Source organism: Macrobrachium rosenbergii, chromosome 16 (genome assembly GCF_040412425.1).
Source record: "Macrobrachium rosenbergii isolate ZJJX-2024 chromosome 16, ASM4041242v1, whole genome shotgun sequence".
NCBI lineage: Eukaryota > Metazoa > Arthropoda > Malacostraca > Decapoda > Palaemonidae > Macrobrachium > Macrobrachium rosenbergii.
Window position 1 is genome coordinate 31,248,688 of NC_089756.1, and position 125,074 is coordinate 31,373,761.

Consider the following 125,074-nt stretch of genomic DNA (forward strand, 5'->3'; position numbering starts at 1 on the left):
CAAGTAATGCCTTTTATCATATAATAATGTGGATATCTTTATCTTTATAGTGATTTAGTTTGATTTATGAAATTTAAGCTCAAAGCAGATAAGATTACTACCGTTTACCATTTAAATATTTTTTTACGTTTTCTATATAGTGGATAAATTGTCTTTGTAGAAAATGGTATTGTAGGATATTTGGATATTTATAAAAATTAGCTCTCTCTCTCTCTCTCTCTCTCTCTCTCTCTCTCTCTCTCTCTCTCTCTCTCTCTGTATGTGTGTGTGCTTAAAAGGATTTAAGTTGAAAGAATATATAAAGATAACACCAAAACTCTCTCTCTCTCTCTTATTTTCTAATCACGTTCCATAATTATAAATTTGTCCTGAAGTTTTAGTAACATAAAGCGTAAAGGCTTTGTTTTCAATTTCTGTTTTTGACATGAATTATGCAATGCTTGTTTTGACATGTATAAGCTCAGAATCCAGGAAAGGGAGATTGTGCTCTACTGTAGTTTGGTAGTTCATACACTCATCTGGTTGGTTCCTGTCGTATTACTGCTTGTAGCTGTAGGGACCTGTGTAGTTCCGTAGGATCAACATTTAATTGCGAAAGTCAGTCTAGTTATCAGGCAATCTGTGAGTGCATAAAGATTGTTTGATTATTTTTAAGGTTATGTTGTTGCACTTTCGTATGGGGTCAGTTGCTAAAGACCAGATTTGTCACTCTGTCATTCGTTCTTGCTTTCTTTCTTTAAATTTTCAGCTGAAGAAAACCCTTATGAACGGAGTCAACAGGCTATAATAAACCCAAAAGGGCTCCAAAGGGAAATCAACTTGCAAAGAGAGAGAGAGAGAGAGAGAGAGAGAATGAGAGAAAGAGTTATAGGAAAAGGTGATTAAATAAATAAACATGAAGGAATAACAAATCAAACCGATACACCTGAAATTCAGGAGACATCAGCAGAAAAATGAAGAAATGAATTGGCTCCTTCCTTAAATATTTGGATATCAAAAGATTCCACAACTGCACTAGGCAAATTATTCCACATTTGAGTTGTAGCCAAGATAAAACTCTTAGCAAACTGAGTAATATTAAACCTGATGCTAGAAAATGACACACGTTCGTTACATTAGCTGTTCAGGTTTGGCTTATCCTAACTTTTCACCCTACCGTTATATAGCAAAGCGTATTTGGGTTAATTTGATATATATAATATATAAATCATAAAGCCCAAGGGGTAAAGTTCGTAGGCATACCTACACCACACCCTCCCCCCATCAGACCCACAGCAAACACTGGCTTACCACTGCAGTGCAATGGCAGAAATTTAGATGCCTCCCATAGCTAATCTTGTACTAGCTCTCCTGAAATAAATAAATAATTCCAAACCCATTTTCATTTTACGATAAATAACATGAATATTGTCATACTGTAACCATTATATATAAAATGTTTCAGAGGATTTCCTGTTATTCTGTTTACCCTATCTATATTCATGCCTTTAACTATTAATACCATTTCTTTACTTAATACTGAAGGTTATAACGATCCACATAGAGATATCTTGTGAAAATGGGGTTTAGTCTCACTAGCCAATGGGAAATCGTTTAAGAAGACGCTTTGCCAAAATCCAAAGATTCCAACCAATAAAAGGTGGCGACAGAAAAATTGGTTATGGTGTAGGCTTCTGATTGGTCAAAGCAATTCCTATCCCTTACTTTGGATTTTGGAAGACTCAGTGTAGTTCTAAACGTAGAGAGGAGTGGACGTTTTTGTAAACAATTGCTCACGAAACGAAGGAAAGGACTTTGGTAAGAGCAAGGCATTCCCAGGTAGTTCGTTGTAGGCTTTGTAGCTTTGGTTAATCATTGGCTAGCTTGAAAATGTCCCTCGAAGGGAATGCTGCGGTTACAGAATCTAAATTTTTTTAATTTTCTAAAATATTTTGTTGATTGGAAAGTCCTTCGAAGCTGGGAGGCCACTGTTTACTTTTGAAAAATTGACTTGCCTAGATTTTGTGAAAATGCTAATGCTATTGAGCGTATTAGTGGTGGGAGTCCACAAGCAGAAAGTTTATCGCAAGTGTAGTTTGCGCTACCGGGACTAAGAGGCCTGATGTGGACATCTGTTCTCTTTAAACCAACAACAACGACCTCTGACAGTCCTTTTCGACCTCAGGTAATGTGGCAAGGATCCAACTATCTCGATTGATTGTGCTCTAAATTCCAAAACTGAAAAGCATGATAGGCGCTTTTGAAAATTATTTTTATGGAGAAACAAATCCACAGTTATGTATGGGCACATATATTTAAAAATAAATCCGCACAGTGTTTTCGGGAATCTGTTCGATTTCACTTTTCAATCTGCGCGGTGATGTAAAAGCAATAACAAAAAAAAAAAAATACAAAACTCAAAACAAGCAAAGTTCCTTATAAAACAAGGAACCGGTCGTTAAAAGAATCAGGCAATAATTACTATCCAAGAATAAACTTAAAATTCAAGTGAGGGAAATCTGATAGCTATACTTGAGATAATACGGAACTGAAATGTCGCCTTTGCTGTCTGAAAAAGACTTGAAAAATTAGGGTTTATTTACTGGTTTTTCTCCATGGGGTGACATTGGTAATCAGCGGTCAAATACTCGTTGAATCAACATCACGACTGGAATAACCGTGATCACAGGTGAATTGCTTGCCTACTGAAAGGTACACGATAGCTTTTAGTGAGACCCAACTTGTATTTCTCAAATTTTTAAAGGTATGGGAATTAAAGTTAGAGCCAGTTTTTCGAAGAATAAAACCCGAGACTCCCCTGATTCTAACCGAGATTAGGTTAAAATTTGTTTAGTGGGCTTCCGTTTCTCTCTCTCTCTCTCTCTCTCTCTCTCTCTCTCTCTCTCTCTCTCTCTCTCTCTCTCTCTCTCTCTCCTCCTCTCACTTAGTTTTAGAGTTTCGAATGATGAAGCCAAGAAAATTTTTCAACATTAGTGATAGGTGGTTTGTGACATTTTTTCTTAACTTTTGACAGAAATTAGACATTTTCTTAACCTGTTAGTTGGTTTTACTTTTAAATCGCAGTAGGCCTAATATCATATGAATTACCTACCCGAAAGGTCAGAGAGTGGTCACACTCATGCTGATTTGCTCAATGGCCAAGAGTGATTATATAAGATTTGTATGTCATTAATGAGAGTCTGTATCCAGAGGCATTCAAAAGTTACTGATCTCTTGCTTAAGTAGCATCATTTGAAATTGTAAATTCATTACACTGAAAAATACTTTGAAATAGGTCTGGTATGAGAATACGTTTGCATGATTCGAGTTTAACTAGAAAGACGCTTTGATATTTGAGGAAATGAGCTATGAAAATGCTGTTGACAGAGTTTTTCATGAATAGCCAGAGATACTGACGTCTGAAAAAACTTAGTAAGGAGACTTATATATCAAAAGTGAAAGAAGTTGACTGTGCCTAAACTGCACTTTTTCGTCAATATAACGATTGCCCATCTAAAGGTGAATTCCCGCAATGAGCAGGTACCTCTAAGATACGTCATCGCCTAAGTAGTTACCCCAGGTGGGAGGCGACCCCACCCAGTTGGGGGTAGACCTTGTCTCTCTTGGCCTTGAGAATGTTAATGACTGGTTGAGGTAATTATCGTTAACGCAGTTATGTTAACTGAGGTGAAAAATTGTTTTTTAAAAAATCCAGTACGTTAAGTAGTTGAAATAAATGCTGCAAAATCTTGACTGACTTGATATTACAAATATCAACGTATTTTACGACACACTGCCTGCCATTATGTTGGAATATATCAATTGTGTACGGTTTCTGAACTGTAAGATAGTCAGAATCGTGTTTAATATCAGAAACTGGTAATATAATTATTGCTAGTTGCAGTAGGCATTATTGAATGATAGACATTTTTCCCGTTATGCCATGAAGGAAGAAATTTGAAAGTGATAGGGTGGACGATTGTTAATAATAGCTCAGTTCCTTTTGCCTGCAATATAACAAATTACAATATTATTTTCATTGTCCCATAGCTAAATAAATCGAAGAATTATATTATTTGGCGAGCCATTCATCTGTAATTTATATCGACATGTTCCTGATATATTATTAATCATATGTAATGAATTAATGTAGATAATTTTTTTTTTACAGACAAGGCTTCGCTTTTAAGCCTAAGCATAAGCCTAAGGCCGGTTCACTTCAAGTCGTTTCAATATATCCATAAATTCTATTTGATACAAGCCTGCCTCTCTCTCTCTCTCTCTCTCTCTCTCTCTCTCTCTCTCTCTCTCTCTCTCTCTCTCTCTCTCGTAAACCTGTTAACGCAATCCCTTACCAGAGAACTAAGATAAGTCTCTCAGTAAATCGGAAATATCACTTGGTCCATTATGGCGAGTTTATGGTTGATAATTTTTTTAATATTAAATTTACCATTTTTTTTTTTTGTAGTAAGTTAGTATCGTGAAATAAATCATATCCTTACAAATTCAGATTTACGAGAAAAATTCATATTGAGATCTTTCTAGCATATGAGAATTGCGAAATTGTTAGAGGGTTATAAATAGCAAACTTATGATAAAGCTAAGAGATATCTGAATGATTTAATATTCTAGTTTTTATAAATGTAATATTTTTTTTTAATCAAACTTGAGTGTTCGCGTAATTGAAACGGTTTGGCTTGTATCAGAGCGACTTTCTAGATGTATCGAAACGACTTCAAAACCAGGAACCAGAAACTAGGAACCAGTTAACAGGAACCATAGACCAAGGACCAGAGACTGGGAATCAAAAACCAGGAACTAGGAACCAGGGACCAGTTAACAGGAACCACAGACCAAGGACCAGGGATTTGGAACCCAAAACCAGGACCAGGAACCATGAACCAGGAAACCAGGGGCGAGGAATTAGTGTCGACGTGGAATACTCCTCAGCCCTCACGAAGTGGCAGGAATTAACCATTGTAATCGGTGAGTTTATTTTTGTATCTGGTTAAATAATCTTAAAAAACAAGTCCATTAATCTGTCGATAATTCAAGGGTGGATACTAGTGTGAATATATTCAAATTTAATAAGAAGGGGATAAATAATTTTTGCCATGAAAACGCTACAGAAGTTACTAAGGTTTTTTATGTATGTATATATAGTATATATATATATATATATATATATATATATATATATATATATATATATATATATATATATATATATATATATATATATATATATATATATATATTTAAAAAAAAGTAACAACAGTGAGACAGGAGTAGGTTAATCAAATTCCCAGGACTGAGGTCTAAACTTCTAACCCAAAGTGTCACTTTATATTGTAAAAACGCGATTAGGGTCAGAAACTGAACGCACTAGTTATTCCTTAAGGATATAATATGTATAAAAATGTATTGTCTCTATAAGACAGTCGACTCCACTTCACATTTGCACAGAACAATGTTCTCATAGACCCCATTCAATTCATCATCTCATTTTTGCTTCATATTGAATATTAGGTTCGTCTTATTGAATATTTGATATATAGTTATTTAGCCTATGCGTCTGACTTGTTTTTGCTGTTTTTGGTTGAGCTGGCATTACGCCAGCACGGGCTCTTGCTCATAGGGCAACCCGTAAGTGCCAAATCGACGATTTGAAGTGAGAAAAAACGGTAATGTACAGAGCACAAATAATGGTGTGATTATATGGTCGTGAGGTGAAACGTTGGACAGGTAGGATTGCAAACCCCTTTAAACCCTCGGGTACCCATCTGTGAGAGAGAGAGAGTAACAAGTCCTGGCGAGTCGTAGAAAGCCAGCACATCAATACCTTCTGCTCTTCCCCAATATCTATCAGATTTGGCTAAATGGTAGATACTATATTAATTCACCCTTGAATACTGTTGTTGCATCATACAACCTTACCTTATTGCACAGCGGTTAGTAGAATTCAGTTATGTTTTTTCTTGACACTCACTGCAGAATTTAATCACCCCTTTTGCCTTAATTATTGGTAAGCCTAAGATACAAAACAGAGCTGAGATCAAAAAAAGGTTCAGGACAAATTTAACTAAATATGAAGGTAAGTAAGGACCAAGAATTTTCCTGAGTTGTCTAAAGAGGAGAAAAACTTGAATTTTCTAGAATGTTTTAGGAAGGGTAGGAAAGAACTCGAACTTTCCTGAGTGACTTATGAAGGGGGGGAAAGAACTGGAGATGTCCAGTGCAGTTTAGGAGGGGAAGAAGGGAATTGGAAACTTCCAGTTTGATTTAGGAATGGGAGGAAGGAAATGGAACTTTACAGTGCGGTAATGAATAAACGGAAAAACTGGAGCTATCCATAGTGCTTGGGTATAAGTCTATCAATTCATTGCACAGATTTGCTGGGTTATTTTTTTATGTTTTAAGCATCAAAATACTGTACTTTTCCAATACCTTTGTTAGGGTTAAATTCAACTGTGACTGTACTGATAATGTATTCTTTTGCTTCTCAGGTCATGGGCGTTTTGTGGGATTGATCACGTCTAACTACAACAGAACAACTCGAAGTTTAGACCTTTCTGCGCCAATATAATGTGGCCAATTACTCGTGAATGGTAAGGGAGTGTGTATAACATAAATTTTTTTACCTAATCAGTGCTAAAAAGCATATGGCTTATGTACAATATATCAGAAAATTGCTATGGTACAGAAGAATATAGTTCGATTTTTGTTCACTCGTCTAGATTTTGGTAAAATGGAGGATATGTCCGTGAAAAAGCTTCGAGATTGCACAAGATAATGCGCACAGATCTGTTGCACAAGTCCTCTGAGCTTTCATGGAGAGATGGAAGTAATTTGTGTTACTCGTCATTATTTCAGCCAAATGCTGGATTTCTGTTTTCATGAATACAAAATATAAAGTTGAATATAGAATTAATCCAAAGGGGTATTGCTTTTGTGAATTATGGGTCTAATGACTAACTTGGAAAGAATGAATGCAATCACTAGTTTTGTTGGGAACCTGAAAGATCTGTGTTACTGTAATGCACAATTCGTAGGGATCTAATTGCTTTCAAAGTTTTTTTTTTTTTTTTTTTTTTACCAAATCACATTCGAAGTAACAAATTTTTGCGTAAAGCTACAGTACAGTAATTGTATTAAGAACCATGATTGATTAAACCTTTCTATAAGTGTGGTAAAATCTTTAGTGCTTAACAGCACTACATTCAAAAAGTCATTTTTACAGTGTGCTTTGTTGTAAAAGAAGTTGGTTTCCTCGACTCTGTAGCACTGAGGTGAGCTCTTAGTCAGGACATTCCAGGCTACATTTTCTAGCATATAATTAACTTTTATTAGTTATCCACCATTAAGTACATTAATTTTGCAATATAGTTTGTACTGAGATTTTTTCCCGTTTTAGCTTGTCACATTCCACAGTACGTTGCATTAAGTCAGGAGGTACGTAGAAGAACTATATCTTATTCAACTCATCAGCGGAAGGTTGAAGCCTTATCATTACGTATCCAAGCAAGTTTTACTTTCTACAGAGATTCGTTTCTTTGCAGGCTTATTGCTGGGTGAAATGAAAGCAAATTAAACGACTGGAAGTAATCTGATGGTGTACAAAGCAGGCAGAAGATTATGTACAACTCATGGGGATTTCTACAAATCGGAAATACTACAAGCTTTAAACGCATTACGAGGAGAAGACAATAGCCAAAATTACTGTTGCTGAAAAAACCACAAGAACACAGATTACGTCATCGAGATAACTCTGTAATGAAGAAAATGAGTCAGATTAAAGAAAGGTATTTCAAGAAATGATGGAAATGAATATAGAAATCCGGTGTGACAGGCTGTAGGTGCTAAGTATAAACTCTCCATCTGATGCTGTCTTAAGCGAGGATCGCCCAGGAGAAAAAATGGCTCCTTTAACTTAAACGTTAGAAAGTCATACGTTCACACAAAGATATTACAGATAATGACTATTAAAACTATGATAGTACTTTTCAAGTTTGTCATGAGCAAGTGTTACTTTATCAGAGTCATAACAGTGCCTGCTGACTGGCAAGTGTTAGTTTATCAGGGTCACAGCAGTGCCTATTGACCAGCAAGTCTTAGCTTACCAGGGTCATAACACTGCCTGTCAACCCAAAGTCGAGTACAGCTCAGCTTTGCTGCTCGTAATTTTTAGGTAGCAACTATAGAAGTCTTTGTCATATGAGATAGTTCACTGTGATCCAGGAGATTTATTTGATTACTGAAGCTTGCTACTGGATTAATGTTTCAGGATATATATATTTTCCACGTTCATTTCTTCTCAGTTTAATGTACTTATCAGGTACCTCAGTTTTATACAGGATGCATAGACTTGATTATACCTGAAGGACATATCAACTCAGTCTTAACTAATGAGCATTTAGTACCTAGAATTTTTATAAGTTCATTGTCAGGTAACATATAGGTCAGTATGTTTCAGGATCCGTAGTTGTCTTGCTAAGACTACTTATCACTCTTAATATCCGCTGTCAGTTCGTTCAGTAATATCAGGATACATAGTTTATTTTCCATTTTGAGTTTCTCTATCAGCTATTGGGCAGATAAGTGTTTTGGCATATTAACTTGAATTTCCTACCAGTTTAACAGTAGCTGTGATATTTCAAAATACTTTAGGGTATACAGTATACCCTTTTTATGAGTTTAGTATGTCAAGTACTGCAGTACATATCAAGATAGTTTTACTTTAATTTTAGATGACTACCAGCGCAACTATTTTTAGGTTACATAGTTTTTAATTAAAATTTCTTATCAGTTAAAAATTATCTGCCTAGTAGTTCTGTGTTTTTCAGGATATCTCGTGTTATCCAATGTCAGTTTGATACTTAGTTATAAGTAACTCAGTGTTTCCTGATACGTTGGCCATTTAGATTCCTTATTCAATATCAGCTATCTGGTGTGCTGCATAATACATGTTTCTTTGTTACACAAGATTCGTACAGTTTAATATTGGGTTTTAAAAAGTTTAGTTTATTTCAGGATACATAGCATATTTCTTTTTTGTTTTGTTTAAATATCTTACAAGTTTAATACAGCTGTGGTTCAGGATACAAAGTTGCCACCTGAATTCCTCATCAGCATTCCAGGATACATGGTTTTTACGTATAGTTTACCTTAGTTTAATATCAGCTATCAGGTAGTTCAGGATGTTTCAAGTTACATATTAAAAATAAATTTCTTATCGGTGTAATATCAGCTGTTAGTCATCGCTACATTTTGACAACGTGTTTTATATCGAGCAGTCATGTATGTTCAAAGATAGTTTTTTGCATTAACCTCGATTAATATTACTGGCAAGTAATTATTATTATTATTATTATTATTATTATTATTATTATTATTATTATTATTATTATTATTATTATTATTATTATTATTATTATTCAGAAGAAGAACCCAATTCGTATGGAACAAGCCAACAGAGGCCACTGACTTGAAATTCAAGCATCCAAAGAATATGGTGTTCTTTAGGAAGAAGTAAGAGGAGGTAGAGGGAAACACAGAAAAAAATGGGATCTCACGTATCAAAAGAAAATTAATAAATAGGTCAAATATGTATTAAAATGCAAGGAGAATAGTATTAGGGTAGTAATGCATTGCATCTTCGCTTGAACTTTTGAAGTTCCAATTGCATGACATCCTCAGGAAGACTGTTCCACAGTCCAACAGCGTGAGGAATAAAGGACCTCTGGAACTTTGGAGAAGTTACTGTTTTTTAGAATACATCTTCACCTTCGTTTATTTTTTCAATGCATACTTAACTGGGTAGGAAAGTCACGTGAGATTAACAATGTTATGCTTATTATTTTCAGTCATTGTCCTGAAGTTGAAAAATTATCATTAGCAAAAAATTCAGTAGTTAGAATAGGTATAGCTGATTTTATAGAATATCTTTGCTGTGATTAGTATAGTTATGTGGAGCTAAACCTGTGAGGTATAGACCTTTATAGAAAAGGTAAGATTTTCGGCAGAAGTACACACAATTTCTGTTTTCCTTCATTGCGTCTTATAGGTGCTCATAAACTTGCTTCCATTGTTGTAGGGATTTAGAGTCAGGCTTCTCGTAGACTCTTCTTCGTAACCTTCATCCTTAGTTTTCTTATTGATATATATATATATATATATATATATATATATATATATATATATATATATATATATATTATTATATATATATATATATATATATATATATATATTATATATATATATATATATATATATATATATATATATTATTATATATATATATATATATATATATATATATATATATATATATATATATATATATATATAATATATATATATATATATATATATATATATATATATATATATATATATTATGTAGGAATTCTAGAATCAAATTTATAATAGTTTTGAGGTCTTTCGATAATGTAATGTTACGTAAGCATTGATACTTTTACTTAAACACTTAGGTTACTACAAGGCTTTGCTTAATACAGGGGAGATATCATAGCCTGAAGCATTTTCGTGCTTGCACTGTTAAGACAGGAGATTTTTCAAAATTAGTTTAATAGTTTCATCTCAAATTTGATGGCACAAAGACCCTGCCATTTTTTTCAAGTGATTAAACGAATATATCTCAATTTTGTACAAAGCTTGCCATGATGATAATGCTTCTTGCTTAACATTAAACATAAATTAAAAATGAATACTCTAACTAATGGAGAGTACAATATCAAAAGCATTATCATCATGGCATCTCTGCATATTTCAAGACACTGGTGGCATGCGAAGGTTCTAAACTGAAGTGTTACTTTGAGGGCAGTTTGGTATTGTTGACGATAGTGTTGTAGATAGATTTAATAAGTTAAACTCAACTTTAAAGCATTATTGTAAAGGGAAATTTGTCACTATTAACAATAGTATATTAAGTAAACGATTCAGTCATACTGAATGCGTTATTTGAGGATAATTAGGATTTTCATGAAAATTATATTCTAGATAAATGAAGCAAGTAAACTGAGTTCAAAAGCGTACCTTGAAATGAGGTTAGGTATTGTTCAATGGTACCTTAAGCATATGGGGTATTTTTGGCATATGAATGGGTAAGCATTAGCAGTTACAATACGTGCTTATTCGTCTTAATTTAACTCTGATAGGTAGACCTAAAGTCATTTTAAGAACTAGTCATTAATTTTTCACTTTCAGACATTTGATATACATGGTGAATTCCTTTCTTATTAGACTAGTAGCTATCAGGAGAGTTGCTATTTAATTAACTACTACTTTTAATCTATTTTGTGAAGCAAGCAAGTCACGGGTATCTGTCCTTGTTAGGGTCTCAAGAAGGGATTGATTTTCCATGAACGTTGTAAATTGTAGTAAGTTACGTTAAAGAAGTTGAACAGCAAAGTACTAAAGACTAAAGGGGTGGAAAGAAAGATATTTGAGAGTCAGGGATTTTTTTATGAGTATACTTGCCCGAGGAATAGCTATCAGAAATGAAATCTTAACAGTTCTGTCTCAGCTTTGGAACGTGGTCAATTCGGATATTGTGTATTGGACGCTTGTGGCTTTATCATGTCAGTTCTTTGGGAAATTCACGTTTATCATCTCTGAGTTAAAGGTTTTTGTAAATTTAGAATTTCAAGTGCAACAGTGTCTTGACATTTGGATATTTTTTTTGTTAAGATATTAATTTTTTTTTAAACATGTTTCAAATAATTCCCATTACAGTTCAGTAATCTGATCAGATCAAGAATTGGTTAACTGTTATTGTTAAAGATTTTACTTTAAAATTTCAATAATGGGAAAATTATTGTAATGCCAAATTGTACATTGAATCTATTGTACAAGGGCTTCTGTATTTCAGCTCTCTGCTCATTTCTCATCTAGTCTTAGCCTCCATTTAGCCAGAAAATATAATTAGTGCCTTTGCTATTTCTCAGCACAACCAAAAATCAAGAAAATATCAATATCCAGTGCCTCCTTGTTTGCAGTACACTATGTGGACATTGCAGGTCTAGGTTAGGTAATCTTTGAATTTGGAGACTCATAGCTATTCAGTTTTTCCCCAGTGGCCAACGTTTGCAGAAATATGAAGTGCCCATACTTTCTGCAAAGTTATTAGCTATCGAAACTGGATATTTTTGTATATTTATGTAAACGACATTGTTCTTATTTCCTCCTCTCAACCCTCCATTCTGATGAACTTCTCATTCTGTCATCTTGATAATCACACCCTACACATTCAAGCTGCATTTCTTCAGTCCCCTGTTAACTCTGTTAAAGAGAAACGTTATCCATATTCACAACAAAACTTGCAGGCTCCTGAGTTACATTCTGTTGTCACTGTAGCAGCAGTCCTGATTACCTGAACACTTGGCAGCAAAAACTCTCTCTCTCTCTCTCTCTCTCTCTCTCTCTCTCTCTCTCTCTCTCTCTCTTTACTAAAGCACTTCTACACATTTTGTGCCTTGCCGAAGTCTTTGCATGATTTTCGCAAGTCAACACATAGTTTACCTAAGCTGTCTTGTATGCCTTAAATGTTTTCTTCTCTACTGGAAGATTCTATGTACACTTAACATCCTTTGCTGAACACCCACCCCCTCCCCCCTCCACACACACACGCGCACAAACACACACTGCTTATTAAGGAATTTTGCCATTACTTCCAGACATAGGGATTAAGTACCTCACTCTTACCATTTTCACACTTACACCTTACTCTAAACACACACTTTAACTACACGCTTGAACTACACACCAAAGATAAAGTACCTTACTCTTACCTTTTTCACACTTACATTCTTACTCTAAACACACACTTAAAACACTTACAGGTATTCAGTTATGCTATCATATTGTATACTTGGTTCGTAGACTGGTAGGGTATGAAACTCAAGTAAATCTTTGGATATAAAAATACTTTCTTTTGTCACTATATTCCGAAGTTAATTCCAGAGTTTTTTGTTGTAAATTTGGAGTAATTCATATTTTGCAATGTGATTGTTAGGAGTTTCATCTTAGGTTAATATTTGAGAAGGGAACTTTTTTTAGTACTGTGTACAAAGTGAGAACTGGAGCAGTGTCTGTAAAGTATAAAAATTAATCAATGTACCTGAACAGTTTCCAGAAAACTTAAGAATTGTTGTTCCTGATTAAGGGACATAAGCTGAAGCACAGAAGCCCTCATGTCTATACACTGGAAAGATTGCAGATTGAACTGGAATTACTTAAAAATAAAGGACTCCTTGGGGTCAGCATTGCAATGCCCCGAAGGAGGGAATGCCCCCAGCAGGAGGTATACAGCCAGTCGGTTACCAGCTTTGAAGCCGACCCAAAGGGCTTAAGTTTTCTAAGCTGACAGCTGATTGGCCGAGATGGGGAAAAGCCTTATAAATATTTCTCCTGTGCTTTCCCAAATGTCTTTCAGTTTTCTGTCTCTAGGGAGGACTGTTAGACCATTTCAAATGTCGAAGAATTATGTTATTGTGCAGAAAGCCCAAGGTGGATGTAATAAGGTTGCTACTGAGACCATCCTTGTCTTACGAATACTCTTATGACTGTGTTTGTACATAAGCAAGTGCTTGCTTGGCATGTAGTGTCTTGATATGGTGTATTGAGCCTGTAGAATTTTGTACCAGACGATGTTTAATTGCCAAAAAGAATCCCTATTTCATTTTTCTATGGATAACTTGCAAGAAAATCTACGATTTTCAGACATTTTGACATTATGTTCTCTGTTTTCTTTTGAGATTTCATGAAAGATTTTCTCCCATGTCTTTTTATGGAACTTGAGTCGTATTAAATCTCGTAGAAAACGAGGAACATTAAGTAACAGACTTGTGGTTATGATATATATTTTCGAATGTATTAATCATTGTTCAGTTGGATTTGTAGATGACAAAAGTCTTCCCTTGGAGCTGTGTGTATGAATTTACTTCTAAACATATGTGGATAGGGGTATTTGATCTGTCTTCAGAGATACTTATATATGAAACTGACTTTTTTTGGGGGGAGGAGGGATAGCTGACTAAAATTGCAAAAGTACTTTATATGCATTACTTTAAAATCTTAGATTATCATCTAAGAAAAGTTCAATTCTGGGGAATTTGTATTCTGAATTGTCACATTTTGCTTAAAATTTATTTATTAGATTCTCTTATTTCAAATACCATTTCCTGGCCTAATTTATGTAAATTTGGTGATGTACTGTGGAAAATTCTAACTTTCAGAACGTCCTTTACCTGGGTTAGAGAATTTATTTTCGTGGGGAGAATGTCATTTTTGCTGATGCTAGATTCGATTAATGGTGTCACAAGAAGCGTTTTCTTAAGTACTGAATATCATTTATAACCTACCAGATGTCAACTCTTCTAAAGTAAGTTTATCAGAACACTTGGAAAGTTAAAAGTTTTCCTTTTTGTCACGTAGCTAACAAAACTTTTAATTATATTTCGGACACATGCTGTCGTTTCAAAAGGGGGTACCAGCTTGGGACTTAAATACCTTCTCGTCTTAAACTTGACATTGCATTCGTGTCATTGAAATAAAGAAGGGATAAATACCAATACGGCCGTTTTAGAAGTATGTGGGAGAAACCTTACAAAGTCCATAACATCGTCAATTAATTAGACAAAACTGGGTGTGTGTTAATCTTGCAAGAATGTTTATTAAAGGCCTTGGCCTAAATGGACAGAAACCATACTATTTAACCTGGCTTTTCACGCGATTAATGTGTAATAATGTGGCCTTTGATGTGTTTGAAGGTTATAAAACTATGACCTAATGCCTTACTCAAAAGACTTGCTGAGATTTTGAGGCTATGAGAGGTAATAGACACGTTAAGAACAAAATTTCCTTATTTATCTGGGAGAGGAAACTGTTTCTCATTTTTAGGTTACCTTTCTAACATAAAGCTTAATTTATTCCCATGGAAAGTTTGGTTAAAATTTAGATGAATCGGACACCTTAGAGAGGCTACTTGTCATTTCTTTACAGAAATTTCCGCACACTTTAATGCAAATTTTTGAAATGTTTACGTCAGTTTATTATGGTTAAATGGCTTCAGCTGACAGGTTTCCCCATAAGGTGTTTAGACAGAGAAAGTGTTGTAGAGCATAGGTTTGCTGAGCTTTGTGTTGGCTTTCAGAACGGGAGATGCGTGTCCCTGATGTGAGGTGCCTAAGTAAAGGTGATATAGTACTGTCTGGGCTATTTTGTTGCTGAGAGAATACGTGATTAGAGGACTTGATTTTATTGCTATGTGGACATTCAGATGTATAACTGGTGTAGCCTTTTCATTGCTCCAGAATTTGTCTAGGCAGACCTTCCTGGGTCAATGTACCTTGTAGAAGTCACTAGAATGTCAACTGATTTTACAGCTGATGTACCTGATCTTGGGTAACTTTAGACACTGGTCTTAATGTGGTTAGAAATTTCCTTGGTTTTGTAATGATGTGCAACTTGCCTTTCTAGATATCAGGGGAATTGTGCAGAGGTTTTCACAGTGTTATGGCAATGTAATTCAAGAAGCCTACTGATATGTAGTTTAGGAACAAGTCCTTTTCTATCATGCTGGTTTGTGACTTAAGTCCTTGCTCGTGATTCCTTGGGATTCAGTGTTATTCCACTATTGTAAAGGTTTGGAATACGAGACAGATCGAAGTTTGGTGTTTTTAAAGTAATGCCGAGAATAAGTATGGATAGTGTTAAGCGTTGTACTTAATTTTTTCAGTTTGTAAAAGTAGATATTGGTGTACAGGACTGGGATAGTGATTGTGAAATACACCATGCAGAACTTTTAAAAACTGGTTTATGACAATGGAGTATGAAATACAGACAGAATTAGTCTGGGATACTGGCACTGAACATTGAGATAGCGTGTGTGATAACCTGGAATTTTAGTTACACTGGAGTTCAGACTTCAGGCCTTGCTTGTGATAATCTGTGAATATCTTTTTTTTAGTGTTCGATGATAGAATCAGGATTCATCATCATTAGTAGGCTATCATCTGAATACGTGATGCAAAGTTTCAAGCACAGGATATGCTTGCTGGTGTTTGAAACTAGTCCAGGATTTAGGAAAAAATCATTTGTTCAAGATCAATTAGGATTCAGGAAGACACTACTTCTGGCAGATTTTGGTTCCGTGTCTCTTGGTTTATGATAGTTTTGGTTTTAGAAAGTCTTTTAGTCTGGAATACTTTCAAATTTCACTGTCTAAAGTTTCGGGACGTTGGTTGTGGCACTTTTTCTTTCAGGAAGTTTGTTACTGCGTGATACTTTCACTTTTAGAAAGTCAATTGATCTGTGAAACTTAACGCTGATACAGTCTAATTCTTCGTGGTACTTGGCTCTCAGAAAGTCTGCTTTTGATATTTTTAAATTCAGGAAGTCTCTTTGGATTTGGCTTCTACACTATTGTGTGATACTCTCTCTAAAGTAATTCTGGTAGTTTATGCCATATTTTTATTCAAAATGTCTGTGTGTTGCTTGTACTTTCATGTAGTCTGTAAGCCTATGGCTGATTTGCCTTCAGGATGTCTGTTAACTTTAATGGCTGTGCCTTTACAGAATATATTAACTTTGTTACTAGGGCTTTCAAGATGTCTGGGTTTGTAAGTTTCTGCCGAAAAAAGGCTTGTTAAATTGTTTGCTGTTAAGTCTGTTCCATTGTGATTTTCAGTGATAGTCTGTTAGTTAAAATTAACTTCTTATCCTTGGAAGTCTCGCTAGTTTGTATATTTTGATGTAGAAAGAAAGTCTGCCAGTTTGGAAGTTTTGGGCTAGAAAATTTAGTAGTTCGTTATTTTTTGGGGGGGCGGGGGGGGCAAGAAAGTCTGTTAGGGAGTTTGGTTTGGCTGTGAAGTCTGTTAATTTATGTTGTTTTCCCCTAGAAAGTATGTTAGTTTGGAATTTTTGGAGCTATAAAATTTAGTAGTTCGTGGTTTTTGGGTGGGCAAGAAAGTCTGTTAGGGAGTTTGGTTTGGCAGTGAAGTCTGTTAATTTATGTTGTTTTTCCCTAGAAAGTATGTTAGTTTGGAATTTTTGGGCCTATAAAATTTAGTAGTTCGTGATTTTTGGGGTAGCAAGAAAGTCTGTTAGGGAGTTTGGTTTGGCTGTGAAGTCTGTTATTTTATGTTTTTTCCTAGAAAGTATGTTGGTTTGGAATTTTTGGGGCTAGAAAATTTAGTAGTTCGTGATTTTTGGAGGGGGTAAGAAAGTCTGTCAGTAAGTTTGATTTGGCTGTGAAGTCTTATTTTGTACGTTTTTCCCTAGAAAGTCTGTTAATTTGGAATTTTTGGGCTACAAAATTTTGTAGCTCGTGATTTTTGGGGGTCAAGAAAGTCTGTTAGGGAGTTTGGTTTGGCTGTGAAGTCTCTTATGTGTTTTTTCCTAGGAAGTTTGTTGGTTTGGAATTTTTGGGCTAGAAAATTTAGCAGTTCGTGATTTTGGGGGTTGGGGGGGCGCAAGAAAGTTTGTTAGTTTGGTTTGACTGTGAAGTCCGTTATTTTGTCTGTTTTTTCCTAGAAAGTCTTGTTAGTTTGGTGTTTTCTCTGCCAAAAAAGTATATATTATTGTTTTGGAGACACTTTTTATTAGAATACCTATAAGTCTGAGAGCTGCTCCTAGGCTTCATGTGTCGCTTAAAATCTCTCTATATTTCGTGAATTTTATGCTCAGGAAGCTTTGCTCCAAAAGTAGGTCATTTCAAAGAAGTTTTTTCCTTTTTTGCCTGGAGGGGGCGTCGATTTGGGAGAGATTTTGGCTAAAATGTGTGTATCCTTGGAGGAGACTGTTAGTTTTACTTGAGAATTTTTATTAGGGAGGTTTTTGCCCAGAAAATGTGTTCAATGGAAGCGATCGTTTTCCATTGTGATAGGTCTTGAAAGTTTTTTTTGCCTGGGAAGTGTTATCAGTTCGGTAGGTGGTTTTCGCCTAGAAAGTGTTAGTTCGGGTGAGTTTTATTTTTTATTTTTGTGAAGGTCTTTTGATTCAAGGGAGGTTTTTGTGCTGGCTGGAAATGATTAGATATTGATTTTTTGGCTTGAAAATGTTGATTTGCAAGTTTTATACACACTGTATCTATTTAATTTTTTCCTTTGGTTAGGAAGTCTTTAAGAAACTTTCTTTTTATGTTTTCGTTTAGTTTGTTAGTGTGGGTGTAGTTTTTCCACAGAAAATGGAGTTCATTTGCCTACAAAGTTTGTCAGTGTGGGAGCCAGGGTTGAGTTTGCCCAGAAAGTGGAGACTCGTGGTATTTTCACTTGTTCTTCAGTTTCTGGCATTGAAAGTCGTTTTTCTTTTTTATGTAGAGTATTGTTTTTGTATAAAAACAGTCGGTTCGATGGAGATCTTTGGCTACAAATTGTCAGTTGGGTTTTTTTTTTACACAAAGTGTCGGTTTTTGGGGCCCTAAGATATGTCAGTTCTGGTGTTTTTTTTTTTTTCCTAAAAGAACTCACAAGAATAGAAGTTTAGTATTTTCTTTAAAGAACATTTTGATTATAAAGGATGACCACTTCGCCAAGAATAAGATCAAAGGTAAAGATTTAGTTTGCCCTAAAAGCTGACAAAAAAAATATAAGTTACTGAAACCAATAGTGTGGTATTAGCATTTTAAAGGCATCTTGAGGTATAAAGTCAAAACTTAAAAGAAGAAAACTTTTCATGAAGTTTTTCTTTACCAGTATTCATTCTTTGGTAGTGATTGTTACAACGGTAGCCCTGTTGTAATGGTTCATATGAAAAGGCAATGTCCATTATTCTATAGCCCTGTACTGATGATCAATACAAAGTTGCATTTTTTGGTACCTTGCAGCTCTGTTCTAGTATTTAAAACTGTCATTTTAATATGTTCTTGTGCCCTACTAAACAGCAATTTTCATTTTTAGGCAATTTTTGATAAGCAAGGCAAAAATGATTTTTTTTTATCAATTTGGTGAGCTATATGAAACGATTTTTCTTAATCTTTAGTCCTGTCCTGGAGATCAGTACAAAACTGCTTTTCAAAGTCTTGTTAAAACTGAAAGCAGAAAGAACATTTCTACATAATTACCTGGCAATGGGGTGGATTTTTGTAAGACGTATCTCACATAACCTAAACTGGCCGAGTGGTCCACGTGTACGGTGAAGGTTGACGTTAGTCCGACCTGCTGTCCTGCTGGGGGAGGAAGAACGGGGCAGGAGGATAGTAGCTTTGCACGTCTCTGACCATTTACCTGACTCAATCACTTACATTGAATGGTGTTAGGCCTATAAGACGAAGTGGTTTGTTTTGGGAGGGGGGATGTGCCTCAAGGGGCGCTTGTTCCACCTGAAGGTATTTGGGTCACTTGTCTGCTTTTGGAGAGACTGTGTGTGTCTTGATGTAATTAATTGCTTTTGTTGTAACAGACTACAGGATGACTTGTAATTTGAAGTAAATAAAATTTATTAGATTTTCTTTGTCTTTTTGTGAAATAACTGTAATTCTCTTGCTCAGACATCTGAGAATATAAATAAATATTCCATTCTTTTAAAATAAACCTTGTAGACGAAATTATCACGTAAACTGAAAAAGCACCAAATTAAGAAATTTTGGTCCATGTTAGGTTAACAGGCTAAGCCTAAAAAATGCAATTGAAATAACTTTAGACTGCGAAATTTTTAAGAATGTAAAGTAAGCACATTAATAAAATACAATGCAGCAAGCATGTGATTTTGAAGATAGATTCAACTAATCAGCAAAAAATGCTGTCTAAATACAGAATATAAGCAAAATTATTTAATGTGTGTACATTTCTCTAGTAAAAAAAAAATGTCCCTCTAATCGTGAAACTTGGCATCTTTCAAGTTATAATTAAACAATGTATCATCAAATTGACATGGAAAAAGGTTAGTCAGGCAAAGGTGTTTGAAGGAATGAAACCTAATGATAAAAGTATTAAGTGAAAATGGCTCATTTCAGTATTAAAAATTTCAGCTAAATGGAACTAACTTGAAAAATAATCAAGGAATCTGAAGTCACTCATATAGGGCATTTCCACATTGGCTGGGATGTCACAGGAGCCTATTTTCAAGATATTTCAGCACTTTTCCGTCAAATCTTGATGTCAAAATGACAATATTTGTGTCAAATTTAAGTCTCCCATGTTTAAAATCATGATTAGACTTCAATTTTTCCGCCATTATTGAAATCTTTATATCAAATTTGACGTCAGAATGCTAGAAGACGTCAGAGAACAGACGGTGTGAGACCTTTAAAATATGCTAAGTTATTTTAGTAAAATCTGTATTAAAGAAAATTGTCAGTTTTATATATAAATATACCTGATAATGAGGATAAAATGGCCGTATCAATTTATATTTACAAGTAAAATGATCCTGTACAGCTCTCAAAGTCAAGAATTCTGTCAGGCACAGAGTCAGTGTCAGATGGCTAAGACGTTCGAGATTATATTTGGCTTCGTTACCGCCTTTTGCTTATTGTTCCTGCTCGGTTTTCTATGTGGGTTAGCTAAAAGGCTCACTTTCCAGTTAAGAAGACGTTAGAGAAACTCTTGGTTTCGAAAGCTCAACGAAAACGGAAAGCAGAATGTCAGAGTGTACGTTTACACCCAGTAGATTTTTTCCAAGTTATCCATAGAGGAACTGGACTTTGGATTGTTTTGGGCTTTATACTTAGAGATGAAATTCTGGCGGTACAAATCTACGGGTTTAACACCCCATGATTCATCAGACCCTACAAGTCAAGCAAGCATTTACTCGAGTACGAAATCACAGCCTTTGGAGCAAACGTAAGCTAAGGCTTGTTTCGTTGGTAACTTGACCACAACCATCTTGGGAGATTCTGTCCTTACGTTTTCTTTGACATTTGAAAGGGTCTATGTAACAGAAAACTGCAAGACATTTGGGAAAGCACAGGGGAAGTATTGAAAAGCCTTTTTCCCATCTCGGCCACTCAGCTGCCAGCTTAGAAAACTTAAGCCCTTTAGGTCGGCTTCAAAGTTGGTACCCGACTGGCTGTATACCTCCTGCTGGGGGCATTCCCCCTTCGGGGTATTGCAATGCTGGCTCCAAGGGGAAAAAAAAAAAAAAAAAAAATTTTTTTATCACCACGAATAACCTTCCCTACCTTTGAAATTATCTCTTGGATATAAATAAAAGACTGTCCGGTTATCTATTGTTTTTATTTCCACTCTATATTCTACATTTTATTTTACATATACTTACGTCATCAACTATGACGTCACAACCTTACTATACAGCTTTTGTGAATGGAATGTTGTCGTCACAACCAATGACGTCATCAAATTATTCATGCCCTTCTGCTGGGCCATTCTCTTTGATGACTTCATAGTAGTACTTATACATTAGTCTTTCTCTGTAAACCATTCTAAAGGACCATTTTCTATCGATAATCTTGCGTTTTGCAGGATAGTCCTTGGCCATTTTTACCTGAATAGGTCAATATCTAAAAAAGATTTTTAGGCCTAGTCTATCTCATTAGTTCTCGAGTACCTTCATTTAAGCCATACCTCTAAGGGTGCGTCCACATGATCAATTGATTTTAATTTAACAAACCTTTTTAAAAAGTCTCACGTGCCATTTACGCAAGTCATCTGTGACTTTGGCACGGCTTCTGGTTCACCTTGAAGTCTTTGACCCTGAGAGAGAGAGAGAGAGAATTTCACCACACCGAATTATTATGAGAAATATTGGGGGGGGAGAGAGAGAGAGAGAGAGAGAGAGAGAGAGAGAGAGAGAGAGAGAGAGAGAGAATTTCACCACACTGAATTATTATGAGAAATATTGGGGAGAGAGAGAGAGAGAGAGAGAGAGAGAGAGAGAGAGAGAGAGAGAGAGAGAGAGAGAGAGAGAGAGAGAGAGAGTTTTACCACTGAAATATTACAAGAAATATTGGACACACACACAGAGAGAGAGAGAGAGAGAGAGAGAGAGAGAGAGAGAGAGAGAGAGAGAGAGAGAGAGAGAATTTCACCACACCGAAATATTATGAGAAATATTGGAGAGAGAGAGAGAGAGAGAGAGAGAGAGAGAGAGAGAGAGAGAGAGAGAGAGAGAGAGAGAGAGAGAGAGAGAATTTCACCACACCGAAATATTATGAGAAATATTGAGAGATAGAGAGAGAGAGAGAGAGAGAGAGAGAGAGAGAGAGAGAGAGAGAGAGAGAGAGAGAGAGAGAGAGAGAGTTTTACCACACTGAAATATTACAAGAAATATTGGACAGAGAGAGAGAGAGAGAGAGAGAGAATTTCACCACACCGAAATATTATGAGAAATATTGGAGAGAGAGAGAGTTTTACCACACTGAAATATTACAAGAAATATTGGACACAGAGAGAGAGAGAGAGAGAGAGAGAGAGAGAGAGAGAGAGAGAGAGAGAGAAACATGGGTTTAAAAAAAACACACACATTTATTTTAAAAAACACTGAAACTCCTTAAAATGAAAATAACAATGCACTTGACACTTAACATCCCAATCTCTTTTTTGTATTCTCCAAATGAACTTATTCTGCCATTTCAAAAATATTCACAAAAAACACAAACAAAATCAGCTGTTACTTAGTGAAATGTACTTACATTCTATAGAGAGTAAATGATATATTTATAAGTGTACATTTTACATATATATTGAGTATTTTGGCCATTAACGCCCTCTGCATTATGCGATCATAACCTCCAATAACTTTCTACATTTAATATAAAATAACCCTAAGGAAGTGTTAGGCATATTTCTCCTAGTTAGTTTGCACTGCAGTACATAAGTTCAATTCCCCATTATACAAATTTTATTGCCTCCTAGTGCTAGAGAGACTTCAGAGGAGACAATTGTCCATCTGGTTTTGCAAGAGGAAATCAGCAGTAGACAGTCTTTATAAAGAGGCATCTGCGTGAAAATACCAGGCAAAGAGAGAAGTTCTTCATTACTAACAATCTTCTAACTCTTTATATGAAATGGTCCCTTAGTGCTAGAAAGACTTTGAAGAGGCATTTACATGGAAGTACCAACCCAAAAGTGAAGTTCTCCATTACAAACACTCTTTTAACTCTTTACATGAAATGGTCCCTAGTGCTATAAGAATTCAGGAAAGACAATTTTCAGTCTCGTTCTGTAAGAAGAAAATCAACAACAATCTATAAAGAGGTATCTACATGAAAGTACCAAGCTAAGAGAGAAGTTCTCCATTACCAACAATCTCTAACTCTTTATATGAAATGGCACCTAGTGCTAGAAAGACCTCAGAAAAAACAATTTTCAGTCTCGTTCTTTAAGAGGAAAATCAACAAGAGACAATCTATAAAGAGGCATCTACATGAAAGTACCAAGCAAAGACAGCAGTTATCCATTACCAACTATCTTTCAACTCTATATGAAATGGGCCCCCTAGTGCTAGAATGACTTCAGAAAAGACAATTTTCAGTCTTGTTCTGTAAGAGGAAAATTAACAGCAGACAATCTTTATAAAGCAGCATCTACATGAAAGTAACAAGCAAAGACAGAAGTTCTCTGTTACCAACCATCTTTTAACTCTATATGAAATGGGCCCCGTAGTGCTAGAAAGACTTCAGACATGACTACTTTCAGTCTCGTTCTGTAAGAGGAAAATCAACAACAGACAATCTATAAAGAGGCATCTACATGAAAGTACCAAGCAAAGACAGAGGTTTCTCTATTACCAACTATCTTTTAACTCTATATGAAATGGCCCCTAGTGCTAGAGACTTCAGGAAAGATAATTTTCAGTCTCATTCTGTAAGAGCAAAATCAGCAGTAGACAATCTTTATAAAGAGGCATCTACATGAAAGTACCACACGAAAAGAGAATTTCATTATAAAAATTCTTATAACTCTTTTTGTGAAATGGCCCCCTAGTGCTAGACACAGACCATCTTTATACAGAAGCATCTACATGAATGTACCAAGCAGAAAAGACCCTTTTAACATATGTTCATGGACCCAAAGGGTATCTGACACTGTATTAAGAAAACGAAAGTGTTCAAGACTCTTTGTACAAGCGAGGGTACTATAGAATAATATAAAAACTTTAGGGAAGACTATATTATTATTATTCATATGCAACAAGTCCACCACAGGGACCATTGACTTGAAACTCAAGCTTCCACACAATGTGGTGTTCATTTGAAATCATAGTCTTTGGAGATGTTAACAAGGAATACAAAAAGGAAGGAACATGAGAACTGCTATCTGAGCTGAACCTGGTCTTAACAGCAGAGACAGACAGAGGAAGAGGCCTGGATGTTGAAGTGGAATGGAGAAGAATGAAATCAGTATCAGTATAACCAAGTTTATGGATGAATGGTAAAGGACAACATGAAAATATCTGGCCAGGAAAGTGGTTGTGCTGATGCTGTGGAACGAAATAATATGAATAGAAGGTAACTAAAGAATTTTTGCAAGGGATGCTTCGGACCGGTGATGCTAAAATAACAGACAAGGCCACAGTGATTCACAGGTGATGAGAATGGAAAGGGGGGGGGGGTTGAATTAAGCCCAAAAATTAGTATATTTGGAAATGACAAAATGGCTGGATGAATGAAAGCACATATGAATACCAGGAACATGTGGGAATGCAGACAGAAAATGCCCACAACAGACGAGAGCTTAGAAAGAGCTCAAACCTGTACAGCAGAGACCAGATAAAAAATAAACATGATGATGATGAGACTAAGTTCATACTTATGACGAATTACATTCTCAATAGAAGTTAATCTTCTTGACTCCATCATGAAACATATACCACCCATGAGATAAATCATGACTCTTCAATGGTCCTATGAAACCTAGTTCACAGAGAGAGAGAGAGAGAGAGAGAGAGAGAGAGAGAGAGAGAGAGAGAGAGAGAGAGAGAGAGAGAAAGAGAGAGGTTAAATCATGAATCCTTCAATGATCCTATGCAAATCTAGTTTATGAGAGAGAGAGAGAGAGAGAGAGAGAGAGAGAGAGAGAGAGAGAGAGAGAGAGAGAGAGAGAGAGAGAGAGAGAGAGAGAGAGAGAGAGAGAGAGAGAGAGAGCAGCAAGGTTACTAGAGGCAGCAAGACTAAACGTAGACAAAACTTATTCTGAAAATGGGGAAATAGGCTAAACAGCAAATATAAATTATAATAGAAAGTTACCACAAATGATAAATCTCACACAAACCAAAACTGCATTAGGATTATAAGACTGGACTCTTGCAGAGGAAAAGTGCTGAGATACGACTTGAGGATGGCAAAGAGGAAAGTGTGGCACTTAGTAATAATTCTGCTGCCGTACATAAAATTTAGACCAAAGGCAGAGCTCTGGGATCTATCGGGTCAATCAGTTCTGAAAGCGAAACTAAGAATAAAAAGGCTTTCGAGATGTAACAGGAGGAAAACATTGCAGTTGCACTATGAAGCAATTGTTTAGGAAAGTAAGATGGAAGAAAGAGAATATGAATGAAGATACAAAAAAAGGAATGAAAGGGGTTGCGGCTATGGGCAGAAGAAACGCTGCAAAGAACCTTGAGTAATGCTTACAGTGCACTGCATGAGGTGCACTGATGGCACTACCTGCCTACAGGATCTTGGGTTGTGGCCTATTTGAAATTATTTTTGCTATGATACTTCTTACACACCGCCTCCATACCTAACACTTCCTATACGTTGGAAATCCAACTCTACTTTATTTCAAATGCAGTAAGGCCAAAACACACTAAGTTCTCCTAATACACAATAAATAAGATATATAATTTTGTATTTGCTCTACAGAGCAAAGGTAAATATTACCTCTGAATAAATCTTAATTTTGTGAAACTCCAAGACTCCAGAGAACCAATGACATTTGTATGTTGAGATCTAAGTAATCAAAATATGTATTTATGAAGACTTATTGCAACTAATTTCTTCAAAATTTAGCTTGTAAACATCTAACTTTAAAGAATGTAATATATCTGGATTCAGAGTAGAGGTTCACATTCAATACATTATAATATTTTTCTTTATCCATAATGAATATAATTACAGAGCATACTGACTGACGAATTAGATCCCTGATTATAAGCTAGGAGGTACACAACAATGACCGCATTTTTCTCTTAAAACAATAAAGAAATAATACATATATATATATTAGCCTTACAAAATCCATGACCAAATTAACCTTGTCTTTGTTTCAGGGATACAAACCTCTCATCTTCACTTGTACCTGAACACTTGGCTGAAAGCAGCAGCAGCAAATAGCTATTTCAGCTATGAAAAGATTTTGGGTTTGTCTTAAATGAACTGCAGGATTAATCACCCTCACCCTTGCCCACACGACTGGGCAAGCCCTGAAGAAGGTATAGATACTTGCCAAACACCAGCACGTTAAAGAGAAAGGATAAAAATCACAATAATAATTAGATATCTTAATACTAAGCCAGTAAAAAGGATACAAAATAAACATCTGAGAGAGAGAGAAACGGGGAAGAGAAAGTAACCATTACAATGTACTGGTATCAAGGTCAAAATACTGAACAGACAAACCAGAAGATGAGCACTATTCTTATGGAACAATCCCACAGGGGCCATTGACTTGAAATTCAACCTTCCAAAGAATATTAAGGTGTTCATAAGAAAGAAGTAACAGAAGGTAATGGGAAATACAGAAAGAGCAGATCAGTTGCTGGAAAGTAAAATATTAAAATACAAGTTGAATTCAATTCGAGTAATAATGCATTGCATCTTAGCTTTACCTTCTGAAGTTCCAAAACTTATTCTTAAAAGTTAAAAACCCAAGCACAGTCACAGATGAAATTCAAAGAAATACCAGGATCGTGAAAAGACTGAAACACTTGAAAAAGTGAGCACTCACAGTAAACACAGCAGATCAAATAAATAGAGATCTGCAAGAACGAAAACAAATGAATGTCAAATCACAATAACAGGAAACAACAGCAAAGCAGCACAAGGGAGAATGATGCCTTGTCTTCAGGGCATGAGCAGTAGGATTTTTCTCCTTTCAAGACCTCTCAAGTTGGTGTGACTGGGTAACATTACACAGAGGAAGGCTACCAACTAGGAAACATTCACACATGTAAGAAATCTGAATTAGAAATGGAATATAAAATTAGACCTAAGGCCAAGCGCTAGGACTGATGAGGTCATTCTGTGCTGAAAAGGAAATCGAGTAAAGGTTCCCAATCTGTAACAGGAGGAAGGCCTTTCAGTTGCATTATGAAACAATTGTTAAGAAAGGGTGGAAAGTAAGATGGAAGAAAGAGAATATGAACAGAGTTAGAGTAAGAGGAATGAAAGGGGTTGCAGCTAGGGGCCGAAAGGATGCTGCAAATAACCTTAAGTAATGCCTACAGTTCACCGCGTGAGGTGCACTAACAGCATCACTCTCCTACGGGGGAAAGGGTTTGTAGGAGTGTGAAATAGACACGTGAGATAAATGACTCACGGTAGCATAGGAAGTCTCACCTGTCATCAACCATTGTCTAGCTAGTGCCACCATTGCAAGCTCTCACTGGGGGCATTCAGGTACAAGCAAATATAAAATATTTGTACCCTCTACTCCATTAATAATATTATGAGACACAGAGTGCCTCCTTAGGCAATATTACAATCAACGCTCAGTTGAGTTATTAGTACCTAGCTTCTCTCCCAAATGAAAGAATGCCTAAACTGTACACATTAGCTATATCATAATAAGAAGAAAATAATGAAAGACAACTTATTACATGAAAGGCAAAATCCACTGGCACTACAACTTATTTTTCAACCTTGACAATAATTGTTATTTTTTAAAGGAAAGAATGATAAGTTTTCGTTTTTCTATTTAATGAAGGCTAAGCCAACTCTTTAAACTGTAATCAGTGATATAATGGCCTTTACTTTCAGGGGCCACTAGACTAAAGAAAAATTCTCTTGAAAAATGCAAACATTGACCAAATCTATTATTTATAAAGTCAGAACAAGAAATATCATGGCACAGCAATTTAACTGCAATTGAACAGCCCTCCAAGCCAAAATACGAAAAACGTCTCTTTCTTTTACCAAAAAAAAAAATATATTCTTGTCATTTTCAAATTAGTACGAATTTTTCTTCATCCGATGAGCTGGAACTTCGATTACTGCATGCAATGTCTGTCTGTCGTTGAGAGGTTCCCGATTCTCAATTATACCTGGAAAGCAAAGAACTTACATTAGAATGCGAACCACAACTGTCATCTCAACACTAAAATCAATTCTGGACGTGAATTCATGTCATGGTACTTTTAAACTCCATTGTATGAAAGTGACAAGAGATATGAATTTCTTCAAAGTGTATGCTGACATTACTTTAGTTATGTACTGTGAGAGAGAGAGAGAGAGAGAGAGATTGCAGGAGTATGACATATGATATGATAAGTCTCTGAGAATGTACTGAGGAGAATGTACTGAGGAGACTAAGAAAAATATTTCAAATCCATTGCTGTCACTCTGGCTCCATTGAGGTTAACTACAGGAAAGAGGGGCCTTGCTAAGTATGTATGTGTTTTGGGATCCTTGAGAAGGATTATGTGTGTCCTGCAGGAAAGCCAAGGATATCTTAGACAAATGATACAAATGGATTCCTGGACTAGATGGGTATTCTGGACAGTAAGTGAGTAAGTGCTCAATGCCAAAACGACTGAATTTGGCTTATTTTCCACGTCAAACTAAAAGGATGATGATGAGGAAGCTGCGGAAAGCAATCCCATGAGAGAGAGAGAGAGAGAGAGAGAGAGAGAGAGAGAGAGAGAGAGAGAGAGAGAGAGAGAGAGAGAGAGAGAGAGAGAGAGAGAGAGAGAGATACCCAAAATGGTTTGCTCTTATCCATGAAAACAAAGTCAATTAATTCAATCTCAATTCATCAAACTGAAAATACAGACTCTGAACAGAAAAAAATAAAACTTCTTTACAGTTTCACACTGCACAAGTGAGGATTGGATCAAAAGATGTTTATCCAATATCCATAGATCAGACACCTGGCTAAATCGAATATGACACAAAATGACTTATACGTAGCTTTCAATTTTTTGTGAAAACTGCCACAATACTAGCAATGGACCTGAAAGGTTTTCTCTTAAAAGCAGCAAAGACTGAAATATGAAAAACCAAAGACAGTTGACAACCATGTTGGAACAATAGTAAAACAACCTATGAAAAATGAATACAGGATACAAGCAGTGATACAGAAAAATAATCCTCTAAATCAGTTATGAATGTTTGTGCAGCTACTACCCGCAATGCAGAACACTGAAAAGCATGACATACTATCACCATGAATCTCATGATATATATAATGGAAATTTTTTTTACAAATTATTTACCAGAATGGAAATGAAAATGAGATATAAGCAAAAAATTGGATTTCATTGGCAAACACCAGTATGGACAACAGTCATGTAAGAGGATCCAAGAAGAGGTTATATGAAAATGTGGATTTATAGAAACAAAACAATTGTAAACATCCAAAAACATGGACAAAAATAATTACTTTTGTTGGCAGCAAGGAAAGTGTCTTGTCTTAAACCCTCTGAAGATGCTGCATAAAAACCTGTACACATCAGTGGGACAATTTCTTGTTTCTGAAAGAAAAGAATGGCTTTAAAAAGAAAATTCACCAAACATGTACAGTATCATCAAAGAAGAAAAAACTAATGACACTTGAAATATCTAAAGCCAAAATTTTCAGTTCCAAACTCTACTTTCCCTCAGTTGAGTTAGGGCAGTTATGACTACGTTTCGTGAATAGATATTAAAAACAAATAGCAATTTAAAATTTTTGGGAAAACAAACCTAGGAAACAAGGTTCAAATCTCACTTGGCAAGCACTCATTTCAGCTGTGGGCACTAGCAAGAACGGATCGGAAGAGGAACCAAGTGATGGTATACCACGTTACTGCATACCAAATGTAAGTAAAAGTTACCCTTTATTTTGTAAGCATTCGCAGTCGTTCATAAACTACCCCCTTTCACTTGTGACGAATAGCTGTTTAGTAAGAAGAGAAAAATTGGACTTGTAGTACAATTCACATTAATAATCTCAACTCAGATCCGTTCCTGTATAGCTTATTAAGTCGTGTGCGTTGTGGAATTATGTTGGAGGTAAATTGTGGCGATCAAATGTGGATAGAGTGACATAAAAATTCAAAAAGTAGGATATTTGCAGAAGTTTCATGCATATGGGGTTCATCCATGCTTAATGGGAGATTTCTACAGGTTAAACATTACAAATTTCTCTCTCTCTCTCTCTCTCTCTCTCTCTCAATCCCTAACTGGTGTGGGTGTGGGCTATTGAAGGATTGTGGGTGTAAATGTGTGAACAGAGGGTTGTGGGTTTTAGGCTGTGTGTGGAAGGTTGTGGTTGGATGGTTATGGTTAAGGGATGTGGGTGTAGGTTTGTAGGTAGAGGACCGTGAATGTAAGGTTGTATGTGGATGGTTGTGGGTAGAGGGTTATGGGTGTAAGATTGTATGTGAATGGTTGTGGATGTAGGACTGTGGATCTGAGGTTGAATGTGGAGGGTTATAGGTGGAGAGCAGGTGGATGGTTGTGGGTGAATGACAGTGGGTGGAAAGTTAATAATGGGACCGCAAATGGAAGTTAATAATGAGACTGTAAAAGGTAGGTTGATTATGAGACCAGAAAAAGTAAGTTAATTATGAGACCGTAAAAGGTAGGTTAATAGTGAGACCATGAAAGGTAAGTCAATAATGGGACTGTAAAAGGGTAGGTTAATAATGAGGTTAGGTTAATAAAGAGACCGTAAAAGGTAGGTTAATAGTGAAACTGTAAAAGGTAGGTTAATAAAGTATGTTAATATTGGGACCATAGAATGTAGGTTAATAATGGGACCATAAAAGGTAGGTTAATAATGGGACCATAAAAGGTAGGTTAATAATGGGAGCATAAAAGATAGGTTAATAATGGGACCGTAAACGGTAGGTTAATAATGGGACCATAAAAGGTAGATTAATAATGGGACCGTAAAAGGTAGGTTAATAATGGGACCGTAAAAGGTCGGTTAATAATGGGACCATAAAAGGTAGGTTAATAATGGGATCATAGACAAGTTAATAGTGAGACTGTAAAAGGTAGGTTAATAATGGGGCCATAAAAGGCAGGTTAATAATGAGACCATAAAAGGTAGTTAATAACGAGACCATAAAAGGTAGTTAATAATGGGATTGTAAAAGGTAGGTTAATAATGGGATCGTAAAATGTAGGTTAATAGTGAGACCGTAAAAGTAGATAAAAAATGAGACCACAGTTAATCTCTACTTCAATATAATATCAATGAGGTTGTGAATGTGTGAAGCCAGTCTCACATATCAAGGCTGTCAAAATCCACGAAGCCCCTAAAGGATGCCAAGATGTTTGACACGAGAGGATTGACAATCTGATGTCAAATGACCTCTTTCTGCTTAATCAAGAAATAAGAAAGCATTTAATTTTTACCTTCCCACTAATGAAAAATGGTGGCCCATAATTAGACTCCAAGTGTTTATATTCTGAGGAGCATCCACAGTCTAATGACTGAACACAGCCAAGATGAGCTGACCTCAGGAATGTATGTCACTGGGGCAATCACACTGATTTACAGGATCTCAGACCTTGAGTCTGTGTGCCATTGTTAAGAGTAAGGGTGTCTAGGATAACAAAACACATAGTATTGGCTTTACATACAAAAATGTTCAGAGGCTATGACATAAGTGGTCTGACGTTCCACATCACCTAAGAGGCTTCCTGAGAGTTACAAAAAACATGACTGATCTGTACCTTCGGCTAAGTAACACTGACCTACTAGGTTAGGTTAGGTTAGTACAGTTCCTTTTACAATAGGTTTCCTTAGCCAATCCCTCATTGAACATATGGCGCCCATATGCCTTGAGTAGGCATGGAACCATTCCAAGGTGGCAATAACAGTAACAGGTCCATTCTGCCTCCCTATGTTTTACCCCACCCAAAGCCCCTTGTTCCTGAAGAGTCCCCGATGAAGATGTGAGGTTAATAACAATTGACTGCCAATAAACACCACCACCTCCTTCATCAGCAACACGAAAAGTACAGGAAAACTCAACTTCCAAGACAATAAGACGTACGAAGTTGTTCTATAGTTTTACCCTGAAATAATACACAAATCTATAAACACAACATTAAATACCCTACCTCCCATCGATTGAGGTATCCTGGATGAGACCATGGATGGTAGTGCAGTTCCAACAATTTGAGCTGGCTGTCTTCCAGCACTGGAAAACCTGGAATAAATTTACGAAAGTCACAACAATATTCTGGACACTTAGTTCTGCTGATGACTGAAACCTTTTCCACTCTGAGTTTCGAAGGAACCAGCATAATATAAAAATGTGATTGAAATTGCATGGGATATCCAACCGTCAAAACCTTTTGTCTCACAGCATTATCTATTTAATATCACATCGTAAAATTAATCTGAGTTGTATAATTTCTGTGCTTTGGTCATTAAAGATTGTTTTTTTTCTGCTGCAGTCAACACAGCAACTTACCCAAGCAGATGTTTCAAGTTTGTCATACAGAAATGCTAGTTAACAATAACACCCTTTCAAAACTTTCAAAAGAGTTGCATTTAGTAATTAATATATATATGTATAGAATATTCACAACTAGGCCTTCGTCTTATCAATGTAATGGAAGATAATCTAAATTCACCCAAGACCCCAGTATTACATCAGGTATATAACAACTTGTCAGTTTAACTGCCAGATCTTACTGTTGTCATTGGAACATTCCAACAGGCAACTCTAAAACCTCGTTCAGCCCTCCTCTGAGATGCCTGTCCTCTATAACATCCAAACCAAACCATCTGCAACGTGTTTCATACGACATACACGTTACATTAGTTACCAATATTAAGCTCTCTCTCCTGCACTGCACCATATGCACCCTATTCTGTACTGTCAAAAAAATAATGAGACCATAAAAGGTAGGTTAATAATGAGACCATAAAAGGTAGGTTAATAATGGAATTGTAAAACATAGATTAATAATGAGACCATAAAAGGTATGTTAATACTGGCACAGTAACAGGTAGGTTAATAATGGGATTGTAAAAGGTACGGTAGGTTAATAATGGGACCATAAAAGGTAGGTTAATAATGGGACCATAAAAGGTAGGTTAATAATGGGACCATAAAAGGTAGGTTAATAAAGGGACCATAAAAGGTAGGTTAATAATGGAATCGTAAGGGTAGATTAATAGTGAGACCATAAAAGGTAGGTAAAAAATGAGACCACAGTTAATTTCTGCTTCAATATAACATCAATGAACTTGTGAATGTGTGAAGCCAGTCTCACATATCAAGGCTGTCAAAATCCATGATGCCCCCAAAGGTTGCCAAGATGTTTGACAAAAGAGGATTGACAATCTAATGTAAAATGACCTCCTCCTGCTTAATCACGAAAAAAGAAAGCATTTAATTTTTACCTTCCCATTAATGAAGAATGGTGACCCATAATTAGACTCCTAGTGGTTATATTCTGAGGAGCATCCACAGTCTAATGACTGATCACAGCTGAGATGAGCTGCTCTCAGGAATGTATGTCACTGGGGCAATCACACTGATTTATAGGATCTCAGACCTTGAGTCTGTATACAATTGTTAAGAGTAAGGTCTAAGACAACAGAACACATATATAGTATTGGCCTTGCATGCAATATGTTCAAATGATGCTTGTTACCAAAAACATTGTAAAAAGCAGATTTTATTCACCTTGTATCTACAGTATTTATTTATCATTTGCCATAATGGGACTGTACTCCTATAAATTTATCTTATGTATTTAGTTATTAAGTCCATATCACCTAAGAGGCTTCCTGAGAGTTACAAAAAACATGACTGATCTGTACCTTCTGCTAAGTAACACCGGACTACTAGGTTAGGTTCTAAGTAACACCAGACTACTAGGTTATGTAAGGTTAGCATAGTTCCTTTTATAATAGGTTTCCTTAGCAAATCCCTCATTGAACTTATGGTGCCCATATGCCTTGAGTATGCCCGTAACCACTCCAGGGTGGCAATAACAATAACAGGTCCATTCTGCCTCCCTGTGTTTTACCCCATCAAAAGCCCGTCGTTCCTGAAGGGTCCCCGATGAAGATGTGAAGTTAATAACAATTGACTGCCAATAAACAACACTACCTCCTTCATCAGCAACACTAAAAGTATATGAAAACTCAACTTCCAAGGTAATAAGACGTACGGAGTTGTTCTATAGTTTTACCCTGAAATAATACACAAATCCATGTACACAACATTAAATACCCTACCTCCTATCAATTGATGTATCCTGGACGAGACCATGGTTGGCAGTGCAGTTCCAACAATTTGAGCTGACTGTCTTCCAGCATTGGAAAACCTGGAATACATTTACGAAAGTCATAACAATTTTCTGGGCATTTAGTTCAGCTGATGACTGGAACCTTTTCCACTCTGAGTTTTGAAGGAACCAGCATTATATAAAAACATTATTAAAATTGCACGTGATATCCAACTGTCAAAACCTTTTATTTCAAAGCATTACCTTATAGTTAATACCACGTCATAAAATGAATCTGAATTGTATAATTACAGTGCCTTGGTCATTAAAGATTGATTTTTTCCACTGCAGTAAACACAGCAACTTACCCCAGCAGATGTTTAAAGTGAAGTTTGTCATAAAGAAATGCTAGTTAACAATAACACCTTTTCAAAACTTTCAAATGAGCTGCATTTAGTAATTAATGTATACATACAGAATATTCACAACTAAGCCTCTGTCTTATTAAAATATATCACAAAGTCGCTGACCATTCCCCAGAATGTAAAGGAAAACAATCTAAATCCACCCAAGACCCCAGTATTACATCAGGTATATAATGTCTTGTCAGTTTAACTGCCAGATCTTGCTGTCGTCATTGGCACATTCCAACAGGAAATTTTCCTAAAACCTCGCTCAGTCCTCCTCAGAGGTGCCTGTCCTCAATAACATCAAAACCAAACCACCTGCATCGTGTTTCATACGACATACATGTTACATTAGTTACCAGTATTAAGTTATCTCACCTGCACTGCACCATATGCCCCCTTTTCTGTATTGTGAAAAAAACAATGAGACCGTAAAAGGTAAGTTAACGAGGAGACTGTAAAAAGCAGGTTAATAATGGGACCGTAAAAGACAGGTCAATAATGAGAACGTAATAGGCAGGTTAATAATGAGACCGTCAAAGGTAGGTTAATAATGAGACCATAAAAGGCAGGTTAATAATGAGACCATAAAAGGTAGGTTAATACTTAGACCATAAAAGGTATGCTAATACTGGACTGTAAAGGTAGATTAATAATGGGATCATAAAAGGTAGGTTAATAATGGGACCATAAAAGGCAGGTTAATAATGGGACCGTAAAAAGTAGGTTAATAATGGGATCGTAAAATGTAGGTTAATAATTGGACCATAAAGGTAGGTCACTAGCGAGACCAAGAGGTAGGTTAATAATGAGACCACAGTTAATTTCTGCTTCATTATAATATCTATGAGTTTGTAAATGTGTGAAGCCAGTCTCACATATCAAGGCTGTCAAAATCCACGAAGCCCCTAAAGGATGCCAAGATGTTTGACACGAGAGGATTGACAATCTGATGTCAAATGACCTCTTTCTGCTTAATCAAGAAAAAAGAAAGCATTTAATTTTTACCTTCCCACTAATGAAGAATGGTGGCCCATAATTAGACTCCAAGTGTTTATATTCTGGGGAGCATCCACAGTCTAATGACTGAACACAGCTGAGATGAGCTGACCTCAGGAATGTATGTCACTGAGGCAATCACACTGATTTACAGGATCTCAGACCTTGTGGAGTTACTGGAATGAGTCTGTGTGCCACTGTTAAGAGTAAGGTTGTCTAAGACAACAGATGACATATTGGCTTTACATAATAATGTTCAAATAATGCTTTGTTGCTAAAAACATTGTAAAAACTTATTCTATGTATTTAGTTATTAAGTATCTGTTTAGTATCTGTTACAATAATTGGAATGAGCTCTATAGAAAAGGCAGAGGGGCCAAGAACTTGCATAACAAACTAGTGTATATACTGAACATTATACATTATACAGTGTATATATTGGATGGACTATGATATTCAGGGGCAAGCCCAAGCACTGGGTAGTGTATGTATTGTAAATTACATAAGCAGAGGCTATGAGGGTAAAACTTTACTTTAGTTGCGTGGCCTGATTCATCGCCAGTCGCCAACCGGGACAGGTTACGGCCTTTGGGGGGGGGTCAGGGCACATTGCCCTAAGTCAGGTTAGGTAGGTAAGATCTGGTTAAGTCAGGACCTGGCATTATGGGATAGGTTATGTCTATTTATGTTTGAGGAACCTGTCCCAGTCGACAACTGGCGGAAATCAGGCCGCACAACTAAAGTAAAGTTTTAACCCCCTGAGTTTATGCCTGATTACCAAATACCAAAAGTTAGATCCGTGATCAATTAATTTTAGGTAGCCAGAGTGAAAACCAAATCCTTGGCTAGTTTTTCATGGTTCCTCTAGCCTCTAAGACAAATATATGATGATGCAAAGGTACAGTAACCCCTCATTTATTCACACTAATAGGTCAAAGGCGGTTGCCAATACGGCCAAAATATGGTCAATGAAACAGTAGCTAGGCTATGCTATCTCCAGGTCAGCCCAAAGTCCTAACCTCATCCCCCGTACGGCCCTGCCTACCACTTGGGGCCTTTTTTTTTTGTACACTGAGAGCCTACTTGACTTAGGCCCAGTATATGTCGCCTACCAATTTAGTAACAACACTGTAAACACTTACGCATGTTGGAAGCTGAACACTCACCAATATTAAAGTAATTGTAGACACTTAAAACAGTATAACCACAAGTTTACTCAAACATGGAAGGAAGGAAAATAGGTCATGTACCAGCTCTCCCTATCTCCTAGTCTTAATTTGCTGGTGCTCGTTTGATTTCGTTTCATTCTGACGATTTTCTAAATGACCCCTGTTAAAGCCAAGATAATAATAAAAAAAAACTCAGTTCAATACATTGCCATAAAACCTACAAATATGTGTGAAAACTTACACAAATTTAAGGAAAACTGAAGGTTTACAGAATCTTGCTGTCGTCGTTGGCACATTCCAACGGGAAACTTTCCCAAAACCAAGATCAGACCTCTTCAGAGGTGCCTGTCCTCTATAACAACCAAACCAAACCACCTGCATCATATTTCATACAACATACAAGTTACATTAGTTACCAGTATTAAGTCATCTCACTGCACCATAAGCACCCTTTTCTGTAGTCAAAAAAAATTCCACTGATAAACAGCACCTCCATGCGTTCTTAGAATTACCAAAAAAATAAGCTAAGCTGTGTATGAATAGCCACCAAATGCTGTCTATATTTATTACTGATCACAATTCTGGGCCATTTTGGTAAGAGGGTGAATGTTTTCCAAATATTACCCAATTTCTTCGTTTAATGTCTTGAATTCATTCTACTCCCTGTCATCTGTGCCCGTCCGAGTAAATTGCAGGAATTTTTTTTTGTGGGGAATGACATTCCCACCACGACTTCCCTCTGTCTACTGTCCAACTCTGTCTCGCTGTCAGCTGTCAAACTTTTTTGCACCCAGTGCTTCTGTCTGGTAAACTCGCCCAGAAGCTTTGAAAATATGACCAAAACCTGTTCTCAGAGGTCCTAACTCTCTGTTTCGTAGACACAATAACAACGTTTAAATCCCCAATAGTGAGGACGAAGGTAGACCAATATTCTGAATGAAATGTTTAGACGCCATTGCTTCACAGGCTCCTTAAAGCGAATAATATTCCCTCTGCGTGGCCTCAACCATTACCTGCCTTTGTCCGAAGTCAGCGTTCACACATATATCTTGTCAAGGGTTTTCCCTTTCCCAATCCACTCTGGTGTTAAAAGAGCAAGTGGTCCTCTTGATGATGACGTGTTGGTCCTTTCCGTCAGTGTCACCTTCACGGATGCACCAATCTGATCTGTCAGACTGTCAACCGGGTTACCAGGGGCTTCTTCTTCTGCCAAATGAACATCAGAATCGGGGTCCACCTCTCGTTCAACACAAGAGATCAACGTCGTTTGCCCCTTCTTTATAGCCCACACATACACAAATAATTATTTACTCGGACAGAGATTAAAGGTAACACTAGATCAATCTGAATTCCGATTTAAATGATTCTTCGTTAGTCTGACAGATTTGGGAAATTTCATGTCAAAATATGGCTTCTGACGTTCATGATCTTGCAACCAAAGTTTTTTTTTTTGTATTTACTTCTTCAGAACCGAAGCCAAAGCTTTTCAATAATCTTGTGTTTTGGTTCAGTTTCACAAATGAAGCTGAAGCTTCTCAGTAATACTTCAAGAGAAAAATCAAGTTTCAGAACCAAAATTGACGTTTTCTAGTAATATTCTGGTAATGACAGTTTCACATCCTGAGCTAGTTTTCACGTAATCTTAAGTTCTGACGATGACTTTCACAAGCACACTTGATTGTTTCCCAGTAATTCTTACTTTTGATGTTGACGATTTACTCATTTGCTGTTGTTTTCAAAGTGTAGATTTTTTTAGTACTGATTATAAAACAAATTTTGGGGGACAATCTTCATTTCCTTGGCACTTCTTTTAGTACGAACACTCTTAAATATCACTTCATCTAAACGAACAAAAGACTTAGGAACTGTCATGCATAATTCTTCACCACACTAAAAAATTCTGGTATGCTATACACATGATCATCAGCATTGTGTAAACGGGCTCATAAAGAACGAGAAACGTGACTTCATGAAACAAACAACAGATTCTGTCGCACTGTACAATGACAGACCATTGATAGTGCTTTATATATATATATATATATATATATATATATATATATATATATGTGTGTGATATATGTGTGTGTGTGTGTGACAGTACAAATTACTTCATTTTAATCAAGTAGATTCTAATATTTTGAAAACTTGTAATAATAATAATAATAATTTTATTTTTAGCACGAGGAATATACAAAGTAGAGGCATTACAACAGATACACACAGACTAGATATACGAGTTAAAGTGATAGAAAAATGATAATGAGCAATATCCATACAGTTGTTGAGGTAGTACTAGTAAAAAATAGCCGCCACTCACCTCATGATCCCTCTCATCACCACCCACGAGGGGGGGGAGGATGTAGGGCCAGGGACTCACGGAGCCTGTTGAACTTCACCAGTCTTCCACTGGAGGCCCTGGGGAGGGGAGGGTAGGGGAGGGGGGGACGTTGGGAGTCTGTCGTCCCCTCGATAGGTCTATGTGGTGTTGCAGGCGCTTCATCGATGATAAGCCATATTAAATATATAAAAATGGCTAAAAACAATTTGCTATGTTTTATAAGAATTATTTTAACAATACTTCTTGTATCACAAAAATGTTACTGAAAGTGAGTATATATAAACTGTGTATAATGTACATAATATAAACAGATTCACACACCACTCAGATACTGCAGTCGAATTCTATCCCCATGCAAGGCGTTCCGATTCATGCACATTCTGTTAAAAATGTTGACCAACTCTAGTGGGCCGTTGGTAGGGAGAGCAGAGCATGCTCTTGTCTCATTCCAAAAGTAAGTTATTAAAATGATTGTGCTAAGCACTGGTAGTCTTATAAACTCTCTAACTTTATACGGTAACATGGACAAGAACAAATTCGAAATGAAGTCAACATGACAAACGGAAACAGGCTGAAATTTACAGCATGAATTCCTCGGTAATATACGCAAGCATTAAAGCATATGTGTATGAATGTGTGGATGTAAATACTGATATGTAAGTGTATATAATATATAATATACTGTATATACTCTGCAGAGCTGGTTAATTACTGAAGCTTATGATAACAAAACTAATAGGCCAAATGAGAGAGAGAGAGAGAGAGAGAGAGAGAGAGAGAGAGAGAGAGAGAGAGAGAGAAGAAAAAAAAAAACCGGCAATATGTTGTCCTTTGTTCGTGTTAAATTGCAAAAACGGTCGGCATTCAAACTGCAAATTACAGAAAATTCTGGTTTCAATGGAAAGGCAAGAAGTTTGTGAGCATTAACTATTCGGCTCATTCTAAAGGTTACAGGGTCGATCTGAGCGTTGACTAAGCTAGGTAAAGAATAAAAATAAGAATAAAAATCAGCTGACGGAAAAGGCAGAAAATTTTGTTGCCACTGCGTTCATTCGTAAAGAATGCTGAGTACTTAAAACGGAAAATGGAACTAAATGACAGATGAACGTTTAAAATGAGATACTTTGCATACGAAAATCTCAAGAGTGTAAAATACGTCTGGGACATTTTCAGTAATTCTAGCATGGATGTAAACATGTTCTTTATGCATAAAGAATCGAGGGAAAACTTGGTGAAAATCTCTAGTCCTGTGATAACAAGTCTTGGCAGAAACAATATTTGACATAATTCACATCTTGTATGCAGTGACTCTGATTTCCATATCTGTTGATCCTGGATACGTCACTCATCAGATGGTATCTGTCCGCGTGAAGCTGTAAGCGTGCCTCCATCTCCCCTCCACCTGTCAAAAGACAAACACAAAATAGTTAAACAAGAATACAGTTCTAGGGTTCCCTTGTTTTCTCTTAGAACGTGGGATCAGGGCTGTAACTGTAATTAGAGTAATGAAAAATAGTGTAATTTGGGCTCTTGTTGTAGAGTTTCTGACTAACAGAATGGAAGTTTGTCTGGTTAACTCCTTAATTACTCTTAGTTTGGGTAGAAAACGTAAAAATGGGGGTAAAGCTAAACAGAATAAAACCAGGGTTTTGTGAGTAAATTATATACAAGCTGAAACTAAATAACGAGACTCGGACGCATTTTCCTGAGATGTAACCGAGTATTGCGCCTGCCTGGGATCTTTCCCAGAAAAAAAGCGGGACGCCATATCTTAAAAGCTAACCATATGATTTTCTTGAAAATGATCTCATCACGTTTCCCACACCCAAATCACCTACGATAGCCCTTAATCCTGACCCAACATAACCTAACCTAACCTAGGGGCATGGCAAAAAAAAAAACCGTGGCTGGTGCAATACTAGAATACATCTCGGGAATATACTCTCGGACCTATAGTCGATGTCAGCTGATCATTAACCGAAATATTGTCTTCCATAAACATTCTGTCAAGGCAACACTGCTGATGATATCGGCTACTGATTGGTTTAATTCCATCTTATTAATGTAAACAAACAGACCTTGATTCCCACCGAAGTACTTATTCATATGTAAGACATGAGATTATATAAAAAAATTCTTAAAAATGCAAAAATGAATGTATTAATAAATACGCCTTTTGAGTTACTGCAGATATCTGGGCCTACAATGACATAAAAAAATACAATTTTGAAATAATAGTAAAAATATACTACGACACAGCCAAAGAAGGCGGCGGTCCCGGGAAGTGGTCTAACTTGGCTTTTATCCCAATGTGGCAGTCCCTGCACTTATTCAAAGTGAAACTTCTCGTTTTAAGTGGGCAATATATACAGCGCTGAATGAACTTCATTTTCTAACAACATCTACACTAAAGATACCGAAATAATTTATGTGAATTAGTGGATGTCCCAAGATTATAACACCATAGGTTCACTCTGGAGAAAAACTTTTCATGTGTTAAAAAACTGGAAACGGTTGTCAACTTATACCTGGTTTCGTGACGAACATAACAATGTAGTCCACGAAAACAGTATATTTGTAACTAGCAGCCGGGGCCTCTTTGGGCCGCCCAATACGTCCTCCGATGACCTGCAAGGAAACAAATGATTATGAGTTAAAACGAGAATGGAGGATAGAGTGGAAATCCTGACAAAGCCCAACACGCCACTATCCCCCCTACGGGGCACATCCTGTAAGAAACCCGCTACGTATAACCGGAACTTCACAGTCTTTGAGCAGAAGATTGCTCCAATACCTTCGTGAGCTTTCATGCCCATATCCTCTCTGAAGAAGGTAAGTTATAAATCCCATCAATAACCCACTTCGTGGTTCGAGTTGTTCCTCACATCTACCTCCTTGCTAGGATCACCCAACTCCTAAATTGCAATTCTACTTTCCTAAAGGATTTTCGCTAACAAATGTTGCAACAGGGGATCTTTCCTAGATAGCGACCCCCAAGGGTTTTAACCCGGTATGTGTCCACCTTTGCGGCGTGTCTAGTACAAGCCCGTTGGGGATGACCGTAAAAACATAAACAAAAGACTGTAAATATCAAAAAAAGAATGACCCCCAAGAAATATTAGTCCTAGATAACGACCACCGAAAACCCTTGGGGTCACTATCTAGGAGAGATTCGGAATTCTTTTAAACAATATAACTCTGCCAGGTTTACTAACCTTATCTAAACTTAACACCGAACAGTTTGGGAAAGCCTTAAGACCTTCATTAAGAGCCTGAACGGCAGAATCAGCTGCTTCATGAAGTCTTCTGTCATTCGGATCAACTTCTTCAGTGTCTTGACAAGAACAAAATTTATCCGGAATCCCGGCGTGTTCACAGGTTCGGTTGAAGGGAACCTCTTGGAACAAACTCTGACCATATTTAGCAGGGGTACTGTTAGAAGAATCAAGAGGTAACAATAATAATAATAATAACCATAATAATAATAATAATAATAATAATAATAATAACTCATGTCCCATCATCATCATCATCATCATCATCATCATCATTTTCAGCACGAGGCCATGTACATGGAATATACAAAGTAGAGGCATTACAATAGATACACACAAACTAGATACAGGAGTTAAACTGATAAAAATGATAATTGGCATTATTCACACAGTTGCTGAGGTACCAGTAGTAGAAAAAAAAATAGTAATTATATTATTGGTAGTGACAGTATTATTATTGAGAATAGTAGTAAAAATGTTAACAGAAAGCATATTATAAATGATAACAATTAAAAACAGATTGCCTACAAACTAATTTCCTGCTAGGGAACTTAGGCGGAATACAGAAGTTAGGTCCAGAGGGCTGCCTAAGATGAATGTCTTCATGTATGCACTCAGTTCTAAACACATGAGTGTAAATTTGAGGCCACTTTATAATAATAACGTTAATATTTAGTTTCCCAATTTATCAAAGAAAAAACTACACTATTTTTCGGTCTTTCTTATTGGCTTCTTTCCTCGGTCAAAATGCTAAATTTAGCAAAGAGAAGGAACACCATATGAGGCGTTCAGCATTAGAACTGCCTTTCGCCACAAAAAAAAAAAAAACGATGTTTGAGTTATAAGCCATCAAAGTTTTGGAAATTCAACCTTCTCTAATTTCTCTGTTTTTCAAGATACGGCGTTGAATTTTGTAAGAGATCAGGTACTTGCAATCAGGAATAGAATAATATGCATAAAAAAATTACAGTTCAACCCCAGCCCCTTTTTCGGGGAAAAAAAGGGGGAATTATTTGTTGATCAGGCGAAAAACGCCATTTTCAGAAATTGGGGCGAGAGGCCCTGCTAATGCTCACCGCCTGATATACATTACTTAAGTACATAATATTTAATCATTTTGATGAGAACAAATAAATCATGCATTATTCAAACGAACTCGGCAACCTAGAATTTTACCCTTTCCTATGGAATGGAATATAGAGTTTAGGGCAAAGGCCAAGCACTGGAACCTATGTGGTCATTCAGCGCTGAAAGGGTAACAGAGAGTAGAAAAGTTTGAAAGATGTAACAAGAGGAAAAGCTCGCAGTTGCACAATGAAATAATTGTTAGAAGGAGGTGGACAGCAAGATGGAAGAAAGAGAATATGAGTGGAGATACGGTTAAAGGAATGAAAGGACCGAAGGGGCGCTGCAATGAGAAAAAACACCAAATGTGTTGCAATGCACATTTACGAGAACCTCAATAAACAAAGTATAACTGTAATGATTATTTACCTTTCCCTTGGATGTGCGTAGTCTCGGCGTAAAATGTCTCGCAGTGTTACGTAAAGGTCGAAGGTCGAGGTCAGACGTCTCTCATTGGTCGACAAATTGTTAAATGCGTCTGGGTACCGATCCTTGAACCAGTCGGGAAGTCTTATCATGACATAGGGCATCCGCTCTTCCAGCAGTCCCGGGTATGTCTTCCTGAATTCTCCGAACCGCAAGCCGTGGTCGCTGAGGAAGAAGAGGACAGAGTTCTCAAGGTAACCCCCGTCGTGCAACTGCCGCAGGTAGTCGACGGAAGGCTCGTCGGCAAGAGCAGCCAAGTCCAGCGACTCGTGGGTCAGACATACAGTCCAATACAGGCCGAAATAAGGTACATCTTTCAAGACCTCGGCCATATCCAAAGATAACTTGTGGATAATTTTGATGGTCCATTTACTACCCTGACAAGGAGGAGCCACAGTAAATGCACCGTTGCCACGGTGGCCTATTATCTCGTCGGAAGCAACGAAGTAAGGCCTAGTGTAATAATCTGTTGGCTCTCGGACAAAGCCGAATTTCTGAAAAGTAAAGGTTCCGATATTTGGAGAGTCTTCGCTGTATATCGTGGCGTACCCATTTTCGGAGAAATTCTTCCAGATAAAAGGGTAGTCGTCAAATTTAGCCTCGTACCACCTCTTTGGCTTGTGGAACTCGTCGAGATCCTCGTGGGTGAGGCCCATGAGCATCGCCACAATGTTTGGGTTGGTGTTGTCACCAACTTTGTTGAAACCTTGAAGGTCGACGGCGCGAAGCTCGTTCTTCAGGTAGTCGAAAGTCTTCGGCATGTGCCTCCGGAGGTTGCCTCTGGAAACAGAGTCCGTTCCCATGATGATTACGTTCAGTTTTTCAGGTCTCTTGCCTCCCGCATCTACCTCTTCCTCGTGTCAATAGAAAAAAAGAAGAGGAAAGTTGTGCGATTTAAAATCATCATTATGAGGGCTATTGCTTTTAATCAATGGAAAACAATAATTAATATACAAAGGATTATTCGCTATAATATAAAGACGCAAAATCTGTGTCATAAATATTGTTGGTAAGCGAGCCATGACGACTTAATTACATTAAGTTATAAATCCAAAAATTTTTGGTGCTTTTGTATGGTATCTAAATTCCAAGACAGCTTACCTCGGCTACTTGACGCTTGAATGTGTAAAACCATTCATTCTTTTACCCAACTATAGCCCCCTAGAGCATACAACTTCCAACCCTTTTCATAATGTAAGAAAACAATGCATGTATTATAGAGGTTTCTCGCAAAAAATATGATTAGTCATACATTTACAGTAATTTGGCATTTATTTCATCATATGATGATCATCTAAAGCTGACATTAACTGTCATGAACTTTCAGTTACAGTGCTACTGTTACTAGCACACATTCTTGTCGTACAGGAGCTCTCACATTAGAGAGCCCACCTACGCCAAGAGCATCCAATGGAAAATGGACTAACTTTTCCATTTGTTAGAGCACGGAAAGTCAAACTTGGTGTATTTTGTTTTTATGAAACTGTGTGATGATATTTGAATATGGAAATGAAACACTTCAGTTGCTGAAAAACACCCAAGAGCAAACGCACCTTGAATCTTTTTGTTTGTTTCTCTGCTCTCCGTGGCTGTATGAAATAATGGACATCCTTGTAGACTGACCACCACGACAAGGAGTCATCACAGGTTACGACAATTGCATCGTCGTAAATGCGCGTCTTGGCGGAGGTGATGGGAACAGCCTCTTTCAAGCTGTGAAAAAACGGTGAAAGAAATCAAAGGTTATTCTACTTTCAACTATCTTCAACTGGTGTTAAATCTACTGAAAAATTCATGCCACTTACGGTTTATATATAAAAATGTAAAATGTTGCGGGTAAAATAAGACCCTTTTCTTGAATGTAAATCTTGGTACATATATTGTTAAAAAAGCTCTTCAGGCATTACGAAAATTACTGTCCTGATCATCAGAGGCAGTGACACTAATTCAACATTTCTACCAGAACAGATTATAGAATTGAACTCAATATAGAATTTAGGTCAAAGGCCAAGCACTGGGACCTATGGAATCATTCAGTGCTGAAACAGAAATTGACAGTAAAAGGTTTGAAAGGTGTAACAGGAGGAAAACCTCAAAGCAGTTGCACGATGAATCAATTTTTAGGAGAGGCTGGAAAGTAAGATTGAAGAAAGAGAATATGAAAGGAGGTACAGTAAAAAGAATGAACGGGGTTGCAGTTAGAGGCCGAAGGCACGCCACAAAGAACCTTAAGTAATGCCTACAGTGCACCTAAGGTTCCTGCTTGATCCCATGAGTACCTGACCATTCTGGTTTGTTGTGATTATGTTGGCCATCTGCTGCCCAGTAGCGGGTGTTCATACTGGGTGTTGGTCAAGGAGATTTTCCATCAGTCCAGTGGTTCTCAATCTTTTTTTAGTGATGGCACCCTAACTAATGTAATCATTACCGTGGCACCCCTTCTTCACCATCCCACCATATCGCATGAATTAACTTCTTAATTAATGAATAAAATTATTATCCATATAAACCAAAAATCAGCACAAATCGTACATGCAGAAACATACTGTACAAACAAAGAGGAGGCATATCAAGAAGAGATTAGATAAACATTATTAGAGTAGAGGCACTGATAAGAATTATAGAAGACTTCACCATGAAACTTTTTTACAAATGTTCATTGAGATGATCTAGCCAAGGCAAAATTCATGACAATCTTGCGGTGTCCCTAGGCACTGTCTGTGGCACCCAGTTTGAGATTACTGATACAACTTTATCTTTGGAAGATGAACTGTCTAAGGGACTTGGGTTAAAATGTATGGTGGGATTACTGATACAACTTTACCTTATGAAGATGAACTGTCTAAGGAACTTGGGTTAAAATGTATGGCGGGATTACTGATACAACTTTACCTTATGAAGATGAACTGTCTAAGGAACTTGGGTTATAACGTATGGCGGGATTACTGATACAACTTTACCTTATGAAGACGAACTGTCTAAGGAACTTGAGTTAAACGTATGGCGGGATTACTGATACAACTTTACATTATGAGAGTGAACTTCCTTCCAAGCAAACTTAAGCTGAAGTGCATGATGGAGTTGCTGATCCAACTTTACCTTACAAAGGTAACTTTGATTGAAATTTTTCACGGGGTTCTTGCTCATTCAGCTGTTATATGTAAATCAATCTGAAGAGACAAAGGCTGCTGAGAACTTTTTGTGGAGTAAGAACAGAAGAAATGGGAGAGAAAAATAGATATGATGATATCGTTTTGGCAACTTTTAGGGAAAGAGACTGACCTGTGTACTTTGGGGTACTTCGACTATCTGAAGAGCATGGGCCAGGATAGTAGATCTGTGAAAAGGTTACAGAATTCCTGGATGAAGAGGGGGATGTGTAAAGTCTTGGTTAGACAAACTGTCATCGGTGGTGTTGGAGCAGAATGGATTTTGTAACTAAGAGCATCCACAGAGAAGAGGAGTAGGACTGCCTAGCAGCTGATGCTCAGGAAATTTCATGTGCAAGGATTCACCCTTGACTGAGCAGTAAAATGATGAATGTGTCATGATGATCTGGCTTCTAAAGGATGTGCGTGGCAATGTCTATTGACAAGTTTTTTCTGGAACCATCCCAGTTTTGGGAAAGCAGCTTGCTGTGAAAAAACTGTTTACACGAAATATACATTTAGTTACTCTGCAGACCGACATTCAACAGATTTACATAATAAACTTACACATATTTATTGTCGCAGTTTATGTCATATTTGTCAGGATTTTGTTCCACCCTCTGAATGGCCTGATAATAGCAGCTTACAGTCGCTTTTGAAGACCCATACAAAGGCAGTCTCTCTTCATAGAACATGAGATTTAACCCTGAGACCTCAGTCAAGGGATCTTTTGTTGAGCAAACTAGCTGCAAAAAAATATGCACTGTATAAATTAGGCATACATCATTCAACCTGTAAAACAATATGAAAATAATATGTTAGGTGTCAGCAGTGTACTATGCAGTCTGATACATTTGCAAAAGATTTGTGAAAGCTTAAATTAAAAGATACGTATTGCTTTAAAAAATTGTGAAAATAGAATCATTCACTAACTACATTTAAATTCTTGAAGCTGAAAGTACAAAAGCACAACTAATATCTATTGTAGGCGTGAAAATGAGTACCAAAGAAAGAGCACTGTGCTTTGGTAAGAGAGTTGACTATTTGCCAAACTAGTTTTGGTTTAAAAGTAATAGTGGTTGCACTGGGTGATTTTCCAGTGCAAAATATGGAAGTAAGTGGAAGATAGAGAGAGAACCAGGGACTGTTCCAATGCATTGTGTATAAGGAGGATCTAATGCGAGACAGACACAATGGTGTTGTAAAATGATCAGCAGAGAGGAAAAGATTTATCAGGGAGTTTTGAGGTGTTGAGGATTAGGACTGGGAACAAGATGATGCAGGGTGCCCTGGGAGACAGGATCGAATGGGATGCTGCTTGGACTAGGCTAAGGAAGTAGCAGAAAGGTTTAATGTGAAGCTAACAAGAATATTTGTGCATGATGCTAATCAATCCCTTGAGTAGGCTTGAGCCACAAAGGAAGAACTATATACTCACTTCTTTTGGTTCTGTTATCCTTTCACGAAACTGCACTATACTGGGGTGATTAGGATCGAAGTCTGGGATGACACAGGTAGGCGTATTGATGAGTGGAGGGGAACCTGAAATCATGATGAACGTCTTTAAATCATGATGTAATGTGAGAATAGAAAAGATAATATTTGCTCAGTAATACTAAAGAATTCCTGAAGCTAAGCATTTGTTTAATTTTGCCCTTACACATTTAACCCTCTTCTCTGTTTTACATGTTGCTTTAAATCTGTTAGTTCTGACACAACTTGGGCTTTTCCTGAATTCTTTTTTTTAATTCTAGCATCACTTGGGCTTTTCCTGAATCTTATTTTAACAGTAAAACTATTTTCAGAGATGCCCCATAAAATATTGTTGCTTTCAGGCACTTTATTCCACCAAGTTTAGATTTATGAACAATAATTAAGTTTTTTTTACAAGAATCCTCTACCACAATTAAAAAATGTAATGCAGTTCTGTGGATAAAACACGGATATATGATAGACAGATTTTTCTGCACAATAAATATGGCAAATAGTTGTTGCTTCATTCATCCTGTAACAGCTGTCAGGCTGAAAGTTTATGGTATGGCAAAGGCATTTTCTTATACCATTTATAGCAGCAAGTTACTTAAACTCTTGTTATGCCTTTTGCAATTCTTTGCTTACACACCTCACACTACCATAAGTAGAGTAGATAAGGGATAAAATCATTATCAGTAAATACTTCAGCAGGACACAGGCTTAGAGCAAGCAGATGTCAGCATAATCTATGGCTTCATGAACAAACTGAAATCCAAAGTAAAATCATACGCAATCAATACTTATAAATACAAAATGTACAAATGGTCTTTGAAAAGCAAAATGTATTCCTGTGGTGATAAATTCCATGGAATGGGTCGACTAAACTGTTGTTGTATGGCCTCTGCTGAGTGGCACTTGGCATTATGTTAATTAAGTTTGCCAATGTCCCTGCATCTACAAAGTTTACTAATAAGAATCTCTTGTCGACCAGCAATGAAATTAGTTTACCCAATGTCAAGGCTGCTTACAAATATTCACCAACTTCTAAATGGTGCCAACAGTGCTTGAATTAACTCTCTCTCGTACAGGTATATTTGTAGTGGCTGCTGACACAGAAGCATTTAGATTCTCCTGTAATTACTGCAAACCGCACTCTAGACATCAAGAAATTTTCTCAGTTTCCACGCCAGAACATTATTCTCAAAGCCATGATGTATAAATATCTTTCTAAGTATTCTTAACAATTCAACTGTACACTGTACACTCCAGTAACCTACTAGCCACTTCATTTTGCATCAACCGTGAGATAATGACTACAAAAGAGAAAGATTCGCCATAGTGTTCAACAACAAATGTCTTTACCAAGTGGATTACGAGCAAAAGCTCTGGCTATCCTGACTGAAACACTTTTGCAAGTTTTTTTTTTTTTAATGAATATAGGCGTTACTAATCTGGTATGAGTTTCTGTTGTCTTCTATGAGAGAAAATTATACTGACTTAATATAAACCAGTAAAATTGAAGGGGGGCTAGAATAATTTTTATGGCTAATGGGTAGGAAAATGTAGCTGTTATTTGCGATTAATAGTGCACCCCACTAAAAATCAACCTTGTGGAAAACCAGACTTAGAGTTTGTGATTAATTACACTCTCCACTATACTGTAAGACCTGGTGGGAAGAGAGAATCAGAGTCGTCAAGTCTTTTCTAAATAGAGACACTACTAACAAACAGCTCCCTGCTGATTGTTGCTGGACATAATTGTTGCTTACGAGATCAAGCTTTAATTCCACTGCCTTTCCAGCTTCAAAGTTTACAAATCAAGAATCTTTTGATTACGCACATTTACGAAGCTTTAAATTACACGTCTATTTCTCAAAAGGGTATCTCGCGCAAATAGTACCGTTAAGGTGCCAGTACTGGCATTTTTATACATCAACTTTTCAGCAACCTTAGTGACCACTAGAGAATATATCCAACGTTCGCATTACAGATTTCAAGAAAAATCGTTTCTGACTTCCACTCCTGCACTTATTAAAATGTAACTCAATCTCAAATCCGTGATACAGAATATACAATTTAGGTCAAAAGCCAAGCACTGGGACCTATGAAGTCATCATCCACTGCTGAAAAGGAAACTGACAGTAAAAAGATTTGAAAGTTGTAACAGGAAAAAACCTCACAGTTGCACTATGATTCAGCTGGTGGGAGGGTGAAGAGTTAAGATGAGAGAGAAATATGAACAGGTACAGTAAGGAATAAGCAGTTTGCAACAATTAACCCCCTACAGGGCAAATCCATGATGAGCAAATATTTTCCATAGTTTTATCTCTCTCTCTCTCAATATCCCCAAGTAGGGGGTTAGTGCACCTCATGTAGCGCACTGTAGGCATTACTTAAGGTTCTGTGCAGGGTGCCTTTGGCCCTAGTTTACCTTTCGTTTCATTTTTACTGTACCTCCCTTCATATTCTGCCCTCCACCTTGCTCACACCCTCTCCTGACAACTGATTCATTGTGCAACACCTTTCAAACTTTTACCGTCAATTTCCGTTCCAGCGCTGACTGACCTCGTAGGCGCCAGTGCTTGGCCTTTGGCCTAAACTCTTCATTCAACCACCTCTCAATATCCAGAATAAAATTTACCATACATTTACCTCGACATCCATACTTGCAGTAGTATTCGTTGCTCCTGTATCCATGGCTTATTATATATGGAGCAAGGAAGAAGACGACCCATAAGAGCCAAAAGAGAGACACGCAGTACAGCTTCTTATATCCTGGGGAAAAAAATAAATTGTAAATCCATGTGAGAGTATTGTAACAGATGATTATCATCAGTATCATTCAAAATGACAATACTTCATTTATATACGTGTGTAATGTATGTGTATATATATGTATATATACAGTATATATATATATAAATATATATATATTTTTTTTATAAATATAAATACATACATATACATACATATATATATATATATATATATAAATATAAATGCATGTATATATATATATATATATATATATATATGTATATATATATATATATATATATATATACAGTTAATATGAATAAGGCTCAGCAGGCTCGCAAAAAACCACTTCCTCCACCCGATTAATCAAGACTATTAATTTCACTTATTGGAAAATATAATTAAAATTTTGACCAATAGTGCTGCGACGCAACATAAACTAAACAATAAGTGCATCATACGCCTACCAGTCTGAACACTTTATCAGCATCGTTGGTGACATTTGATGCAACAACTCAAGCTATATAACACAACAGATTCAATGTGGAAACTACTTAATGGTTCACAATGATAAGTCAATGGTTTTATTTTCAACCTGCAAGTAAAAATCAAAATATTTTCAGACACATTCACAAACTGGGAAATTTGGTGCCCAGACATGAAAAACATCATATCTTGAACATCTGGAAGTTTAACTATATCAGAACAAGGATGAGTAATTAAAAACAATAAAAATAAGTAAAAATGCCAATCGATTTTTCTGTACAGCCGCTACTGCGTATAATCAAGGCCACCGAAAATTTACCTATCTTTCGGTAGTCTCGGTATAATGCTGTATGAGCCGCAGCCCATGAAACTTTAATCACGGTCCGGTGGTGGCCTATCCTAAATCGTTGCCAGAAGCACGATTATGGCTAACTTTAACCTTAAATAAGATTTTGACCTTAAATAAAATAAAAACTACTGAGAGCTTGATGGCTGCAATTTGGTATGTTTGATGATTGCGGGTGGATGATGCCTGCACCAATTTGCAGCCCTCTAGCCTCAGTAGTTTTAAGATCTGAGTGGACAGAAAAGTGGACGGACAGACAAAGCCGGCACAATAGTTTTCTTTTACAGAAAACTAAAAATAATAACTGATAAACCTGTAAATTAGCAGCATACACGCATATATGTACAGTATTCTAGATCTAATGATTTGAATAAAAAAATCGACAGGGGAAAATCCTGTGCCCTTATTTTATTGAGGGAATTATTTTTTTCTGTAATATGATCGGAACAGTTGTAATGTCATGCCTGTTCAACTATCATAACACGACTAGCTGGGAGCGGTTCAAAGGAGTGACATGTCACCACAGGAGTGACACAACAAAGGAGTGAAACCTCAGATATAAATTTCAAAGGAGTGGCAACCATCCAACCAATATTTAAAATATGTTGACAATTCAGTGGTTCTAGTTTTTTAAATAAAATCTTAATCATTTTTATAATTTTTATGATCTTTGGTTACTTTGTCACTTCATCGTTATGTCAATCCTTTAGTACGGTATTTATGTCACTCCTATGAAATGTCACTCCTTTAATACGGTATTTATGTCACTCCTATGAAATGTCATTCCTTTAATACGGTATTTATGTCACTCCTATGAAATGTCACTCCTTTAATATGGTATTAATGTCACTCCTTTGTTATGTCACTCCTATGAAATGTCACTCCTTTAATATGGTATTAATGTCACTCCTTTGTTATGTTACTCCTATGAAATGTCACTCCTTTAATACGATAATTATGTCACTCCTTTGTTATGTCACTCCTATGAAATGTCACTCCTTTAATAGGGTATTTATGTCACTCCTTTGTTATGTTACTCCTATGAAATGTCACTCCTTCGACAAAGGCCCGACTGGGTCACTAGTAATTTCATCTTCCTTACTCTTACACAGCTGAGCATGACTCTTCGATTTATGCAAATATTACAGAATGCATAATGCCAAGAACCACCTTCCACTACCAACGAAAAGCAAAATTAACCTTCACTCCCAAAGGCACGCAAACAGAACCATGAAGAATCGATCACGTAAAAGAAAAAAAAGAAACCAATTTATGTTGATGACACTCCACTATACCTACTTGCACTTGCTGTGGGCAAAGTTCTAGTAGATTTACATACTGTCAGAGTGAGTGACTTGAAGTATACATCGACTATCTTCTTGAGGGCGATACGATGTACGCGTTGAACCAGTCTCTCTGCATTTTATTCGTTTTCTGTATAGAAAACTATTGATACCAGCTTTTCTGTCAGTACGCCTCAGATCTTAACCACTACTGAGGAAGGGCTGCAGGTGGTAAGTTGATCATTTGTCCTCCAATCATCAAACATGCAAATTGCAACCCTAACCTCAGTAGCCGTTTCATGTTAGGGTTGAAATTGTAAAGTCATTGCGTGAAGGATATCTGTTTAAATACAACTTATGAAAAGTGACAAACAGGAGACCGTCCATCGATGGTCCAAATCATAACTGCTACTATTAGGGAATAAAAACCTACCACCACGAACAACTCTATCTCAAAGAGATAAATCTCTGGCAGAAGCAGACATCCACACACACACGAGAACAGTATTCTAGTAAAGGAAGTACATATAGCCTAAAGCATGTTTCACTGATTTTATCACTGCTATAAATATATCTAATATAGCATCTCAAATATTAAGTGCCTGACAAGCTTCAATAATGCAATCCCAACTGGCTCTGGATTTCATCCAGACCGTTTTTCCAATGGTGGAATTAGGAATATACTGACTGACAAAAGTCCTTATATATATATTCACAGACCATGGACTAAACAATAGCTGGAACATCTGTGAATATGAGGTCTAACCTATTACCAGAAATGTGAGTGGGTTCCTCAATTAGCTGGACAAAATCGGAGGATACACAGAACTCAGGAGCAGACCGGCCATGTTGATCTGTGGAATTTGAATTTAGCCACTAGCTGTGCTTTGCATTACAGTCTCCACAAACAATGAATGAAGCTTTCGAATCCTATGACTGAGCCATAATAATCCTTTCGAAAAGAATTGTCGACATTTGGGCTGCGGTAAACACCAAATACGTGAACATTGTAGAACTTACTGAAAATTCTAAAACAAGGAACTTCATGACAACTACACTCCAAATTTTTCTTATTATAAATTGGGATAAGGCAGACATACCGGAATGATCAGTAGAAGTTTGAAAATGTTTGTGAGAGGAAAAGGTTGAAAGTGACTGTGACCAGAAATCAGGTTATGAGATTCAAAGGAAAACAAGAAGATGGTGTAAAGAATGTTAATATGAATGGTAGAAGAATGAAGCAGTTGAATCGGATGGGCTTTTAAGAGTAAATGTACCAGATGATGGTAATATGGAAGAGGCTAGTCACAGAGTAAATAAATAAAGTCAAAATGGCGTATGTAAAGGATTTAGAGCAAAGCAGTTGTCTATGGAAACCAAAGTTAAAAGTTATTTAAGGACTTACGAGCAAACTTCATGGAACTGGAGGTTGGATTTATATGAAAGGAAAGAAATGAAGCTACCATGATAAATTGATTACACAGTAAATGTGGAGTAAGAAGGTTGGAAAAGGTAAGAAATATGGAGACCTGTTCAAGAAAAGTAAAAAGACTAGCGCAGGTGAAAAGGTGCATCTGAGTTTTGAGATAGTCCGGTCATGTGGAGAGAATGGAAGAAAACAGGTAAGTGAGTAGATTGTTAATCTCAAGTGCTAGCATAAAGCAGGGGAAGAAAACCTACAAAGCGCAAAAAAGCCTCAGTGTTCGGGAAGCGAGAAAGTGCATTTAAGATGAAGCTGCATGACATAGTGTGTATACAGCATGCTTTGACGAACTGCTGAATGATGGCTTGAAAATTTCCAAGAAAAATCTGTCCGTTTTATACATACCTCTTCTTGCCATTACTCCCTTGTTCCCGAAATTTACGGACCTCAGAGAGGAAGGCTAGTCTAGGGAAAATAAGTTTCAGTCAAGTGCACCTGCAAATAAAGCCACAACAATATTAATACTATAGAAATACTTCTGTTCAAATTAAAAGTTGCACTGGATATTCGCTTTACATAGTATAAGTAAAAAGAATTTGTATAACACCATAATTGTTAGATTAAATGTATACATCTATGGTATTGTACTGGTAACTGCAATTTCACCTGTAAGAATGTATGTCTATACACTGTATATAAATATATCTGGCATTTTTTAAGTTTTAAATACTAAACTGAGAAACTTGTATTCATGAACAGTATAAAATAAAATATTTGTAATACATGTACTGTTTCTGGTTTGTGACATACAAATACACATTATTATAGCATTTAACAGTCGGCCGGTTGATTTCGGCAATAAGTGCGCTTTCCATTTAGACAAAATCGTCTATACATAAAATCAATAACCCCTTGGCCGCTAAAGTGCTTTAAACCAATGAATCGATCTATTACTCCTCCATAACAAGATAGGATTTGGAACCTCTGTTAAAACTGACGCTTGATCCCTTCAACTGGTACTAAGTCTGCCATAAGTTCAATTAGGCAAGTACCTGGTTTACCTGGTTTATAAACAATATTCTTCATTGATCATTCCTATACAGATTAGTGGTTAAGACAGTATTAACATACAGAAAAAAATAAAAAATGCGCAGAAGTTTCTTCAGCGCAGTCGAGTTTTCTGTACAACGCATAATCAAGGCCAACGAAAATAGAGCTATCTTTCGGTGATCCCGGCATAATGCTGTATGAGCTGCGGCCCATGAATCCTTAACCACAGTCCGGTGGTGGCCTATCCTACATCGTTGCCAGATACACGATTATTACTAACTTTAACCTTAAAATAAAAACTACTGAGGCTAGAGGGCTGCAATTCGGTATGTTTGATGACTGGAGGGTGGATGACCAATATACCAATTTGCAGCCCTCTAGCCTCAGTAGCTTTTAAGATGAGGGCGGACAGAAAAAGTGCTGACGGACAGACAAAGCTGGCACAATAGGTTTTCTTTTACAGAAAACTGAAAATAGACAAGAAAATCTGTTCAAGAGTACATTTTGGGAAAAAGATGCGCACGAATAAGACTGCGGTACCATCAAAAGATTTCAGGAAACTAGATACATCCGGAAGACGCAGTTTATTTTATGATCTTATTGAACGATAAGTGTATAACATGAGTTTATAGAGTGAAGTGAACTGAAGTGAACATAGAATTTAGGCCAAAGGCCAAGCACTGGGACCGCTGAGGTCATTCAGCGCTGAAAATGAAATTGCCAGTAAAAGGTTTGAAAGGTGTAACAGGATGAAAACCTCGCAGTTGCAATATGAATCAATTGTTAGGAGAGAGTGGAAAGTAACAGGGAAGGAAGAGAATATGAAAGGAGGTACGGTAAAAGGAACGAAAGGGGTTGTAGCAGCTAGGGGCCGAAGGCACGCTGCAAAGAACCTTAAGTAATGCCTACAGTGCACCTCATGTCGGAAATATGAGCATGAAACTAAATACTGGCTAGAAAAAAGGAAAATGTCTTTACATAAAGCAGGACAGAAACTTTTCTCCAGGTTTAATGCCATAGATTTTGTTTCCAAAAAGCGTGTGTACAAGGGGAGGGGTTTCCATTCCTGTAACTCTGACTGGCCTCTGGGTTTGTCCTCTGTCAACACCTAGTGTCCAGCAGCCTTCATCCAGCCCTAAACGCTGTTGCGTTCTTACCGCCGAATATCTGAGGACCCACTGAATATAACAAGTGGTTCTCAATCAGGGGAATTCCCTCCCCGTCGAGGAGAGGACGGAAGGAGAAATGTTAAAGAAAATTGTGAAAAATTACTGAATATTCTTAAAATCATTTGGAACTAAACTTCCAACTTTTGTATTTTTTCTGTTATCTGGTAAATACGTTTCGCACGGTTGTTGTTAAGAGAGACTCAAGAATGAAAGAATGGCGTTGTGAGAAGTGTCAGTAAAATGTATAATAGAGCAATATATATATATATATATATATATATATATATAATATATATATATATATATAATTCAAATATAATTTAAAAAAAATAATGCAAAAAAAAAGTGTGGATAAACAACTTCATCTTTTACTTACTCGTTAGCATGTTGTGCATGTTTTTTTTTTTTGCATTTTGTACAATCTTTGACAATCAGGGCAGTAATGGAATTCAAGATAAGAGAGTCTATTGCGGCAACTTTTCCTCAATTCCAGATTAAGCACAATATACCGTATAAACATTAAAGTGATAAGTTACGCTTTTTGTTTGATATGTCCTACATTTTAACCCCAGTTCTTTTGACATATTTCTTTGATATATATATATATATATATATATATATATATATATATATATATATATATAGAGAGAGAGAGATAATTTATATTTGTATATATATGTATATATATAAAACATATATTATATATTATGTAATATAAAATATATATATAACATATATATATATATATATATATATATATATATATATATATATATATATATATATATATATATATATATATATATAATGTTTAGACCTGCCAGTGGTACTAACTGTCCGTGGTCATATACAAAAAGGCTGTTTTTATTTCAGAATGACATATATCTACATGAAAAATTTCTCACTTCCAAGTGTATTCATATTTTGTTCGACGTCTATAACAAGAGAGTCTATTTCTTTTCTTTAATTATGTTGTGTGTGTGTAACCAACCCTCTCGCCTCTTTATTTGTCAGTGTGTTCCTGTGTAACCCTTTCCTAAGGCTCAAATCAGCACCGAGCAATTAAACAGTTGCCTGCCATGGCGATCTGTATCACTGTCGATATTTCGTTATTGTCGGCCAACTTATCGCCATATGCTGGTACTTTTTGCATAACCGAAATAACGAAACAAGTTAAATCCCCAGTACACCCTACACTCCTGCTCGTTCAACACCGACGACGACGGCTAAAGGCTGATTCACATTATACCATCACGTCACCGTCCCATCAGCCGTGCCTTGTATTCACACTATCCATCACAGTCCCGTTCAGTTCGTGCCAAACCTCAGCGACTCACAGATTTAGCGTTAAGAAACTTGCATAAGCAACGTCACGTCACGTCAAAATAGTCTTTCAAGGGAAACGTGTCGTGATGTGACGGTGGATGCCATGCGCTTGATGGTGACGTGGCGTGGTGGTCTGAACAAGTCCATTTGATTACATGTAAGAAATTCAAACGTACTTTGACGTGACGTGATGTGTCGGTGACGTGATGTGTCGGTGACGTGATGTTATAATGTGAATCAGCCTTAACTCATGGCTAAAGTAAAATATGGTTTCATTCAAATCAACCTTATATACATATTTATTTATTCGTGGTTTATTACAAGGACCACATTACAAATAAGAGGCTAGGAAAATGACTTTCATGGGATGAATTCACGCCAGATTTGTTGATTCTCTTGGTCCCATTAAAAACGAATCAAACCCATATACAGTTGCATAGTTGAGTACTCACTCGACGAAGGACCACCAACCACTACCTCGTTAGTGAACTGCCACTATATTTACTCTACTGATAAGTCTCTTGTAAACTGATGAATAATAGAATGAAGTTTGCAACTGGAATTCATAACAGGTCGATATAACATGACTCATCTTGCTGGAGCAGGGGAAATATACGAATATATGGGAAATATATGAAACATTGTTTGCAACAGACGGGAAATCAGGCACTAAAACAAGCTTTACAAACTGGGGAAACTCGACAAGAATACTACTGTTTCATGATTCATCCGAAGATCCAATTTCCACGTAGGATTAAGGTGGCATGGTCCCCTACCAGTCCCCACAACAGTATTACCTTCCTCATATCAACATATCCTCGAGTCTGGGGTTGTTTATCATTTGCAAGACCGGCAATGGCTCACTCTGTTACGTAAACTGGTTTACATATTTTCATACGTGCAGACTGAAGCATAAGAAGTCCCAGTCCTACCTGACACGCGCGTACGTGCGTGTGAATATTCCACTAAAAATACCCGAGATTTCAAGCCAAACAAGTAAGCAATACATACATATATAAGAACGCTGTACTGCTAACGAACTTATAATCACCGTATGAAATGTACTTCATCAGTGTTTCCCTTATTCGCAATGTTTTCCACTGATTTTTAAACATTAGTTTCAACTGATCTAAAAACAAAATTCAATACCTGTCCACTTTCAATCGTAACCACCATTCTCTGGAAAGCATCAGCATGTGACACACTTACTTGAAGTACGAGCTGGTGACACAGAGGGGCGAAATGGCCGAGAACGCCCGGTGGGAGCAAAATCCAACGCTAGACTGACTTGGCTTTGCAGGCGGTTACTGTTTGTCAAAGCGTACCCGTGCCCGGGATCACTAGTTACTCGTTGATAAAAAAGGTAGTGGTAAAGAGATAAGAAACATTATTCACATGATAAACTTTAGACGATAAAATTAAGCGTCTTAGGAAATCGAAGCGCGTAAAGAAACGAGGTCTTCAGCACAGGAACAATTACAGCTCAGCTCACTTCTCACAGCCTGGCCCACAGAATGGTCATCTGGGCTATGGGCGGAACTTGTAGCCGCAAGTCGACCATCTCTCCCTTGCATTATTTTGGCATTAAATTGTGTTTTACATCCTAAAATTTGACAGTTACTTTAGCTGCTTCTCTCTCTCTCTCTCTCTCTCTCTCTCTCTCAAAAGATTTCCTGCACTTACCACTTGCTATAGCCCTGCGCACACCTGAGGATGTATACAGCAGAGGATACAGCTTCTCTCTGTTCTGTTGGTTCAAAGTTTATACGGAAAAGGTGGAAGAAGAAACATACAAAATCAGGCGTTTCCGTGACGGCTGAAGTAGAAATTTATGAAATAACATGCTAAGGGAATTTTAGGTACACTTACATTTATTTATATGCCTTACTGACCGGGTGGCAAATCCCCGAGATGTATGCTAGTGTTGCACCAGCCCCGGTTATTTTTGACATGACCCTGGTAGGTTAGCTTAGGTTAAAACTAACAAGCAATTTGGGTGCGGGAAACTAACGAGATTATTTTCAAGAAAATTCTATGGTTAGTTTTTAATATACGGCGTCCCGCTTTTTTCAGGGAAAGGTCTCGGTAATCGGTTACATCTAAGGAAAATGCGACCGGGTGAACAGATAATATTCGGGTAAGCTTTCAGGTACTTGGTATCACAAGGGTATTCTACATCTGTGGGCAAATAAGTTCACTGGTTTCAGGGGATGAATTTTGTTTTCACACGAATGACTGCCTATTACAGTTCATAATAATAATAAAAGTACTATGGAGTCATTTAAGAATATTATGTGATATGCATATCTAAAAACCAGATATACTTCATTTATGTCAAGGAATATGAATGAATAAGGTTTAACAGATATGTTTAACAGATCAATAATTAAGTATATATATATATATATATATATATAAACATATATATAAATAGATATATATACTATATATATATATATATATATATATATATATATATATATATATATATATATATATATACACTTAAAAGATCAGTCTATATATATATACATAAAAAGTATTCAGCAAAGAACATACAGTATAAAATGTACATTAATCTAATGCCACACGTAAGACATTTGTCTATCACTTTGCTTTCAGTAATAAACTTGGATATATTATCGGCAAGATAAGATGGCGTTAGATTACGAACATCTTATTTTTCCTCTCGAATATCAGCTTACTTTGAAACTTTCCCCTTCGCCTTGCACTTCCAGTTTACGTGAGATACATACAGGACTTTGTATTAGAAAAAACTCGTTAACGCCTAGAGTCAGTGCTCTACAAGACTTGGAATTACACTGCAATTACATTTCTTAGCGATTGTTCGATGGTTTCCTGGATTACAAAGTAATTCGTCAGTTGTCTTTCTAAGGAACACATGTACCGTATTTTTATTCAGCTGGCTGAAGAGGGCCGTTGTGCAAACGGTCGAAAGGTCCCCCTTTTTTTTTTTACCCCCCTTTTTTTTGTATTTTGGAAATACAATCGTTCATGTACATTATTGTGGCTCTTACTACATTGATGCACCATATATAATCAATGGATACTCAAGGATGAAGAAGAAAAGGCAGCACTCAACTCTATACTCACTCCCAAGATAAATGTTGGGTAAGCGAGAAGAGTGACGATGAAATGACTTTTACGAAAGTAATAAAAATTCTCTGGATGTGACCAAAAAAAAAAGCTTAATCAGATTCAGAAACCAAAATAACAGAAAGACATAGTACATGTCAATGTTAAAATTGAACTGAACTGATGAATTGAATATAAAATTTAGGCCACAGGCCAAGCACTGGGACCTATGAGGTCATTCAGATCTAAAACCAATGTTGAAACAATTGTCAAGAGAGGGTCAGTTCACAGATTATACATTCAGAATAAAACTAGCAAATTACTTACGATTTCGGTACCAATGCGTCAGGTCATAGGTCATTGCTTATCTGTTCTTCATATCCTATATATATATATATATATATATATATATATATATATATATATATATATATATATATATGAGAAAATATTAACTTCCTTTGTATAATTTTATCTTCTTGTCTTCGGTAACGGTAGTTTAAAGGATACACTTTTTTCGTCTTGTTGACTGCCAGCTGTTTTAATCACGGTGTGAAAAGCGACCAAACCACCTTGTTACCAAACTGCTAGCTTGGTTTGTGAACAATTTACGGCCAGATGGTTTAGGATTAGGAAGATAGGGCTAGTGTTGAGGGCGAGGTGTCAGGAATGCGAGAGATTGATGGTTTAGGATCAAGAAGACGAGGCTGGTGTTGAGGGCGAGAAATCAGGAATGTGAGAGACTGATGGTTTAGGATCAGGAAGATGAGGCTGGTGTTGAGGGCGAGAAATCAGGAACGTAAGAGATTGAGGGTTTAGGATCAGGAAGATGAGGCTGGTGTTGAGGGCGAGGTGTCAGGAACGTAAGAGATTGAGGGTTTAGGATAAAGAAGATAGGGCTGGTGTTGAAGGCCTAGTCAGGTGTCTTCTAACCTCTTCTTCGTTCTTGGTCCTTATTTTGGAATTTCTTAAGTATATCAGTACGATGTCTGCTCTGTTTCCTGCATTGTGGCACACTGAAAATCTTCAGTAAACGAGGGAACAATGTTGCTAAAGAGAAGTACCAGAGCTGTGAAATTTGGCCATCTTCCGTACAAGATTTAGTTAGAAACTGACCAGCTGATAATTGTAATAATGCTATGTTCTTGTTTTACGTTTTGGATAAAATTTAACCAGATATTCACAGAAAACTGTAAGCTTTTTATTATGACATTAACATTTCTTAGCACATATAGTTTTATTTCAGTATCTAAAGCCAAGTTAATCTAAATTCCGAGAATGATTTTCCTCGGAATCACGTACGTAGATCAGACGGCGTTGTTTTCATAATGTTCTCGTAATCAGGATGAAAAATCCAAGAAGATAAGAGATTCCCACGAAATAGAAAACTCCTTGGAGTTGACTGAGACTGATAGGTTTGCTTCTAGAACCTGATGGGGCTCTTAGTAATTTACTTAAATGCTGTTTTCGAAAGAACACAACTACTTCTTCCTGCCATTTCTTCATGATTCCGGATTCATAGATATGTAACATATCAGTGTTGAAGCGCTGGGTTAAAGGGGACTTTCTAGGGAGGATCATGGCTATGTTAAAATTGATGAGACACTGGCGTCCAAGACGTATTGTTGTTAGTCCTCCATAAGTAAATCGGGAACCCTGCTGAAGTTGTAAAAATTCTTGGTTCTCCACAAAAGCAAATTTACCTTTCTCGACATCATTGAAAACAGTGTAAAAATCCACATCCGACTCTAACTTGTCCACCAGAGCAAGAACAGCTTGCTCTGGAGCTGCTGAAAACTGTGTTTTCCAGAATGAGTGCCCTCCAATTCTCAAGCCGCTAGACACTAACTCTTCGATAGTATCTATGGGCTGGGACATTCTGACAACAGAGAGAAAGGCCACCAGGTTTGCTGAATATCCTGTAGATATAATGAGACTGAATAACCAAATAAACCCAAGAAGCATGCGAGAAGGTGGGAAAAGAGGCGTTAGTTGTAAAGGGCGCACAGTGAACGCACCAACAATGTAAAGGTAATTATATGATAAACTCTGGAAATCTCTTGCTTCTGGGTTGTGGCTAAAGGAGGCCACCAAATAAACTACTATTCCACACACAAGAAGAGATATTCCTATGGATACCCAGGTGTCCCAGGCAAAAGGGAGTAGTGGAGACTGCCAGTTAATTAAAGGTTTGGGCGATGGAGCCACAAAACAAGCAGGCATAAAGTTGTAAGGGTAAGAGAAATCAACTTCCATCCAACGGAAATGGTCTGTGAAGACATTGCAAATCCCAATGTCAACGTGTTCATAAAGGACTTTGTTCATAAGCCCATCCCAAGTACCATTCGTGTACTTTGTGCCCCACTTTTCTGAAGAGTTGACCTCGACGAATTCGACTTGAAAGTTTTTTGTTTGAGCAAGTGCAAGCACAACCCCCATATCCACTCCCATTCTCTTCAGGATTTGTCCATTAGCATCACGTTCATAGGTGACACTCGGGGCATGCTCGAAGGTAGCCACTTTGATTATTGCTCCTTGCAAGTTCTTGAGTTTGTTCGGGAAGAGTTCCGTGCCTCTAATGAAAGCACCACCCCTCCAAGTATCAGCCAGAGTTATGACAGAATACTCTGAATACAGGGTGTTTGTCCAGACAAGCGAATGAGCACCACTCTTTTGCACTATTAGTAGGTTTTCTGTTTTCTTAAAGTTATACAAGCTGGCTAAGTCAACAGGGAATAGGATATTGTTATCAGATACCAGGACAATAACAAATTTGGCTCGGTAATTCCAGTAGTGTGGTGGGTGGTCGTCAGGTCCATCGTAGGGGTGTTAAAAGTAATCAGTCCCAGTTGCAGCATGCTGATAAAAAGCCACCCTCAGGAGAGAAGAACAATGTATCCATCACACTGGGTCATCTTCCAGCTGTCGTCTTTCAGCAGTGTTTCTGGGGCAATGAGGTAGATCTGTAAATAAAAGAGAAACAATACAATTAGGCTTATGGGTAAACTGAATTTATATAAAAATAATCAAGCTTGCCAGCTAATCATAGTAAACACAAAAATATTAGATACCACTAAAAGCTGAATTTATATACTTACTAAGGTTATGCACACATAAAAAATCCTATGCGAGAAAGTTTGCAAAAGTATGTGCGTGGGTGTGTATCCATCTTTTCCTCCCAAACAGCTGCACCTAGCCAGTTGCAAATTGGTCTTTATAAAATTTTTCATGAGGAATTTTGTGCGATGCATTCAAGTTTACATGGTTATTGCTTTAAAGACCAATAGTACCTAAATCTACACGTTACAATAGATGTGTGAATGGCTTCTAATTCACACAGCAAATCTACTTCAACTGCAGAGTTACAACACCAATAATAATATTATTTCTTTGCAGAACGTGTCAATACTTCAGTCTCAGTATCAACTGGGAGGAGTCTGGCAAAGAAATTCCATAACTGGGTGTCCTCGAGTCTGAGATTTCAAGAGGACCATGACCTTAGGCTACCCAACTTAGCATAAGAATAGGTAAACATACTCTACATGGAGATGGACTCCCTAAATCCACATCCCTGTACCGTATTCTTTCGTTGTTTGTGTTTGAGTCTATGTGTAGCTACAAAATCACATGGAAATAAGTATCCTAACACGAAAACTAATTTCTCATAGACATATCAAGGAAACTTATGACTAAGCGAGTCCTTGATATAAATAAAATAAAATTGGCTTCGGTTTACCAGTGTTCAAAATGCTTTTGCAATGTCATTAAACTAATATACCAATGGAAAGAAAATTTGCCGTAGTTTTACAGGGTGTCAAAAATGTATGTCTACCCAAAAAGATTTTTGCAATAGCATTTTAATGGCAAAATATGGCAGTTTTTGTTCTGGCCAGCTTCCGCTCGCAATTCCGACCTTTTGTTATGATTATTTTGCTTTGTTTTTTTACCATGCTTCAATCAAGTAGGCTTAATCACCTTTAAAAGAACAAAATTTTAGGATCCTTGCCTGAAAACTAACTTTACAGAACCCACCTACAGAGGAATGTTCCTAACTCCAAGTGAATTTAGTGACAGATGGGCATACTGCGGTATTACACAGCAACTAGCCTATAACGAGACACAATGTTCCAGATACGAGTATTTCTATTTGTGCATGTATTTATTATGCGAGTGGTAAAGGGAAATCAACAGTTTTCATTCAGTAACATAGAGTCTAAATAAAACAAGCTGCCACTTCTGCATGGCCCTAAAAAAAACTAAACTACTTACCAACCTTGTAACTTCAAAGTCTATGACTGTAAACGTGTTCTTGTTGTCTTTGGCTATTGCAGTTTCGTTTAACGAATGTTAAGCAACAAATTGTGTGTATTGTGTGTTAATATTGTTGTGTATTGTGTATTATTATTATTATTATTATTATTTTATTTTAGAGTATCGGGCCGCACTTTATACATCTGCATGCTAAAGTCTTGCAAAGATTCTACTCCTTTCTTTGAGGTAAAATCTTTACTGCATAGTACGTCAAAATTATAAAAAGCTAAATATCTTATTCTTTATGCAAATATAAATGATCGGAAACTAACAATTTATAGAGAGAGTATAAACTTTGAAGGTAAATTTTGCTCTATACACTACCAGGCTTGAATATCCAGGCAACATACTGCAGTCACATAGGCTATATATAAACCTGGGTAACTGCTGCTATCGAAAGTCTTAGGTGGCATTTGCATATCTATTCAGACAATATTCAATGGTTCTCTTCTTCCTAATTCTACAAATTTTCACAGATTACTTGGCAACGCTGACATACCTTGACCGGCAGATGGGCAATCGATTTCCTCAGTTCAAGTGCATGCAAGTCAAGTCCTTGTTCGTAGAAAATGGCAAGGGAGCAGTGACGTAGGTAAACATTGACTATCGCAGCCACTGGTTCATTTGTAGCCAAGAGGTCACTCTGTTCGGAGTACATGAAACATGATGAGATAAACAGGTAAATCACAATCACAGGAGAAATAATAGCTTATTAACAGTCAAATCTGTGACAGGATTTACAGTATTCTTGGCATGAAAGCAATATTGATCTAGATAACGGAATCTGATTGCGATAACAATTCAAGCGGCCGATTCTCTTGACCTAAAACGAGAGATGTTCTAACCTGACCTGACCTTAATGAAGCTAGTTGTGGAAGGACACCGTTTGTGCCGTCCGTTAAAGGTTTAGTTTTAGAATAAAATTTCTTAACACAAATCATGAGTTTACGGCGTAGCAATGGATAATCAGTTAAGACCAACACTAGCTGATGCTTTCCCTGTTCATGATGAAGACGCGAGATTGAATGAGTGTCTCTAGTTATAGATTCTATTTTGTACTGTTAGTACTTTCTTATCTGACTGACTTATGTACGTACATTGCTATAACTAACATAAAAAACTACATTTATATAAATATAAAAACGTACTTTTTTATCCGACTGACTTATGTACGAAGATGTAAAGATTAAGAACGTATCATCAAAACATACCGTTTTTACACCAGAGGCTTGAACTCCTCGAGACATTTTTTTTTTTACTTTTATTGAGAAAATGTACATAGTTTTGCACATAGTTTTCTTTTATAGAATCATACTTTTATATTATATACATATACCTTTTTATGTTATTTACCACAATGTGGTATGACTTATCAACCACACTGTGCTAATGTTTTTAACAATTCTCTAAAATTAAATTTTCGTCATAGATATCTCTACTTATCAAATATGCATAAATGAAAGATAGTGTGATCAATAAGGTAATATCAAACTGGGTTAAAGGAAATGCATATAGTATATAAGATTTTTAACCTGTAATATCGCAACGATATTACAGGTACGAATGAAGAAGCTGTGATGATGACTAACATACTGGCACAATGAGCTAAATTTTCCTTAATGTATTTCATTAAGAACTAATGAAAAAATTTTTAGTGTATGAAGTGTGCTTCACATTACTCAACCTTCGCATGAACCAATAACAGGATGAATGTAAGTGAAAGACAACGAGAGACCCAAACACATATTCTATCACGTTTCATTATTTCATCATCATTATGCGCCATTTATCATACGCAGCCGTCTTGGTGCCTTTGAAAACAAGCACCTTAATGGACCATTCTCTCGAATTATGAATCCAGATGTGGAGATTACAATAAATAATTAACAAGTTCAAGTTGAGGTACAAAATAATAACTGTCATAGTTCCAGCTAACATTTAAATTAATTTACTACTGGGCAAAGCAGAAGCGGTTCAATCTATCAAATGCAAAAAGAATTTCGGGACCATTAAATGTCTCATTTACTGTCATTCTTGGTTCTAAACGCCTTCAGAAACATTATACATTCGTTCCCTCTCATTTTCTTTGTTCCAACGGTCTGTATGTTTGTTCGTAGTGTCTCCTCATATGTGTTGTGAATGTCTACGATTATGTAGCAGTCCTTCGTCAATGGCTTAGAAATAAAGCCGAAGCCAGTTAGGACCTACGCCCAGTCTTTTATTTTTTTCCCAACAGCAATGAGTAATATACAAATTACTTTGCAGGGTAATTATAATCAACCACACACACACACACAAATATGTATATTTATACATATATATGTATGTGTGTAAATAAAAAATATATATATACATAATATATGTATATATGTGGGTGTGTGTGTGTGTATGTATTTGATTATAATCATTCTTGATACTTGATTTTCATATATGAAATACCACAGGGAGGAAATGAAAAATGGTAGTAATTCCTGACGGGGATGGGCTTTATTGCTAAGCCATATTCAGAGGAATGACTCGAAGTGGTAGAAATTGAACAGATATATGCTAGCAAGAGAGTACAAACGAACAAATAGTAGATTGCTGGAAATGAAGTATTTGCACCTGACGGGTGTTTCGTAGGTCAACTTTTTACCAATCTGAGTATCTATAAAGTTTTCCAAACCTTCTTGTCGTTTTGGGCAAGGCAATGGTGGTGCGCGGCGTTTCCATATGTTTCTGGGCAGTTGATTTTGTAAACGAATGCAATACCAACCTACAACACGCTAAAATAATCAATCTCAAATTTACTTTTATCTGATATTATGACCTCCTGCAAAATTTCTGCACTCGGTAATATTGTCAACAATGTTTGGAAACATTGAAACATTTTGAAGTACGTTGTCAGTTTTCCTAAAGGAATCAGGGTCAAGACAGAGTCATGATGTGTTGTCTATTTGTTAGTGCTGCTCAAAACTGTATAAACTTGCCAAAAAAAAGTAGAGATTCAGAACTAAATTCCCTCTTTATGTCCAACATAAAAAATAAATAAATAAATAAAAACGTATAACATCACACAAACAGAAAAAACACATTGGTAATAAATCTATGATCTCTGACCAAATACTTACATCAAGGACTGAGACGTTTGTGGGATACATTCCATTTGATCGTCGTCGCTCGAAAATATGTTGATTTTGGGGCTCTCTAAGGCCTTTGATTCCTTGCATCACAGCGAGACCGTTTCCCCTGTCGTTACATCGATCTTGTCGACGAGGATTAGCTCCCACAAGGGCGTCTGCGACTTCAGCGCATTCTCGGTCACCAGCTTCAGTAGAATTGAATTTATTCCGGTCCTCGAAGGACTTAGGCCTAATCACAGGGCTTTCGACCAGGGAAGCAAAAACAGCTATTGGATGCGTTCCTCCGGCGTCAAAGAAGAACGAAACGAAAAAGAGGGCAATCTGAGCTTCCCTCACGGGGGCGAGATGATTCATTTGGACGACGCAATTGTAGATCTTCGTGGCGCGTTTTCTTGGTAAGTCACCTGCTAGTTTTTGCCGCTTGAATAAATAGGAGCCTTCATCGATTTCAAGGGGCTGTAACGTCATTGGTCCACTTAGCTCCGCCCTGTTCTGGTTGATTTTGGTTTAGAGATCTCTTTCACTCCCTTTTTAAAGATATGGCTTGCCCGATGAGGTATACAATATACTAAGGAACACAGAATCTGGTTACATTCGACAGCTGACAGCTAAGTCGGATATGTACTACTCAATGCTTCGACCTAACTGGATATTGCACATGCGAGTGAGAGTTAAGGCACTGAGTATTTTATAATTAAGTGAAGGCTAAATGAAGCAAAGCTCAAAAATTTGCTTTTAGAAGGTCAAAAAGATAATTATTTCATACAATAAAAAATCATAATATATAAGAACGAAGGAATACTTTTCAAGGTGAAAATATCATAAATCTTTCAAAAGCCAGCTTCTCTTTCAGGCTTCTAATGCAGCTAAGACAGTACTACTTATATGTGAAAATAGCCGCAATTTATTTGCTGCATAAGTTGTCGGATGACTGCCATTTTCGAAAGATCAAACTAATCACAGAATAAGTGATCTCAAAAGTCAGTTCCATTATGCGCATAATACTGTAATCGTCTTCTGAAGTCCCCGAGAGCTGCAATTACGAGACCGTCGGCTATTTTCCATTTTTTTCTCAGCACTCGGAAACTTATTTGAACGCATTTCAGCGAGAGAAAGAATAATAAAATTAAAAGCAAACTGTAAATAAAATCATTATTGTTATTGAATATAGAATTTAGGCCGAAGGCCAAGCACCGGGGCCTATGCGGTCATTCAGCCCTGAAACGAAAATTGGCAGTAAAAGGTTTGAAAGGCGTAACAGAAGGCAAACCTCGCAGTTGCACTATGAATCAATTGTCAAGAGAGGGTGGAAAGTAAAAATGGAAGAGAACAGGAAGGGAGGTACAGTAAAAGGAACGAAAGAGGTTGCAACTAGGGGCCGAAGGCACGCTGCATAGAACCTTAAGTACTGGCACCACCCTCCTACGGCGTTTACCGTATATGAATGGAATATCAAGAATGATTATGAAGATCATTTCACACAGATGCTAGTGTTCTCCAGCATGTCATAAGTTCTCCACGAGTTATGACGAATTAGCATGACACATCATCATGATGCACCGAGAATGTACTGCGACTTGATGAGAAACAACATTACTGTAATACTAACTCACTCCATAAATGATTTTCATTGGAGTGATTCAATGAAGTTGGTGTGTTGGGTAAAACTTTTATAATAAATCGTAATTTTCATATCGGATTCTCAAGTTCGTCGTGGAATATCTTATTTTTGTAGACACTGCCAATGAACAGTTTACAGAGCCCATTAAATCAGATCAATGAAATTATTCAAATCGAATTAAATTGCAATGCATTTTATGCCCAGGTCGAAAATGGAAATGCGTTTCCATTTTTTAGATCAAGCATACGAGTTTGTAGCTTTAATTACATTTAAGACTAGCAATGCACGTGGGTGTAATGCTGTCAGCATTAAATACGAAGGATAATTTCTCATTCTCGCGTTTGTAGACAGCCTTCTCAAATCACAATAATTCAGGATTATTCTTGAGACCTGTTCAAGTTTTGAACTTTTATATCTCACGGAAGAACTGTATAAAATGAATAAAATTGACATGATGGGTAAACTGACTTCTCATCAATCTATTCTAAAGTCAAGTCTAATACTAATTGCAATGTATACCAATATCCTTTTTTTAAATATAGCCTAGTTCAAACCCTACGCCAGCATCGTCACTGTATACTGGAGTTAAATGAAGATAAATGGGAATGTACTAGTGCCCTGGTTGGGAGTGTGGCATAGGTAACGATGATGTCACGAAGAAGGTCTAAGTCAATTGCTCACTTTGTTTATTATCTGCATCTACTCGAAGGTGTAGTACTAAATATGTGGAGTATCGCCGGGACGCCGTTTTTGGTACTAGCCTCGAGGATAAAAATATTATATACACCGATTTTCTATATTATTGGTGGACTCAGATTATATTAATAAACGGATAACTTCGTGCGGCCTCTACTTTACATTTACCATACGGTGTTTAGTACTAGCAACTCCGAGTAGGTGACGCCTAGATAACAAAGTCAAGTAGCACATATAAGTCTATTTCTGCTCATACGTCGAACTCACATACATTTACTAAAGCCGGAATACCTCCATCTTCACCATCGTAGCCAAGTATTTGTACGTTTATTGCGTTTTCAGGCTGAAATATATAATGAACTGTGGAATCTACAGGTCACTTTTTACTGGATATGTACACAGTATTTATTTGCCATGATGCCCTCTTACCTTTTCGATTTCTTCACATCTCGGGTTCCAGGCTTCGTAGTGACACTTTCTTTAGCTACCTTGCTTGCTCCATTTACTCTTCAGTGCATCTCCTATGTTATTCTGCTTTCCATAAGAGTTGGTTCCCGCAATTAACCACCTCCACTTTTCGAAGTTCCTCCTATCTTTCTGACTAGCATTTGCCTGCATAACTTTACTGTTAATTACATTCGTTTTCGGCTTTACTCTTCTGTATAAAACACCAAAAGTCAAATTTTCTTATTTTTTGTCAAAACTTGATAAGATTGATACAGAGAATCTATCATATAGTTTGTATTTGTTGCAAAAGTGTTATTTTACGTATATTATAAAAATTAGATTTTTAAAAATAAAAAACGCAAAGAAAATGGGATATTTATACTGATTTTTGAACTGCTAAGGGTAACTTATTCTTAAAGAAAAGGCATTTTTCTTATGGTTTTTAAGTGAAGTAAACTTAACAAAGATGAATAATTTGGCCTAATTGCCTCTCTATAAATCTTAGCTCCAGGTATTACGCTAATATGCGGAATGGAAAAACGACAGTAAAATAAAAAAAATAAAAAATTCACGTAAAAATCACTAGAAAACTACGTAAAGCACACGGACTTAAAACCATCCTAAAAAAACAAATACTGACCATGTGAAAAGAGCCTAGTAGCCTAACCCCAACAACACTGTTATATACACAACCATCGAAGTTAGCCTAATGGTAAAAAAAAACTTGATTTACACATATCATCATGTATAGGCCTAATGATTTCACACCTTATGCACGTAAAATCGGAACATTCAAGTAATTTTATAAAATATTTCCCCATCAATATCCGAATTTTGACAATAGGGCCAGGCCATTTTTCTGCAAACACTTTCAATATAATCATATTTCATAATACAGTATTAACCAATGGTTGTGTCAACAGGATTTCCACTGAATAACGAATTGCATACGATAGAATGTGTTATGGATAAACTTTCAGATGATTTTCTTTTCTATTACGCTTCACTTGTTTCCTTGGTCTAGCCATCTTGAAATAACTGCAGATTAATCTAATTACACGATTTTAAGTGGAAAAACACGAAGGAATGTAATAAACTTTCGGACTTCTGTCACTCACTGTTCCGTAGACCAAATGTAAACAAACTGACATGGAGACAGAGACATGAAACGACGTGAGGGTCAAAATAGTTGCTTGGCAAGTACCCGCCTGTAGTATGAAATGACTGGAGGACAAACGTTTACCTGTCCGAGGGAGGTAAACATTGCAAAAAAGAGAAAATCCGAAAGCAATAAAGAAATTCCGATATTTAACGTTTTAACAGCAGTCAAAAATGACCGCGTGGAATTTGCATGCCGGGTGGTATCTAAATATGAGAGCGCGCAAACGCGCTAAACCCCACCAAAAATGAAAGTACCATTTTCATGGTATGCTATGCGTTGCTTATCTAGATTTTGGTTCGACGAATTATTTACCTAAAATATAGGGTTTAGGGTAAACCTTTTCGTTAGACCTTTGCTTCTTTTTCTCTTTAATTTCATAAATGGGAACTGGATGAACCTTACCTTCATTACTCTAATATCTGTTGCTGTGGTTACCCTTCTTTTCTTCCAAATCCTTTTCTGCGCTCCTGATGACTTTCTTGCCTCAGACTTCACGCGTCCGGAATTCAGCAGTATAGTTTTCTTAGACCTTTGCCACTTTTACTCTTTATACTTCTTAAAAAAAAGGGGGTAGGTCAACAATCCATTCATTTAATCTATAATTTGTTTCCATAGTCCCACTTTTCTTCCAAATCCTCCAGTACAAGAGTGAAACAATCAAATACGTAGGGTAATGTCATGGAAATGAATACACTATCATTCTGTTTTACTCCTACATAAAATAAAAGGCGTTGGTAGAAGCACTTTAAAGGCCGCTTCCTCCGACTATTAAATAAGGTGCCCAGGAAGAATACTGCTAAAACTAGATCATTCCTAAGGAGAACAGAGAGATGAATAGTAAAGTACATTTTATTCTAGAAATCATAGCCTATATCTGCCAAACAAAAATGGCCCTAATCTATGGACAGCATGATCGATTTAAGGTTACTAGGGAATTAAAAAAAAAAAAAACACGCAAGATGGTAGGACCAATTTTGTTGAGAGCCTTTACCCTTCATTCATTCATTTACACAGTCACAGTAATTGTGTGGGAAATAATAATTATGTCTTAAAAAATTACTTTATCCTTTTGTAGAAAAAAAAACAGCGCTAATTTTTATTCACTAATGTGTGATAAAAAAAAAACTGATTTAAGCATGAAGCAAATAAAAAAAATTACAATTTCCCAGTCGATCAAAGGAAAATTTGATCGTAAATGAACAGAAAAGGCCTTTGTTATATTGATAAAAAAGACTAATACCTGTAAGATCTTACAAAGCAGGCTGCCCACTGAAGACAATTCAGATTTGTCTAGTTGCTCTCATTAACATCAACGTAAATGGGATTCGATACTCCTTCTTCTGTGACTTCAGAAGAAGGGTCAATCTCCGCGCCGTTCGGGAGATTCTCCTGCGAAACCTTCCGTTCTCTCAGACCAGGCAGAGGCAGCCTTCCTCGATTCCTGTAGTAATGCAACGCCAGATTCTGGCGCTGATGGAGATAAACTCCCGCCATTACCACTCCCACAACGATCAGGAACAAGAGGAATCCGAGAATCCACGAAGACGTGGAGTTGATTTGGAGGGCCAAAGGTTGCTGGGGCTTGATGACTAAAAACAGCTGGGAAAGTCAAAATAGATTGGTTTTACCATCTAACATCTTTTTGTCATGTAACTTGAATACATCTCTCTCTCTCTCTCTCTCTCTCTCTCTCTCTCTCTCTCTCTCTCTCTCTCTCTTTCTTTCTCCCTCTCTCTCTCTCACACACACACACACATCTGACAGTAATTTTTAGATGTCACGAAATAAAGATAATGAGGAAAACATATTATTCGAGTAAATTACCTCTCCTAATTAGCTAAAACACTGAGAACATTAAGCTGAGTATACTTTAAAAAAACTACTTGCCATTTTGAATGGAAACTATTTCCTCTCACTGGCTCGGAATTCATTCACCAACTGACAGCTATTTCGCACAGTTGCTGACATGCGCTGAGCAAGAACACTAAGAGTAATAGTTCCAGTTCAGGGAATGGGTGCATTTAATAATTCGTGCCTGTTGACTGCTGATTCCCTTGACATTTTCGCCATTAGGCTGATCTCTGCCTCGAAGTTTATCTTATCACTTAGGGGTGGCCATTACAAAATGTTGTGTTGTATTACCTGAATATTGCTATTGCAAGAAAGTACATCGCTTTACATTGCCATTGCTATTATGATTTCCCATTACCTGGGATTGCTGACACTAGGGAGTATTTTGTATTATGTGCTTATAACTACCGCAAGCAAGTGCGACATATTATGTGGTATTACCTGGTGATTGCTGTTACAAAAAAAAGTAAGTCGTATACCCTTGGATTGCTATTACAAACTACTAGGCCCTGTTACCAGGGAATTGCTATTGCAAAGGGTTATTTATTATTTCTTGGCGACTGGTCTTGCAAAGAACATGTTGCATGATCTAGAAATTGCTATTGGGCGAGGGTGTGTCTCATTATCTGCAGATTGCTGTCTAAGGAAATATGTAGCATTACTTGGCCATTGCTTTTACAAGTGAATATGTAGTTCTACCCGGTGACTATTATTGCCAAACAATATGCAGAATAACCATGAGATTACCATTTCAAGAACCTGTTACCTGCAGATTGCTATTGCATGAAAGTATGTGGTATTGCCACGGAGTTAATAGGCATGCAAGAGAATGTAGTATTGCCTTGGGAATATTATGGCAAGAGAGCGTGGAGTATTACAGGAAGATTACTACTTTAAGAGATTAATGTCACATTACCTGGGGATTGCCGCAGGAAGCGTGGAAAGGAGTTGTCGATATGTTCATAGCGATGTCCGTCGGATCTTGAACGCGGAACGTGTTCTCTTCCAGCGATGTCCTTTTGTGGCAGATCAGACCCTCGAGAGCGCCGGGCTCCCAGTTGGCAATTTCGTTCTTATCAAATATGACGTCTCCCGTCACCGCAACCTGGAAGAAACGAAATTAATAGGTTCAGTGTCCTTTGGTGGACTAATTAATGTTAGTTTTAAATCATGCACGCCCACATTCACACACGCAGACACACACATCCCCGTTAGGGGCGGGAAGTGAGGGGCTGTGCCGTCAGTGCACCTTACGCGCTGCACTGCAAGCATCACTTGAAGTTCTTTGCAGCGTCCCTTCCTTAGGTCTCTAGCTGCAACCCCTTTCATTCCTGTTACTGTACCTCCGTTCATATTCTCTTCCATCCATCTTACTTTCCACCCCTCTCTTTGCAACTGTTTCAACATGATTTTCAACGCTGAATGACCTCATGGGTCCTAGTGCTTGGCCTGTGGCGCCTAAATTTTATATTCAGTTCAATTCAGTTTACAGACACACTGGCTAATTAAACTAACCAACCGTCCAATGCAGCGCAACTCAACGGCCTCCATCATAAGCCGCCTCTTCTTCACTCTTGCTGTCCAACCTCTCGAAATGCGACTTCCTAGTGAAACTGGAGTTGTCTCCCGGTTCCACTCTGAGATCCTTGTGCTTCATCTCAACTGTTTCCTAGCTCTCTTTATCTCGCTGTCCAACTCTCTTTTTACACTGTCTTAAGTGCTTAATGTTTGTGACTAAGAAAAAATGTCTGGGTGATGTAATGAATGGAATGGAATGGAAGGAATATATAGAAATACAGAGATTAGGCCAAAGGCCAAGCAATGAGCCCTATGAGGTCATTCAGCGCTGGAAAGGAAATTAAGAGTAGGTGGGTTTGAAAGGTGTAACGGGAGGAAAACCTCTCAGTTGCACTAGGAAATATTTGTTTGGAGAGGGTGGACAGCTAGATGGAAGAAAGATAATATGAATGGAGGTACAGTAAAAGGAATGAAAGGGGTTGCAGCTAGGGTCTGAAGGGACGCTGCAAAGAACCTTTAGTAATGCCTACAGTGCACCCCATGAGGTGCACTGAACATATATATATATGTATATATATATTTGTATGTATGTATATATATATATATATGTATATATATTTGTATATATTTATTTATATATAAATACATACATACATACGTATGTATATATATATATATATATATATATATATATATATATATATATATATATATACGTAGAAAAAATAGAAAATACATAAAACACAGGATGAAAGGTTTCCAAACAATACCTTGATGGCTTCTGTCTCCATTCTCTGGAAAACATTTTTCTGAATTGTCACATCTATATCACCGGCCAGGATTATGGCCTCCTTGTTCAAACTGCCGATTGTGCTGTTAACCACTTTTGCTATCTCCATGTCAGACTGAAAAGTAAAAGAAAAAGGCAAAATCAAAAACGTTTTTTGTTCATTGTAATCTGATTATTCAGATGAGCGAATCAACTAATATTCTAGGTCAGGGCCGTCCAACCCCATGCCCGTGGGCCAAAAGTGGCCCGTTTAATCTTGGAAGTGGCCCGCTAGAGAAAATTAAGTAAAAGTATATTTCTCTTTTTCATATCATAAAAATTGGATTTACTGCTTATCCTGAATAAAAGAATTATTCCTTGCAAAATCAATAACTACAAAGAAAAGTTTCATTGGCATCTTTGCGTGTTACATCACATTATACATTATATATATATATATATATATATATATATATATATATATATATATATATATACATGTATACATATACCTATACACACACATACACATAGATACACACAGGTGGCCTGCATGACTTCTTTGATTTTTCAGGAGTGGTCCTCAGACTAAATAATTTGACTGCCCTGTTCTAGGCTATAAGACAAAGAAACTGATGCAAAGCGTAATGGAATTTTCACTCAAGTAACAAAAACTGATACACGAACGTTTATACTATATAACACCCTCCTTTCAGTTACACAGACGGTAATCTCATATGACTACAGTAGCATGCATGAAATCCAAAATCAATCTTTCTGAATGTAATTTATATTATCTTTCCCTTGTTTTCAACGCTAGTAGATTTCTCAGTCTGCTTGATTAGTTACTTAACATCATAATTCTCCTATTTCAGATTTGTTAAGTAAGCATGTTTTGAAAAAAAAGAAAATAACATTACACTGACACACTCTCTCTCTCTCTCCTCTCGAACTGACCTTATGTGTGAGATTGAAAGTGCCAGAGCCGATAGTATCAATTGTGGTATTAGATATAACAAGGCCTGTCCAGGCATGGAGCTGTCTCTTGCTGAGGACGACAAATCCTTCTGTGGCTACGGAGCCTTCGAAGGAATGTATAGTTGAATCCTCAAAGACCAAATATCTCATCTGAAAAAGTAAAGAAAAAATAATTCTCGTGATATAATTTTAAGTCAGTCCAAAAAATATGCATTTATTTTCACTTGGAGTTCAGCTTATTATTAATAAGAATGAATTATGAATTAGCCTGTGCAGCCTTGAATACAGGATTAAGGTTTCTTACTTGCCGTGACCACCGTCTTGAAACTGGCGCCATCTTTAATCCTTTGTTTAATGAACTAAACTAACGATGTTCTCAATACCATATTATGCTCATTGCTGATACGAAAATTAAACGACATATTCTTTGGCAACTTGAATTTCAAGTCAGTGACCTCTGGGGGCTCTTTCCACATGAACAGGTCTATCTTCTGAATAATGATAATGATAATAATAATGACATACGTCACTGAAATTACTATCAAGTATTTAGTTACAACATTCCACCACTGCTTCCTGACCTGCATAAAGCTGTTCTGTGTGGATGTTGCAAAATCAATAATGAAATGGTTTGATCGACTTTGCATAGTATTTACTTCTTGCATACAGAAAATCTTGGTCTCCTCTTTGTCACCTGAATGATCCAGTCTGCCTCTTTCTACAAAATAGGTTGGTCATTATCTAAGAACAGATATCGATTTATGCTGCTTATAGTGACCAAGCTTGAATTAGCCAGCCATCTTGGTTTTGACATCATAAAAAGAAGAGTTATGTTGATCAGATCACCGTATGTATCGAGCAAGACGAATTGCCACTCACCCATAAAATGAGACCATGCGTTTTCAGCTCTAAAGGTAAGCTAGAACAGCTCTCTGGCGATATCAGCATGCTATGTTAATGGCTAACAAGAATAAGCAATGTACAGTCAGACAGTTATGATTACTGCTGTTTGTTTTTTAACCAATACTGGGCTACTCTACGTAATAGATCAGCAAGACATGAATATGAATGTGTTTAAAAAAATGCTGATTGTAAAGATTTAAGTCTGAAGACATTTTGCAAACTCACAAACCTCTTCCATGTTATGTAGAACACCTGCACGAAAGTTGCCAACTCGACTCTTCTTGATTCTCAAACCTCCTCGCGTCCTGTTACGAAGAAAATATTTGGGTACTTCTGGCACGTAACAGTCGCTGATACCAACTCCTGTGGATGTAAAGGTAAATTTGGAGGCTTTTTTCGCCTTATGTTCCTTGTATATATATATATATATATATATATATATATATATATATATATATATATATATATATATATATATATATATATATAAATTGATGTACGTTTATGAATTATCAACTCAGGCAGTCATTTCTGACATCCACTAAGACTCCTCCAGCTTGCAGACATATAGGTATTGTTTTCAAAAAATAACAGCGCTCAAATTCATTACCAACGAAAGTCTTGAATTTCTTGAATTTGTCCGTCTCCGGGTCAGGCATTGAGTCAAGAACGAGGGTCCCAGCGCCCCATATGTCCAGAGCGATGGAGGGCGACTGCATCAGCTCCCTGAGGAAGGCTTGGGTCACGTTGACTCTGGTCGCGTTCACGACCCTCACGTACGCGCTTCCTAGACTCATGTTGCGGAATGGATACAGGGCTTCGTTGAGCAAAACATCCTGTAATGTCAATAAGCAATGAGTAAAAGTCGGGATGCATTTTCCCGCGACGTAACCAAGTGCCGGGACCTTTCCCTGAAAAAAGCGGGACGCCATATCTTAAAAGCTAGCCATAGAATTTTCTTGGAAATAATCTCATTATGTTTCCCACACCCAAATTAGTCTAGGAGATGAGATCTAGTCTAACTTTGGGGCATGGCAAAAAAAAAAACGGGGCTGGTGCAATACTAGCATACAGGAATTTGCAGCAGGATGATATAAATTAAATTTAATGTTAAAATCGAGATTCAGTGTCAAAAAACCCAATCAAGTATATGAATTTAAACAAGGTAAAATCAATCATATTAATATTCTCTGAAATATCAATCAAATTAATGTTCTCTGAAATATCAAACTGAGACACGGGAACAGAAAAAAATAACAAATCTGTGGGTAAGGGCCCAATTTTTTTACATTGGTTTTTCTTTGTGAATCAAATAAAGAAAAATTTTTGTATGGTTTCTTAGTTATTTTTTGTTCGCAATTTGGTTCCCTGATTATGATACTTTCGAATCCAGTTATCCGCATAAGCACAATAGCTACGATTTCGTTGCAAAATCAGATCCAGTTCGATGTGATGAATGTGTAAGAAGCTCCCTTTCATTCGACCAAAAATGAAACCAATTTAATATAAAATAGTTATGATTATAGCAACAATTCCCATAGTAGCAAATGGAACTGTATCTGTCTTTCTATCTCTTTATTATTATTATTATTATTATTATTATTATTATTATTATTATTATTATTATTATTATTATTATTATTATTATTATTATTATCAAGAAGAAGAAGAAGAAGAAGAAGACCCTCTGTTAGTGTTGCAACATTAACAGAGATCTCCGTTTCAATGCATTAAGTCTTTTTATTTAATTTTTTTCTATCTTTCTTATGAATTCCTCTCTGTTGCAGGTCATGTATAATGTTCTCAGAATTCATGGGGCGAATACCTGAGCCTCAACTTTAAGCTCAGTAAAATTACGCCACAAGAAATCCAGTCAATTGTTCCTCCATAAATGATAAGCGAGCTTCATGCGGTATTAAACCATTGCTTATCTTTAAGACGAAGCTGGAGGGTTTTAGAAGGAATTCTTCTCTCGATAATAGTGCTAGGATGAACGTTTAAACACCCACTGATATCTGAACTTCTATAAATATCGCTCCAACTGAGATTGATAAGATCGTAGTGAATAAAACAAAAACTTCTTTCAGTTTTCTTCTGAAGATGGAAAGGGAAACCCACACTATTCCTGTGTATAACTTGTTTACTTGTAAATATTTACATATTACTTTAATCTCGAGTACTTTCAGGTCCTAACTGTGACCCTTTTTCAAGAGATGTGAAGGTAGTCAGGCTGGTTCATGAGAAGATTGCTGGGCCTTGAACCAATCTCAATTGGCCTGGGATTTCAAGAATACCTTTCTTGAAAAGCTAACATCAGGAGCAATCTGATCCATCTTTGCAGTATTCTTGATTAAACTGTGATCAGGTGAGCCCACAGGCGGACATACTCCACAAGGTACAATCCCTATAACATCTGTAAATGCAAGGTCAAGATGGGTGCCAGAGTTGTTGTGGGTTTATCTAAAAAGCTCACAACCAGAAATGGTGGAAGATTCGAGAGCAGCAACACCACCATGATTACCTGCGGCAGGAACTAAACAAAAACCGGGAAATCCTTATTTGTATGCTGAAGATGATCAAAGGTAACATCAACTCGATTCGTCCACGTTAGATAAACAAGTGAAAAATGCGCCAAAGTTTCTTCGGCGCAATCGAGTTTTCTGTACAGCGTATAATCAAGGCCACCGAAAATAGATCTATCTTTCGGTGGTCTCGGTATAATGCTGTATGAGCTGCGGCCCTTGAAACTTTAACCACGGTCCGGTGGTGGCCTGGCTTACAGTATATCGTTGCCAGAAGCGCGATTATGGCTAACTTTAACCTTAAATAAAATAAAAACTACTGAGGCTAGAGGGCTGCAATTTGGTATGTTTGATGACTGGAGGGTGGATGATCAACATACCAATTTGCAGCCGTCTGACCTCGGTGGATTTTAAGATCTGAGGGCGAACAGAAAAAGTGCGGTCGGATAGACAAAGCCGGCACAATAGCCTTCTCTTCGGAAAACTAAAAATGATTGCTCACAAAACGACGCGTTTAACATCCGCCATTCAGGAGCAATTTTCTTAGTTCTGGAAAATATTCAAAGGGTGATGATCGCCAAACATTAAATATATTCATGCATTTGGGACTGAGAGTAGTTCCTCGGATTTCATTTGCGATAATGAATTAGTTCCCAAATCGTTCAGTTCCCTATGCATGTTACTAAGCATCTTCAGGATTCCTTGGGTTTATGAACGGGAGTATGCAATCTTCTTTAGCGAAGCACTAAAACGATTTTCAGATGAGTAACAGTTATCTGAATATATTCCATAGTAAATTTCTATTTATTTCGGTACGTGCACTCTGTGGAAACTGCCTTGCATCCTCATTTCCTGAGGTTAACAGTTTTTAGCCAATGTAAATAAAATGTAAATGCAACTTCGCAAGGCACTTTCGTCATCGCCAAACTTGAACAACTTTTAGTGTATTTCATATATTTCGTCTTTTTTTCATATCTTCCTTTTCCTTAATTTTATAGGATTGGTTTGGCTGTTTGTTACAATTTATTAATAGTCTTACTCACTGAATGCTTTTTAAGCGAATCCAAAGTGATGTGAAACAAGACATTCGGCATAAAATCACTAAAAGTCATTGCTAAGGTTGAGATAGATACACAACAAAAATTCATTTCTATCTATAGTTTACTCAGATTTTTTGAAACTTTTTATTTACGAAACAGTGCATTAATTAATGCCTTGTGTATGAGCATGCTGGTTTTTCAATTGTTATTATTAGGATGCAATGCGCCTTGCGGTAGCTACCTTTTATTGGAAGAACCTATGGTAATATATATATATATATATATATATATATATATATATATATATATATATATATATATATATATATATATATATATTCACACAGATATATATACTGTACATATATATATACACACATGCATATATGCAGTACATATACATATATACATTATATATATGTGTGTATATGTGTGTTTGTGTGTGAGTACGTAAACAAACTCACCTCAGTGTTGTTGAAGCTGCACTTAATTTGGACAGATTCTCGACTTGCAGGCAATGGGGTCGACAAGCATTCGCAAAAGGAGTTGGGATCGTCATCGACTCCGGACGTGAGAGACGGACATTTCGCAATAACGACTTTTTTTTCCTCATCTTTGATCACATTTAAACCTTGAGTTACGACAGCGAGCTGGAAAGCAACGAGTTGCAACAACAAAATGGTCCTCATGTTTGTACTAACCAACATACTTGGAAGGAATGGACAAATTTGCTCATTTGAAATTGTTCGCACCTTGTTGCGATCAAACAGCGTTACGTTTATTGCTTTTAATTTGCGATTAGGGCCATCGGTGGTGTCTGTCAAATGCAGTACTGTTCTTTCTTTTTTGCTTCACGGACTTTTGCTGCGTTTCTGACTTAATCCTTGCACCACTGTCCGATTCCTTTCGATATAGATTCTTCACGGATTTGACACTTGCAACGACAGAAGTTAGGCAAAGTGCCAAATAACAGTTCCGATGAAAATTATCATAAACATCACTGATATAAACATCTCGATTAACTTTAAAAAAGAACTATACTTCAAAACAGAAGCAGCTGTACTGTGGCCACTGTTTTCTCAGAACAGGTTCCTTCCACGGAAGACAATTTTTTTTTGGCCAACCGAAAAACCTTTCACGGAGCACTCGGATTATTATCACTATAAAAGAAAAAGAAAAAATGGACTGGAAAGAAAGGAATAAAGGCGGATATCTATGCCTGAGAAGTCGAACTGGTCATTATAACTCTACAGTAAGTCCTGGAGTTGTAGGAGGGTATCTGCCTCGGCCTCAGTGCACTTGTTCTGCTCCTACGGGGTTACCCTCCTGGGGGCGTTATAGGCGGAGTCTGATAATATAGCTTGCTGTCGTCACCACCCAACCTTCCGTTAGGCAGAAACAATAAAGTTTATGCAGCGTGAGGGGGAAAAAGATATGCTAATTACTTCGCTACGATCGTGGGGGTAATGTGCATTCCAACTTTAGCTAAGTACATCTGAATTCGACGAGTATATGTATGCCCGGACAGTGATACTCTATTGTCCTTCCCCGTGGCCGAGTGATTTGGCTTAGCTTCAAACCATCCCCGCATGCTATGTGAGTTTTAATATATATATATATATATATATATATATATATATATATATATATATATATATATATATATATATATATATATATATATATATATATATACTGTATATATACATATATATACACATGTATATATGTATGAATATTTATATATGTATACATGTATATATATACATATATAAATATATAATTATATATAAAGAAAGAATAATAAAACAGCATAGAATTCAAATTGGAAATCTGATATTGTGTAATGACTTCAAATGCTTACCGAGTAGCACAGAACATGTCACACCATTCAGATAAGCTGAAGTTACCGATACTAGATGCGGTTTTAAAATAACAGTACGCATAAATTTTTTATTAACAGCTTTCAAAGATATGAAAAGGGACAAAATACGAAAGATGGAGTTGCCGTTAAATTTGAGAGGTTACCACGCAAAGAAAAATATAGTTGCCACGAACTGATTTTGACGTGGGTACCCGCGAGAGCGACCTGCTAAATGTTGCACATTTATGGGCATGTCTGAATGTGTAACTTCTGCGCAAATGCAGCAAAATAAGCTCATCCCCGTTCCTTCGGATGTGATACATTAGTGCAGTGGTTCTTAACATTTTTATTACCACGCCCCCTCTAAGAGTTGGGCCTTCCCTCCACGCCCCCTCTAAGAGTTGGTCCTTTCCTCCACGCCCCCCTTGTATCTATGAGTAAAACTCCCTCCAAGATTTAAAGGGAAATAAAAAAAAAAATAAGAGAAAGAGAAGGGGTTTCGAGGGATAGGGAGGGAGGTAAATAATACAAAACATGGAAAGCCCAACGAGTCTAACCAGAGTAGTAGACTAAAAGGAAACTAACTTTATGAGCCGATACGTTTGCATTTTTTCATAAACTTCTCAATATTAGTTCCTCAGTCTTGTTAAGAGAAGAGTGAATATAATTAGGGATTTTTTTTTATTTTTTCCTATGGCTCGCGCCTCCCCTGGAAATTGTTGAAAATAACAGGGGAGGGGAGAGAAAGACCAAAAAATAATATGTAACTAAAGTAAAACAGGAAAAATAAAGATGAATCGACTGAGGTGTATATATAAATTATATATATATATATATATATATATATATATATATATATATATATATATATATATATATATATATATATATATATATATATATATGTGTGTGTATATATATATAATATATATATATATATATATATATATATATATATATATATATATATATATATATATATATATATATATATATATATATATATATATATATATATATATATATATATATATATATATATATATATATATATATATATATATATATATATATATATATATATATATATATATGTATATATATATAATATATATATTGTAAAAGAGTAGCGCCAAAATACGCTAGGAAACTGTTCTCCTTTCCTGCTTTGGGTTGGTTTGAACCTTTGAAGGTCAGGGTATAGGGCTCAGAGAATATAATAGTTTGGGGACAGTAATCCGGCTTTGCACTGTTTTCTTTGGTACAGGGAAAGAAAATCGTTTTCTATGATATAGTCGTAATCGTCGACCTGGGTCAGGACATCGCCCCTACCCCTGTCCAGAAGCAATAAAAGGTCAGGGCCAGGACAGCTCTCTCACACGCGGTCGCTAGTTTAAGCCGAGCAGTCACGCCTTCTGCAGGAAATTGCCCTGCCCTCCGTTTTCCCTCGCCGCCACGTGGAGCCCATCGCCGCCCTTTGTGCCCCGTGTTCCATTCCACGTGGCCTTAGAAGACTGCAAGGGGATTGCAAGTCTCCCACACGCGAGCTGACATTAAACGGCGGCCTTTTCATCATCCCAAGGGCGCCCTTTTCCGCCCCAGTCTACGACTTGAAGAAATACCTTGGAGAGGGAGGCTACCATTTGTCCACGCCCCACACGTGGTTCTCGGCAGAAGACGCCGCCAGCCCTACGCCCTACAAATGTGGTAATGTACCCAAAACGAGTTGCTAGTCACGATTACTTAGCCCTTTGCATTTATTTATCTCTGGGCCTATAACTTTGTGTTCCCTGATATTCCTTGGTTCAAGCCAGGCCCACGTGTTCACAGCTTCTTTCCTCTGAGTCACAAGTAACGCCTCGGGAGTCCTTGGCGCCTTCAGTGCACCCCGAGTAATTCAATCCCCAAATTCCAGCATTAGATGTAACGTGGGTCCAAATATCGTTTCAGAAAGACGCCTGTAGCAGAATTATCCTTGGTCCGTGTTCCTGGCATTCCTAAGCTCCCCTTCGGGAGGACTTCTACGGCAGTAATTTACCGTGTTTTCAGTTAATTTTCCCTTTGACCTTTGTGTGCTATCAAATATAACTATTTTTATATCCACGTGTTTCACGACTTCCCCTAGTGAAGAGCCCTCCGCTCCGTGTACTTCTTTTTGTTTGTGTTTTATATGTCCTGGGTATCTTACAAGGCCATTTTCGAGTAAAGTAATAATTGTGGAGTAATAAGATCCACCTGCACCAGGAAACATATAAAAATGGTGACCTTGCCAGGATTCTCGTAATGATTGCATCCCCCCCCCTCTTCCCCTTTGTTGTTTGTGTTGCAATTTGTAAAATCAGCAATTAGCTCAGCTAAGCTGGATACGAGACAGATTATAAACCTTTGAAAAGCCAGCGCAACAGGCCAAGGAAATTCTGCGTAAGTAAACTGTGTTTATTTAGCGTAGGACGCTGTAGAAAACGTGACTAGTCCTAGGAATTTTTTTTTTATAGTAGGGCGCATGTCCGAGGAAAACGAGAGAGAATCGCCGAAAACTTAGCTTTGGAAGCCTTTGCACGCGGCTTGCATGCCATTCAATTAGGTTATACAGGTGATAAATCATTAAAGGAATAGTGCGCATATTCCTCCTGTAGAAACGAGTGATTTCGAAACCGAATCATTAGATATAGGCGCGAGACCTCGACGTCAACCACGTGTTCAAAAGTCAGATTAGCATTGCTGACGCATTTTTACCCTCTCTCTCTCTCGTTTTAGAAATAGGAGCGAAAGCGTATATTATACGCCCAGGACGAAAAGGGTCAACAACCGTTGTCTCAGTTCGGGAAGTCCCCGGTGTTTACGCTCGTTCATTCATTTGGCGCAGACGGCCTTGACCGTCCATTCCATGGCCCAGTTAGGAAAACATTTGTTTGTTTGATTTGCTTCGCTCTACCAAATTGTTTTGCATTATTGGGGGTCTGACATTATATGTTCTGTGTTGTTCTGTTTTTTTGTGTGTTTGTTTTGTGCTTTTACTACGGCTGCGTGTGTTGCCTATCTGTTGTGAATGTGGGATGGCCACCCACCTAATTGCCCTTGAGAATAACACTTCTCCCATAAGTCATTAAAACTAGCGCCCTCGCTGATCAGACGTCGTCTGTGCGGAAATTCCCGGGCGCCTATATATTCTATTCTTGTCCCCAATAAATCCGTGTCGTCGGTCCGTTGGTGAGACCAATTCATTTTCCATTCAGTCCCCAAGTGAGCCCGTTTCGTCGGTAATTCGGGAGACCTAAATATATATCCCAATCTAGTCCCCAAGTAAGCCCATCTTTTGTCGGGTAATCAGGAGACCAATACATTCCTGTCTTGTCCCCAAGTCAGCCCGTTTGTCGTTACCTTGGGAGACCAATCATTGCTAAATTCATCGTCCCCAATCAGCCCGCTTCGTCGGTAAATCGGGAGACCAATCATTGCTAACTCATCGTCCCCAATCAGCCCGCTTCGTCGGTAAATCGGGAGACCAATCATTGCTAATCCTCGTCCCCAATCAGCCCGCTTCGTCGGTAAATCGGGAGACCAATCATTGCTAAATTCATCGTCCCCAATCAGCCCGCTTCGTCGGTACATAGGGAGACCAATCATTGCTAAATTCATCGTCCCCAATCAGCCCGCTTCGTCGGTAAACCGGGAGACCAATCATTGCTAATTCATCGTCCCCAATCAGCCCGCTCCGTCGGTAAATCGGGAGACCAATCATTGCTAATTCATCGTCCCCAATCAGCCCGCTCCGTCGGTAAATCGGGAGACCAATAATTGCTAACTTATCGTCCCCAATCAGCCCATTTCGTCGGTAAATAGGGAGACCAATCATTGCTAAATTCATCGTCCCCAATCAGCCCGCTTCGTCGGTAAATCGGGAGACCAATCATACGTCCTTTGAAAAAGTGTCCAAGATTCCCACAGCTCTGGGAAATTAATTCTGTGTGCTACTAAATTAATTCGTCCTCCTCTCCCGCCTGCAAAATGTCGACACGGTCTCAGCAGAGCGAGGATTTCAAGTTCTTCATGTCCTCAGGAAGGAACTCGGCCTTTCCGGGAGAGAACTAAGAGACTGGGTACAGGGAGAGGATGGACGCCATACAGGCAGAACGACAGGCTCAGGAGAGACGAGAAGAAGCCGCACGGCAGGAACGAGAAGCAGAAAGACAGGCTCAGGAGAGACGAGAAGCAGCAGAGAGACAGGAAAGGACAAGCAGCGTGCCCATGAACTCGCCATGCTGCAACAGAGTGGCCCTTCGCCTCCCCCTGCCCCCCAGGGGATGAGTGCCTTCAGCCAGGCTCTCGCCTGCATGCCGAAGTGGACGGAGGCCGAGCCCGAGTGTGGCTCGACAGCGCGAGACAGTTTTAAAGGCCTGCCCCTGAGTGCAGCCGAACTCTCCCTGGTGTTGGGCAAGTTCCTTGGAGGGGAAGGCCTTGATTGCCTACAAAGCCCTCCCGCCGGAGGAGCAGGAAAATTGGGGGTCGTACGCCAGACTATCGCAAAGGCGTGCAGGATAACCCCTGAACGCTGGAGGAGGCGCTGGCGAGGGCAAGTGAAAGAAGCCAACCAGACCTGGGCAGACTGGGCCTACCAGTCCGAGCGTGCCCGCGCCAAATGGTTCGAGTCCGTGGGGTTACGACCCTCAACGAGGCAATCGAACAGATAAAAATAGAGCACTTTCTACTCTACACCCTCCGGCCCTCGCCACGCACGTCGCCGAGGGAGCCTACGACGTTGGTGGAATGCTGTCGCATCGCCGACTCCTGGGATACTCATCACCCCAGGAGAGCTCCCTCCAGCGCAAAATTACTCCACCTGCCTTCCTTTCGGGTGCCCTCCGCCGAAGAATGGCAATCACAGAAGCCCGTTGTCGTGTGCGGGTTCTGTAAAAGATCGGGCATGCCAAGAGCAATGCCGCAGTAAACCACCCGCGTCTCTCTCCGGACAGCCCCTAATAAGTCGCCTGCGCCTCTGCCGGGCAGTGCGAAGAGATTTCAGCCAAACCTTTTGCACGGGCGTGCAAGGTTTATGGCCACTCTTCCTCATGGGCAAAGTGCCCTAGAAATAATAAGGCAGGAACTCCCGCCGTCGCCCTGGCAGTAACGAATCCCGAGTCCTTAGGCCCTCCTGCCGAGGGTCCCATCTATGTGGCACCTCCTCGAGGTAAATACTCAGCACGCCAGGTCAAGGCATTTGACGACTCTGGCGCGCAAATTTCCCTCATAAGGAGGACAAAGTTCCCTATGGAGCTATAATAGACCGACGAAGCTCGTCACCATTGAGGGCATTAACGATTTTAAATGATCCTCCCACGGTCCAACTGAGGGTCACCCGACCCCACAGAGCCAGGACCCTTCGTCTCGCCGTAGCGAAACACATTCCAGGAGACTATGACGTCCTCCTGGGCCAAGACTTTACGTCCCATTTCAAGCCACCACCATTCCGGGGTCCCCATTCCCCAATAAATCATCCAAATCCGAGTCCAGTGCCCGGCACGGCATCCGTGCCAGTGCCGAGGCCTCAGCCAGATCTCCCTTCAGGAGAATCTCGGCCTTCAGCTCCTCTGCCAGTGCCCCTTCGGCGCACTGAGCAGTGCCAGTCTCCGTCCGTCCAGACAGACGAGACCACCACCACATCGCCACCAGCGCCAGTGCCAATGTCAGTGCCTGAGCTGGTCACCCCTGCAAGCAAGTCGACCCGCCCCCTCCGCCATCCCCTCTCTCGCCGCCCGCCGCGATTCTTCCGCGAGTCATGATTCTGCCCCGCCTTCCTGGGCGATGAACTCTGCGATCTGCGCCGGTTAATGTCCGAGATGGCGAACAAAATTCCTGGGTCAGTTGTCGCAGCAGCTGACCCAGATGGCACCCCTTGCCGCCCTTTGGCCTCGAGCCCTCCGATTCCCCGGCCAAGGACAACGGTCCAAGGAGGAGAGGTTCGCGGCGGAGTTACCACGGGTGTGGGCGATCACAGGTAATCCACAAGGAGCCCCGAGCTCTTCTGGCCCCTGTGCAAACTTGGCATAGGGCCCCTTCTTCATCTTTGAACGTCTTGGCACCTTTCATCCAGGAGAGGATGTCAAGGCCTTCTGCTATCTTCTTCCTTTCCTTTGGAATTTCTATCCTCATCCTTCTCTATCGATCTTTCCTTCACACTTTCCCTTACTTACCACATAAGCGGCAGTTAACATATGGGATATCCTCCCCTTTTAAAATGCACTAATTATTTCATTTTTGAAGCAGTAAGAGAGACAGAGTGGGAAGTGGCACGCCCTTACGCCCGTCCTTTGGCACAAGGCAGGCGTGTCAACTCTTCCTGAAGGGGTCGCGCCCTTTGGGTTTCTTTCCCCCGCCCTTGGGCTGAGAGTTAGCTCTGACCGTCGTCTGTTGGCGACGGAAGTTAGATAAAGAAGTAAATCATAAATACCTCACTCTGTTATCCTTTATTTTCTACGTATATTATTTACTTTTGCATTTAATCTTTTCTTTTTTTTTAACGAATCTTGAGTCACAAGACTCCTGCCCTTACGAATTTTAGCGTTGCCTTTTTAATCCCATGGTGCGGCCCGCCCTTTAGTATGAAGTAATATCCATCGTTGTTGTTCTGTGTAGTTTCCTTTTTTTATTTACATTTTTTTTTTTGTTGAGTTATTCCTGTGGAGAATGTTAGCCCTGTCCATTTTCCCTTCATTTGTTTATCCTCCCATTTATAAGTCGAGTAGTCTGTTTATAGCTTACACCCGAGTTGTAAGCTGCAGACGTAAAAATTTAGCGTCGTTTAAGTTGGCGAGTTAAAACCCGCGAATAATCTCTTTGCCTCACAGCTGTCAAGTTCTTGTCCCTTCAGATTAGCGTTCGTGGAAATATTAGTTAGGCTCGTCGAGCTTATGAACCGTGGAGGTCGATTGAAAAGAAGAATTGAATTCTATTATTACGATTTTGGTAAAGGGGATATTATTTAATACCTACGATGTATTGTCACGAATGCCGCCTCTTCAAGGCACAACTAATAGCATGCCTGTAATTCCAGGATAGCATTAAGGAATCAGTGGGTTTACATTTGTTTCCTTTAAATTCTGCCTTGTATGTTTTATTTTGTTGTTGTTATTTTGAAATTTTGAAGTGTTCTTTGTTTATTTTCTTTTTGAGCACCTTATTACCCCAGTAAAGTAAATCGAATAAAGAATGGGTAGAAACAATACTTAGGAAGTATTTGAGCAATAATTAATTTGCAAACAAGTTCACCCTTTTATTGTATATTCTAAATTGCACTCTGCTCCTAAAAGTAAACCTTCAGTTTGTTATTGATTAGTGTGGCATCCGAGTTTTACAAATAAAGTAAAGTAAAGGTTGTAGCAAAGCAAAAGATAGAATAAAGTCGAACGTTTTCTTCGCTCATTTTTGCTGTTGTCAATATTCGCACCCGTTTATAGGTGTGAATATTATCTTGCCAGGGGAGCTGTAAAGAGTAGCGCCAAAATACGCTAGGAAACTGTTCTCCTTTCCTGCTTTGGGTTGGTTTGAACCTTTGAAGGTCGGGGTATAGGGGCTCAGAGAATATAATAGTTTGGGGACAGTAATCCGGCTTTGCACTGTTTTCTTTGGTACAGGGAAAGAAAATCGTTTTCTATGATATAGTCGTGTCGTCGACCTGGGTCAGGACATCGCCCCCCACCCTACCCCTGTCCAGAAGCAATAAAAGGTCAGGGCCAGGACAGCTCTCTCTCACACGCGGTCGCTAGTTTAAGCCGAGCAGTCACGCCTTCTGCAGGAAATTGCCCCTGCCCTCCGTTTTCCGCTCGCCGCCACGTGGAGCCCCATCGCCGCCCCTTTGTGCCCCGTGTTCCATTCCACGTGGCCTTAGAAGACTGCAAGGGGATTGCAAGTCTCCCACACGCGACTGACATTAAACGGCGGCCTTTTCATCATCCCAAGGGCGCCCTTTTCCGCCCCAGTCTACGACTTGAAGAAATACCTTGGAGAGGGAGGCTACCATTTGTCCACGCTCCCACACGTGGTTCTCGGCAGAAGACGTCGTCAGCCCTATGCCCCTACAAATGTGGTAATGTACCCAAAACGAGTTGCTAGTCACGATTACTTAGCCCTTTTGCATTTATTTATCTCTGGGCCTATAACTTTGTGTTCCCTGATATTCCTTGGTTCAAGCCAGGCCCACGTGTTCACAGCTTCTTTCCTCTGAGTCACAAGTAACGCCTCAGGAGTCCTTGGCGCCTTCAGTGCACCCCGAGTAATTCAATCCCAAATTCCAGCATTAGATGTAAACGTGGGTCCAAATATCGTTTCAGAAAGACGCCTGTAGCAGAATTATCCTTGGTCCGTGTTCCTGGCATTCCCAAGCTCCCCCCCCCTTCAGGAGGACTTCTATGGCAGTAATTTACCGTGTTTTCAGTTAATTTTCCCTTTGACCTTTGTGTGCTATCAAATATAACTATTTTTATATCCACGTGTTTCACGCACTTCCCCTAGTGAAGAGCCCTCCGCTCCGTGTACTTCTTTTTTGTTTGTGTTTTATATGTCCTGGGTATCTTACAAGGCCATTTTCGAGTAAAGTAATAATTGTGGAGTCATAAGATCCACCTGCACCAGGAAACATATAAAAATATATATACCTGTATATATATATATATATATATATATATATATATATATATATATATATATATATATATATATATATATATATATATATATATATAGTGTATATGTAAAAATATATCTAGGTGTATATACGAGTATATATATATATGTATATATATATATACCATCAGCAACATCCGCTTGTGCTGGAGGTGAGAATAGAACAGGGTTAAACTGTCGAACCTTGAATCCTCCAACACACGTGACAATGTATACTTAAATATAAACATAAAATAAAACATGATGATTCTGAGACATTGGGTAGAGTCTCGAATGACCGATTCTAACGGTTCTGGAATCATTATTTACGAAACAGATCGTTCCGCAGTTAAACTCCCAGCGCCCTGCCATGCCTCTGTACCCGTCGTGAGCGTTCCCGGAAGCATTTTCCCGAGATGTAACCGAGTGCCGGAACCTTTCCCCCGAAGAAAGCGGGACGCCATATCTTAAAAACTAACCATAGAATTATCTTGAAAATAATCCCATTGTGTTTCCCACACCCAAAATACCAATTGTTATCCAGAGATGATGTAACATAATTTAACCTAGGAGCATGGCCAAAAAAACACCGGGACTGGTGCAATACTGTACTACAGTAGCAGACATCTCAGGAATTTGCTTCTCGGAACCGAATGGTGCCCTTCGGTGTCACTCGACTGCCTTTCTGCTTGAATTACCGGTGTGCCTTCTCGTCTGTATTTCAATGCTTTTTTATCAGTTTTAATCTTTTTATGACAGTTGCCATTTGCAATTTTTATTTTTTGTCCGAGGCATTTCAATGTTTGTGATTTTGCTTGTCTTTTTTTTTTGGCGTTGAATTGTGGTCTAGAAACGTCGGCGATTATAATAAAGTCATCCGAATTCTGCATGTCTGTCCTTCTCCCACTTCGGATGCTTGACTGAGTCTTTAGCAACCTTCCGCCTCCGATGCTATATATATATATATATATATATATATATATATATATATATATATATATATATATATATATATATATAATATATATATATATACAGTATATATAGTACATATATATATGTGTGTGTGTATAGTATATATATGTATGTATACAGTATATATATACATACATATATATACACAAATTTAAAAACTTAAGCGCCTATGTATGAAATCATCAAGCCAAGAGTAAATTAAATTCGTAAATCATGCTACGAAAAAATTTAAAAACGGCTTGCCCCATGATGCCATTCTAACCGATTCTCGGAATCTCATATTTTCTCGTTATTAAGCTACTAATCAGTTTAATTACTCACTCATCGTACGGAGTAATTAAAAAAAAATTCTTTCCGCATAATCTCATCCTAATCAGTTTTCGGAATTTCATCACTTTCTTGCTATTACGAACAGCTATGCGGTTTTTTGCGTGAGGGAAAGGGTTAAGCACAGCCGTGTGCCACAGATGTGGTAATACTCGTTTGGTCGGGTTGAGCTGTGCCTCAGCCGGCGAGATAAGTGGCCAGCTTCGGTCGCGGCACTATCGGAATCAGGACATCTGCACCATGGACTTTGAGCCTCTGGCTCTGTTGGTTCTCCCGGACTGCCTGTTCTGTTCTGCTTCGCTGCCCTCCCTCTCTCGCTCCTTCGCCTTCGCTTCAAAAGACCCTGAACGGCAAATTATAGAGAGCGGAGTATTATTTGTAAATCGTGTTAACAGTGAGAAATTCTATGAAGTGGTTATGAGTCTGCACAGTTGTAGATAGATATTAGGGCGGTGTTCTCTTTCTAGGGTAAACTTTCGTTGACCGGACACTTGTAACGCCAGTGGTGATTACAATGTATAGAATAAGGATTTCCTGAACGTCATCAAAGCCATATACATGTGTACGCATATCATCATCTTGAAAGGCTTTTTCCGAAAAATTCATCCTTGGAACGAAAAACTTTATCTGGGTAATGGAACCTTGTGTGCAATGTTGAACGGGCGTCTTGGAGGAATGTTTACCCTCTGAGAACAATTTTTCAACATTCCCCTCATTCTCAACGGAACCTTCAACTAAAGGAGAGGAAAATGAATGTCATAAAGCCAAAACGGACATTCCGCTGGAATAAAGGAAACTTTTTTTGGGTTCACGTGTTGATCATCAAGGTAATGATAATGGATTCGAGGGCTGCGGTAGTGCCTGTGTGTCCGCCTCCAGGGAACGCCTCCACCGGCCTGAAATTTTCGTTCTGTCAGTGTAACCTGGAAACAGTGATGAGTGGTGCCCAGGTCTCCATCTCATGCACCTTCAGCAACCAGGAGGTAAATGAGATAGTCTTGGTTGGGGTTCCTATGTGTGATTAGAATGTCTTTTTTGACAAGTTGTCTATTCAGTTCGTGGTGAAAAACGAGCTTTCTCAGATGTATTCTCCATAATGTCTCGGTTTCTTGCGGGGAATGTAGATCACTTTCTTTGTGTCCTAGTTCATGTATTTCTCACTTTATAAAAAAGCTTCAAAGCTTTCATAGTGAACCACTGAATGCAATGTAAATGGGCTTTCATTCACATTCCGTATGCCGCCAAATATGCTCAAGAAAAGTTATGTTACTTTTATCTTTCTGGAATTACTCCATGATTAGGCAGTCTTACCTTTAAATAGACCAAAAATCATCATAAAAAGAAACTCAAAATACCATCAGAATAATCCAAAGGCTAAACCAAATAACTTTGTGCACTATTACACTATTTCAGTGAGTAGATTTCTCTCTGTTTGATCAGTGAATTCGATTCAGGAAGCAAATAAATAATCTTGAAGAGATAAATTTATCAAAGTTACCGAAGCTTTTTATGTGCTTAACACACAGCACATCGCGTTTACTCTCCGGTGCAAATCAATGCAGATTCACATTTTTCCAGGACGTTGAGTTAACAGAAGATCTCTATCCCTTTCAAATGCGCAACTTAGTTCAAGCCCGAGTGTTGGTCAGAAACGCCACCAGCGTCAGAGTTACTGAGGGATTTCTGCGAGGTCTCCAGTCTGCTCCTTCGGCTGTCCTGGATGTTTGGAGAGGAGGCAAACTCATTTTCGATTCAAGCCCGCAAGTGCAAAGGAATTTTGTTGACGTCTTCAACACTTATCTTGGTAAGTCAATCAGATTTTTTCACATCGAATGCCGTTTTAGTTTTCTGTAAAAGAAAACTATTGTGACGGCTTTGTCTGTCCGTCAGCACTTTTTCTGTCCGCCCTCAGATCTTAAAAACTACTGAGGCTAGAGGGCTGCAAATTGGTAGGTTGATCATCCACCAACCAATCATCAAACATACCAATTGCAGCCCTCTAGCCTCAGTAGTTTTTATCTTATTTAAGGTTAGATTTAGCCACAATCATACTTCTGGCACCGATATAAGTACCAAAAAAAACAGGCCACCACCGGGCCGTGGCTGAAATTTTCATGGGCCGCGGCTGAAATTTTCATACGGCATTACACGCTGTTTATGTTATTTCAATCAGTTATTTGCCATACAAAAGACATGCTTGTAACACTGATAATGGAAATGTTTGCAGGTGTGGGAATCATCAAGTGCAACGTACCTTCCATACCAAAGCAACTCTTCCGCGACAGGAAAGTCATCGGTCTGCTAATTAAAGGAAGCCAGGTGGATAAAATTAGTCGAGAGATATTGTACAACATAAACAAGGTAAGTTTTCATTTTTCGTGGTAAAAATCACCCTTAATTTTAGTTCAAGATAAACCTTGTAAACTGAGCGGCATTTGTTTTTATGGTACTTTCAGAACTAATAAGAACTCTGTTTCTCATGAACCGTTCTGCCTTAAAATAGAGAACTGCAGTATTTGCAAAATATTCGAAATTGAGATATGCCATCTATTGGGCTCGTGAAACACTAATACACAAGTTACTGCAGTTTCAGAATGATTTTTCAATGCCTTCCACGAGTATTTAAGGGGTCCCACTTGCAGTATCTGCAAAATCAGTAGTAAGGCAAGGGAAAACAGCAGTATCTACCATTTTTCTCAGTTTTGTATTTTTGCAGATACTGCAGTCTTCCATTTTAGGGCAGTATTGTGATAACGATTCGGTTAGTTCTATCCGCCATGAATGATAAATATTATAAAAATAAACCATAAACGGAAAGAATAAGATCTATGATGCTTAGTGAATGTTATAAATGTTATAGAGACAATGTCTCGTGAAGCATAACACATTTTAGCAGATGTAAATACGGGAGTTCCCACTGGTACAAGAACAGTGCAGCCAACCGGAAATGGAAAGATACATAAACCTTCTGAAAATTAGTTCATTTTCATATGAAATTAAACGTTGCAATACAAAATTATTACTCCAGACACTCTTCCACCAGATGCAACGGAAAGCTGGAGGTATCGCCGAATTCATTGGTTAGGCGCCTGACTCACAATAATCGATAAAGGATAGTTAGATCCCTGACTTACAAATCTAACCATAGAATTTCCTTCAAAATAATCTCATTACGTTTCCCACACCCAAATCCCTTACTATCACTAATCTAACCCAACCTAACCTAACCCAACCTAACCTAACCTCACCTAGGGGCACGGCAAAAAAGCCGGGGCTGGTGCAATATTAGCATACATCTCAGGAATTTGCAGACCGGCCCTGACTGTAGTCGTCTAATGTCATGGCAGTGTCTTCGTCATCACTGTCACATTTGCTCTCCTCAGGTGAAGTACATCAAGATAACAGACTCCCAGGTGGGAATCGTAGAAGGATCCATATCTAATGGAGGGTCGATTCCTTTACTGCCAAGGGCTGCCTCTGACGATAAATGGCAGGGATTCGCAATCTCCAATTCGTCGATTGGCCGTATTGCTCCCGGATCCTTCAGTTTCAGAAATGAGGTAAAATCAAGTACATCCGAAGATATACCCTCTCATCTTTATTTTCATGATTCTAACTAACTACTTGAAGTCATCGCATCATAATTATGGCTTTTTTTTCCTCATTGATAATAGCATGCTTATTAATGGATTCTTCAGCCACATCTTCAGCACACTAAATAATAATGAATAGGTCACATTTCAATGCTCCTCCCTATTCCCAAACATTTTTCTTCTCATCAGTACATCTATTTCCATCAACAGTGCATAAATAAAAAGCATTCCTTCCTTTTCGACTTGCCCTACACATTCCCATTCCGTTATCGTTACCCAAGTGTAATCGACTTTTATTTAGACATCTTCAGCTGTCTCCTGCTCGGGGCTTACTATTATATGCCTGTCTATTCTTTGGTTATGCTTGAACTATGCATAACGACTTCATAAGCATCTTTTAATTTTTCGAAATCCAACACTGCTATTCTTCCCTGCAATTGCACACATCTCTCCGCTTCTTTCGGAGAGTTAAGCCATGCTTTCACTTCGTCCCTATCCTTTCCATATCACTGGTGTTCATCAACCGAGCTTTTTGAGCCCAATCTCAACATCACTACCCTTTTCTTTTATTGTTCACTTACTCTTACTTCTAATTTTGCTTCCGCTCATTATTTCATTCTATTACTGCTTGGTTTTTTTTGTTGTTTATTTTTAGTTCTCTGCATGTAATCACTGTCTGACACTTTGCAAAGCATATATATTTGGTTTTCTCTTCTGATATGTATATATATATATATATATATATATATATATATATAACAATCACCAGTGCAAAATTTTATTTTGCAATGTGTTTTGATTCCCGGTGTGCCTTGATGTCGCGGGTTCGCGTCTCCCCCGGGCCCATGAAAAATCACTGGCTCTGTATCATGATCGGTTACTGCTGCAGTTTGGGGTCTGCAGTTGGAGGTTGAAACCAGCATTCTTTGGAAGTTTGAATTTTAATGCAATGGCCCCTGCGTGCTTGTTCAATGTGAATAGGTCTCATCTACTGAAATAATAATAATTAAAAAATACTCATTGTAGCATGAGTCTTCAAATGGAGAAACAAATCTGCAATTATGTAACTGTGAATTTTTACTCCAATAATAATAATAATAATAATAATAATAATAATAATAATAATAATAATAATAATAATAATAATAATAATAATAATAATAATAATAATATCTTTTTTGTGATTTTGTCTAAGGATAAACGCCATAAATGTGTCCTAGCTTTTGAAACCCCGATCATATACTCCTTTGTTCCTCAGTGGTGTTAACCTTTACTGTTTCATTTAAAATTTGCATACAAACTTTTTATTTTTTCTTTAGCCATAGCCTCTGCTACTCTTCCCTGTCAAGTTTTATGATCTCCTGTTTCCCACAAGGAGATTTATTCGCCTCTCCATCACATCATCTTGAACTGCCTTTTATCTTTTTGCATATTATATTATGCCTCTAATCTTGTTTGGAGATTAATTATTACTTTCTTGATCGTTGTGTATGTCAGTGGTTCTCACCCTGGAAGGCGCGCCCCCCTCAGCAATTTCCGGGGGAGGCGCGAGCCCTAGGGAAAAATTTAAAATTCTCTAATTATATTCGTTATTCTCTTAACGAGAGTGAGGAACTAATATTCAGAAGTTTATTAAAAAAAAAAAAAGCAAAAGTAATCGCCTTATAAAGTTAGTTTCCTATACTCTACTACTCTGGTTAGACTCGTTGGGCTTACCATGTTTTGTAATTATTTACCTTCCTCCCTATCCCTCGAAACCGATTCTCCTTCGCTTTTTTTTAATTTTCCTTTAAATCTGGGAGGGAATTTTACTCATAGATGCAAGGGGTGGGGTGGAGAGACGGACCAACTCTTAGAGGGGGCGTGGTAATAAAAAGGTTAAGGACCACTGGTGCATATAAATGCGCTTATTTGCATATTATCCTGCTGCCTTCTGATATCCTTTAAAAATCAATTCAAGAAGAAATTGTTTCTTGTAATGAAATCAATATTATTGTTTGGTCTGCCATATTTTCATGCAGTTTGCTTTAATTACCTGTCAGGCTTAAAATATATTAATGGTCTGTTTGATTCTTACAATTTAGAAAATTCGATTGCTTGTACTGTACAGGCAAATTTTAAAGCACATAGGAAAGTATAGCCTCTGTTCATCGTCCAGCTAATAGACAGCAGCCATGATCGCCTTGCTTTCAAATGCATTTCATACACAAGACCAAAACGTAACAAATGAATGCAAAGCAAACTCAACCCTGATCACAGATAGATAGATAGATAGATAGATAGATAGATAGATAGATAGATAGATAGATAGAAGCTTACTGACCACAACATAATATGGTTATTAAAATTTCAAGGTACATCAAAATGGACATACAAATCTTTAGAATCAAAAAACATAAGAACACTTGAAACCATGCTATATATTATTTTCAGCATATTTATTTTTACAATTAAAACTGTGAATGCAGCTAAATAAACGAAAACCTTATAACCATTTAAGCAGAACCTTAAATACAACAACTTTCCTTGCAAAGCATAAATTTAGTTAATTTTACTCTAGAAGAAACAAAATAGCAAATCATAACATCCAAAATGCCGAACACCACATTTTAACAATTCTCAGTACTTTTCTCATATATACGAAGACAGAATTCAATGTATCATTTTACGCAGGGGGACTCGGAAGCAACTTGGAAGATGACAGAGAACCGTGTGAAGCATGTCGAGACAGGGGCTATCACTGTTACAGGGAATCTCGACGTCACTTTTCGTGGGAACGCCTTCGGAATGATGCACAAATACGCCCTCATGGTAATTATGCTACAGGCTGCTTGCGCAGTTTACTCTGTTTACGAAGAGAACCTAATTCATAATCGGTCGCGCGAGAGAGAGAGATGTTACTTAAGACTGAAAATTGGAATAGGTGATTTTTTTTCCTCTATGTTGTGATAATCAATATGATATTTGCAGTTGCAACCATCAATTCTGCCCTAAAATGGAAGACTGCAGTATCTGCAAAATTACAAAACTGATAAAAATGATACTCCCTTACCTTACTACTGATTTTGCAGATTACTGCAAATGGGACCTCCTAAATACTCGCGGAAAGCATTGAAGAATCATTCTGAAACTGCAGTAACTTGGGTATTAGTGTTTCACGAGCCCAATAGGGCAGTTTTCCATTTTAGGGCAGGATTGAACAATGAATTCTAAATGACAATTAGTAGAGAAATGAAAAGAGCAGTTCTAATCTGGGAGTAAGTAGCGCTGTCGTAACTTTGACAGGGTTTTAAACGAAAACATAAAAGTCGAGGAGTAACGAGGTAAACTTTTATATATCGACAATGCAGTGAATTCGGTCAAAATATCAGGTTTTCGCAGGTTAACACAACGGGCAACACCGTGTTCGAAGAGAACGTGGTCGATCGATTGGAACCAGACGGTCTGAAGAGTTTCCTCTGCGGGAGCAAAAACATTTCAATGGATAAGAACACCGTCCACATGGAGTCTCCCCACGATCAGCCCTACAACTCCTCCAGCATGCCCTTTCATCCCTCCTGCGGGAAAGTGCAAGTAAAGTCAGGCTGTTCTTGTTTAGATTTTTTTTTTATTCTAAAGATTTATATATGTGCAGTTTTATGTGCTTTTGTTTGACCATATTCAGCAACGGCATATGTTGTGGTCAATAAATTTCTATCTATCTCTCTATCTACTATCTATGAAAACTTACGTAATGATTAGCTTTGATGTAGATATAGCCTGACATTCAGTAGTTTTTCCTTGAGAGGATACCATCATTCTGATTAACTGATAGAAACGAATGTTTAAATACCTCCCTAAGACCACGAATACTGCGACAGCGCGCATTAACACAGCGCCGAGAAATTTCTGAGAGAGGGAGAGAATATTGTTGCATTTGAAAAGTCAGTCAAGTTGTTACTGAAATCTATTAAGCTTCTTACCATTCTTAATTCACTGAACCACTGCAGTGGTTCTTAACCCCTTTTTTTTTACCACGCCCCCTCTAAAGAGTTGATCCTTTCTTCCAAGCCCCCCTTCCATCTGTGAGTAGAATTCCCTCCCTTCCATCTGTGAGTAAAATTCCCTCCCAGATTTAAAGGAAAATGAAAAAAATTGAAAGAGAAGGGGTGTTTTTATCCTTTTGGGAATCAATCATTGAGATACTCTTGACGCTGCTTCTTAGCGACTCTTGGTAAGAGAATAACGAATATAATTAGAGCATTTTTAATTTTTCATTAGGCTCGGCCCCCCTTGGAAAGTGCTGACGCCCCCTAGGGGGAGATCCCCCCCCCACCCCCCAGGTTGAGAACCACTGCCTTACAGTCTTCCACAGGTATAATCTACCTTCACCTTACTGTGTTGTCTCGTTAAGCAAAAAGGAATCTGATATATATTTTTTCCGTTATCCATATTGCGTTAACTTGCCCTTTAAATGATACTTTTAGTCTCCTAATCTCTTTTCTTTTTTACATCCCTTCTTTTCCTTCTTGCATCTTATTATCGTTTTCCACAAAATTCACCAATTTCCAAGTTTACTTTTTAGAATCCCCGAGTATTTCTAACGAAGACTTACCAGAAAAATATAGAAGGTGGTTAATCATAAATGAAATTCATTTCTAAACAAGGAAAAATCTCCCTGATAAGCTGTTAGATATATTTGTGCAAACAAGCTGTAGTAACATAAGAATAGGATACCTGTATCAGTAGAAGATGATCCACCTAAACAGAATATGTTTAAGGTGTTTAGGTGAGCAATGCACTAAAAAGAAACGTCATTTCTCAGGTCTTCGTGGTCATGAGTTCTCCGCAGCCCCAAACTCTACATAAAACAAGCAACGCGACATGGATCCTGTTGGCGATCATCATACTGGTCGTGACTCTGGTAGCGGTTGCGGGAGTTTTCCTCTACAGAAACAAAGCATACCTACGAGAGTACAGAAGGGGCGAAACGCCCTACACGATAGGGCTGGAGAGGACCACGATGCAGGAATTATGCGACAATAACGAGGCCGAAGCTGAGGAAGAGGACGTCGAGGAAACTGGACTGACTAACCCAGTGTACGGCATCAAAGAGCCGAGTTAGGAATCGTCTCCGCCGTCACGGCAGGGCAAAAACTTGATCACCTACAGTTCTTTTTGTATTGTCATTGCGCCCGTTGGCGTTCTTTTTAGCACTAAGTTGTAAATATTCAGATTTCGTTAATGGCTAATGAATTCTGTCAAGTCATTTCTCTCTCTCTCTCCCTCTCTCTCTCTCTCTCTCTCTCTCTCTCTCTCTCTCTCTCTCTCTCTCTCTCTCTCTCTCTCTCTCTCTGTTAAAGTAAAACCCAGCACAGCATTTTTAATGTTCCCTGCTTGTCTTTCGCAGGAAGAGCTAGCACAGTATTACCAATGTGACCAAAAATAAAAGGAATAAAGATGATTTCTATATGTTTTTGGATTAATGAAGTGAATATTAAAATTCTACTAAAGCTTTAAAATCCATACATTAGTCTGAAACTAAATCTTTCTGGATAAAAATATTGGATTGACGCATACAGCGTTTCTGATGTGACGCCACTAAACCTAAACACCGTTCCCACCAAACCTAAACACATCCTCCACTATACATAAACACACCTCCCACTAAACCTAAACACCATTCCCACTAAACCTAAACACATCCTCCACTATACATAAACACCCCTCCCACTAAACCTAAACACATCTCCCATTAAGCCTAAACACACACACCCACAAAACCTAAACACACCCATTACTAAACCTAAATGCACCCCACTTTACCTAAACTCACCCCACTAAACCTAAACACACACCCCCACTAAATCTAAACACACCCCTCACAAAACATAGATGCACCCCCAATTAAATCTAAACAAACACCCCCACTAAACCTGAACACACCCCTCACTAAACCTAAATGCACCCCCACTAAACTAAACACACACACCAATACCAAACCTAAACACACACTCACTAAACCTAAAAACACCCTCACTAAACCTAAACACACCCCCTGATAAACCTAAACACACCCCTGCTAAACCTAAACACATCCTCAATACACCTAAACACAACAGCCACTAAACCTACACACACCCCCTATTAAACCTAAACACACCCCCTGCTACACCTAAACACATCCTCACTAAACCTATACACATCCCCACTAAACCTAAACACACCCCCTACTAAACCTAAACACACACCCCCACTAAACCTAAACACACACACACCCACTAAACCTAAATACACCCACACTACACCAGAACACACCCCCCGCTAAACCTAAAAACACCTCTGCTAAGCCTAACACATACTCACTAAACCTAAACACACCCCTGCTAAATATAAATGCATCCTCACTAAACCTAAAAACACCCTCACTAAACCTAAACACACGCCCCCCTTGCTAAACCTAAACACACCCCTGCTAAACCTAAACACATCCTCAATACACCTAAACACAACCGCCACTAAACCTGCTCACACACCCTATTAAACCTAAAAACACCCCCTGCTACACCTAAACACATCCTCACTAAACCTAAACACATCCCCGCTAAACTTAAACACACCCCCTATTAAACCTAAACACATCTTCACTAAACCTAAGCACACACACCCACTAAACCTAAACACACATACCCACCTACTAAATATACATACACCCACACTAAACCAAAACACACCCCCTACTAAACCTAAACACATGCTAAACCTAAACACATCCTCGCTAAACCTAAACACACCCTCACTAAACCTAAACACACCCCCTGCTAAATGTAAACACATCCTCACTCAATCTAAACACACACACCCCACTAAACCTATATACACCCCCACTAAACCTAAACATATGCCCCTACTAAACCTAAACACACCCCTGCTAAACCTAAACACACACACCCTGACTAAACCTAAACACACCCACTACTCAACCTAAATGCACAACCCTAATAAACCTAAACGCAACCTCACACTAAACCTAAACATGCCCCCTGCTAAACCTAAACACATGCCCCCACTAAACCTAAACACACCCCTACTAAACCTAAACACACACCCCCACTAAACCTAAACACACCCCTACTAAACCTAAACACACACCCCCACTAAACCTAAACACACACCCCCACTAAACCTAAACACACCCCCTACTAAACCTAAACACACACCCCACTAAACCTAAACACACCCCTGCTAAACCTAAACACACACCCCCACTAAACCTAAACACACCCCTACTAAACCTAAACACACACCCCCACTAAACCTAAACACACCCCTACTAAACCTAAACACACCCCTACTAAACCTAAACACACACCCCCACTAAACCTAAACACACCCCTGCTAAACCTAAACACACACCCCCACTAAACCTAAACACACCCCCTACTCAACCTAAACATACAACCCTAATAAACCTAATCGCACACTCCCACTAAACCTAAATACAAACTTTGATACAGAACCGATGGGGGACGGTGGACGTGGAATGGGGGGGTACGGTTTTGAAACCTACGCGAAAACCTTCCTGGGGTCAAATGAGGACAAGACCCACTAGGTAGGTCCTGAATGAGGGCCGCGTGAAAAATTTCGTCTAGATCGGTCAAGCGGTTCGGATCTCTATAGAGCACAAGTTTATATAGTTACATTCACTTTTATTATATGTGTGTGTGCGTGTGTGTGTGCGTGTGTCTGTGTAAAATATAAGGAAGAGAGAGAATATGAGATAAATTTCCATTTCTCGCAATAGACTACTACTGCACAGCAGATTATTGCCACAGAAGATATTTTTTTATCTAGAATTCAATCTTTTTGTACAATATCACTGAGTCTCTTCATGTCAACTCATCTTTTGCTGGAGATTGCATTATATATATATATATATATATATATATATATATATATATATATATATATATATATATATGTATATATATATATATATATATATATATATATATATATATATATATATATATATATATATATATATATAAAGTATGGTCATTTATGAACTATGTACCTGTCAACGTATGGTACAACGCTTCGAGTCCCGTCAGGTATAGTAAACACAACGTCTGGTACGTTCTTTCCTTGGAAGTACTAAGGTTCTCCGAATATCAGGCACGTCGTTGAGTGGAAGAAAAGAGGAAGGCTGAGTCCTTAGCAGCGCCTGATGCTTACAGTTCAAGTTTCTAGCAAAGGTATGCGTCGTCGACTGAAGAATAATGCAAAAAATTTGACAATAGTCAAGCCAAAGAGGGGATCTGATAATTATCAAAATTACTGTACTTGATATGACGGAGAAAGCAACTGGTTAAGCTGCGCGCGGACACGATAATAATTCGATGATGAAGTAGAAGATGAACTGCAAGCAGAAAATGCTTTTATAATGAGAGGTTGACACACAGCAAACAACATGCTGGTCCTGCTATTGAGGATGCTTTAATTATAATAAAGGTAACTTTTAGAAGTATATATGTAAATATATATATATATATATATATATAATATATATAATATATATATATATATATAGTATATATATGTGTGTATATATATGTATATATATGTGTGTGTATGTGTGTTTGTATGCTGGGGGAAGTGCAAATAAGTAATGAAAGGGAGTTAGCCATTGCTATCAGTGCCTACTATCGAAAAACACAGGTTTAATGCAAAATTTTCTGTATGTTTGGACAAATGTGAGTGCTTTACTGAACAATTCAGTTATGACTAGATTGATTCAGTACATAGGCTATTTTGAAATATAAGCTGTGTGAATTAAATGAAATTGTGAGAAACTGTGGCAACCAAATTAACAAGTAAAATATGTGCCAGAGTTTCTTCTGCACATTCGAGTTTTCTGTATAGCGTATAATGCTGTATGAGCCGCGGCCCATGAAACTTTCAGCCACGGCCCAGTGGTGGTCTGTCCTATAGCGTTGCCAGACGCATGATTATGGCTAAATATAACCTTGAATAAAATAAAAAACAGAGATGCTAGAGGGCTGCAATTTGCTGTTTAATGATTGGAGGGTGGATGATCAACATACCAATTTGCAGCCCTCTAGAATCTTTAGTTTTTAAGATCTGAGGGCTGACAGCAAAAAGTGCGGACAGAATAAAGTGCGGACGGACAGACAAAGCCATCTCAGTAGTTTTCTTTTACAGAAAACTAATAAAAAGGCTACAACATGAATCGTACGAACCTCAGTACGACTGCATAACACCAGCGAATACTGAAACGAGGATCAGCTCTCGCGCTCAGATAGAAAATGGGAAACATTCTTTTAGTTCCGTTAGAGTGACGTAACACAGCAGGAAACCTGCTCCAGAAGAGGGAACCGCTGGCAAACGAGGAAAAGCAACTAGCAATAAAAACATACACAAAAAAATTAATAGGAAAACAGAAAACTGCTTATAATTATTAATCGATGATAATGTTCGTCCTAGTCCGCAGTTGAGAATACTTGCACTAACTGGATTCTTTGGAACTGTACTGTAATTATTTGTATGAATTTTCTCTCTCTCTCTCTCTCTCTCTCTCTCTCTCTCTCTCTCTCTCTCTCTCTCTCTCTCTCTCTCTCGAATACCTGTATAGAATTTAGGCCAAAGGCCAAGCACTGGGACCTATGAGGTCATTCAACGCAGAAAGGAAAATTGACAGTAAAAGGTTTGACAGGTGTAACAGGAAGAGAAACTTCGCAGTTGCACTATGAATCAATTGTTAGGAGAGGGTGGAAAGTAAGATGGAATAATGCCTACAGTGCACCGCATGAGGTGCACTGACGGTACTAACCCCCTGCGGGATCTGTAGAATAGAGGTGAGAGTCCTTCCCCAAATCTGGAGCATTTTCCTAATGACGTCACAACCTTCAAATTTCCGAGAAGTTGGTCAACTTGAATGATCCCAGAGGAAACTAAAAGGACGGTTTCCTATAACGTGGGCCCGCAAGTCACTCCGTTTACTCATTGGGGACCTTGAGTGAAGCTCTTTCTCTCAATAGGAAAAAAACTATATAAATAAAATGATACTGTTTTAGCTGATCGTTCGGCAAGTCCTAATCAGATACTCCGGTATATCCAAACTTAAGCAATATTCTTTAACACATACCTCGCCTAAATGCTTCATTATTGTTTTTACATTTCTGGGGTTGATGAAACAAACACACACACACACACACACACACATATATATATATATATATATATATATATATATATATATATATATATATATATATATATATATATATATATATTTATCTTTATATATAATATATATACCTGAAGGCGAAAGGAAAAGACACAGTTGTTATCAATGATTATTATGTCAACGTTTTAAGACAGTTGCTAGTTACTATCGTCGATTTTTCAAGGGTTCATTGATTAAAAAACCACCTTACAAAAAGTTACATTAAAACATCAATACATACATAAACTGAAAAACCAATAAAAACCGGGGGGGGAATGGGAGCAGCACATACATAAATCGCCTGAGTAATGAGACAAACTAAGTTTTTTTTTGCAAGAGGCCAGCAAAAGAAATGACGGAAGAAAGGAAAGCACAATAAACAATTGTATGGAGGTTGTTTGTTGTGTCCAGCGCCGGAGGAGTCCTCCGCTTCTTAATAATGGATTCAGGTATACTGAGGTCATTTTCGTTTTGGGCTGGTCTCATTATAGAGAAATCTTTAGAATTAATATCTGTTTTACACATTTTCACATCATTTCTGACATTTGAATGCTCTGGATTACTCAGTTTACGTCCAGTTCTGTAATTACCACCTTCATGAGAATCTATAAGAATCCGTAGTAGCCTCCTCCCGCATCCGACGTAAACACCAAGATCACACCCTGGGCCACACATTTGTAAACAATGTCCGAAGGAAAGAGATGACTAAGACGACCCTTGAATTTAAATAGCGACCCAATAGTGCGATGATTCTTGGGTATAAGTTTCAAGTCTGCAGCTGAGAACTTTCTATGGAATATGGCAAGACACTTCCTCCTAAAGGTATTGTCATTTAGGTAGGGAAACTTAGCATAAATTTTCATTTTCGGTCCAGTTGTGATGGCAGGCGTTGGGTTCATTCCGTCATTCGACATTTTACGGAGCTGTCTGGAGACCAGCCTCGCAGCAGGAAAACCTCGCAATTGCTCTATTAAGCAATTGTTAGGAGAGGCTGGAAAGTAAGGTGGAAGAAGGAGAATATGAACGGAGGTATAAAGAAAGGAATGAAAGGGGTTGGAGCTAAGGGGCGAAGGCACGCTGCAGAGAACCTTATAAGTGTGTCTCTACAGCGAGCCGCTTAAAGGGATAGTATATATGATAAAGCGGATTCGTTTCCCGGACATCATAATTTCTTCATATTTCTTCCACATGGATCTTAAGGCTTAGTAAGGACCAGCGTATCCAAAAAGAGCGAGAATTCGAGAAGTTAAGAAGGCATCGTGGCTCTTACAATTACATATGTATCTGGTAAAAAGTGACCAGTAGATTCTATACACACGTATATGTATATATATATATATATATATATATATATATATATATATATATATATATATATATATACATATATATATATATATATATATATATATATATATATATATATATATATATATATATATATATATATATATACAGTATATGTATGTATATACATAAATAAAATATAAGAATATTCATATCTATATATATTCATATATATTTACATATATACGTATATTATATATAAACATATATACATATATATATATATATATATATATATATATGCATATATATAAACATATATACATATATATATATATATATATATATATATATATATATATATATATATATATATGCATATTAAACGATCCTGCGCTTAATGGTTAAGAATCTCTCCTGACCACGTCCACTGAGAGAGTGAGTGGGGGAGGCTGATGGCTGGGAGAGAGAGAGAGAGAAAATAGGAAAACAGAGATCCAGCAATCACTGTTGTTCCGCGAATCGAAGTCAAAATAATGCTCGTCAGCGTCACAGTGTGGCTGCAGAGCCGCGATACTTGAAGACAAACGCACAGACGAACATACGACACGCGAGTATATTTAAGTAGCGGAGGCTTTGCCAGAGGCAGACCACCTTCAACCGTCACGTGAGTGAGTTCAGACTCTCAAAGCTCTGCTGTCATCTTGTCGAGATGGTAAGTATATTTTCATATATACTTTTATATGTGAACTCGTGTTGTTATTTATGGATCTTTACAAATTTGATTGCCAGGAAAATGCAGAAGTTTTCATCAATACTTGAATGAAAACAAAAATTTCCGATCGGTTTTTAAAAGGCTTCATCTACGAGGAAGAAAGTACGAGAAGGGTGATATATGCCCTGACAGGTTATTTCCACTTCTAAGAAAGATACAGTCAATAAAACTCTTCTCTCGCCTCTGTTGCTTCTCCAAATTCCATATTGGAGATTTCTTACATTTCATCCTCATTTTCCAGGTCCGCGTGGTTATCTTGTTAGCCTTGGTAGCTATGCCGGCTGCCAAAGGTATCCTGCCCATCCCACCGCCACCCAAAGACTGCGTCCACTGGTGCGTTAACCCGCTCACGGACAGCAGATACTGCTGCAACGATGGAGCTGGACCTCAGTTTCCGATTGAAGGTGAGACTTCAGTCAGGGATTAACAGAATCCTCTGTTATCCTTAAAACTTGATGATGTTTTCATTTGATGTTTCTCGACATTGGAGTAAATTCCTAATCTTCAAGGAAAATATGACGTTGTAAGAGAAATTCTATGCTATTCAGTGAACTGAATTGTTTTTCTGCATCTATTCCCATCAGAGCATCCAGGTGAATGTCCCGAGCACAGGCCATTTTGTCCACGCGATGGTGTTACCTCAGGGCCCGCAGTAAGTACCTACAGATATCTTGGATGAAATATTGTTTCTAAACGTGTTATGTTATATATTTGTTAATTTATTATTTTTTGTTTATTTTTAATTCGTGGGGTCTCTCCTTTCTGTATGTCCCTTTACCACGTCTTACTTCATCCCAATGAACACCATATTCTTTGGAAGCTTGAATTTCAGCTCAATTGGCCCCTTTTTTGGGCTTGTTCCATATAAATAGGGTTCATCTTCTGAATAATAATAATAATAATAATAATAATAATAATAATAATAATAATAATAATAATAATAATAAGGACCCCTTTAATTTGAAATGAACCTTATGTGCTGAAACAGCCAACAAAGATCTTGGTACTAAACAAATATTTTCTTTGATATTTTCAGTTATGTGCTCACGATGGCTACTGTAAAAATCATAACTCCAAATGCTGTTGGGACACCTGTCTTGAGCACCACACCTGCAAACCTGCAAGGAACAGTCCTATCTTCGACGTACGAGTAGACCAATAATATCTGAGAATCTTGTGATATATTAGTCAGACATTACCTAAGAAGGATGAACATTTTCTTCTGAGTTTGAGTTCCTAGAAAAAAATGAACTGTTTCATTGTTATTTTTTCAGTGTGTGTGTTATTAAGAACATTATTTTATAAATAAAACTGAAACAAACCGTCTTTTTCACATCCATGAGGAACTTGACGCCAGTGTTGGGGAGAAAATTATTGCATGAAATCTTGCTTATAGCCTACTCTTATATAAACAAGTAAAAAATGCGCCGAAGCTTCTTCGGCGCAATCGAGTTTTCTTTACAGCCGCTACAGCGTGTAATCAAGGCCACCGAAAATAGATCTATCTTTCGGTGGTCTCGGTATAATGTTGTATGAGCTGCGGCCCATGAAACTAACCACGGCTCGGTGGTGGCCTATCCTATATCGTTGCCAGAAGCACGATTATAAAAGATACTGAGGCTAGAGGGCTGTAATTTTGTATGCTTGATGATTGGAGGGTGGATGATCAACATATCAGTTTGCAGCCCTCTAGCCTCGGTAGTTTTCAAGATCTGAGGGCAGACAGAATAAAGTGCGGACGGACTGACAAAAGCCGGCACAATATTTTTCTTTTACAGAAAACTAAAACTTATATAACAAAGCTGGTACTGTACTAAAGCATTTTCCAAAGCCAAAGGTAATTACTACAATCCCAAAAATAAGGAAAAATTCGATGTCACTAACACTGTAGTCTTACCATATCACCAGTCATTATCTGATGCAAATAAATTCATGCAACACAATACCTCATCATCCAGAAGTGTGAAATTGGCCTCTAGTTATAAGAGTTCTGTAGGCAGTCAGGTTATAAGACACAGACAGGAAAATGGTGCCACTAATAAGGAATTTGGTGTTCATTCAATACCATGCAAAGACGGCAATAAAAGATATGGTGAAGCAGCAGGACTTTCTATCCGTTTAATGGATCCCAGAAAAGTATGGTAACAATACATAGTTTAGAACTGGACCATATGATAGACTGGTTAAAAATAGCTGATATATTGTGCAGGGGGAGTGATATTGGCAAGCGTAGGGCCGTAGAAGGGGCCTTTACAAATTTAATGAGTACTTTAGAGACTGATAAACCATTTACTCACGAAGATTTCTTCACTGATAAGTTGGTTTGTTTAGCAGCCAAAATAAATTTAGATTCTCTTCAGACTGCTCCGCCTGTTTCTTCTTCCTCGTTATGCCCTGAAGATGTATTTAACAACGTAAGAGCAATTTCTGGAGCAACCGAAGAACCACCAAATTCACCAGTTTTGGAGACCCGACCAGCAGCAAGACAAGCGACCAATATGCCAGCCTCTACTGTGCCACGACGCTCCCAGAGAATTGCTATAATACAAGCAATTCTGGAGTTACCTGAAAGAATAACAACCCGTTTTTTTAAATTTTTCCATTTAAAATCACGAGAAAGTGATGATTTCAAATAATATACCTTATTGTTTCCAGAGACACATAACCCATTTTTCCTTAACATTTTATTCGTCATTAGATGATCAGCGTAGATATGTTTGTGCTTTCCCTTGAACGATAGGATGAGGAATAATGATTATTCGCATTAGAAAGTTGTTCGTTGCTTGATTTGCTATACACATTCCTACCTACAGCCTTTGCTACAAAATCCTTTATTACTGATTCACTCAATGTTATGGATTTGTATCTCTTCTATGCTTTGTGAACTCTTGAGATACTATACCAACAATTCAGCTTTTTTGGCATCATCAGTCAAAAAGTCACCCACATTCTGTTGTCTTTAACTGCCAGAATGATTCCTTATCGTATACAGAAAGTCAACTGAGGTGGCTGTAAGGATATGAACAACCGCTGGCCTGTCAATGAAAATAACAGCAACGTCTAACTTCCAGGTTTTTAGCATATTTAAATCCCCAGGGCATTCCCAAAGTGTGCCTCTGGTTCCGGTCATTCCTCCAGACTGTGAGAAGGGTCATGTGTCTGGATTGGATAAAAAAGATTCATTCCAAACCTCATCTCTCGATTGACTGGCAATGTATAACCAACAAGTAAACAGCGGGGATGAAGCTAGAAACTCTAATAACACTTTCTTCATCACAGATTTCTGGGTAACATTTAATGGATATCAACCCTTTCTCTCCGTTAAAACAAGTGTTTCTGAGACACTCCTCTGCCATTTCCTCGTCATGTAGAACAACAAAATCTGATGATGAGTTCCAAAGAGATTTTACTTGATTCCTTGCTTTGTTGAAGGACCCATACATCTAGAAGAAATCTTTGTACTGAGAGCTGTGAAGCTTTCTATGAGTAGTATTGCTCCTTTTCTGCTTGAACAAGGACATTGTTCTGTCCGTGAATGTGATCATAAATATTCCTGGAAAACTGTGATGCGTTGACATATACAAAGTGGTCATTTTGGAAGACCTTCTAAACATCAGGGTGAATTTACGGTAAGACCTGACATTCAAAGGCATCACTCGAAAGACTGGATCTTTCCTAGATAGTGACCCCCAAGGGTTTTCGGGGGATGTTATCTAGGACTAATATTTCTTGGGGGTCGTTATCTCGTGTTTATGTTTTTCGCTAATCGCCAACGGACTTGTACTAAACACGCCGCAAAGGTGGATACATTCCAGGTTAAAATCCTTGCGGGTCACTATATAGGATAGATACGAAAGATTTTATTGTTATTGCTGGTGAAATTCAGTAAAAACGTCGCAATATTTTCTTATGATATATAAAAAGAATTAAACAAACATGTTTTTTCAAGCGATTATTAGTTTTTGCTTTCATTTCACGAAACAGTTCAACATTTTAGACATGCATGTTTTGATGGGAATAGAAGAAATCTCAGTACTTTGTAATCGTAGATTCTTTAAAACACCAGTGCGTGTGTGTGTGTGTGTGTGTGTGTGTGTGTGTGTGTGTGTGTGTGTGTGTGTGTGTAACAAAGCTTCATTTGCCATATTTGTTAATAGGTCACTAACAATCAAGCCTTATGGTTAATTAACAAATGACATTTAGAATTATATTTCAGAGAAAAAAAATATCTGTTAGTCACCCGCCAACTTGAAAAAAATGCCTGGCGTCTTGAAAAACATGCATTTTCAGGATCCCTACTTTTTCAAATTAGTCTGTAGTGTCCTGACATACGGGGCTGCAAAGTTCATTCGGAACGTACGATTAGTGAGATATCTGTCTTCCTGAAAGAGCGCCTGAGGCACATCGTTGAAAGTTGATGACATAAGACCCTCACCTGGCATACTGTTTGTTCTTCCAGGCAATGGTAATGAACTGCCTACGTGTCATGTGTGTCTGTATATCCACATAGTTTAAAAGTGGACATTTTAAAAATTAGTGTTTACAGCATTTTTGCTAACAGAAAAATTGCTCTTATTTTTCACTTATGTAATTAAGAAAGAGGTCCCATGGTGGAAAACCTGCTGAAAGATTTTGCACATACAAACTCCTTTATCAAAGTGGAACAGTATTTGAAACTTTTATCATTAATCGAACACTCTTGCTGTAATAAATGAGGTAATATACGAGAGCTTTGAGACAGCAAGTCCTTGCCAACTCTTCAGACCTTGGTCCTTCCTTTGTGCTCTATTAATCCTGCCTTACTCTAGGGGCGTTACATACCGTCCCGAAACCTGAACGTAGGCAATGGCAATTCAAAGCGTGGAATTTAAACACAAAAAAGAGTAAATATTTAATTACAGATTCCACTTCACCATTATTATTATTTTTGATACGGAACCATGTGTTCCTTTTTATGTAAACAACGGAATAACCTGGGCAAAGCAAATAGGGATAAAAGTGAATAAATGCCACTCTGCCCAGTGTCAGAGGCCTTTTAGTCCTCGGATGCAAAGCCACTGGCCGTAACTATGAAACTTCGGGAAGCTGTAGAGGTTCATTAACTACTGCTGATCAATCACGTGTGTTTCAATTTGTTCATGTATTTTTTGTCGTTTTCTTGGAGACTTCCTAAACTGTTATAAAGGTTTTGTTGGTTTCTTACATATGAAATGGGTCACGTTGCACAACGATCAGTGTCATAATAATAAGAGAAAAATTACTAAATGACCTTCGAAAGAAGATAAAATCATTAAAAATTCACTCTGGAAAATATAAGGAAGTTACGTGTAGGTCACCTCCAAGCAAGAGATCTCAAAATGATCTTACGCTGATTAAGACCTAGTTGTTCAAAAGCCTCAAACAACACAGGGGATAAATTACAGGGCATCGATGTGGCACAGCTATCATAAATAGCAGCAAAAATATTTCTAATAGCTGTGCAAGGAAAGGATTTTTAGTGTCCACACTTGCCCAATACAAGTGGAGGGAAACGAAGTCGAGAGAGAGAGAGAGAGAGAGAGAGAGAGAGAAAATGAGGGAAGTTCCAACAACAATTGCAGTTCCGTGAATCGAAATCAGAGGCATGGCCAGCTTCCTACTAATACTCGTATACGGACGCACAAACGTACGCGGTGAAGCACCTGTTTCACACTATATAAGAACAGAAGACTGCAAGCCACACACACACTTCTTCACCTGAACAAGTCCCATCATCCGAAGCGCTCCTGCCTTTCAAAATGGTGAGGGCTCATTTTACATTTCATATATTGTGATGTTTTGTAATGTTCTTTTAATGTTTATAGAGTTCTGTAACGGTAGGATAAAGCAGTTATGATTAATTCGAAAAGTGAAAACAAATAAAATCATAATTTGTACAAATAATGCCGAAAGAAAGCGTTATAGAAACCATAAAAAATATTGAAAATTTTCATCAACATCAATTACATTATTCATAAAATATTTCATGACCTGTTTATCTCTTTACTTTACTTCATAATTATCCAGGTCCGTATGGTTCTCTTGTTAGCCCTGGTAGCTATGTCGGCTGCTACCAAAATTATCCGGCCCATCCCTCCCCCTCCCAAAGACTGCGCCCACTGGTGTACTAACCCACTCACGAACAGCAAATACTGTTGCAACGATGGAACTGGACCTCAGTTTCCGGTTGAAGGTGAGATGTGAATCTTAGATTAACACATTTTTGCCCTGATACCCCAATATAAGACTTTAGCCTTACACTATGCCTTTACAGATTTGGATAAGTTCTAAATTTTCAGCTTACCGATGTATTTCAGGATTAATTTTATTGGATACTAAAAATTCATTATTGATCAGTTATCTAATTAGTTCGTCATCTATTTCCACTAGAGCATCCAGGTAAATGTCCTGAGCACAGGCCATTCTGTCCTCGGGATGGTGTCACCGCAGGACCTGCAGTAAGTATTAACGGAAATGTTATTGATTAAAGCATATGTCTATTGAAAAATGAATTGATCAGTTAAGCATGGAAGCCAACGTTTTCTGCAGTAATCAACACGATGATTAGTACAAAAAAGTATCAATACTTTTCCTTCTCTTTTCAGTTATGTGCCCACGATGGCTACTGTGCCAACGTAAAATCCAAATGCTGTTGGGACACTTGCCTCAAGCACCACACCTGCAAACCCGCGGTCTATTAGGTCTGCGACAAGCACTAGAAGAATCTAGGATCCTCTAACAACAGAGACTACAGATGTTTCAGTCTCGGCTTTCTTTGCCTTGATCGATCCTTCAGCTTGTTAATTGTTTGTTTTCCCACGCGCATTGTTGACGCTTCATGAAGAATGTCATTACATAAAAATTAATGTTTGTTCCCATTCATATATTTTTCATGCTTTAAGAAAATGTTTGAATAATAATAAAAATGAAATTAAAATTTCATGTATTCTTTTAACCATCTCTGACTCGCTTTGCTTTTATTATCATGGATGCCATATTTGTGCAAAGCAATACTTTCCTTAACTCACAGGTGATGGAGGTTATAGATCACAAACTCCACTACGTTTCCATTAATAAAAACTGTTGGGGTAGAAAACATGAGAATTACTTTGTAATAAAATTCATGCTAGGAAGCTACAGGAACAGGAAAATATGCGTACATGTATTAACGCTTTCCAATGTCCCATAAAAAAAACACCCTGAAGCTTTGTCACCGGCGTACAGAGATACGCGCGAAGGAATCATGAATGCGCACAAAATAAATAAATGGATATATTATATAAATATATATATATATATATGTATATATATTATATATATATAATATAAATATTTATATATAATTAAATATGTATATATATTATGTACAGATATAAATACATATATGTATATATATATATATGTATGCATATATATATATATATATATATATATATATATATATATATACTTTATATATATGACCTACAACATAAAATCAAGTCCTTCAAAATATATATATATCATATATATATATATAAAAATGGGAAAAAGCATACTGTTATAATACATATATATATATATATAATGTTTGTATAGATGATTATATATATATATACATGGCCCATATGTATATATATTATATATATGTATATATATATATATATATATATATATATATATACATATACATTCACATTCAATGCAATGACTGACTGAGGTACCAGAAAATTTATTTGAGGTTACCAGTTATTATTTCCAGCGGTAAAGGCCACCTTAGCAATACAGAAAATGCCCACATCAATAGGACAATGCTTGAAGCTCATTCGCGGCTAATCATTTTTCTGTTTAGTCATTTATACATTGTTTTGGGTCTATTTTTGCACATTCAATGATTTTTTATTACTTTAAAAATTCTAAAATTACACTTGTAATAATAATAAAAGCATCTGTGTATAGATACGTGTTTCTTTCATTCTTAGGAAATTGTTCACACTAATCATTATCAGACTTCACACCTCTCTAAAAACTGAACTAAAATGCAACCACGGATTTCTTCATGACGTGAAACCCAAATGAGCCTACAGCCAATTTCCTCTTCAAAAATAACATGCAAAGAGAGACAGACAGAACGAAAGTGCTAATTTTCGAAAGGAGACTTCTTCCACCTGATATATGGAGAGATAAACGAGTCTTCTTTCTGAGAATTATTTTCTCACCTGCTTGCAACAGTCATCTTGGAACGTTTTCGCTAGACCTGCCTCTACTATGACCATGACAGCAGAAATGTTCAGTAGATTCAGAATCTCTTCATGTCCACTTTCCACGATGATGAGTCTTTGGTGTGTGTGTGCGTAACCAAGCCTTGTTGATCATATTTGTTAATAAGTCACTAATAATCAAGCCTTAAGGTTAATCACCCGCCATCTTGAAAAAAATGGCCGGCATCTGGAAAAATATGCATTTTCAGGATCCCTACTATTTCAAATTATTCTGTAGTGTCCTCACGTATGAGGCTGCTACGTTTCATTCCGAACGTACGATTAGTGGGATATCTGTTTTCCTGAAAGAGCGCTTCAGGCACATTGTTACAAGTTGATGACATAAGACCATTACCTGACACACTGTTTGTTCTCTAACGCAAATTCAATGAACTTCCTACGTGTCGTGTGTGTCTCTGTATCAAATAGTTTTAAAGTGGACGTTTTAAAAATTAATGTTTTTCAGTATTTTTTGCTAACGGAAAAATTGCTCTTATTTTTTGCACTTGTGTAATTAAGAAAGTTCCCATGGTGGGAAACCAGCTGAAAGATTTTGCACATACAAACTCCTTTATCAAAGTGAAACAGTACTTGAAAACAAACAACTTTATCAAAGTGAAACTGTATTTGAAACTTTTATCATTAATCGAACACTCAAGCAGTAATAAATGACGGTAATATGCAAGAGCTTTGAGACAGCAAGTCCTTGCCAGCTCTTCAGACATTGGTCCTTCCTTACTCTAGGGACGTTACCTACCGTCCAAAAGCCTCAACGAAGGCAATGGCAAGTCTAAGCGTGGAATTTAAACACAAAAAAAGAGTAAATATTTAATTACAGATTCCACTTAACCATTATTATTGTTGATACACAACCAAATGTTCCAATTCATGTAAACAACGGAACGACCTGGGCAAAGCAAATAGGGATGAAGCTGAATAAATGCCACCCTGCCCAGTTTCAGAGGCCTTCTATTCCTCTGATGCAGAGCCAAGGAATGTAACTATGAAACTTCGGGAAGTTGTAGAGGTTGGACTCTAGTTTGTTGAAGAGCCGTGCACCAACAAACATAACGTTTCTAACGTTCATTAACTACTGCTGAGTCAATCATACGGTATGTGTTTCTATTAGGTCCTGCATTTTTTGTCGTTTTCTTGGAGGCTTCCTAAAATGTTATAAAGGTTTTGTTGGTTTCTTACATATGAAATGGGGTCACGTTGCATAATGATCAGTATCATAATAATAAGAGATAAATGACTAATATACCTTCGAAAGAAGATAAAATCATTAAAAATTCACTCTGGAAAATATAAGGAAGTTACGTGTAAGTCACCTCCAAGCAAGACCTCCCAAAATGATCTTATGCTGATTAAGACCTAGTTGTTCAAAAGTCTCAAACAACACAGGGGATAAATTACAGGGCATCGATAAGGCACAGCTATCATCAACAGCAGCAAAAATATTTCTAACAGCTGTGCAAGGAAAGGATTTTTAGTGTCCACACATGCCCAATGAAAGTGGAGGAAAACGAAGAGAGAGAGAGAGAGAGAGAGAGAGAGAGAGAGAGAGAGAGAGAGAGAGAGAGAGAGAGAGAGAGAATGAAGTAAACTCCAACAACAATTGCAGTTCCGTGAATCGAAATCAGAGGCATGGCCACTTTCCTACTAATACTCGTATACGGACGCACAAACATACGCGGTGAAGCACCTGTTTCACACTATATAAGAACAGAAGACTGCAAGCCACACACACACTTCTTCACCTGAACAAGTCCCATCATCCGAAGTGCTCCTGCCTTTCAAAATGGTGAGGGCTCATTTTACATTTCATATATTGTGATGTTTTGTAATGTTCTCTTAATGTTTATAGAGTTCTCTGCCGGTAGGATAAAGCAGTTATGATTAATTCGAAAAGTAAATAAAAAAAAAAATCATAATTCGTACAAATAATGCCGAAAGAAAGTGTTATAGAAACCATAAAAAATATTGACAATTTTCATCAACATCAATTACATTATTCATAAAATATTTCATGACCTGTTTCTCTCTTTACTTTACTTTATAATTATCCAGGTCCGTATGGTTCTCTTGTTAGCCTTGGTAGCTATGTCGGCTGCTACCAAAATTATCCGGCCCATCCCTCCCCCTCCCAAAGACTGCGCCCACTGGTGTACTAACCCACTCACGAACAGCAAATACTGTTGCAACGATGGAACTGGACCTCAGTTTCCGGTTGAAGGTGAGATGTGAATCTTAGATTAACACATTTTTGCCTTGATACCCCAATATAAGACATTAGTCTTACACTATGCTTTCATAGATTTGGATAAATTCTAAATTTTCAGTTTACCCATGTATTTCAGGATTAATTTTATTGGATACTAGAAATTCATTACTGATCAGTTATCTAATTAGTTCGTCATCTATTTCCACTAGAACATCCAGGTAAATGTCCTGAGCACAGGCCATTCTGTCCTCGGGATGGTGTCACCGCAGGACCTGCAGTAAGTATTAACGGAAATGTTATTGATTAAAGCATATGTCTATTGAAAAATGAATTGATCAGTTAAGCATGGAAGCCAACGTTTTCTGCAGTAATCAACACGATGATTAGTACAAAAAAGTATCAATACTTTTCCTTCTCTTTTCAGTTATGTGCCCACGATGGCTACTGTGCCAACGTAAAATCCAAATGCTGTTGGGACACTTGCCTCAAGCACCACACCTGCAAACCCGCCGTCTATTAGGTCTGCGACAAGCACTAGAAGAATCTAGGATCATCTAACAACAGACAGACTACAGATGTTTCAGTCTCGGCTTTCTTTGCTTTGATCGATCCTTCAGCTTGTTAATTGTTTGTTTTCCCACGCGCATTGTTGACGCTTCATGAAGAATGTCATTACATAAAAATTAATGTTTGTTCCCATTTATATATTTTTCATGCTTCAAGAAAATGTTTGAATAAGAATAAAAATGAAATTAAAGTTTCATGTATTCTTTTAACCATCTCTGACCCGCTTTCCTTTTATTGTCATGGATGCCATATTTGTGCAAAGCAATACTTTCCTCAACACACAGGCGATGGAGGTTATAGATCACAAACTCCACCAAGTTTCCATTAATAAAAACTGTTGGGGTAGAAAACATGAGAATTACTTTGTAATAAAATTCATGCTAGAATGCTACATGAACAGGAAAATATGCGTCCATGTATTGATGCTTTCCAATACCCCATAAAAAAAAAACACCCTAAAGCTTTGTCACCGACGTACAGAGACACTCGCGAAGGAATCATGAATGCGCACAAAATAAATGAATGGATATATATATATATGTAACATATATATATATATATATATATATATATATATATATATATATATATATATATATATATATATATATATATATATATATGCAGTATATATATATACATATATCAATATGTATGTATATATATTATGTACAGATATAAATACATATATGTATGTATATATATATATGTATGCATATATATATATATATATATATATATTTATATATATAGATATATATATATATATATATATATATATATATATATATATACATATATGTTAGTATATATATACATATATATATATATATATGTTTGTATATGTTTGTATTATATATATATATACAGTGTATATATATGTATATATATACATATATATGTGTATATATATATATATATATATATATATATATATATATATATACACATTCAATGCTTACAATGACTGACTGAGGTAGCAGAAAATTTATTTGAGGTTGGCAGTCATTATTTCTAGCGGTAAAGGAATTCTTGGCAATACAGAAAATGCCCACATCAATAGGACAAAGCTTGAAGCTCATTCACGGCTAATTATTTTTCTGTTTATTCATTTATACATTGTTTTGTGTCATTTTTACACATTCAATAATTTTTTATTACTTTTAAAATTCTAAAATTACACTTGTAATAATAATAACAATAAAAGCAGCTGTGTATAGATACGTGTTTCTTTTATTCTTATGAAAATTTTCCCACTAATCATTATCAGACTTCACACCTTTCTAAAAATCGCATTGCATTGCTTTGATCTGAAATGCAACCACGGATTTCTTCATGACGTGAAACCCAAATGAGCCTACAGCCAATTTCCTCTTCAAAAATAACATGCAAAGAGAGACAGACAGAACGAAAGTGCTAATTTTCGAAAGGAGACTTCTTCCACCTGATATATGGAGAGATAAACGAGTCTTCTTTCTGAGAATTATTTTCTCACCTGCTTGCAACAGTCATCTTGGAACGTTTTCGCTAGACCTGCCTCTACTATGACCATGACAGCAGAAATGTTCAGTAGATTCAGAATCTCTTCATATCTACTTTCCACGATGCTGAGTCTTTGGTGTGTGTATGTGTGTGTGCGTAACCAAGCTTCATTTGTCATATTTGTTAATAAGTCACTAATAATCAAGCCTTAAGGTTAATCACCCGCCATCTTGAAAAAAATGGCCAGCATCTTGAAAAATATGCATTTTCAGGATCCCTACTATTTCAAATTATTCTGTAGTGTCCTCACGTATGAGGCTGCTACGTTTCATTCCGAACATACAATTAGTGAGATATCTGTTTTCCTGAAAGAGCGCTTCAGGCACATTGTTATAAGTTGATGACATAAGACCCTTACCTGACACACTGTTTGTTCTCTAACGCAGTGGCAATGAACTACCTACGTGCCGTGTGTGTCTCTGTATCCAAATAGTTTTAAAGTGGACGTTTTAAAAATTAATGTTTTCGGTATTTTTGCTAACGGAAAAATTGCTCTTATTTTTTGCACTTGTGTAATTAAGAAAGTTCCCATGGTGGGAAACCAGCTGAAAGATTTTGCACATACAAACTCCTTTATCAAAGTGAAACAGTACTTGAAAACAAACAACTTTATCAAAGTGAAACTGTATTTGAAACTTTATCATTAATCGAACACTCAAGCAGTAATAAATGACAATATAAGAGCTTTGAGACAGCAAGTCTCTAGCTCTTCAGACATTGGTCCTTCCACTAGACGTTACCTACTGGGTCCAAAAGCCTCAACGAAGGCAATGGCAAGTCTAAGCGTGGAATTTAAACACAAAAAAGAGTAATATTTAATTACAGATTCCACTTAACACATTATTATTGTTGATACTGTTCAAATGTTCCAATTCATGTAAACAACGGAACGACTTGGGTAAAGCAAATAGGATGAAGCTAATAATGCTACCCTCGTGCCCAGTTTCAGAGGCCTCATTCCTCTGATGCAGAGCCAGAATGTAAACTATGAAATTTCAGAAGTTGTAGAGGTTGGACTCTAGTTTGTTGAAGAGCCGTGCACCAACAAACATAACGTTTCTAACGTTCATTAACTACTGCTGAGTCAATCATACGGTATGTGTTTCTATTAGGTCCTGCATTTTTTGTCGTTTTCTTGGAGGCTTCCTAAAATTATAATAAAGGTTTTGTTGGTTTCTTACATATGAAATGGGGGTCACGTTGCATAAATGACAGTATCATAATAATAAGAGATAAATGACTAATATACCCTCTGAAAGAAGATAAAAATCATTAAAAATTCACTCTGGAAAATATAGGAGTTACATGTAAGTCACCCCAAGCAAGACCTCCCAAATGATCTTAAACTCATTAAGACCTAGTTGTTCAAAAGTCTCAAACAACACAGGGATAAATTATAGGGCATCGATATTTGTAGCTATCATCAACAGCAGCAAAAATATTTCTAATAGCCAGTAAGGAAAGGATTTTAGTGTCACACATGCCCACCGAAAGTGGAGGAAACAAAAGAGAGAGAGAGGAGAGAGAGAGAGAGAGGAGAGAGAGAGAGAGAGAGAGAGAGAGAGAGAGAGAGTTCAACAGCAATTTGCAGTTCCAGTGAATCGAAATCAGAGGCATGGCCACTTTCTCCTAGTAATACTCATACGGACGCACAAACATACGCGGTGAAGCCTTTGTTTGACACCTATATAAGAACAGAAGACTGCAAGCCACACACACACTTCTTCACCTGAACAAGTCCCATCATCCAAGTGCTCCTGCCTTTCAAAATGGTAAAAACTCATTTTACATTTCATATTGTGATGTTTTGTAATGTTCTCTTAATGTTTATAGAGTTCTCTGCCGGTATAAAGTAGTTATGATTAACGGAAAAGTGAAATAAAAAAATCACAATTTTTGTACAAATAATGGCGAAAGAAAGTGTTATAGAAACCATAAAAAGTATTGAAAACTTTCATCAGCATCAATTACAACATTCATAAAATATTTCATGACCTCTTTCTCTTTTTACTTTACTTTATAATTATCCAGGTCCGTATGGTTATTCTGTTAGCCTTGGTAGCTATGTCGGCTGCCAAAGGTATCCGGCCCATCCCACCCCCTCCCAAAGACTGCGCCCACTGGTGCACTAACCCACTCACGAACAGCAAATCACTGTTGCAAACGATGGAACTGGACCTCAGTTTCAGTTTGAAGTGAGATGTGAATCTTAGATTAACACATTTTTGCCTGATAC

General features: G+C 37.6%; 9 protein-coding genes and 1 long non-coding RNA gene across 16 annotated transcripts; 5 read left to right on the plus strand and 5 right to left on the minus strand.

The window, feature by feature from the left end:
* The first annotated feature begins 1,709 nt into the window (after nucleotides 1-1,709).
* Nucleotides 1,710-9,405, plus strand: LOC136847265 (uncharacterized). 5 transcript variants are annotated; one of them, XR_010855683.1, is made up of 4 exons: nucleotides 1,710-1,797; nucleotides 4,151-4,965; nucleotides 6,486-6,587; nucleotides 7,539-9,405. It is a non-coding gene; the product is annotated as an uncharacterized lncRNA (long non-coding RNA). The 5 variants fall into 5 exon arrangements; XR_010855686.1 differs by having other exon boundaries at nucleotides 1,724-1,797; nucleotides 4,686-4,965; XR_010855685.1 differs by having other exon boundaries at nucleotides 1,744-1,818.
* An 11,760-nt stretch (nucleotides 9,406-21,165) lies between these two features.
* Nucleotides 21,166-37,856, minus strand: LOC136847266 (uncharacterized). Of its 2 annotated transcripts, XM_067118793.1 has the most exons (6): nucleotides 37,117-37,856; nucleotides 34,311-34,399; nucleotides 32,174-32,262; nucleotides 29,499-29,589; nucleotides 28,034-28,161; nucleotides 21,166-21,653 (listed from the first exon to the last, which is right to left on the minus strand). In XM_067118793.1, exons 1-5 carry the CDS (start codon nucleotides 37,257-37,259, stop codon nucleotides 28,067-28,069), a joined length of 507 nt encoding a protein of 168 aa, XP_066974894.1. In that variant the 5' UTR covers nucleotides 37,260-37,856; the 3' UTR covers nucleotides 21,166-21,653; nucleotides 28,034-28,066. The 2 variants fall into 2 exon arrangements, with proteins under 2 accessions (XP_066974894.1, XP_066974893.1); XM_067118792.1 differs by lacking the exon at nucleotides 21,166-21,653 and having other exon boundaries at nucleotides 27,329-28,161; nucleotides 37,117-37,855.
* A 1,573-nt stretch (nucleotides 37,857-39,429) lies between these two features.
* LOC136847268 (uncharacterized) lies at nucleotides 39,430-59,994 on the minus strand. Its single transcript, XM_067118794.1, has 10 exons — nucleotides 59,714-59,994; nucleotides 55,365-55,454; nucleotides 51,317-51,439; nucleotides 48,630-48,733; nucleotides 47,759-47,937; nucleotides 45,596-45,755; nucleotides 43,986-44,896; nucleotides 42,432-42,648; nucleotides 41,745-41,844; nucleotides 39,430-40,618 (listed from the first exon to the last, which is right to left on the minus strand). The coding sequence occupies exons 2-10, from the start codon at nucleotides 55,375-55,377 to the stop codon at nucleotides 40,458-40,460; spliced, it is 1,968 nt and encodes a 655-aa protein (XP_066974895.1). The 5' UTR covers nucleotides 55,378-55,454; nucleotides 59,714-59,994; the 3' UTR covers nucleotides 39,430-40,457.
* Nucleotides 59,995-62,779: 2,785 nt separating this feature from the next.
* On the minus strand, nucleotides 62,780-64,051 carry LOC136847270 (ionotropic receptor 21a-like). Its single transcript, XM_067118796.1, has one exon. It carries the CDS (start codon nucleotides 64,049-64,051, stop codon nucleotides 62,924-62,926), a length of 1,128 nt encoding a protein of 375 aa, XP_066974897.1. The 3' UTR covers nucleotides 62,780-62,923.
* LOC136847271 (uncharacterized) lies at nucleotides 62,780-71,167 on the minus strand. Its single transcript, XM_067118798.1, has 3 exons — nucleotides 69,022-71,167; nucleotides 66,411-66,554; nucleotides 62,780-64,563 (listed from the first exon to the last, which is right to left on the minus strand). Exons 1-3 carry the CDS (start codon nucleotides 69,499-69,501, stop codon nucleotides 64,477-64,479), a joined length of 711 nt encoding a protein of 236 aa, XP_066974899.1. The 5' UTR covers nucleotides 69,502-71,167; the 3' UTR covers nucleotides 62,780-64,476.
* A 2,627-nt stretch (nucleotides 71,168-73,794) lies between these two features.
* Nucleotides 73,795-112,677, minus strand: LOC136847272 (uncharacterized). Of its 2 annotated transcripts, none has more exons than XM_067118800.1 (7): nucleotides 112,545-112,677; nucleotides 79,589-79,814; nucleotides 79,208-79,341; nucleotides 78,055-78,225; nucleotides 77,099-77,233; nucleotides 75,727-75,915; nucleotides 73,795-74,558 (listed from the first exon to the last, which is right to left on the minus strand). In XM_067118800.1, the coding sequence occupies exons 2-7, from the start codon at nucleotides 79,773-79,775 to the stop codon at nucleotides 74,250-74,252; spliced, it is 1,125 nt and encodes a 374-aa protein (XP_066974901.1). In that variant the 5' UTR covers nucleotides 79,776-79,814; nucleotides 112,545-112,677; the 3' UTR covers nucleotides 73,795-74,249. The 2 variants fall into 2 exon arrangements, with proteins under 2 accessions (XP_066974901.1, XP_066974900.1); XM_067118799.1 differs by lacking the exon at nucleotides 112,545-112,677 and adding an exon at nucleotides 83,005-84,100.
* On the plus strand, nucleotides 94,473-103,408 carry LOC136847269 (uncharacterized). Its single transcript, XM_067118795.1, has 7 exons — nucleotides 94,473-95,347; nucleotides 95,943-96,168; nucleotides 96,592-96,725; nucleotides 97,748-97,924; nucleotides 100,631-100,768; nucleotides 101,339-101,530; nucleotides 102,762-103,408. Exons 1-7 carry the CDS (start codon nucleotides 95,114-95,116, stop codon nucleotides 103,059-103,061), a joined length of 1,401 nt encoding a protein of 466 aa, XP_066974896.1. The 5' UTR covers nucleotides 94,473-95,113; the 3' UTR covers nucleotides 103,062-103,408.
* LOC136847273 (uncharacterized) lies at nucleotides 110,066-111,568 on the plus strand. Its single transcript, XM_067118801.1, has 4 exons — nucleotides 110,066-110,187; nucleotides 110,489-110,651; nucleotides 110,832-110,899; nucleotides 111,284-111,568. The coding sequence occupies exons 1-4, from the start codon at nucleotides 110,185-110,187 to the stop codon at nucleotides 111,407-111,409; spliced, it is 360 nt and encodes a 119-aa protein (XP_066974902.1). The 5' UTR covers nucleotides 110,066-110,184; the 3' UTR covers nucleotides 111,410-111,568.
* Nucleotides 112,678-115,925: 3,248 nt separating the features above from the next.
* Nucleotides 115,926-117,157, plus strand: LOC136847015 (uncharacterized). The gene is made up of 4 exons (XM_067118263.1): nucleotides 115,926-116,027; nucleotides 116,293-116,458; nucleotides 116,656-116,723; nucleotides 116,871-117,157. The coding sequence occupies exons 1-4, from the start codon at nucleotides 116,025-116,027 to the stop codon at nucleotides 116,964-116,966; spliced, it is 333 nt and encodes a 110-aa protein (XP_066974364.1). The 5' UTR covers nucleotides 115,926-116,024; the 3' UTR covers nucleotides 116,967-117,157.
* Nucleotides 117,158-120,198: 3,041 nt separating this feature from the next.
* LOC136847016 (uncharacterized) lies at nucleotides 120,199-121,476 on the plus strand. Its single transcript, XM_067118264.1, has 4 exons — nucleotides 120,199-120,309; nucleotides 120,576-120,741; nucleotides 120,939-121,006; nucleotides 121,154-121,476. The coding sequence occupies exons 1-4, from the start codon at nucleotides 120,307-120,309 to the stop codon at nucleotides 121,247-121,249; spliced, it is 333 nt and encodes a 110-aa protein (XP_066974365.1). The 5' UTR covers nucleotides 120,199-120,306; the 3' UTR covers nucleotides 121,250-121,476.
* Nucleotides 121,477-125,074: the final 3,598 nt, after the last annotated feature.

Bases quoted from the DNA above. Each gene is read 5' to 3' on its own strand.
- LOC136847270 (XM_067118796.1), bottom strand. From the start codon at position 64,051: ATGGGAGTGGATATGGGGGTTGTGCTTGCACTTGCTCAAACAAAAAAC.
- LOC136847272 (XM_067118799.1), bottom strand. From the start codon at position 83,247: ATGTTGGTTAGTACAAACATGAGGACCATTTTGTTGTTGCAACTCGTT. The intron at 77,234-78,054 runs GTCAGTTCGAGA...TTTACTTTTCAG, and splicing joins CTTTCAATCTCACACATAAG to TCTGACATGGAGATAGCAAA. The intron at 74,559-75,726 runs GTAATGTGACAT...TGACTTTCCCAG, and splicing joins CTTCCTGCGGCAATCCCCAG to CTGTTTTTAGTCATCAAGCC.
- LOC136847273 (XM_067118801.1), top strand. The intron at 110,652-110,831 runs GTGAGACTTCAG...TATTCCCATCAG, and splicing joins ACCTCAGTTTCCGATTGAAG to AGCATCCAGGTGAATGTCCC. The intron at 110,900-111,283 runs GTAAGTACCTAC...TGATATTTTCAG, and splicing joins GTGTTACCTCAGGGCCCGCA to TTATGTGCTCACGATGGCTA.
- LOC136847269 (XM_067118795.1), top strand. From the start codon at position 95,114: ATGAATGTCATAAAGCCAAAACGGACATTCCGCTGGAATAAAGGAAAC. The intron at 95,348-95,942 runs GTAAATGAGATA...ACATTTTTCCAG, and splicing joins GCACCTTCAGCAACCAGGAG to GACGTTGAGTTAACAGAAGA. The intron at 100,769-101,338 runs GTAATTATGCTA...AGGTTTTCGCAG, and splicing joins TGCACAAATACGCCCTCATG to GTTAACACAACGGGCAACAC.
- LOC136847266 (XM_067118793.1), bottom strand. From the start codon at position 37,259: ATGATGCAGGTGGTTTGGTTTGGTTGTTATAGAGGACAGGCACCTCTG. The intron at 32,263-34,310 runs GTAGGGTATTTA...AATTTATTCCAG, and splicing joins GATACATCAATTGATAGGAG to GTTTTCCAGTGCTGGAAGAC. The intron at 28,162-29,498 runs GTAATTATTTTT...TTTGCTTTCCAG, and splicing joins TTTCCTTGCTGCCAACAAAA to GTATAATTGAGAATCGGGAA.
- LOC136847268 (XM_067118794.1), bottom strand. The intron at 47,938-48,629 runs GTGAGTATATAG...ATTTTTTTGCAG, and splicing joins GGATAACAGAACCAAAAGAA to CTAGTTTGCTCAACAAAAGA. The intron at 40,619-41,744 runs GTATAAGTTGAC...GTCTTTTGACAG, and splicing joins TATGTTCGTCACGAAACCAG to GTGGAGGGGAGATGGAGGCA.
- LOC136847015 (XM_067118263.1), top strand. The intron at 116,459-116,655 runs GTGAGATGTGAA...TATTTCCACTAG, and splicing joins ACCTCAGTTTCCGGTTGAAG to AGCATCCAGGTAAATGTCCT. The intron at 116,724-116,870 runs GTAAGTATTAAC...TTCTCTTTTCAG, and splicing joins GTGTCACCGCAGGACCTGCA to TTATGTGCCCACGATGGCTA.
- LOC136847271 (XM_067118798.1), bottom strand. From the start codon at position 69,501: ATGACGTTACAGCCCCTTGAAATCGATGAAGGCTCCTATTTATTCAAG. The intron at 66,555-69,021 runs GTAAGTATTTGG...TACTCCGAACAG, and splicing joins CAAACGTCTCAGTCCTTGAT to AGTGACCTCTTGGCTACAAA. The intron at 64,564-66,410 runs GTATGTCAGCGT...TTTTATTTACAG, and splicing joins TTGCCCATCTGCCGGTCAAG to ATCTACCTCATTGCCCCAGA.
- LOC136847016 (XM_067118264.1), top strand. The intron at 120,742-120,938 runs GTGAGATGTGAA...TATTTCCACTAG, and splicing joins ACCTCAGTTTCCGGTTGAAG to AACATCCAGGTAAATGTCCT. The intron at 121,007-121,153 runs GTAAGTATTAAC...TTCTCTTTTCAG, and splicing joins GTGTCACCGCAGGACCTGCA to TTATGTGCCCACGATGGCTA.